The 125789-nt window shown below is 37.9% G+C and overlaps 8 protein-coding genes, 4 long non-coding RNA genes and 3 pseudogenes across 17 annotated transcripts in view; 5 read left to right on the top strand and 10 right to left on the bottom strand.

Annotated features, from left to right (window-relative positions):
• Window positions 1-13197: 13197 nt before the first annotated feature.
• LOC148695154 (uncharacterized) lies at window positions 13198-13863 on the bottom strand (annotated as a pseudogene).
• A 7025-nt stretch (window positions 13864-20888) lies between these two features.
• LOC148695151 (uncharacterized) lies at window positions 20889-33659 on the bottom strand. The gene is made up of 2 exons (XR_015965124.1): window positions 33608-33659; window positions 20889-21197 (listed from the first exon to the last, which is right to left on the bottom strand). It is a non-coding gene; the product is annotated as an uncharacterized LOC148695151 (long non-coding RNA).
• Window positions 21254-22542, bottom strand: LOC148695153 (uncharacterized). Its single transcript, XR_015965122.1, has 2 exons — window positions 22475-22542; window positions 21254-21636 (listed from the first exon to the last, which is right to left on the bottom strand). It is a non-coding gene; the product is annotated as an uncharacterized LOC148695153 (long non-coding RNA).
• LOC148695152 (uncharacterized) lies at window positions 28642-32680 on the bottom strand. The gene is made up of 4 exons (XR_015965121.1): window positions 30509-32680; window positions 30303-30413; window positions 29705-29771; window positions 28642-28846 (listed from the first exon to the last, which is right to left on the bottom strand). It is a non-coding gene; the product is annotated as an uncharacterized LOC148695152 (long non-coding RNA).
• A 1830-nt stretch (window positions 33660-35489) lies between the features above and the next one.
• Window positions 35490-38601, top strand: LOC137717964 (cytoplasmic 60S subunit biogenesis factor REI1 homolog 2). The gene is made up of 5 exons (XM_068457486.2): window positions 35490-35750; window positions 36949-37512; window positions 37609-37778; window positions 37915-38133; window positions 38264-38601. The coding sequence occupies exons 1-5, from the start codon at window positions 35646-35648 to the stop codon at window positions 38421-38423; spliced, it is 1218 nt and encodes a 405-aa protein (XP_068313587.2). The 5' UTR covers window positions 35490-35645; the 3' UTR covers window positions 38424-38601.
• Window positions 38602-40000: 1399 nt separating this feature from the next.
• Window positions 40001-43395, bottom strand: LOC137718309 (uncharacterized). The gene is made up of 4 exons (XM_068457831.2): window positions 43172-43395; window positions 40951-42000; window positions 40467-40503; window positions 40001-40206 (listed from the first exon to the last, which is right to left on the bottom strand). Exons 2-3 carry the CDS (start codon window positions 41841-41843, stop codon window positions 40467-40469), a joined length of 930 nt encoding a protein of 309 aa, XP_068313932.2. The 5' UTR covers window positions 41844-42000; window positions 43172-43395; the 3' UTR covers window positions 40001-40206.
• A 3923-nt stretch (window positions 43396-47318) lies between these two features.
• On the bottom strand, window positions 47319-53346 carry LOC137717717 (uncharacterized). Of its 4 annotated transcripts, XM_088698800.1 has the most exons (13): window positions 53161-53299; window positions 52777-52817; window positions 52642-52702; window positions 52435-52547; window positions 51749-51907; window positions 51207-51428; window positions 50386-50858; window positions 50172-50282; window positions 49608-50095; window positions 48892-49060; window positions 48021-48260; window positions 47800-47934; window positions 47319-47691 (listed from the first exon to the last, which is right to left on the bottom strand). In XM_088698800.1, exons 4-13 carry the CDS (start codon window positions 52541-52543, stop codon window positions 47560-47562), a joined length of 2238 nt encoding a protein of 745 aa, XP_088554926.1. In that variant the 5' UTR covers window positions 52544-52547; window positions 52642-52702; window positions 52777-52817; window positions 53161-53299; the 3' UTR covers window positions 47319-47559. The 4 variants fall into 4 exon arrangements, with proteins under 4 accessions (XP_088554926.1, XP_088554929.1, XP_088554928.1 ...); XM_088698803.1 differs by lacking the exon at window positions 52642-52702 and having other exon boundaries at window positions 52767-52817; window positions 53161-53330; XM_088698802.1 differs by lacking the exons at window positions 51207-51428; window positions 52642-52702 and having other exon boundaries at window positions 52767-52817; window positions 53161-53346.
• Window positions 53347-54772: 1426 nt separating this feature from the next.
• On the bottom strand, window positions 54773-60774 carry LOC137717508 (protein ACTIVITY OF BC1 COMPLEX KINASE 1, chloroplastic). The gene is made up of 14 exons (XM_068456892.2): window positions 60319-60774; window positions 59828-60034; window positions 59090-59179; window positions 58826-58972; window positions 58525-58689; window positions 58224-58364; window positions 57966-58145; window positions 57317-57512; window positions 56412-56539; window positions 56108-56179; window positions 55729-55841; window positions 55486-55633; window positions 55321-55390; window positions 54773-55055 (listed from the first exon to the last, which is right to left on the bottom strand). The coding sequence occupies exons 1-14, from the start codon at window positions 60631-60633 to the stop codon at window positions 54991-54993; spliced, it is 2037 nt and encodes a 678-aa protein (XP_068312993.2). The 5' UTR covers window positions 60634-60774; the 3' UTR covers window positions 54773-54990.
• Window positions 60775-62622: 1848 nt separating this feature from the next.
• On the top strand, window positions 62623-65572 carry LOC137718836 (replication protein A 32 kDa subunit A). The gene is given in 11 exon segments (XM_088698276.1): window positions 62623-62882; window positions 63077-63187; window positions 63310-63379; window positions 63382-63406; window positions 63598-63639; window positions 63774-63851; window positions 64487-64563; window positions 64657-64758; window positions 64808-64893; window positions 64966-65098; window positions 65239-65572. Coding segments are annotated over 10 exon segments (807 nt in total). The 5' UTR covers window positions 62623-62777; the 3' UTR covers window positions 65077-65098; window positions 65239-65572.
• A 2507-nt stretch (window positions 65573-68079) lies between these two features.
• On the bottom strand, window positions 68080-68883 carry LOC137718708 (flowering-promoting factor 1). The gene has a single exon (XM_068458254.2). It carries the CDS (start codon window positions 68742-68744, stop codon window positions 68430-68432), a length of 315 nt encoding a protein of 104 aa, XP_068314355.1. The 5' UTR covers window positions 68745-68883; the 3' UTR covers window positions 68080-68429.
• Window positions 68884-73167: 4284 nt separating this feature from the next.
• LOC148695150 (uncharacterized) lies at window positions 73168-74424 on the top strand. Its single transcript, XR_015965777.1, has 2 exons — window positions 73168-73667; window positions 74020-74424. It is a non-coding gene; the product is annotated as an uncharacterized LOC148695150 (long non-coding RNA).
• Window positions 74425-77967: 3543 nt separating this feature from the next.
• Window positions 77968-82380, top strand: LOC137717027 (uncharacterized; annotated as a pseudogene).
• An 11851-nt stretch (window positions 82381-94231) lies between these two features.
• Window positions 94232-95382, bottom strand: LOC137717260 (fasciclin-like arabinogalactan protein 14 pseudogene; annotated as a pseudogene). The gene has a single exon (XR_015965167.1). The product of XR_015965167.1 is annotated as a fasciclin-like arabinogalactan protein 14 pseudogene (transcript).
• A 19232-nt stretch (window positions 95383-114614) lies between these two features.
• Window positions 114615-118707, top strand: LOC137718739 (DDT domain-containing protein DDR4). The gene is made up of 11 exons (XM_068458279.2): window positions 114615-115079; window positions 115180-115287; window positions 115895-115984; window positions 116082-116119; window positions 116211-116292; window positions 116429-116535; window positions 116613-116766; window positions 116917-117009; window positions 117143-117266; window positions 117594-117633; window positions 117879-118707. Exons 1-11 carry the CDS (start codon window positions 114900-114902, stop codon window positions 118423-118425), a joined length of 1563 nt encoding a protein of 520 aa, XP_068314380.2. The 5' UTR covers window positions 114615-114899; the 3' UTR covers window positions 118426-118707.
• Window positions 118708-123880: 5173 nt separating this feature from the next.
• DCAF1 (DDB1-CUL4 associated factor 1) overlaps window positions 123881-125789 on the bottom strand; it is an 8924-nt gene continuing 7015 nt past the window's right edge. For both annotated transcript variants that reach the window (XM_068456817.2, XM_088698537.1), the window contains exons 14-15: window positions 124825-125789; window positions 123881-124679 (exon numbers count right to left, since the gene is read on the bottom strand). The exon at window positions 124825-125789 is cut by the window's right edge and continues 650 nt beyond it. In XM_068456817.2, coding sequence (XP_068312918.2) covers window positions 123978-124679; window positions 124825-125789 — 1667 coding nt within the window. In that variant the 3' untranslated portion in view covers window positions 123881-123977. The remainder of the gene's footprint in view (window positions 124680-124824) is intronic.

Genomic DNA, 125789 nt, shown 5'->3' with positions numbered 1-125789 from the left:
CCAAATTTCATTATTTTTAACCCTATTCCTTGCAGATTCATGACTTCCAAGGAAGAAGAAGGTGAAAAAGACATCTTGGAAGCCCTTCCAAAGGTGACAAGTAGGGAATGTCATGAACCCATCAAAGAGGACGTTCTTGAAACCACAAAATCCAAAGAAGTTAAATTTGATGACATTGGACAAGTAATAACCATCACTTGCAATCTGGCCAAGTCCAATATCCCTGAAACTTTCAAAGGAGTGGTATTTGTCATTGAGTTCTTGTCGGACAAAACAAGTAAGTATTTTTTTCCAAATTCCATTAGATTTTATACTAACTTACTATTTTTTTTGAATCAGGCACCTACACTAGAATTCAAACCAATGCCGATTCACTTAAATTATCACCTTCCATTCAAGGACCAATTCCATGCCGTTTGATTTTATTTATGTTAATAAAATAAAAAATAAAAATAAAAAAAAGAAAAAGAAAAAAAGAAAGATACTAAACATGGAGAAAGGTGGAGCTTCACAAAGGTTGTTTGCGTGAAGTCCCACTACGAGGCGCAGAAGCGGAAGGCGCAGAAGCGGGAGGCATAGAAGCGGGAGGCATCGAAGCGGAAGGCATCGGAGCTAGAGCATTCCAAGCCTCAATACTTGGCCAAGCGCTGGATGACCCAGGAAAAAGGTGCCTCTGGAGATAAGACGCAAGCCTTTGACGGTCACTGTGAATTCGACCCTCAGATTCTTGCAGCTCATCAAGCTTCCTCTTCATCCCCGACGAATAGTTATTTGCAAGCACATGCAAACTTCTATTCTCGTACTTAAGCTGCTGGATCTCTTGCTTAAGTCTTTCCACCTCTGCCATCAACGATTCAACCTGACGGGAGCGGGCAAGCAGGCGTAGGCCCATGTTGGACACAGAGCTCGCACACTGAACACTAAGTGCGAGGGACTCTTGAACGGCCAACTCATCGGACCGTCCTGACAGCAGCCTACTATCTTTTGGAGTGAGGAGGTTTTTAGCTACTATTGTAGCTGTTGTGGCGTCCTGCATCACAGAGTCTTCACCTGAAAGAGGACCGTTAGAAGATAAAAAAGAAGGGCGCCATACATTACCTTGACGGGGCGCAACCGGATCGCTGCTGAGACTCAAATCTAAGCTAAGGTTCGATGAGTTTGCCATTTTTTTCAAAAAGTGTTCAAAGAGAAGGGGTGGATGGAGTTAAAAATTTCACAAAGGGCCGGAGTCGAGTTTCAGGAATGGGAAATCTTCAGAGTGTGTTTGTTGTGGTGATCGATAGCTCAATAAAAAAGCCAAGGCGACGCGTCCACCGATTCAAAAAGCCGGAATTTCCGGCGTAATTTTGGCGACGCTTTCTCTGCTTTTCAGAAGACGCGTTCAACTTTGTCAAAAGATTTCTTCTTTTCAGACAACACGTGGAGGCCATCACCGCAACTACATATCTTTAGCCGACAAGCGCAAAGTTCGGCGACGCTTTCTCTGCTTTTCAGAAGACGCGTGCAGCTTTGTCAAAAGGAGTCGCATCTGCACTACCACGTGTCGTTCAGAAAGCGAAGGGGCGTCGTTCAGAAATCGAAGGGGCGCCTGCTCAGAAATCGAAGAGGCGTATTCAAAGATCGAAGAGGCGCCACTATTTCAAAAAGCCGGAATTGCGGGATCAAAACGTTTGTCGACAAGGGTAAAAAGTACCACCACTTGATATTATCTCTATATATGTCGACCTTCGTCTTTTATGGCAGGGCAAACCTGAAGAAAATGCCCAACTCTCCCTCACCTCTGAGGGCGCACTCCCAGCAAGGCCTTTCAAAATACTCAATTCTTTCTTCTTCCCCAAAGATGATACCAGATGCCTGGAGTACATATGACCCAGGAGGAAACGGCGGATTGAAGCATGTGCTGATTCATCCACCGCTTCTTCAAAGCAAAGGTATCTCATATCATCAAGGTCAAAAGCAAAAGTATCTCATATCATGCTCTTTCCCTGTCTTTTTCTTTGTCCTTGTTCTTACTCGCATGGCAAAGTAAAAGAAGCAATCAGCCGGCACTTGGAGTCAATCTTCCGATCTGGAGCCAACTGCCTGGAATCTATTCCTGATTGCTTACCTAGCGTTGCTCTTGAGTAGTCATCTTCAACGGTTGATACACTTCCGGAGAAGGGACCACTTCTGCAAAGGGGAGCGAGTAAGGCAAGTGAAAATGATACATTGAAGCATGTGGAGACAAACATAGGCTGAGTTATCCTCCAACCTTTTTCAATACGAATTGGAAAGATTGAACAAAGAAACAGACCAAAAGGGTATGCTCAGACCTTCGGGGGAGACCAAAAGAACCATCCTGCTGCCCAGTTCAAGAAGTAGCACAAAGGAAAATCAATGATGGGCGGAAACCAGTTCGAGAGTAAGCCTGTGGAATCATCAAGATCAAGCCTCAATGCAATCAACAAAGAGAAGAGGGAATTTACACTCCATAACCAGATTTGCGTCCCTAAACTCTTCTCTTTGTTAATTACATTCTGCCATGTTTAGTATGTTTAGTTGTTGTTTGTGTGATTACTTATGTTTTGTGTGAATCTATGCTTAAAACATTGAGGACAATGTTTGATTTAAATGTGGGGGGGTAACTAATGTTGTTAATGCAAATTCGTGGGATTTTATCACCCATAACTTCAAATGTTGTTCCTTGCTGTTTTAAGGTGTTTTTAAGTTGTTTTAGAGTGTTTTAGTATGTTTTGTTTTTATAACTCCGAAAAGCACATAAAAATTTGAAAAATTGTTTTGAAAAGCCTAAAAAGAGTGTTTTGAGTCGTTTTTGTGAGTTTGTGTCTTAGGGTACCTTCCAACACAATGATAAGGATTTGGTTTGTAATTGCATGACTGTTAAAAAGAGTTATAAACATAGAGAAAAGTTTGATTTACTCTTGGTTTATGCTTAGTTATGGTTATAATGTATGACTTCACATGCAATCATAAAAGAAAAATTCGTTTTTGTAACATGCTTGAAGGAAGGAACTCAAACAAACGCTACAACCCTGTGAGACTCGAGCCATTACCTTCTTTGGAGAGTTATTTTCTGTGATTCTTTGTTTTCTAAAGTTGTTGAATGATCTCATTATTCCTTGCTTGGTTGCTACTTAGAATGCAATTGTATCATGATAGAACTAAATGCTAGAACTTATATCCGTTTCATTCAAAGCATGATATTGAGTTGCATAACATATATCAAGATGAAGTTGTGTAGTTGCCACCATAGCCAAATAGCCTTACTTCCCATATTTCGTATATATTGTAAGTCTTAACACCGTTGAGCCTCGTTTAACCTATTTTCTTTGCTAACCATATCACCCCTTACCTAGCCTAGATTAGGACCATCCGTACCCTTGTTCTTAAAAGATAGTGAGCATGACTTAAATGAATTCCTTTTGAGTACATTTTGCAAGAAAATGAGTGTGGGGGAGTAAAAGTTTGTTCTTAAGTTTGTATGTTTTGAGAGTCAAAAGAAAAGAAGAAAAAAAAAAAATTGTGAAAAACATATGAAAAAGAAAAACAGAAAAGAAGAGAAAAGAAAGAAAGAAAAAAAAAAAAAAAAGAGCTTGTTCCCCCTTGTTGTTCAAAAGTTGAGTTTTCATTCAAAAGTGAATTCTACGTTAATTCAAATGCTTTGCTCGCTATTTCTTTAAGAACCTTTGTTTTCCATATACCTTCTTTGTTAGCCAAACACCTTTAGCCCCGTTACACCCCTTTGACTTCTATCTTGATCGTTATGTGTTCAATAATGTGGAGTTTGAAATTGATATGAGCTTATGGAATCACTGGTTCTCATTCTAAGTAGTAGCATTCCATTCATGAGATCATATTCATGTCATTATCGTAAATCCAGAAAATGCTTTCCTTGTTATAACATATGTGAGTGTTCGTCTACATGTTTACATCAATCTTCTCACATATAACTAGTGTAGGGTGTGTAGTCAGAAAATCTGTGTGAAAAACGAGTGCATATCTTGTAAGGATTTGAGCAATTTCTCTAAGGCATGTTACTACATTCAAAACATGGTTTTAAATGCTTAATTGTGAACTAGTATATGGTGACTATGATTAAGAATGTACTTAAGTGTGAAGATGACTAAAATCTGTGGGAATGATGATTTTTAACGTGTCATGTGCATTGGAAATCCCTAAGACGGTTGTTGGAAGGTTTAGGTTGTGTTTTACTTGTTTTGTTTCGTTTGGTTTTGTTTTGTTTTTCTTTCTGTTTTGCTCGAGGACTAGCAAAAGATAAGTGTGGGGGTATTTGATAGGAGCATATTCATGCGACTTAAATGGCTTGTTCTCGTGCATTTACGTTATGTTTCTCTAGTTATTTTAGTCCTTTATGCTTCTTTTGTGTGTTTTCAGGTTCTAAGGGCAAGGTATGCAAAAGGATGCCTTTTGGAGCAAATTAGAGATTGGAATGGATATCATATGCTTGGAGCCAAGAGGATGGACGAAATTAAAGACTTGAAGTAGGAAAGTTAAATCCTAAAAGACCTCATGTTTAAGCATCATTGAAGACTCCTACGCATTTTAGAACACAAAAACAACATTCCTTGCAGCCTTAGGACATTGTCGTGTGTTTCCTTGTGTCTCCCTTCCTTGCCATGCAAGGAAGGGCTTTGTTCCCTATTTTAAACACTTAAATCATTCACTTATCATATCATTCACTTATTATAAGCATTCACTTATCATATCATTCACTTATCAAACCATTCACTTATCACTTCCATTCACTTATCACTTATCACTTCCATTCACTTATCACTTATCACTTCCATTCACTTATCACTCACCACATATCATTCATTTATCACTTAACATATCATTCATTTATCACTTAACATATCATTCATTTATCACTTAATACATCATTCACTTATCACTTATCATACTCATAATCATCTACACATTTCAACCATTTAAACATATGCATTTCAACTCACATGCATCATCATCATGCAACCAACCTTGCCACATGCTTTCCAAGCTTTCCCCCTTCATCATTAAGCCACATTCACTCCCATTTCTCTCCCCTTAACAGCCCTAAACCGTGCATAATTAAAGGACACCATTCAACACACACATGCACCAAAAGACAACATTGGCATGCATCACATGCATTTCCAACACTTCCCCCTTTGTGCCGTGCCTTCCCTTCCACTTTCCAACCACATTCTTTCAATTCCCACTTCATCATTACACCACCTAAGCCACATGCACTCCCATTCTTTAATTAAGCCACTTAAACCACAAAACAATCACACAACACACCAACACACATGCATCCTGAAATTCTTTGCCATGCAATCACATGCATTTCCCTTGACATTTTCAGCCATCACACTTCATCATTACACCACCATTCACTCTTTAACCCACACACACTTCACACAAACAACATTCACATGCATTCACATGCATTTCCAACACAAAACACACTCAAAACCGTGGCCACCTTTGCATTTCAGGATTCCCATTTGCATTTTCAGATTTCCAGCTTTCCCTTTTATTTTCCAGCTTTCATTCTTCATCATTGCAGCCATTCCACATGCAATTCTCCATAATTCCTCCACACAAACACCTTAAACAAATAGCCATATACATCTCCACTCCTCCTATAAATACCCTTGCATTCCCATCATTCAAAACATCTCATTCACAACACAACACCCCTCAAACACTTCCATTCTTTCCTTAGCCGTGAGTCCCCCCTCCCTACTAATCCAAACACCAACCATTTTTCCATTCCCCTTCCACTTCTCCACCACTCCTTTTCCATTCCACACTTCCATCCCCCAAACCAATTATCCCTAGACCTTATGCTACAATAAAGAGGAAGAGAAGAGAGCCTAAACGTTCGTACAATTCAAGTTTGAGTTGTTGGAATGTTTAGGCGTTTCTTTGATTTCAATGTTTAATTTCGATTCTCTTTGTTTTGTATGAGGAACTAAACCCCCCTTTAGCTAGGGGGGGATTCGAAATATATGTTTATGCTTGCATTTTGATTTGATTACTTCTAATTGCGTTTCATAAGTTGTGGATTCAATTTGTTTAACCGTTTGATTGATAACTTATTTATGTATGTTTATTAAGAATGCGCGCTTAATTTTCATGCATGAATATGACGCTAGAATATAAGTGAGTTTCACCTAATCGTTATGAACTTATATTCACAAGTAGTGAAGGTTGCTTATAAACAATCGCGTTAAACGAATTCTTGGCATAAGTTTCATGCAATCATAGTAACGAATGCCTCGTCAACACTTATAGTTTTCATGATGCTTAATGATTCTTGCTTGTTTCTCTATTATGCAATTCATGTAGGAAACTTGTGAGGAATGCTTTGGGTTGTCGTATGCAATCATCCAATTCATTAACTTAAGGAAAACTTGACGGTTAATTTAAGCGGACCTAATTAACCCGGGGTGTTGAGAATTCATGGTTTATTGAAATGCAATTGGAAATCATTTTATTATGCAAGTGTAACATGTATGGAGATGAACCCCTTAGCTAGCCATACCATCCATTCATTTCCGTCAATTTCATATTTACAATTTGTTTTCTTTACAATCTATCCATTTTAGTTTAAATTCGTCCAAAATCAATCCCCCCATATTTCGTTTAAGTCTTAGTCTTAATCTTTCTTATTTTTAGTTTTGAATTCTTCGAGTTTAGTATAGCATTTTAGTTTGTGTTTTTAAAAGCATTTTGAGTCTTTTGATTTGTTTTAATGTTTTAAAGTTTAGTTTTACATTCTTTGAGTCTAGTTTAGTGTTTTATATTATGTTTTTACATTTTTAAGTCAAATCCAAGTGATTAACAATCCCTCCTAATCCCCGGTCCAGAACGATCCCTACTTGCACCTATACTACAATTGATAAAAAGAGGGTTTAATTTGTGTGCGTATAAATCTCGCATCAGCGACAGATGCATTGATGGTTGAGGTGGTGGAGGATGAGACAGAGGTAGGAGTAGGGGAGAGAAGGTGGGTCGGGGAGGTGAAAAGGAAGGAGTGGGAGAGAGAAGGGATGGGAGGTGAAGAGAGTGAAGGAGAGGGGTGGGGGGTGTCGTGGGGAAGGAGAAGGGATGCGTTTCTGGTTTTGTTTTTTTGTTTTTTTTTTAACTTTTCTTTAATTAATTATTTTTAAATGTATAAAAAAATTTGCCACATGGAACAAATTTGGCAATCACGTCAGCACAAATGTGGATCTCATATTTGCCACATCATCACTTAACAGATTTTCTAACGGATGTATGAAATTGAAATAAAATGATAAATAAATGTATGAAATTGAAATGTTTCAAAGGTATAAGAAATTGAAACCGACCTCAAACCTGAGGGGGTAAAATGTAATTTACCCAATTATGTATTAACTAACATTTCAAATGGTTTTCTATCTAACCGAAGAAAAATTGTAAATGGCAACTTATGCAGTTTAAGATAGTTGTATACATTTCAAATATTGTGCATCACAATAAGTCATATCTAATTAAAAAAGGACAGGATGAAAATTAAGTTTCCTGCATTGAAAACAACTTGTGTAATATGTTTATTATGGTAATAACATTTTTTTGTGTGAATGTGATGCAGATTTATCATCTGATGTATTAGTTTTTTTTTAATCTCAGAAGCTATTTTTGATTATGATTAACTGAAATATATTTATTAAGTCTAGAAAAAGTACTAATTTATACCTGTAATGATCTTCCAATAATGAAGTTAATGGAAAAACAACATATCATTTAAACATCTGAGTCATTAAGGTAGTCAATGTTTTAACACATTTCTAGAAACAATTTAACATTGTTTGTATCATACCTGACCAATCCTGAAACTACTGAGCACCGGTCAATAGTATACCGTCAAGGACCCACAAGACTTTTCCTCCAACCAGGAGGCCAATCACAACGCGACACGTGTCGGTATCAAAGGCCAATCACAGCGCAATACGTGTCGATATCAGAGGCCAATCACAATATGACACATGTCAATGTCAGAACAAAGCTAGAAACTCTTTTCTATAAAAATGGATCATTCTCCCATAATAATCCCTAATGTCATTAGTACTAAACTATTCACTAGAACTCACTAAAAGAGAGCTTGAACCTATGTATTTGTGTAAACCCTTCACAACTAATGAGAACTTCTCTACTCCGTGGACATAGCCAATCTGGGTGAACCACGTACATCTTGTGTTGTTTGTTTCCCTATCTCTATTTATTTACATACTTATCCACACTAATGACCAGAGCAATCTAGCGAAGGTCACAAACTTGACACTTTCTATTGTACCAAAGTCCTCGTTGATTTTGTGCATCAATATTTGGCGCCGTCTGTAGGAATCGCACTTATTTTTACTCTCTCTAGCTTTGTCAAGCTAGTTTCCACCATTCGTACACTTTCTTTCGACTAGGCACCCATCTCCAACATGGGGAGTGAAGAAAGCCACATCACGCAGAACGACACCCCCTTGCACTTAGTGCGAAGTAACGAAAGAATGAACGAAAGAAGTTTGCTCTTCAGGCTAAAGTCGATGAGCTAGAGGCTCAGAACAACAAGATAGCGATAAAGAATGAAATCCTCCAAGAGCAGTATGAGAAGCTTTTCGGGATGCTCCATGAAGCTAGGCATACTCAAACACACGAACTCATCGTCCTCGGGGAAGTCAACCACCACCTGGGTGCCCCCCCAACATGAGGGATCACCTGCTTTCAACATGGATATTCCTAATGGGGAACGAGTTACTCATCAAGGTGTTGATCAACATGAAACCTCTCTTGACCCAGCTGCTTCGACCCGAAGCAAGAGAAGTGGAGGAAGGCACCTTCTTGCAGAAGGAGCAGAAGGATCAAAAACCGTTTATCGCGACTGTCGAGACTTTCTGAGGCAACGTCGAGAAAACCCCATCCACATAAGCTCGAAGGTCAATAACCCAAAGGTTTCTGAAAGATTCGGTCATCTCTCATGCCCCAAGCCAGCTGCCAATCTAAGGAATGAGCAACATGTCCTAGAGGAATATGAAGGTACAGGGGACTCGGGGGTGTTTCGACAGGCTTATCCTGGAATTCAGTATGGTGAGTCTGGGGGTGTTTCGACAGGCTTATCCTGGAATTCAGTATGGTGAGTCTAAAGAAAAATCTCAGGCTCTTGATCAAGCTTTCCTACTTCCAAGAGGAGATGGAGACTTACGAAAGAAGGATCCAACAGTACCTGACTCCACTCAGGACCCCCTTGTCCTACAACTCCTTAAGGAAGCAAACAAGTTGAAGGCCGAACGTCAGGCCGAAATACCTGACTGGAACCAACCCAGGCCTAGCCCTCTTACAAGGAGAATCCTCGACATCCCCTGTAAGCAAAGACAAAGCAGAAGCTTGGCTTACAACTCTACACTGGAAGGGAAGACCCGATTGAACACCTTAACCTCTTTGAGTCCACCATGGCATACCGGATGCACACTGACGAAGAGCGATGTCTTCTCTTCCCCTTTACCCTCTCTGGCGGAGCTCTGAATTGATATTGTCGTCTTCCACCTGACACTGAAGTCTTTGCCTGGTCATACGAAAACATGCAAGGCATCTTTCCCGATATCATCTGTCATCGCTTGAGTATTGATCCCAAGACCAAGCTGGTCAGACAGAAGTGAAGATCTTATGATGCTAAACGATACGAGGCAATGAAGGTAGAAGTTGAAAAACTCGAAAGCATAGGCTTCATCTGTGAAGTCAATTATCCAACGTAGGTAGCAAATGTGGTCCTCGTTAAAAAAAAATCCGACCAAGGAAAGTCTTTTGCTTCAAAAGATTTTGTGGAGAATGTGTGTCGACTACACCGACTTAAACAAAGGATGCCCGAATGATAGTTTTCCCCTTCTTCTCGTTGATAGACTTATAGACTATATAGTAGGGCGTGAACTCTTGAGCTTCATGGATGCTTACTCAGGGTACAACCAAATCCTCATGAACCCTTCGGACCAAGAACATATGGCCTTCACTACTGACAGATGACTATATTGCTATAACGTCATGCTATTCGACCTAAAGAATGCAGGGGCGACTTATCAAAGATTAGTCAATTCAATGTTCGCTGAACAGATTGGGAAAAACATGGAAGTTTATGTTGATAATATGTTAGTCAAAAGCAAACATGTTGACCAAGACATCGCCAACTTGTCTGAAACCTTCTCCATACTGAAGAAGTATCCAACGAGGTTGAACCCCAACAATTGCACTTTCGGTGTGGGCTCTGAAAAATTCTTGGGCTTCATGATTAGCCAACGAGGCATTAAAGCTAAACCCGAGAAGATCAAAGAAATCATGGACATGAAAGAACCAATAACCTCAAAAGATATCCAGAGCCTTACTGGCAAGGTGGCAGCCTTGACGAGGTTCATCTCTAAGGCCACAGACAAATGCGCTCCTTTTTTCAAAGCACTTAAGGGAAGTAAGAAGTACATTACGTGGACTGATAATGTGCCGAAGCATTTAAGAACTCAAGAAGTACATAAGTAAAGCCCCTCTGCTTTCCAAACCTGAAGTTGGCGACACCCTAATTGTCTATCTATCTGTTTCGACTTCAGTAGTTAGTTCCGTCCTCATTCGTATGGATGGTAGTATCGAACGACGCTAGCAAGGCTCTACAAGATGCGGAGACACGATACTCCAACATTAAGAAATTAGCTCTAGCATTAGTTATGACTGCTCGGAAACTTCGCCCCTACTTCCAAGCATACTCTATCATCATGTTTACCAATCACCCCTTTCGATAAATACTTCAGAGTCCTGACACTTCGGGGAGAATAATCAAATGGGCCATAACACTGGGAGAGTTTGACATCTCCTACCACCCAAAGCCAGCTGAAAAGGGCCAAGCAGTTGCAGATTTCATCGCCGAATTCACTTATCCTGTTGACATTTCTCCTACACCTGAGGTAGTGGCTTCATCACCCCCGGAAACCCGGAAGGTAGAACCAACACTCCTAGTATGGACTTTATATGTTGATGGCTCATCCAACCAACAGGGTTGTGGAGCAGGATTAGTCCTGACTACCCCCGACAAAGTGGCAATGGAGTATGCTCTTCGCTTCAAATTTAAAGCGTCAAACAATGAGGCCGAGTATAAGGCTTTTTTAGCAGGCTTACGTTTGACCAAACACCTTGGAGTTAAACAAATTAATATCTTTAGTGACTACCAATTGGTGGTTAACCAGGTCACGAACAACTTTGACGCTAAGGATAACTCCATGGCAGTGTATCTTGCGCAAACGCAGCTTTTGCTCAAGCACTTTCACTACCAGATCACCCAAGTCCCTCGAGCGGCAAACAGTCATGCAGACGCTTTGGCTCGCCTCGCCTCAGCAGTGGAAGACAAAATTTGGAGAAAAATTCATGTCGAATTGTTGGCAGCACCAAGTATCATGGTCACAGAAGTGTGCAACTTGCAACAAGGGGATAGCTGGATCACCCTGATTTATAAATTCCTTACTCATGCCATCCTCCCAAATGATAAAGTCCAAGCTAAGCATATTCGATACAAGTCTACCAGCTACCTGATAATTAATGACCAACTCTACAAGCGAGGTTTTAACCTACCATGCTTACGATGCCTTACACCTGCAGAAGCGGAAATTGTCCTTTGAGAAATACATGAAGGAGTTTGTAGAGATCATGTTGGATCTCGATCCTTAGCACACAAGGCTTTTCGCCAAGGATATTACTGGCCAACACTCAACCAAGATGCCATCAGAATATCCCGCTCATGTTAAGTGTCAACGCTACGCAACTATTCATCATTCCCCTCCCAAGCCTCTTACTCTTATGATCAGCCTTTATCCCTTCGCCCAATGGAGACTTAATTTGATCGGCCCAATGTATGCAGGGAAGGGCAATGTCTGCTATGCAATCCTTGCAGTTGACTACTTTACAAAGTGAGCCGAAGTAGAACCCTTGGCAATCATTAATGAGGCAAAAATAGAAGACTTCGTATGGAAGAACATCCTTTGCAGATTTGGCATTCCTAATGCGATAGTCACGAATAATGGGCGACAATTCGACAACAAGAAGTTCAGGATGTTCTGTTCTAAGTTCAACATCAACTTATGTTTTGCCTCCCTAACTCATCCTCAGTCTAACGGACAAGTTGAGGCCATCAACAAAATAATCAAGCGCACTTTGAAAACCAGCTTGGACAAGGCTAAAAGCTGTTGGCCAGAATTTGTACCCCAAGTTCTTTGGTCATACCGCACTTCATATCGGACTTCAACAGGAGAAACTCCATTTTCACTTGCCTTTGGTAGAGAGGCCGTTGTCCCAGTTGAGCTTGAGCAAGCAACGTTCCGAGTCCAGAACTATATGCAAAGTGAAAATGACAAACAACTTACCCTCAACTTGGATCTAGTCAAGGAACACAGAAACCAGGCTCACTTGAGGAATGTCGCCTACAAGCAGCGCATCTTCAACTACTATGACTCAAGAGTCAAACCTCGCTCTTTCAAAGTGGAGGACTGGGTATTAAAGAAAAGACTACTCTGTCACAGAGTCCTGAGTGAAGGCACGCTTAGCCCAAATTGGGATGGACCGTTCGAAGTTATTGGCATTAGTCGCCCTGGTTCCTACAAGCTCAGGAGCTCCGATGACAAAACCCTTGGCCATCCATGGAACGCTGATCACTTGAAGTACTATTACAATTAAACTCACACTGTACAAGTATTGAGCTACGGCCATTTGGCATCCTATGTAATGAAGGCCATTTGGCATCAATTCAATAAAGAGGTGATTTAGACAACTTGGTCCTAACTCCCTTACATCCCTATCACTGAAACGCTCAGGTTTGAAGCTTCAACACGAATGCTTACAACATGAAATAAAGTACCATCAATCACGAGATTTCTTGTTCTGATGTCTAAAACGTCCCTAAGTATATGTCAACATGACTTATATCCAAACAAGGAATCTATTCAAACATAGCCAAACATTTATCATTAATAGTACAAATACTTGGCAATTAACATCAAAGCGCATAGTACAAGGTTGCAAACATACACAAACAAAAAACCCTTAACATGACACATGTCATACAAACAACAAAATAGTACATCCAAAGTACATGGCACATGTCATACAAACAACAAACTAGTACATTCAAAGTACATGCAGAAAAAGAGGATACTATGAGTCACCCTCATCTGAGGTCGAACCCCTGACAATATCACTCTGCGTTTCAACCGCATCGCCATCGTCATCCTCGGTATCTCCAAAACCATCCTCACTCTCTTGAGATTGCTCACCGACACTAGCCTCATTATCAGAGTCATCATCATTACTAGGATCAACTGCAAGGACGAAGGCTTCACCTTTTTGTCGGTACTCATCCATCTCATCACGGCACTTTCGGATAATGCTTCCATTATCGTAACGCTTAAGGACGGCCATCCATTTCCTTTTCTCAAAATTAGCCGTTCGGATGCAGTGAGGTCTAAAGGCATCGTGAAAGGCCTGGGAACCTAAGAACTCCTACACGGCAACGTCCCTCTCAATTAGGATACTCCTCTTTAGCTCAGAAACTTCAACCAAGGCACTATCCAACTCCCCTTTAACCTTGGAAACTTCGAGGATAGTTGTCTCCAACTGTTTCCCAGTCCCCTCCAATTGTTTCTTGAGCCTCACGTTCTCATCATTTCGCCTCTTCAAACTCTCAAAGTGTTGATCTTTGAGGCGGATGGCCTCAGCCAAAGCTTTGCTCGTTTTTCTGGCGTCATTCACAAGCTGGTTATTCTCTTTAAACTTTACCTTGTACCGCTCAACCTCTCGTAATCTGTCAACGTACTCAGTCATGACCTACATGACAAGATGATTGTCACTACCAAAAAAAAGAGAGAAAATAAAGAAATGACAGAATAACACTTACATAAGAAGATAGCCTCATCATCCGATCACGATTTGATTCGTTCTCATCTAGCGGCTCGCTAAGCTCGTCAACAGTAGATCGACGTCCTGCCAGACAATTATTGACATACCTAAAATACTTGGCTGCATGGCAACCTTCAAATCCTTCCAATGGATGCTGCCAACCTCTTACTTATACTTACTCTTACGGCTAGAGCTAGGGTCACCTTCTTAGTCAGTGGACTCCATAATTGGAGGAAAGATGGGATCGATGGTAGGAAGAGAAGGCAACATTCGTCTCTCCTCCCCTGCAACTATAACAGCAGCACACCCGATACTCTCAGCTTTAGCTTTCTTTAAGGCAGTAATCTTGAGGATCTCTTCTTGCGACTTAGGTCTAGGGGTTGGCCTCACCCAGTGTTTACGAGCTCCCTTGTGAAACAAAATGTCGCCTACGGGAACTAACATGAGTGTTTTCCCTTTCTTGGTGCTAGTCCCCCCTTTCTTGCTCACTTTCTCCACTGAACAAGAAAAAATCAAAGTAAAGAATGCAACTTAGTAAAAGAAAGGGGGTGAAATGAAAGATACAACTTACTTGCTTGTCTCTGGCACTCCGACATTAGGGGTTGGAAACCGTACTTTCGAAACAAAGGTCGTAGCTTGCACAAATGTCTATCCTTTTTAGGCACCTTTAACACCTTCTCTACATCAGTCAGTTCCCTTCCGGACAATTTGATGTTTCCTCGAGTCACTGCATGAAGGAAAATATTAGACGCAAGAAGAAACTACAACAAATAGCAAACAATGCGAACAATGGATACATTACAACCTATAGTTTGGAAGTGAGTGAGAACACGACGCTCAGGTGTGACACCCCTAACATGCTCCCAATCATTATAAAGAAAGCACCAACGATTTTTCCAAATGCAGTACGCCTTTTTCTTACCAAAGACAATACGCTCTCTCTCACTTCAACATGCACACTCGGCATACCCAGGGCATGCTTTCACTGGGCGCATCTTATAGCAGTAGCGCCATTGATGGAAGGAAGGCTCACCTAACCCACATTCCATCCAAATAATATAAAACCCGATCAAGGTATCCCAAAAACCAAGATTGAGTTGTCTAGGCACATATCCAATGAAAGATAGCATCCGTTGCAACCAAAGGTGCAAAGGCAACTTCACCCCTAAGGTCAATAATATTTGGGTATAAAACATAACATGACCATTGGGCGGTTCAAAGGGCAATTCTTCATGATGTACCAAACGCATTCCTACATTGCGGGGGATAGTACATGACTGCCAGGGCCTCAAGCTGTTTTTTGCTATCTAACAAGATTTTCTCTAAATGGTCCGCTCACCCACTGACATGAAGGAGGAAGAATCAATATTGGCTAAGGTTCAACAATTGCGAAGATCATCCAATGTTTCTTTTATACAAAACTCCAACAAAGGCCTTGAAGACTCCAACATTGTAAGCTCAAACCTAGAGCTAGAGCTAGGGGAGCCCTCATCACTAGGACTTCCAGACTCTGACATCTACAACAAACAAAAACAAACTCTATCACTACATGAAAGATCGAAACATAAGGAAATTCTTAGGGCATGAAGAAAAGCTCAACTAGTTCATCATATTCTCAACCATATACATGAACACTCGAACAATTCGACAATGAAAGCATGTGATCTAATGGAGAAGACTACCAACTTGAAGATGGTGCAAAGCAATGCCCAAATCCTTCTCAATTAGAGAACACTCTGCTTTCAAAGATTACTACAAAATGAGCAAATGAAAGCAAGGTAAAGAATGGAAACTTATTCTTCTTATATAAGTTCAACATGATCAAAGAAATTCAAAATTCAAAATTCAAATTCAAACCATGAGAAAGCCCCACATGAAAAGTCTAGGGAGTGTCAAACTTCAAATTTTCAGTTCCCTCACTTCAAAAAAGAAAAAAAGAAAAAAAGGGAAACATATTAACTTCATCAATGGAAGACAACTACAATTCTCAAAAGCTACGCACTCTTGATCAAGATAGTATAAAGCAAAATCAATTTATGGTGCCCAACAAAAGCTTCACTTACAAAGTTTCAACACCAAAGCTTCACCTACAAAGCTTCATCAATGGAGAGCAACTACAATTCTCAAAAGCTTCACACTCTTGATCAAGATAGTGTGAAACAAAATCAATTTATGGTGTCCAACAAAAGCTTCACCTACAAAACTTCAACAACAAAGTTTCAACATTAAACAAAGCTTCATCAATGGCGAGCAACTACAAATCTCAAAAGCTTCACTCTTAATTAAGATAGTGTGAAGCAAAATCAATTTATGGTGTCCAACAAAAACTTCACCTACAAAGTTTCAACACAAAAACTTCACCTACAAAGTTTCAACTACAAAACTTCAACATCAAAGCTTCACCTATTAAAAAAACAAATATTTTCGAAAATTAAAAAATTCGAGAAAAAAAATCGAAAATTCAAAAATTCAAAAATTCAAAAAAAATAAAAAAAAAGAAAGAAAGAAAGAACGAAAGAAATGAGCCTAGGCCTCCCCTTCTTTGGGCCTAACAACTTTCATACCAAATATATATGAAGGAGGAGTTTTGGGCAACCACTTAGAAAGGAAAATGGTGAAGTTTTGTTTGGAAAATTGGCTACTAGCAAGACACCTCCTTCGTCATCTCCCTCGACCAGAGACTTGGGGAACTCCTACCATATGCTACTGCACCTCGGTACTTGGAAGGTTCACGCTTACTCAGTGACATAGATTTTCAAGTCCTCAACCAAAAAGTTTTCCTCACTCAGGAAATTAAGTTAGCATTATTTCAACCTACATGATTCACTCACGAAGTTTCAACGTGCAAATTTCAACAAAACAAAAAATTTCAAAGAACTTAGTGAAGGATACCTCAGTGTATTTAACACAACACGTTGAATGAAGTAAAGTTTATTTATTGATATCTTTGATAAATTACAAATACGTACATACACATGAGTCAGAACAAACAAACAGGAATAGGCTTCACAAAGTTTGCTCAGGAGAAGTCTCAGCACTCGGCAAAGCCTCAGAAATAGAAGGCATCGAAGAATGGTCATTTGGAGCCTCAGTACTGGGCAGAACCCCAGAAAGAGGAAGCACCAGAGGTTAATCATTTGGAGCTTCAGTACGTGGTACAGCCCCAGAAAACGAAGGAAATAAATGTCTTTTGAACAAACTCACAACCCTCTAATGATCACTTAAAATCTGACCCTCGGATTTCTGTAACTGATCAAGCTTTCTCTTCATGTTTGTAGCATAGCTATGTGCGAGCATGTGCAATTGTTTATTCTCATGCTTAAGCCCTCTGATCTCTTGTTTGAGATTTATCACTTCAGCCGCCAACGATTCAATTTGGCGGGTTCGAGCAAATAGGTGTTGGGCCATATTAGACACAGAACCCGCACACTGAACACTGAAAGCTAGAGAATCCTTAAAAGCCAACTCATCGAACCGTTTGGAAAGTAGTCTGTTGTCTTTGGGAGTGAGAAGATTTTTGGCCACCACCGTAGCTGTCATATCATTCTTCATCACAAATTCCCCAATAATAAGGGAACAAGTAGGAGATAAGAAGGATGGGCGCCATATGTTATCTTGAGGAGACATAACTACCTCTTCCACAGCATTCAAGTCTAAACGACGATCGGACGGACCAGACATTCTCAGAAAAGGTGAAGAAAGAATGAGGTACAGTAAGTCTCAGAAGTACGAAAATAAGGAAAAAATTCCTTTAAGCAGTAACTCTCTTAACGTACTTCTTGAACACAATTGGTGCCCTTATAAAAGAAAGGGCAACATGGCCGTTTGTTCAAAAATCGAAGAGGCACCACTCTTCGAATTTCGAGAAGCAGATTTTCCTGAGTAAGATTTATTAGCAATCTTCACACACGACATCAGTTCCTCGGATACCAAGAATAACTTTGCCAAAGAACTCTGACAAAGTTAAGTCGCGTAAATTTTGAAAGTCCAGTTACCTTACTATTACCCACAAGGGTAAAGGAACAGCACCACTACTTGATAATTGGAAAATCCTTATGTGTATCAACCTTTGTGCTCCGTGGCAAAGCAGACTTACAAAAATGCCCAGCCTTTATTCACATCCGAGAAAACACTCCCAATAAGATTGCTTGCCTAGAAATCGAAGAAACACCACTCTCCGAATCTCGAAAACCATATCCCCAATAAGATTGCCTGCTTAGAAATTGAAGAGGCACCGCTCCTCGAACTTCAAGAGTCGGATTTGCTTGGATAAAATTTGTCCACAATCCTCACATGTAACATCAGCTTTCTGGATACCAAAGACCACTTTTTCTAAGTGCTTTGACAAAGTTAAAACATGTGAACCTTATAGTTACCATTACATTGCTCTGACCGAGAAGAGTAAAGAAACAGCATTACTACTCGTTGTTGGGACAATTTCTATATATGTCGACCTCTATCCTCCACAACCAGGTAGACCTGCCAAATGAAAAAAAAATGCTCAACCCTTCCTCACATTCGAAATGGCACTCCCAATCTAGCCTCTCGAAATACTCCGCTTTCTTCCCCCTCAATAATACCTCTGCCAACCAGCCACATCAAAGCAATAATATCTCGTATCATCAGGGTTGAAAGCAAGAGTATCTCATATCATGTTTTTTTCCTGTCTTTTCTTTTGCCCTTGCTCTTACCTGCAAGATAAGGAGAAAGAAAGCAATCAGTCGGAACCTGAAATCAAACTTCCGATCTAGAACTGATTACCCGGAACCTTTGCTTGGTTGCTTGCCTAGCATTGCTCTCGAATACTTATCCTTAATTGTTGTCAAGATCACAAATTCCTTCGGCAAATACCTCAGAACAGTTGGTATGATATTAGCTCTTTACACTGAAGCTGCCAAGTATAGATGAGTCGCTGCGAAATAATGGTCTGAAGACCATTTAAATGCAAAGGTTGCGCACCATTTCTGCTATACAAAAGATTGAAGTAGAAAGTTTAACGACAAGCTAGAACAGATCACTACAGCACGACGCCCTTCCTGTGGAACCACACAATCCAGACGGAGGAGTCTAAGTCAAATCCAAGCTCAGCACCATTGCTTTAATTGAAGAGATTGAGAAGCCTCAACAGCCTTTTGCTAGCACCGTCGTCGAAGAACAAAGCCTCGCCATACCACATCCATTACTTTGTCAAACAGCAAAAGTATCCCATATCATCAAGATCGAACATACTCCAGATTTGACGGACTTGTTTTGACCCTCAAATTCTGGAGTCGACTCGCTCCTTTGGAGGAAACCAGAAAACCCTCTAGCCCAGTTCAAGAATACACATGTGGAAAGTCAAGTACAACAAAGCACGTGCCGATTCGTCCGTCTTCTCCAAAATCAAGAGTACCTCATATCATCTATTCTCTCTGTTTCTTCTTTTTATCCTTGTTGCTGAATGAAAGACAATGAGAATGAGCACAATCAACCGGAACCCAAGATCAACCTACCGATCTGAGACTGATTGTTTGGAACTCTGATTGCTTACCTTGTCTGTCACCTCCTTCGGCAGATCTTCTCCTTTAGAGACTTGGGGAACTCCTACTATATGATTTGTATCACACTTGACCAAACCCGAAACTACAAGTAAGCTTCAAATGAAAATGATACATTACCTTGTGCGTCAACGCCAACTAAAGATATCACTCCTAAATGAAGGAAAAGTACTTCCAAGAGAAGATGCCACATCTACTACAGGACAGAGAAGGCAAGTGAAGGCGACACCACACTTCGGTACTTGGAAGTTTCATGATTACTCAATGGCTTGGATCTTGCAAGTCCCCAACCAAGGAGATTCCCTCACTCGAGAACTTAGGGGAGCACTGTTTGTACCATACTTGACCAATCCCGAAACTACTGAGCACCGGTCAACAGTATACCGTCAAGGACCCACAAGATTATTCCTCCAACCAGGAGGCCAATCACAACGCAACACGTGTCAGTATCAGAGGCCAATCACAGCGCAACACGTGTCGATATTAGAGGTTAATCACAACACGACACGTGTCAACGTCAAAACAAAGCTAGAAACTCTCTTCCATAAAAAATGATCATTTTCCCACAATAATCCCTAATGTCATTGGTACTAAACTATTCACTAGAACTCACTAAAAGAGAGCTTGAACCTATGTATTTGTGTAAAGCCTTCACAACTAATGAGAACTCCTCTACTCCGTGGACGTAAACAATCTAGGTGAACCACATACATCTTGTGTTGTTTGTTTCCCTGTCTTTATTCATTTACATACTTATCCACACTAATGACCAGAGCAATCTAGCGAATGTCACAAACTTGACACTTTCTGTTGTACCAAAATCCTCGCTGATTTTGTGCATCAACAAACATAAAATAAAATCATACGACATCGTTTTGCAAGCACAGAGAAACAGAACGAAAGTTAATTCAATAGCTAAACAGATTTCAAAGAAAATAGAAAATAATAAATAGAGTTTTACTCTCAAGCTTGTAAAAACAACAATTATTGGCTTGGGTAGCTGTTCTAATGAAAGAGCAGACAAGCTATGCGCAACATCTGACCATAGTGTAATCTTAGCCTCTTCATTTCTGTAATAGAAGAAAAGCCAAAAAAATAATAAAAATTTGAAAAGTCATGAAAATCTTAATTTATTTATTTATAATCGTTCAAACTTTTTAAGAGAAGAATATGAGTATTAGACAACTCATATGGAATTGAGACACAAAAATAATTTTAAATTTTATTATGGATACGAAATGACCTGATATTTTGTATGACCAAATCACATTTGCGATCAATTCTCTGATTGATCTGTATTGCTTATGAAGCCTAGACTGCAACCAGGTGACCAATAACATCTTCAAATTAAAAAAAAAAAAAAAAAAGAAATTGATAAGTTCATAGTAAAACGTTGAATAAAATAAGCACCAATAGATATTAATATGCTTATTTATATGTATTATTACCTGTCAAGATGTCAAGCTTGTTTAACAGAGGATACAATCTATTATAATCTTGTAAGAAAAACCTATATCGTGGAATAGGCGGAAAGGCACTTGTCAATTTCTTAAAAACTGTCTTGGAAGTCAACATGATGCGGGTGTCGTGCAAAACAACTCTGCATTGAGCTATTGTCTTGTTTGTATGAAAATTCATAATTTCATAACAAGCACCCACTTCAATCTTTGGAACTATTATTTCATGGTCCATTTCATCAGAAGACGCTTCAATGGCTTGTTGCTTGACAATTAAAGAGATCAAAATATAAGAAATAAAAACATTCAAAGCACTGTGGATAAGTAAATGGCCCTAACTTTTATGGTTGAAATAACATGGAAATAGGTACAAATGACAGATACTGAACAACATGGATAGTAAATAGCAACTGACACACCCCGACCGAAATCAGGGCGTGCTGGCCGTCACTCGAAGGTGACGTAGCCATGTGCGCGTGCGGAAGCGATTAAGAAGGTAATATAAAAGTACTAATAATTAAAAACCTACTAGCATACAAAGTACTAGTGTATGTGAGACACAATTCAGAGCAAGTCTACAGCAGTAAAAAAGGAAAAGATACGACATATGTACACCCGAAGGTGACCCTACAATGGTGAGTGTCTGTCAGAAATGCCGGGACGCCCTCTGGAATAAACCACCGAACTTGCTAGACCACTAGAACCTGGAGGGGCGCAAATACAAAAGCGTGAGTGGGCAAAAACAAAGTTCTTTGAAAACTCTTTAGCAAAATACATTCTAACCCCTCGCCGTAAAACCTGTATACTTCCCAGAAAATGAACATATATACGTATGTATAGATATGTCAATCATGCTTCATGATATGCCATTCATGCTTGAGAATATGCCACAACAGAATCTCATAATCAAATATAAATGCTCAAGCGTAATTCATATCAATAACATATAATCTGGCAGCCGGGAGTCACCTAACGTGACATGTATCGCTGCATATAGAGCTCCAATCTCAACTCAACAACTGAATCTGCACACGAGTCGGAGCCACCTAACGTGGTCTACACGACAGGACTGGGTGTAATATATACGCTCTAGTGCTACGATCACGTGAAGACTATGCGAATAATCGCGGGTCACCTACGAGTCGGAACCACCTAATGTGGTATGCACGACAAGGCTTGCACCTAACTTGGATCCAAGGCGAGCGTGTGGTGCGGGTGAACATCACGTGAAGGACTCTGCCCCTCTCTGGGCGGGAGCACTAACACCGGGGGTGCAGATTATGAGCTCTCTAAGCATCTCAAACTACTATTGCATAATAAACAGGAATGCATAACCACATGAATACTGCTTACCTGGCACTTACCTGTGCGTCTACAGCACCAAATACACATATATATATATATGTATGCCACTACTAGTACATGCGATGATGCGTAAACAACATTCATATGATGCATGGCATAAAACAAATAACCTTTTCTATTTAATTTCTGGGAATTAATATGTATATAGGTATATACAGAAAACAAAAGCCCACTCACTGATAATTAGAAGGGTCGTAGCCCCCCTGCCTCGAGTGTGTACGCTCGTCCTCGGAAAACGAATCACCTATACGCGACAAAGTTACGAAAACATTAATTTAAAAGCACCTAAGCAACTTCTCGTAATAACTTCTCATACATTGCTCAAATTGGACAATTGAATATACCAACGTGATCTACACAACCTCAGGATCACACCCATATTTTTAGAAAAATTTTTGGACCCCGCACGCGCCCCCACGCGCCGGCCAAGGCACGGCCCTACGCGCCCCCCACGCGCGGCCACGTGCCATGCACACTGACGGTGTCAACAGACGCCGTCAGGAATATTCCGTTAAACTGACGGAATATTCCATTAAACTTAACTGATTCCGTCACTGCCGTTAGGAATATTCCGTTAGACTTAACGGAATATTCCCCTTTCTTCTCCGGCGAGACGCCGGCGCCGGCGACGGCGCCGGAAAACTGGGAAATTTTCTAACTTAGTTTTCTCCTTCGTTTTTCAACCATTTTTCACGATCTTTATACCAAAATGAAGCTTAGGACTAGTAGAACAACGTTAGACCACTTTTACAAGCTAAAACTCACTAGATCATACCTGCAACAACGATCAAAGTTCGGCCAACTTCGAACCTAGCCTTTCCGACGTCCAAATTCACCCAACGAACCACTCCGAGGCTCCTTGGGACCTCACAAACACAACTACAAGCTTCAAAATTGCAAAAACAAGCTAGTTTAAGGGTTGCATGAACAGTACATAATTCGGCCATTGTTGAAACGACGTGAAAACGTTCGAATTCTTACCTGGAATTGGTACCACTGGACTCCTCTCAGCCCCACGAACACGATGGTGGTCTTAGTTTCTCGATTGGTGAAGTATTGGGTATGTTTGTGTGTATGTCCGTGTGTTGAAGAGAAGAAGAAGAAGAAGATGAGCTCGGGGAGGAAGAGAGAGAGAGAGAGAGAGAAAGACAGAGAAAGACAGAATGAGGGAATGAGGGAGGGAATCCCGGGGAAAGTGAGGGTGATGTGTGAGTGTGTGTGTGGTCCTACAACACCACACTACACAACACTTAACGTACACAAACAAATTAGGGTAAAATTGTAATTTCAATGTACGTTTCGATATTTCCGGGACGGGATGTCACAACCTACCCTCCTTAATAGAATTTCGTCCCGAAATTCAAAACAACCTCATTTAACCCCTAGTGATCGAAAAACAATCTAGGATACAAATCCCTCATCCTATTTTCTGTCTCCCATGTCGCTTCTTCAACCGAGTGATTCCTCCACAAAACTTTCACCAAATTCACCGTTTTGTTCCTCAGAACCTTCTCTTTCCAATCTAGGATCGTTAACGGTTCCTCGTCATACGTCAAATCTGGATTTATCTCTAACGGTTGAGGAGGGATCACATGTGATGAATCAACAACGTAATGTCGGAGCATAGACACGTGAAAAACATTATGCACTTTAGCCAACTCCGAAGGCAACTCCAACCTGTAAGCTACCTCACCAACTCTTTCTGTGACTATGTACGGTCCGATGTACCTGGGACTCAACTTCCCTTTCTTTCCAAACCGCACAACACCTCTCCACGGTGAAAGCTTCAGAAATACCCAATCTCCGACCTCATACGTTCTGTCCGTAGCATGTCGATCTGCTAAACTTTTCTGCCTATCCTGAGCTGCTTTCAGGTTAGACCTAATTACTTGAACGTTTTGAGTAGTCTCCTCGACAATCTCCGGGCCTACTAAGACTCTTTCTCCAACCTCTGACCAACATAACGGAGTGCGACAAGATCTACCATACAAAGCTTCAAATGGCGCCATGCCAATACTTGAATGGAAACTGTTGTTGTAAGAAAATTCCATCAAATCTAACCGCTGGTGCCAAGCATCGGTAAACTGCAACACCGAAGCTCACAGCATATCTTCCAAGGTCTGAATAGTTCTCTCGGACTGTCCGTCCGTCTGTGGATGATATGCCGTACTGTAAAGTAGTCTCGTACCCAAAGCTTCTTGAAAAACTACCCAAAACTTCGATGTGAATCGTGGATCACGATCCGAGACAATACTCACAGGGACACCATGATACTTCACAACCTTGGAGATAAACAATTCCGCTAACCGGCTCAAAGAATACTTCTCTCTTACTGGAATAAAATGTGCCGACTTAGTGAGCCGATCAACGATCACCCAAATGCCGTCAAAGCCATTATGTGTACGCGGGAGCTTGTACACAAAATCCATAGTGATATTTTCCCATTTCCACTCTGGAACGGGAAGCGGCTGTAACAGCCCAAACGGCTTCTTTCTTTCTGCTTTAACCTGCTGACAAACAGCACAACTGCTCACATACTCAGCTATCTCCCTTTTTATACCCGGCCAATAGTAAAATGGTCGAATGGTATGATACATTTTGGTCGCTTCTGGGTGCATGGTATAAGCCGAGATATGTGCTTCATCGAGAATTTCCTTCTTCAACTCCACATTACTAGGCACGAACATTCTACCCTCTAACATCAACATGCCATCAGAATCACGAACTCTGAGATCTCGCCTCCTTCCTTGATCTCGAGCTCGAATTAGTTCTTGAATCTGTTCATCAGCTACTTGAGCTTCAAGCACCCGATCAACCAAGATTGGCCTAACTTGAAAATTAGCAAGTAATGCCACTTCTCGATCTTCTGCTTCTAACCTTACTCCCGTAGCACGCAAGTCCACCAAAAGAGGAATACGACTAGCGTACAACGCATTGATACGGCCATGTGACTTCCTGCTAAGTGCATCGGCTACCACGTTCGCACGACCAGGGTGATAGTCAATCGTGCAATCGTAATCGCTGAGCAACTCCAACCACCTCCGTTGACGAAGATTAAGTTCCTTCTGGGTGAAAAGATACTGAAGACTCTTGTGATCTGTGAAGATCCTACACTTCTCTCCGTAAAGATAATGTCTCCACAACTTCAACGCAAAGATGATAGCAGCCAACTCCAAATCATGTGTAGGGTAATTCATCTCATGGGGTTTCAACTGCCGCGAAGCATAAGCAATCACCCTACCATGCTGCATCAATACACATCCCAGACCATTCAAGGAAGCATCGCTATAAACCTCGAAATCACCACTATCGTCCGGGAGTGCCAAAACAGGTGCATTAGTGAGACAATGCTTCAACTGCTGGAAACTCTGCTCACACTTATCATTCCACTCAAACTTAACGTCTTTCCTTGTTAACCTCGTCAGTGGCAAGGCAATCACCGAAAAATCCTTAACGAATCTCCGATAATATCCCGCCAAACCAATGAAACTTCTCACCTCAGTGACGGTTCGTGGTTGCTCCCAACTCTCCACAGCTGCAACCTTCTGAGGATCAACAAGAATACCTTGAGCAGAAATGATGTGCCCCAAAAACGCGACTTGATCTAACCAGAACTGGCACTTGCTAAACTTAGCATACAATTGGTGTTCTCTCAACCTCTTCAACACCAAAGTAAGATGTCTAACATGCTTCGCTTTGGACTTAGAATACACCAGAATATCGTCAATGAAGACAATGACAAATCTATCCAGGTAAGGCTGAAATACCCGGTTCATTAAATCCATAAAAGCTGCTGGTGCATTCGTCAACCCAAACGGCATAACCAGAAACTCGTAATGACCGTAACGAGTCCTGAACGCCGTCTTAAGAACATCATCCCTACTAATCTTCAGCTGATAGTACCCAGACCTCAAGTCTATCTTAGAAAATACACAAGCACCTCTCAGCTGATCAAACAAATCATCGATACGAGGTAATGGATAACGGTTTTTAATCGTCACCCGATTCAATTGCCTGTAGTCGATACACAGCCTCAAAGTTTCATCTTTCTTTTTCACAAATAACACTGGAGCGCCCCAAGGTGAAGTACTAGGCTGAATGAATCCCTTATCCACTAATTCCTGTAACTGCACTTTCAATTCCCTTAACTCAGCAGGAGCCATACGATAAGGAGTTAATGAAATAGGATTAGTACCTGGAAGCAACTCAATAGTGAAATTCACGTCTCGATCTGGGGGTAAACCAGGTAAATCCTCAGGAAAAACATCAGGGAAGTGTCTAACCACTCTCACATCCTCAATTCTGCTAAGAACGGTCTCCTCTAGCACCACATGAGCTAGATATCCCTGACAACCTTTAGACAACAACTTATTCGCTCGCAAAGCCGAAATAACGCCGTGTCTTACCCCACTCTGCTCACCCACAAAAGTAACCTCAGGTAATCCAGGACGGTGAAACGTAACTACTTTCCCGTAACAATCAATGTTGGCACGATAGAAATGCAACCAATCGTTGCCCAAAATCACATCAAAATCGACAATATCTAACGGGATAAGATCAGCGGGCATAACAACACCCTCTACTATCACTGGACATCCTGGGTACATACAATCTACAACACATCTCTCTCCTCTAGGCATAGCGAATTCTAAATCGTACCCTAGAGGTGTGGGGCGAGGTTGCGTTACTTGAGCAAATGTATGGGAAATAACGGAATGTGTAGCTCCACAATCAATTAAGACTCTAGCAAAATAACCAAGAATGTTTAACGTACCCATAATCAAGTCCGGGTTGTTCTGAGCATCCTGCAGGGAAATATTGTGAATACGCCCCTGGCCCTGCTGTCGTCCGCCACGACCTCTGCTCGCTTGAACACCGCGACCTTGAGCTCCACGCCCCTGACTGGGCTGACCCATCTGTCTCTAAGACCCTGCACTACTAGTAGCATTCTCACTCTGTTGATACTGTCCTCCTTGGTACCACTGAGAACCACCCGTTGGAGCTGGAGGATACGGCATGTAGTTGCTGGGATACGGGGGATAACTACCTTGTGAATAGGAGTCATGGGGGTATTGATACGGTCCCGGGGCATAGGGAACAGCATCACCCTGATAGTGGTAAGCACCACCTCTACCTGCTTGCCCATAATTACTCGGACCCTGGATTTGCCGAATCGGTGCAGGTGGCGGCATAAAGGTCTGTTGCGGCTTCTGCTGCTGACCCTAAGGACAATTCACCGCTATATGTCCCGCCTGTCCACACGTGAAACAAACACCGCTGCCACGCCTGCATTCGCCGAAATGTCGGTTATTACATCTACGGCAAAATGGAACTCGGTTTCGGCCACCATCACCTTGTCTCTGGCCTCGAGCACCTCCATAAAACCTACCTCCACGTCCTTGTCCAGAAGCACTGAAACCACCACTTGACGAACTCGAACTAGTACCACCCCTTTTGAAGTTCTGAGTTTGGCGAGGCCCAAGCGACACTTGACTTTTCCCTTTGTCATCTTTCTTTTCATCACTGTCACTCGACATATTCTCTGAGTCCTCTACCCTCAACAATATCTCATAGAACTCCTGGTAGGACTCACAGTGAGTAGTAGTTGCCATAGAACGCCATCTCTTCCTAGTACCCAAGCGAAAACGACGAAGCATCTCCGCCGGATTACCAGCGACATCAGGATAGTAACGAGACAGGTCAGTGAACTTACGGTAATACTCGTTAGCCGTCATCTTTCGCTGTCTCAACTCAGTGAATTCCTGTTTCTTACGGTCAATATACTCAGGGGGTACAAATCTCCTTTGAAACACGTCCTTGAAAACATTCCAATCGGTCCTCTGAGCTGGAGTCAACCTACGAAGTTCTTGTTCCCACCAAGCTGCAGACTCCATCTCTAGAAACCAAGAGGTTGTCTCAACCCACCTTTCCATAGGAAGGTTCCCCTGGTTATGCAACACACGGAAAGTCTTCTCTATGTGTTCCAACCAACGTTCTGCGCCTTCGTGACCCTCATTACCTTTAAACTTATCCAACTTCAGGTTATACATAGTCTCCAGAGGAGTCCTCTGGGGAGGGCGCATCACTGTTTGAAGGGCTGTAGCAATCACTTCCCCCAACTGAGTAAGATCGGGGAAACTAGACTCATCTGAACGACGTGGTTCCCGACGAGGCGGCATGATTCTGACAGAAGACACCAACTATTAGAATACTCACAAAGACACAGGACTGCCAAACCTAGGCTCTGATACCAAGCTGACACACCCCGACCGAGATCAGGGCGTGCTGGCCGTCACTCGAAGGTGACGTAGCCATGTGCGCGTGCGGAAGCGATTAAGAAGGTAATATAAAAGTACTAATAATTAAAAACCTACTAGCATACAAAGTACTAGTGTATGTGAGACACAATTCAGAGCAAGTCTACAGCAGTCAAAAAGGAAAAGATACGACATATATACACCCGAAGGTGACCCTACAATGGTGAGTGTCTGTCAGAAATGCCGGGACGCCCTCTGGAATAAACCACCGAACTTGCTAGACCACTAGAACCTGGAGGGGCGCAAAAACAAAAGCGTGAGTGGGCAAAAACAAAGTTCTTTGAAAACTCTTTAGCAAAATACATTCTAACCCCTCGCCGTAAAACCTGTATACTTCCCAGAAAATGAACATATATACGTATGTATAGATATGTCAATCATGCTTCATGATATGCCATTCATGCTCACAATATGCCATTCATGCTTGAGAATATGCCACAACAGAATCTCATAATCAAATATAAATGCTCAAGCGTAATTCATATCAATAACATATAATCTGGCAGCCGGGAGTCACCTAACGTGACATGTATCGCTGCATATAGAGCTCCAATCTCAACTCAACAACTGAATCTGCACACGAGTCGGAGCCACCTAACGTGGTCTACACGACAGGACTGGGTGTAATATATACGCTCTAGTGCTACGATCACGTGAAGACTATGCGAATAATCGCGGGTCACCTACGAGTCGGAACCACCTAATGTGGTATGCACGACAAGGCTTGCACCTAACTTGGATCCAAGGCGAGCGTGTGGTGCGGGTGAACATCACGTGAAGGACTCTGCCCCTCTCTGGGCGGGAGCACTAACACCGGGGGTGCAGATTATGAGCTCTCTAAGCATCTCAAACTACTATTGCATAATAAACAGGAATGCATAACCACATGAATACCGCTTACCTGGCACTTACCTGTGCGTCTACAGCACCAAATACACATATATATATATATGTATGCCACTACTAGTACATGCGATGATGCGTAAACAACATTCATATGATGCATGGCATAAAACAAATAACCTTTTCTATTTAATTTCTGGGAATTAATATGTATATAGGTATATACAGAAAACAAAAGCCCACTCACTGATAATTAGAAGGGTCGTAGCCCCCCTGCCTCGAGTGTGTACACTCGTCCTCGGAAAACGAATCACCTATACGCGACAAAGTTACGAAAACATTAATTTAAAAGCACCTAAGCAACTTCTCGTAATAACTTCTCATACATTGCTCAAATTGGACAATTGAATATACCAACGTGATCTACACAACCTCAGGATCACACCCATATTTTTAGAAAAATTTTTGGACCCCGCACGCGCCCCCACGCGCCGGCCAAGGCACGGCCCTACGCGCCCCCCACGCGCGGCCACGTGCCATGCACACTGACGGTGTCAACAGACGCCGTCAGGAATATTCCGTTAAACTGACGGAATATTCCGTTAAACTTAACTGATTCCGTCACTGCCGTTAGGAATATTCCGTTAGACTTAACGGAATATTCCCCTTTCTTCTCCGGCGAGACGCCGGCGCCGGCGACGGCGCCGGAAAACTGGGAAATTTTCTAACTTAGTTTTCTCCTTCGTTTTTCAACCATTTTTCACGATCTTTATACCAAAATGAAGCTTAGGACTAGTAGAACAACGTTAGACCACTTTTACAAGCTAAAACTCACTAGATCATACCTGCAACAACGATCAAAGTTCGGCCAACTTCGAACCTAGCCTTTCCGACGTCCAAATTCACCCAACGAACCACTCCGAGGCTCCTTGGGACCTCACAAACACAACTACAAGCTTCAAAATTGCAAAAACAAGCTAGTTTAAGGGTTGCATGAACAGTACATAATTCGGCCATTGTTGAAACGACGTGAAAACGTTCGAATTCTTACCTGGAATTGGTACCACTGGACTCCTCTCAGCCCCACGAACACGATGGTGGTCTTAGTTTCTCGATTGGTGAAGTATTGGGTATGTTTGTGTGTATGTCCGTGTGTTGAAGAGAAGAAGAAGAAGAAGAAGATGAGCTCGGGGAGGAAGAGAGAGAGAGAGAGAGAGAAAGACAGAGAAAGACAGAGTGAGGGAATGAGGGAGGGAATCCCGGGGAAAGTGAGGGTGATGTGTGAGTGTGTGTGTGGTCCTACAACACCACACTACACAACACTTAACGTACACAAACAAATTAGGGTAAAATTGTAATTTCAATGTACGTTTCGATATTTCCGGGACGGGATGTCACAGCAACTGTAAATTAACAGGTGTAACTAACAATTTAAAGGAGATAGATACGTGTAAAAAAAATTGTGCATTACACAGAGTAAACTCAAAAATGAATGTATCATTTGACAACATAAAATTAAAGAATAAAGAGTTTAGAGATAAATTGTATACAACCTTTACTACATAGAGTATAAAAACCATGTCATGTGCATTAAAACAAATAACTCATCCTTAACACAGAAGATCAAATGTTTAGAAACTAATTTTACGAAAAAATGATCACTAACCTTTTCATCAACCAATATACAATGTAAGGCTGTATATTTATCGCCCATGCATGGATACTTTGGTTTCCATATTCTACAAACACGCACTTTAATTTTGACAACCTTTTTATATGCCACCAATTGGTTAAGTGGAGTTGGAACAACTATGAAATAATGATGGTAAAACAAAAACACACACAGTTATAAAATCAATTGTTCCTCTTTTTTTATTAATAGCATTAAAGTAAAAGTTTATTGCACTGGATCCTATCCAATTTCATTAAGTCCTGACATCATTTTCATCCAAGAAATATTCAAGATTAAATAGGCCTGTCTAGAACACCATAACGTAGCTAACAAAATGAAAAATATGGATGCAAACGTAATATTACAATTAAAACACTATGAGAAAGAAAAACTTGAAAATCATCGTATCAAAATACTTGTCAAAAACTTATAAAGTTTGCACTCACAACTGGAATATCCAGCGACAAAGGAATTTATTAGTCATAGAGTAAGGTAAACTACTACTGTGTGCAAAAAAGCAAAAGGGAACCATATATGTCTAATTTGATGAGAGAACGTAATAATTTATGACATTATACGACTACAGCAACATATTCACACGACAAAACCGAAGAGATGAAGAAAAGACATGTTAGTTTTTCCTATAACCAAATAACAACAATATTTAATTATTAAGCGGAATTCATTCATGTCATTAAAACCAAGATAAGAAGTAGTTTCACATTTTATGAACGAATCATCAAAGAATACTAATTCCCATCAGCTTTGATCCAGGTAAACTAACAAACAAATTATAATTAAAAATTGATGACTCATAAGCTAAACTAATTCATGACTGCATCTGATGAAACAATGATAATTAGCTGTCGCTAGTTTGATCTCAACACTACACCAAATTTAAGCACCACAGTAATATAGTTAGAGACTGAACTAAAAAATCTGCATGCAATATAACAATACCAAGCTAAACAGTTTGGGAAAAAAAAAAAAAAAACAAAGATCAACAACACCAACAAATGTAAATATTGCCAACCTAGTGAAATGTAAACCATAATTGATTTATCAACTATAGGATAAACTAAACTATGAGTTAATACAAAGAAGCAAAAGACAATTAGGGATCCCTATTAAGCTACATTAGACTCAATTAAACCACAACAGCAATATAGCTACACATTCAGTCATAAATTGGATCAAACCATAATACATGCGAATAAACCAAACACAATTACTTGTCTCTAGTTTTATCCCAAGACTTTAAAATTTTAAATTATGCCTCACATGGCTTATGTACTACAACAACACAGCCGCATAATAAACATAAAAATTGGTGTGGTATACAGTAATAGGAAATCTACCAATTTTCTAAAAAGCAAAGATCAAAGAAAACAACTAAATTAGGAAGAAAAAAAAAAAAGCAAACAAATAACAATCACCAATTTATCAGGTGTAGAATAAATTAAGGCCTCACTTACAAAGCATATTTTTTACGTTAAAACCAAACAACTTGAGGTATCTTTACAACATATTGATCCTCAATCATAATAGTTATCATTGATGTAATTAATCTTTTATACGCATGCATGCGCGCGCACACACAAAAAAAAAAAAAAAAAAAAAAAAAAAAAGAAGCAAGTGCTACCTATTCTAAAGAGTCGAACAGAATAAAGCAGCAGATTAGTGAACAGTTAATCATGATTTCTTTGGAGGCCAAAGAAACCTCATTAGCGATGGTGAATCCATATGGAAGTAGCTCTAGATTAGTGATGGTGATTTTAAAATATACACTGAAGAGCCATTCATTGAATGATGTAACTATTAAATCTGTTAAATTGCAGCAAGAAAATCTTAATATACACTCTTAAATTGAGATGTTGGTCCAATAGTCATAAATAGTTACCAATATGTATTATCATCCACAACAACTATCAAATTAATTCTTTTGATTACTTAGTTACAAACATAACTATTATTCCTGACAAACCAGTGATGGCAAGTGATTATCTATAAACAAACCCTTCTTCCAATTGCTATTTTCGTAGTTGCCAAAATCTTCCACCACGACAATAAAAATAGCCATATTTTCATGAAGGTACACCCATTGTATACAATTACATATCTAAACCCAAATATGTATACCATATAAGAACACCAAATCAACTAATTTGAAAAAAAAGTGAAAGATCAAGAGCAATAACAAACGGGAACATTTGCATTTCAATGAAATAAAAATTGCAAGTTTAACATGAAAACCAGACCAATCTACATAAAAATAACGTAAAAACTAATTGAAAGAACAAAACACACTATCACCATAGCATAGTTTCTAAACAGAGGCAAAACCAACCAGCAAAAAATAAATAAATAAATAAATACATCCAACTGAACACCGAAACATATGATCTGAAATAATTAAAACAACTAAACATAGCACTCAAATAACTCCATAAAAAGTAAAAAAATCTAAAAACCCGTAACCTGACAAAGACAGTAAGAACTCCAAGTGCAAATCCTCAAGAGAGAACCTGTGAAATTCTGAACACAAAAGCGCTAAAAAAAATAAAAAAAATAAAAAAAAGGAAAAAAAAGCAATTAAAATTCGATGCTCAAAACGAAATAACATCACACACGACAGACTAACAACATCATAGTTGCAGGGAAAAATAGAAGCTCAGAAGTAAAACAAATACAAAGACAAAAAGCAGAACAAAAAAGAGAACAAAACTTACAAACTCAGATTTGGAAGTAGCAAAAACACAAACGGGATAAAACCCAGAACTCCAAAACGAAAAAAAATAGCGGGAGAGAACGAGAAATAAGAAAGGAAAGCTGAAAAGGCAAAGGTGAGAGATGATTGACACGTGGCGGAAGCTAAACCAAAAACAACAAAAAGCATATTTCTACAGAAGGAAGAGGCGAGAACAACTTTGAGAAAATGGCAAAACAGGCAAGTCGCTATACAACTTGAAAAAAAAATCTAAAACGTGAAGAAAACAAAGGGCGAAACGGGAAGTGCACTGTTAATGAACAGCACCAATCCATCGGATTTTAGAAGAGAGTAATGACCAAATGTTGTTTCAAGATCTTTACCTCATTTGGAAATGAATTAATCTTCATTAAACATAATCTATGTTCAATCTCAAAGATAATAGTTGTCAGATAAATTAAATTTTTTTCGACGTCATTGTCATTTAATCTTTATGCCATGTTCTCAAATATGAGAAATTATTGAGTAGTACAATATTACCACATTAGCTTGTAGTACTTCTATTGAAAATTTGTCATGTGTTCAGTGCTTACACAGTTGTACTTAATCAAACCTATCACTTTAAAAAATAAAAGAAAAATAGAGTAAAAAACCATCGCCCACCCTGTGAGACAGTCCAGCAATCTCCCAAACTCCCTCCATAATCAATCTCAGGCTCCAACACGACAACCATATATATTGTCGTCCCTCCTTTTTGTTTCTTCTCCTTCTCGCATATCTTTTGATAATGTTTTTCTTAACAACTATCAAAGTATTTTTCTAGATTTAACAATCTGTTTTCTAGATTGAATTTAAATTTACACAAAAGAAAACACTTTGTTTTTCAGATTTAACAAATTTGTGTTTCCAGATCGATGTCCTTAACCATTATCAAAACCACAAACCATTATTTACAGATTTAACAAACCATTATCAAAGTGTTTTCCAGATTGAATTCAAATTTAAAATTGATCCATCTCCTACTTAGCAAACAAAACTTTCAGGTTAAGGACATCCAAATTTTTTCCAGAATGAAAAATTTACACAAAAGATTAAAAAAATAGATAAGTGAGAGAGGGAGAAAGGAGTATACCAGAGAGGAAGACAAGAGAGAGAAAGGAAGCTGTGAGGCGAAATTAGGGTGCAACTAAGGGTTCTGCTTTACGGTGTCGGGCTGCTAGTGGTTGTCGTATGTTTTTCATTTTTCTCCTTTTTTAGACATTTCAGTTACAAACTAGTCATTATGTCACATCCCAGTTCGTACAGTAAGATATTTTTCGTTTTGAGCCATGCCTTCACGAATTTATTCTTGGGTTTCCACCCAAAATGCGTCTTACTATAGGGAGGTGGGCATTTATATATAAGGCACATCACCTCCTCTTCCCCAGATGATGTGGGATTTTACACATTAGCACAGTGACATTTCCATTTCAATATTGAACAATATCTCAAGTTTGAATATTTAATCTCCATATATGTAAAGAGGAAAACGAATATTTATTGGGTTTAAGGTATTGGGCATCAAACACATGAGCCCAAATATGACCAATGGACCAAAACTCAGGCCCATGAGGATTGGGAAAAGCTTTCCTGATGCTGAGGCTTGTGCTTGCGCCATCAAACACCTGGTGGACGACGCTCCTCTTTCATACACCGTTTCAATTGTCACCGACTGCGAGCCGTCGCACGTTTTTCTTTGACCCCATAAAACCCACCCGCCGCCTCCTTCCTCCTCCGTTGTATCGCAAACCACTGAGAGAGAGAGAGAGAATGTCAGGGCTAACATGCAACTCTTGCAACAAGGAGTTTCTGGACGACTCGGAGCAGAAGCTCCATTACAAGTCCGAATGGCACCGCTACAATCTCAAGCGCAAGGTCCCCGATCTTTTTCTCCTCACCTGACAATTTTATTTCTAGGGTTTTGCTTTGATGTTTTTTCATTCGATTTATTGCTTTTTTGATGTGGGAAAATCGAAAGATTGGAATTTCCCAAACGCTGGATAAGAAAACGAATTCCATTCTTCTGGGATGAATATAAAGTTCATGTTTTTTTGTTTGTTTGGCTTTGATTCCAAACAGATGTTTGAATACTTTGATTGCTGATTAAATTTTAGTCCTGCTGATGCTTTTTGGATGTTTGTTTGGTTTTCTGATGAAACTGAGCTGCCTGTCTTTAAATTTTCACTATTTCCCCATAGATTGTTCGAACTGCATAGGAACAATAATCAATTTTGGCTCGAATGGTTTGTAGAGGAACTCTACCTTCTCGGATCCATTCAACACGTGCAATTTCTTTTCCGTCGATACGCCCTGCAATTTGTACTTGAATCCCTTTTGTACCTGCCTGTTCAGTTAATTCAATAGCTTTTTTCATTGCTTTGCTAAATGAAACTCTATTCTTTAATTGTCCGGCTATAAATTCTGCACATAAAGCTATTCATATATGTTCTCTATGGTAACTGGGTTCATGAATTATGGTCAACAAAGGGGCTAAAACTAATGCGATTAGTCGTATTAATTATAATTTTGGTTAAAAAATTTTCGTGTTTTTAGATCACCCAGGTTCAGGTCCATAAGCAGTGACAATTGCCCCAAGTCGGACATCCAATTGCTTCGATTTGAATTATCCGGAGGATGCCTAACCAGTTATCCATAATATCAAATAAATCATTTTCATCTTTGGTAAATTTACCAAGGGCTATAGTCATAGTGATCCTCCCATTCAACTACTTAAACTGAAGAGGACTCGAACCTCCAGGCTCTTTAGCACGAGATTTTGAGTCTCGTATGTCTACCAGAGGACGGTAGATTCTGCATAATTAATCATTTCTTGGCCTCGGTTCTTTCCACTAAGCTTGTAGCAATATTCATGTATTTTGAGTTTCTATTGAGTTATTTTTTAATTGGCCATGCATTATGTTGTCTTGTTAATGCTCGTTTGACGAAATGCTTTCGTTTGATATGTTGTGGCGTGCTATCGTTCCTTTGTAGTTTACAGTTTACCGGCTTATTCAGTGACAGACGTGTTTTGATGAATTTTAATAAATTATGAAATTTTCTTGAAAACAATCAGGTGGCTGGGGTTCCTGGAGTGACAGAAGCGTTATTTATAGCGAGACAAGCTGCACTTGCTCAGGAGAAAAACAGTTTGAGTGAAACCCCAATGCTCTACAGTTGTGGTCTTTGTGGCAAAGGGTATAGAAGTTCTAAGGCTCATGCTGAGCACCTCAAGTCACGAAGTCACATTCTGCGGGCCTCTCAAGGGGCCAGTGAACAGGACGAGAAGCCAATAATTAGGCCACTTCCGAGTCGTGTTGTTAACAAAGCTCCCCCGAAAAGAGAGGCAAATGATGAGGAAACTGATGAAAGTGAAGATGAGTGGGTGGAGTTTGATCCTGACGAAGACTTGGCAAAATCTTTGACTGATATGAATGTGGATGAGCATGCATCTGAAGAGGATATGGATGAAGATGACGACTTTGAGGAGTTGGATCCAACTTGTTGCTTTATGTGCGATCATGATCACGACACCATAGAGAGCTGCATGGTTCACATGCACAAACAACATGGATTCTTCATTCCTGATATCGCGTATTTAAAGGATCCAAAAGGCCTCCTTACTTATCTTGGTCTCAAGGTACTGAAATGTGTACATTCTTCTCCTGTAGAAACTTGTTCCCGTTTTGGATTTCTCCTCATAAATTGGATGACTCTTCATGTCCTTACTTTTCAGGTTAAAAGGGATTTCATGTGTCTGTACTGCAATGATAGTCGCCATCCTTTTAATAGTTTGGAAGCAGTTAGGAAGCATATGGTGGCAAAAAGCCACTGCAAGGTACACTACGGTGATGGTGACGATGAAGAAGAAGCTGAGTTGGAAGAGTTCTATGATTATAGCAGCAGGTTTTTGTCCTTTCCTATCCAATTTATTTAATTCTATTGATGGCTGTTTAATTATGTCAAAGTGTTCCAAGTATTCCTTCCCTTCTTTATATATGTTGGTATATCTTGGCTGAATTGCTTCTGTCTTGGTTTTTAGTTATGTGGATGAGGCTGGCAAACAACTCGTAGTATCCGGTGATATGGCTAACAGCGTAGAACTTGGGAGTGGTGGCTCTGAGCTCATTATTACTAGAAGATCTGATGATGGTATATCATCCAAAACACTTGGTTCCAGGGAATATTTGCGCTATTATCGCCAGAAGCTGCGTCCATCACCTGCTAATGGTGTCGCCATTACAGCTGCATTAGCCTCAAGGTGGGTTTCTAATCCCATATGCTGAGTCTGCTCTGGTTTTGACAAAATAATTCCCCCATATTCAGCATAAACCCTAAACGCTAGGTTAGAACAAATCATTTGATAACATAAGTTGTGTTCTAATTTTCAGGTACCGAAGCATGGGATTGGCAACGGTGCAGTCAAAAGAACGAATGGTCAGGATGAAGGTACTGAAGGAAATGAGAAGGTCCGGAGTGGAGGCTATGCGGAGTAAGATGGGAATGAAAAGCAACGTCATCCGGAACCTGCCCAAGAATTGCACATATTAGTCTCAACACCTGCGATATCTGGAGCTGAATGATGAGTGTTGAGAGCCTGAAGTTTTTGATGTATTTTTCTATTTTTCTGAGAGTTTTTCTACCAGTAAACATCTTTTAAGTTGTATCTTTTGTATTTTAAAACCAGTTTGAGCATAAATAGCAAGTGGCAGTATTTCGTTTGTATGAACTACAATTTTTACCATCATGCAATACAAGTAATCACTTTTTTCGCCGGCTTTCAGAGGGAAAAGGCCCGCGGCGTCGGGGTTTGATCAAAATGCATATTAGCCACGAAATTATATTAGTATAGATTCATATGCTTAAAATATTTGACAACTTAATAAAGCAAAACAAGATATGAGTTTTCTAGTGGTTTATGTATTTTAAGATGGTTTGGCTTTATTAAGGGCTGGTTTGGTATTGCTGTACTTTGAAAAAAAACTGTTTCTGCTGTGCTGTGAGAATAAGCAGTTGTGAAATAAAGCAGCAGAGTGTTTGGTAAACTTTTTTGTAAAAGTGCTTTTGAAAAAAAAAAAAAAACAGTATTAGAGTGTGTGGTAAACTTTTATGTAAAACAGATGTGAAAAAAAGCCAGTTTTTCAAAGCTGGGTTTTGCAGCTTCTTGTTTTTGGCTTTTTTTCATCCAAAACTGTGAAAAAAAACTGAAGCTAAGTGTTTACCAAACACAAAAACAGCTCCCAGCTTTTTTTGATAGCAGCTTTTTTCAGAATCACCTCAGTACCAAACCAGGTCTAAGTTGTCAAGTTTTTTTAAGCTTTTAGACCTATAAACTAATATAATCTTGTGACTAATATGCATTTGGTCCTCACATGTCGTCAAAATGAGTACCTTAGGAGTGCAGGACGGGCATTTTTGCTTGAACACCATAAATGCTCATCATATACCTAATCATCTGTCATGTATCATTTCGCATAACCTTGATTAATATTTTTCAAAATTGAAAAAGTAACTTTTAATGTGAAAGTTAAAAATAATTAGGTAAAAAAACACATTGTAGATAATTAGATGTATAGTAAGCATACACCATAGTTATAGCGATAAGCAAAAATACTCTCGAGCAAGGACTGTTGCACGTTGTGCGTTAATGCAACATTTTGATAGGTTGCCAATTCAAGACAAAAAATTGAAATGAGATTTTCTCAACGCGCTTCCTCTTAAGAATGGATGTCGATTCCAGACGCTAACTGCATAATTATTACACAATTAACACCAACAAATGTCTTAAGAAATGCCATGCAAAGATGGAATTTTTATTTTTTTTGGATTAGAACTGGATATGCTTTAACGAGAGATGCTCTTCCTTTCAGACATAGACACAAAGGAGGAGGAGAGAAAGGAATATATATAAAAAGAAACAACGGAAATAGTAATGGGCAATTAGCATGAATGATCACTTTCAGCATTTGGTTGCAGAAGGATAAAGGTTATTTTCGGAATGTGCATATACAGCAAACTTTAACTAGAAGAAACCATGCTAATCTCATGCTTGACCCGAATTTTGAGAAATTTATAAGATTTGAAGCAAATTAAGGCTAAAACATTTAAGTAACAAAGGAGGCAATGGATTTGTCATGTAAAATGACCAATTAGCACATCTCATAAGTTCATATCAAATTTCAGCAATTTACAATCCAGATGTAAGCTTCTTTTACATGTGAAAACCACTGAAGAAGATGAGATCCACAGCAAGCATCCCAGTGCCTTTCCACTTTGGCGTCTTCCGATGGATCTCCTTCTTTCTTTCCTTCACTTCTTCTATTCTACTTGAGCCCTGCCAAAGGATATAATACACGTCGTATGAAATCAATAGACGTACTGTAAGTTCGGCTTAATGTATGAAATACGAGAACTTGAGAGGGCTACAAAACCTAACGCCGCGTAGAAAATGAGTCCCGTCTTTTTTTTTTATTTTTTTTTATATTAGAATATATAGTTATTAAGGCCCAGATTAATTTATTAAAGAACTTTCTATTCAATGGAAACTTAAGAATGAACGAATGTGTATGCAGGTGATCAATGAATAGAGCATACCTAATTGTCATAGAAGCGAGAACGACGTCTACGATAACTGCAAATAAAAGAGGAAACGTGCATAAATGTTAGGTAGAGACAAGAAACAAATGAATTCTACAATCTTTTACGAAAGTTAAACAAGAGCCGTAATGCTCATGTGCCAGTACTGAGCTCTCCAAGCCCCACTTAAAGAGATTCCTCTACTGGCACAATCAGTCCAACAAGAAAATGAATCAAATGGTGCATTTTTTTAAGGGAATTTCAGTAAGATGGTGCACTAGATTTCTTGCAGTAGCGTAATAGTCATGACTTCCTATCCATGCAAGAATGTTGATTGTTCAAGGATACAAAGCATAACAGGATGAGTTACGGATTCCATTTTTATTTTAAAAAACAAATGATGTACAAACACACTCGTAACAGAAAGATACCATTCTATGAATCAATGAAGTTAAAATCTAAAGAAATCCCACACAAAAATTGAATAAGGAACATTGCAGACCTGCGATGACTAGAGCCACCTCTGGAGGAGCCACTTGTACCCATAAATTCATCATCGGTCTCATTATACTCAGGGAATTCAACAGATGTCACAGAACCTTCATCAGAATTTGAATTATCATAACTTGCTCGGCGATTTCCTCTTCTTGTGTCAGCAACTCTTGACCTTCTTCTGTTTCTAGAATTCCTCAAGTTATCAAAAACCTGATATAAGATGCAGGAGGTCCACCAGTTGCGTTCATCCCCATGGAAGTCCTCAAACTCATCTCCAGTCTCATCGTCACCATATTCAATCACATAATCTCCTAAAACCACCCCGCGAGGGACTTCTGAATGTATAGTGCTCAAAACATCTATGATCTCAGAGGACTGCTGGAAATTTTCCCAATCAAGCAGCCGAGCAGGATCAATCTTTGAAGGACGAGAATGAGGGTGCTCCAGCTGAGCATGTTTTTGTAATTCCAAATACGAACCCATAAATTTACAATGATGCTCCTCACAAAAACGCTTTTTCACATCCAGATGTACACGAGCCTTGTCAACAACAACCCACCCAGTAACTTCCCCCCTACACAAGGGACAAGTAGGCTTGCAATCGTCTTCTGATGCCTTTGGCTCAGTATTTTCTGCAGAACTCACAACAGATTTTGTAGGAGATGACATACCATATGCACTCTTGAAGCGGTCTAAACAATTGGAGTGTAGGTGGTTTGTGTCACAAACAAAAGGACAGCACCCTTTCTCATAAGATGAGCACTGAAGGAGTACACCATTGTGGGGGAAATCCAAACATATAGGACAAGTTACATCTTCCCAGTTTATATTTAACTCAATATCATCCAAACTGAATGAACTGGGTTGAAGCTCTCTTTGATTAGAAGCTTCAAAGGCCATGGTGGGGTATATTACTTAGAATTAACACAAGCACATGGCATGCACCGTACAATCAGATCAGAATTACCACTTTAACAATAGAAACTCTGAGCATAGGTAAACCAATCTTCCAGGTTAATAGCCACTGATCAAATATGATAGCATCCTACATGAGACTCTGCATAGCAAATGATCACAGTAAGTATGATGAATAGTGTACAGAAAAGCTAGGAGATGAAGCAATGCAAAATTGTTCACCATATTCTATACTCTTCGGAAAAAAAAACTTCAGTAACCTAGACTTAAAAACAATATTACCAATGACTATAGCTATTAAAGCATATTAGAGGAACCCTGTAAATGATATATATTGAACAAAAGAGACGGGGGGAGGGTTGCGAGAAGGATAGGTTTTTGTAGACATTATTCTAACAAAGATGAGTTGCGATGAGCCAAATAACACTGCTTTTTGAAACAAGGTACCGAAACTAGCACAAACCATCACAGAACTTCTGTTAAATTAGCATATTACCCCTTTTTTATGATCTAAATGTGCAGCATGATGACCAGGAAAATTAAAGCATGTTCAGTAAGACATTTTTTCTTCCGAACCGAAAGAAGCCAGGTCAACTGTATGGATTTAGCTAAGCAGAGTAACCAATCAACATAGAACACAATACATATATAATCTCAATTCGTTTTGTTTCCTTCTTCTGAGTTGGTTTCAGTACCCAATAAATTATGTTGTATGCTTGTCACCAATCTCCAGGTTGAATGTTGATTAGAACAACCGATAAGAAAAGTCAACAGAAGCAAACAGCCATCACAGGAAAATCAATTTCAACAAGCAGTTTCTTCAGCCTACTTAACCAATAATATACTATCCCATCAAATTCAACAACACATTATCTTTATACACTAGAACAAGCAAACCCAAGTAATTATATCAATTTGAAAACATCAATTAAGCTGAAAAAATAAATATTAAAACAAATTAATCAATCGCAAATCTTTCAAATTAAACAAATTGATTAACCCAGCAAGCATAAACAACAAAGAATCACAGTTTTTCTGAGAAAATATGAATCAGAATCAATAACTAATCACAAAAACTGATCAAACCAAAACATGGGTTATTCAGTGAACTGAGAAATGATCCAACAAAACGACCCAAGGCAGCAAAATCATCGGTGAAAAGTTAAAAGATGAAAACTTTACTCTAATGAGTATCCAGAAAATCAACAAAAACCAATAAATCAATCCATGATTCACAACCAAAGCATCAATCAGAAAGGGAAAAAAGAAACCCAAAAGAAATTGAGAGAGAGAACTGGGAACCTGGGTCTCACCTAATATATGAGAATCTTCGATTGAAAAATGGGGGAGAACTCGAAGTGGAGATTGAGGCCAAAGAGGAGGAGACAGGGAGGGGCTTAAAAATGAAAGAAATTTTATTTTATTTGATTTTTGTAGAAAGGCTTGAGGTTTTATGTAGAGAGTATTCTTTCTTGGTCTCCCTCTTTTGTTTATGTTTTGTGTGTGCGCGATTCGGGTTTGGGGAAGTCAGTTTTGTGAGGAGTAGGTTGAATGGTCTCTCTTTTTATCTTCAAATTTTCTTTTTTTACAAACTATAGATCTAATGGTGGACTTAGTTTCATAATAGGTTAGCAATAATGTAGTTCAAATTCATATTTGACGAGAATCGAACTTAAATACCTCTCACTTACGAGTGAAAATAAATATCATTAAACCGTAATACTAAGTGGATGGTCACTTATTGTTAAATTGATATGAAAGGTGGAGTGAACATGTTTTTAATGTTTATATCTTACTGCTGATATCAAATTTAAGTATAAGTGATCATAAATTTTTTGTCACCGAAAAAATTGAGGAATAAGAAAACGAGACTCATGTGATTCCACTTTATATCGAACTTCAACAATCTGAACTGTTTATTTTGTAAGTCTCGATTCATAGATCATCTTTTACAAAAATTCAACTCAATCCAATACTATTTGCCTATTTAATTATCACGATAAAGTTTTAATGTTTATTTGAGAACAAAGTGTTCGTTAATTTCTTTAAACCCAATTAGATACCTCAAATATTTCCTGTTTAGCTAATAATTTGCAAGGATGATCTATAAGATGCAACTTAAAAAATAAATGGTTCGAATTGTTAAAATTCGATATGATGTGGACTCTACAACTAATTTCTATTTTTTGAGAAAAAATAAAAATTCGATATATATATATATATATATATATATATATAAAAGATAAATTACACTTAGAACTTTTAGAGTAAAATGACTGTTATGGCCTCCTGCTTTGACCAAGCTTCTTAAGTTCTTAGTGAGAGTGACATAGCGTTGCTTAATTGAGCACGATTCTTGTGTTTTAAGTTATACCCCCCGATCGGCTATGTAGGCCATTGGCCTGGAATTTTGTCTTTCCTTCAATTAGTTACTATGTTTGAAAACGAAATTTTTGGATTTGACACGTATTTACACGTGTATATTCCATATGCATTTGGAAATATTTTCTTGTTTAATTGGACAATTTGTTATTTTCTTGTGGAAAAAACACTAAGACAGTTAAACGATCAATCACAATTTCAAATTAGGGGAGACTTGCGCGATTGTTTTCGATCCACGTCATTATTAGTAAAATATGATTGTTCTTCTTTAGGGCAATTTATAATCAGTCTCTTTTTTTTTTTTTTTTTTTTTGCGTACACCGATATATTTTATATTAAAGGAAAGAGGAGTTCGAGCTAGCCACATAACGGACAACTTAATTTGGTATGGAATTCGTTATTCACGATATTCGAATATAAAATATTTCACTTACAAATGAAGAAAAATATTACCAAACTATAGTCCTGAGTGGTTTATAACAAGTCTTGTTTTCTCTTTTTTATATACAAATTTAAAATTCAAAGCGAATTTGTGTCGTTTTTCTTTTTCTTTTTAAAATTATGTTATGGTTGATCAACCATCAAGTGAAGTTAACAAAAAACGAAAAACATGGATTGAATTGCAAAAAGTTGGCATGTGAAGAATGTGACTGTGATTTGTGAGGCGAGGGAGTTGTGCCCACTTTGGTGAGCGGTAAGGTAACCGGTAACTGAACCCGGTTCGGTTCACTATTTCCATTGCATTCCATGCCCGGAAAGGCAAGCCTCCTCGCACTTATTTTAAGTCAAAAGCTATTGTTTTGTTTGTCCTTCTTTTGACTCTTTTTTTGGTGTAAAAAAAGGGGACTAAAATGTTTAAAATGTCAATTTCCTAATAAACACCAAAAAATCGTGAACAAGATGGAGGATATAATTTTTTTGTTTTTGTTTTTATTTTTAAGCCGAGCGGTATTATATAGACTAAATTGTGGAAAAGGAAAATCAAATTTAAGTGCATAGTGTAGGACACGTGAAAGTAGGGTCGGCCTAAGTCCAGTGTGGGCAGAGTGACTGTTAGGGGCCTAAAAAAATTTGGGGCACCAAAATTATTAGGGCGGTATATTTATATATGTTTTCATAAGAATATAAATTTATAAAATTTGGTTTAATGACTAAGAAATATAAGTAGAAGCGGTGGTTTTGTCATTTTAAAATAATGAAGAGGTCTTGGGTTCACAACACTATATGTGCTTATTTACTTTCCAATTTTTACAAATTTCTTTTCATAAGAGTATAAATTTATAAAATTTGGTTAAATGATCAAGAAGTTTAATTAGAAGCAATGGTTTTTGTTGTTTAAAATTATCAAGATTTTCTAAGTTCGAAATGCTATATGCGTGTTTATTCTTTTCAATTTTTACGAATATTTGTTTGGTTGTTAATTTATTTTAAGTTACTAGCTAGTAGCTATGTGGGTTGTTATTTTTACATATTCGTTTGAATTCAAGTCTAATCTTCTACAAAGAGTAATACGTAGACCAAAATTTTAAAGCAAATTTGCAAATCATATGACGTGCCATCAAAAGGTTAAATTTAGTACCATTCATTACTTATACATATTAATTAAAGACTCGAAAACATCATTATTTTTTGAGTCTCATATTGACAAGGTTAGTAAATAAGAAAAACACCTCACGATTTATACAAAAACATTTTAATAGTTCAGATGGAAAACAAAACTCATTATCTATCTACATGTAAGATTGGAGATTTTTGGTTTCATTCTTTGGATACAAAATAAATTAGTCTTTCTGTGTTTCTAAATTATTGAGTTTGAACTATTTTTCTAAGTATAATTTTATCAATGTCTTACGTGTGAAAATAAATAATTTTCTTATATGAAGTTAGGGCACATTTTTTGGTATCATCTCAGACCTCAAAAATCTTTGGGCCGACCATGCGTGAAAGAGTTTCATAACGAGAGTCAACAGTTATCGTGACATTATATGTCAATGAGATGCAAGTCACACAACATGTGTAAACTTCTATTCACCTAATGTTGTATCAAAGCATAGACATCGTAAAAGCGAACAAATGTCATCGAATTAAACGACTTCTATAAATCAAAGTTCAGTAACAATGATGATGTACTCATGTCAAGTCTCTCAACGGTTGAGTCATTGTGTGAGAATTGTTCATATCCCAACAATCTCAAAATAAAGAATGCATATCATGTAGAGGCCTTTTAGTGTTTAAATACATAAATATCTACCTTTAGGGGACGTAGACGTGCAAGTGTTAACTGATAATGATTCTCATGATTTTAGTCCCATTGTTTAATTGAAGATTATACAATTAATACGACAAGTAGCTGATTCCAATACCTAATATTTTAATTTAATTTAATTTAAAAGAAGGAATGTGAAAGAAGAAATCATGTCGTTTTCATTAATTTAATTTAATTTTGCTCAATTATTTATTTTTATTTTTATTTAATATGACATCAGATGAATTTCATCTCGTGCAAGCAAAATGTATATAAAGAACTTTGATAATTAATTAAATCAAAATGTTCAATCGACATTAATAATTAATTTGCGTGTGATTTGGATTCTCCTAAACAGAAATTGTCTGTATATAATTGCGTATTTGAAATTTTCATTTGATGATAGCGTGACTAGTGAGAATTTTCTAGTTTAAGAAAAACAAAAATAGTTAGAGAAAATTTAAAGCATCTGCCCTTGAATTTTAGTTTAATTGGAACTTTGATCGTCAGATTAAAAATTCGAGAGCACTGATCAAAGAAGATTTGTCACGAGGTGAAAAATTGTTCATTTAGCTAACTTCGTTAAAGTTTTCATCCAAAATAAAACGTTTTAAAGATCAAATGAAGATCGAAAGTTCTAACAAGACACATCCGAAAGAACCATAGGCTCCACCCGTGACAAATTTAAGGACCAATACTCACTTTTTATTCAGGAGCAACAATTAGGCCAAAATGCAGAAACCAATCCTCCAAGTACTCTATGTATGCAGTTAAGAAAAATTATGGTAGGATTGGAGGATTTGAAATGACCTCGGATGCAGGGGTAAACGCAGTTAAAAGAACGTAATTCTTTGAAAGAACCAATAAATTTTGAAAATTACCAATAGGAATATGAAGTTTATGAGCCGAGCCTGCTTAATGCACATACAACAACCAAACCCCAATTCCTATCAAACCCCAAAATTATCCACCGCTACCAAAAACTGACCTAATCCCTGGAACCCCATTGCGGGTCGGTATGACTGTATGGCCAATCGATCCAATTCTCGTAGCACAACCATACCTGTGCACAAACTACTTCTGCTCCTCTATAATCCGGGTAACAACGCCGACGGCAATAGTGCTTCCTAATGCCCTTAAAAATGCCCTCCCCAGAGCTCTAGAATTAGAAAACTCTTCCACACAAACTGGCGCGTGAAGAATTACCTGAAATGAGGGCAGGAAAGGATCGGAATAATGTTACTGTCAGTACCATAAGTACAATGCAAGTAACCTGTAAAGTGAAACAGAAGCAATGGTTTTGATTTTATTCACCTCTACGACTGCACTCTGCTTTGCAGTAAGACAGCGAGGAGCTTTTCTTGTCACTTTGCCAGTCTTTGGATCAAGCAATGATGATATTTTTACAACTCTCGCAGCCTCCTTCGCGTGGTGTATGTGGAATTCCAACTGCTCATTCCAGACATTATATTTGATTTCCATAAAACAGTGGCACAAAAAGAAAAGTAAATTTTTCATGTAAATGAAATACACACCTGAGAGCCAATTAAAATCGGGGTTGTAACATCCAAAACAAGCACCTTTAGTTCCAAATGTTTTGCAACTGCAACTGGAAAACTAGGGTGACAGAGCACACCTCCTGCCATCACACGACCTCCATCAATGCCTTGCAGAGTAACAGCCACATTGTCTCCAGCTCTTGCAATTGCACAAGCCTGAGAGTCACGTTCTAACGCACGTACAGTCCCTGATTCTCCTGAAGGCATCACCAGAACCTACACAATTCACCGATTATGGCTATTGGTATAAGGAAAGATACAGGAGTGGTAAAACAAAGGAACCTTTGGCTTTATATGTACTTGAATTTATTTAAATTGATTACTTGCATTAGAATATGCAAGAGCCTGTCATCTAATCATATGCACAACGTTTTCCAAGTAACATTAAAAGAGACAAGAGACAGCCAATTCAACAGCTCATGCCCACCAAACCCAACGAGCAATAAACTGTGGTATATAAGTACAAAAAAATTCCAATGCAATCCAATTGCGTGAATGTATCACTTAATCTTGAACTACATCAAGATTTTCCTTAACTTCAACCATGTGTTCATGCGTCAATGTTGTATGGCAATCTCACTTTTCAGACTATTAATATAGACCACGCATGAAAGTTTCAAACAATCAATGAACTGATCAATGGTTTGGATTGAAGACCAGTTTGATAAAAGAACATTTTTGCATATGCGTACTTATATGTGAGTATGTACATGTGTGTGAATATTCTCAAACAGAGGAGATATCTATGATTTTTAACCAATTCAATGAACTATCCATAAGAGAAATGACAGACTTAGTCAGATTACTAATGAAAACTTCTATTACTATCCACAAGGCTCCAACATACCTTAAATCCACTTCGAAGAGCACCCGCTTCCAATTTACCACAAGCAGACACCTGCCCTTGTGAGGAAGATTTGATAACATCACATATAGGCATCAGCAATGGCTTTGAAAACTCTCTTGTAGGAGGTTGGAGGGAATCAATTGCATCCAACAGGTAAGGTCCACGGTACCTGCAATTCGGTTACCTCAGACTATTTTCACTCACAATATCAGGAGCAATATGGAAAAGTTCTCAAAAGTTTTCATTAAGAATGCTACAATTGTCTACTTCTTAAGGTGAGCTACTATCAACATAAACTTTGGATTGCATTACATGGGGCCCTAGTGAAACATCGACCTCATATAGAACAAGTTACTATCCCGTTATTCTCCTTAGCGGCTTCTGAATGATCTGAAAAGTTCTCATAAATAAAAAATGAAGATCCTACAAGAGGGTGAAAAAGTATTTGATGCAGAACAAGTATTGCTTTGAGAGGTGGAGTTCGAGAGATAACAGGAGAATGAGAGAAGGGAGATGAGGGAGGAGGGCAAGTAACATGAACTCAAGTAGACCAAAAACTTCATAAATAAAGTTTAGTTAATTAATTAATACACCAAATTCTAATTCTAGTGTATAAAATAAAAATGAGTTCGCACCTACATTCCAAATAAAGACAACATTTCATCTTGTATCCATCATCAGCAGTGATTTTAAAGAGGAAAAGCAAGCACACTCACCAAGACGATAAACGGACATCAGAAGGAGCTGCTACCAAATTCTGATTTTCCATGGCACTCAATGGTATCCAAGACACCAAAGAATCTCTGAAACCACAGGAACGGAGAAATGTTCCAAGTGTCTGTTTGATCAAATCAAATCGATCCTTGGAGTACTCAACAATATCCATCTTGTTAACAGCAACTATAATTTGATCAACACCAAAACTTCTAATAAGTTGCGCATGCTCCCTTGTCTGTCCCTTGCCACCATCCATACCAGCTTCGAATGCACCAACTGAGGCATCTATGAGAAGTATCGCAGCATCAGCTTGTGTTGCCCCAGATATCATGTTTGGAACAAAATCTTTATGGCCAGGAGAGTCAAGCACAACAACATGATATTTTCTGGAATCAAAATATGCAACTGCCACTGTCATAGTTATTCCTCTTTCCCTTTCTTCTGCACTCTCATCCAATGCCCAAGCATATGCGAAAGACCCCTTTCCCTGATTAAATCATGTACCCAAGTTGAACATGAGATTCAAGTTTCAAAAGTACTAAACAAAATTGCAAATAGATTACCTGCAACTTTGCCTCTTTCTCATATTTGTGCATTTCTTTTCGAGATATCCTTCCCAAAAGGTGAAGCAACCTACCTGAGAGTGTTGATTTTCCAGAATCAACATGGCCAACCTACAATAACAAGTGAAATAAAAATTAGCTTCATTTCCTATCAAGTGGCACTAGGATGAGGAGAATGAGTAGGATTATATGACCATAATTTAGTGGGGCTTACTATTGCAAGATTCAGTTGAGTCAGTGTATCTACAGCTTGGTCAGGAAGCATCCACTTCTCGGGTTTATAGTCCGCTTGTGAACGAGATTCTCTAACACTACCATTATTAGAATATCCAGATTGAGCATCCAAAGTCATGTTTTTCAAGCCACTGGTAACACTCTGTGGCTTGCCCCTAATTTCAGAAGAAGTAGTGCTCTGAACCCCACTGTCACATCTGCTTGTTGGCTGCGAAGCAGATGAACTGTCCGAAAATTTACCATTTTCTTGTACAGTAATAGAGCCACTACTTCCGTGGTGACAACTAACTGTCTGATTCTCCAACCCATTTTCCTCATCTAATCTATCGTGTTCCTTTGTTTGTGCCATTGTAGATGAGCTACCTGACCATTCAGCACTTGATTGTACGACTGCACTACTCTTCTTAGCCACATTCAGGGAAGCTTTTGAAGATTTTAAGTCAATAACACCCGCTGCAAATAAAACATATTAGAGAATCATCAAAGAATTTTATATATAAAAAAATACATTTAGAAAAAACTGACCAATAGAGCTTGTAGTTTTCTGAAAAATAGATGATTGGAATGACAATTAGTGCCCTAGGAAAGCATTACATGCAATCAGTTACAGTACCAGGTTTCTTCTCAGTCCAATACCAACCAAAGAAAAATATTAAGAGTCTGAAGGAAACCCAGATGTATAATGGCGTTCTTTAAGCAATAACAGATGGTAGATGCTTGGATTAAAAAGTATCTCCCAACTGTAGAAATGGTGATGTTCTAACTCTACTCTAAATCATCTTTTGGAAAAAGAGTGCAGACCTATATCAATATGGTGTTTGTTATGAACATTAAAAGTCTTATGGAATTCATGAATAGGTCTCTTGAAATCCCAGAGCCTATGGAAGTTATTGCCCTCTTCTATCACAGAATCATCTTTCTGCTGATGAAATAGTACAGCCTGTTTTGGCTTCTGGTGCAGCAATGATGCAAAAATAGACTTGGCCATTATGGATGCTCCAGAATCTTTGTATCTGCCTTCAACTGCATGAAAGAGATCTCTAAAAAAGGGCAATGAACTAGACTTTTATTTTGTTTTTTAAAAGGCAGTGACAAGGAAGCTAACATAGAAACCGTTTCTTGAAAAAGATGAGATCCACCCAAAGGGTGATGTCAAACAAAAAAATAAGATTAAGCACAGTATCCTTTCCCAAACAAACAAATACATGCAGAATCTTTTAACACAGAAAAATGAGAGTAGGGATTAGGCAAAGGAGTGTCCTTGTCACACAAAACTCGCAAGAAATAAAAAAAAAAAAGAAACTCACAGATTAGCTCATGAAGGTCTAGGATACACTTAATACCTGTTTTATTATCACTATTGCTTTTAGACAAAGGGTTGCGAAGAACCCCACAAATGTCACATGCAGACATACTCTCTTCATTATCATATGTGCAAATGGAACAACGCCAGACCTTAGGCCTTTCAGTTTCCCGTTTTGATTCAACTGCTTCAACTGTTACTGCAACAAATTGAGCAGTGGGTATAACAGTCAAGATGTATATGTGATGGCTGTAATTAGTAGAAGAACAAGGTAAAGTGATCAATAAGGATTTTTTCAGAGACTGGCATTTGAAAAACTTAGCATTTTTCAGACTGCAAGGTAGTATGTCATCATATGGAATCTCAAATATTGGACAAACCAACATCGTCTACTTCTAGATTGCAAAAGTATATTTCAAGATGAAAATGAATTAAATCTTTGCACATTTTTTTTAAGAATAAACCAACAAAATAGATCTGTCAAACCAATAAACATTGTACCAAAAAGGTAAAGAAGCAAATGAAAATCACTTTCAAAACATCTAAACTACCATGCAGAGTGAAACTGATCTGCTCACCCACTTTTCTAGTCAATGACATACTAATTTGAAATTTTGAATACATTCTCAAATAGTCGTCTACCAATGGAAATTGCATCAAGAGCAGCAAACTAAGAGCAACGGAAAACTACCAAGGAAGAGAAGTTCAAGTAAAAAGGTAACTAACCATTCTTTTCTATTACAGACTCATCATCATCATCATAGCCATAATCATAATCTTCATAGGCATCATACTCGTCATCATAATCAATTCCATAGTTTACTTTACGAGGCATGGTCCTATGGACAGAAATGGCTCAATTAAAAACAAAACTGCATACTTACAAAAAGCCAATAACCACAAAATTAAAAATTAAAAAAATCAGTGACAAACCCAGAAGATCATACACCGCCGCAACCCTTAAGACGGGTTGGTTTAACAATGTGATCTTAACCTAAACCACAACAATGCTTATTCAAAGCCAAAAACTATTGTACAAGTTTGAATTCAAGCAGTACAATGAGTTACTCTGTCTCTCTGCCGTATATATGAAGCTGCATCCAATCACCCTGAACCCGAAAACAATCAGTTGTTATTACAAAATTCAAATGCTCTGTTTTGTAAAGGGAACAAATCTGAAAAATGAAAACTTGAAGCAAGCAACTGAGAATAAAATATAAGCATATTGAAATCAAAAGCTTTCGCAGCAACCAAGGAAGTTTGGAACAACTTGTTAATTACACATTTATGCCGAATGAAAAATTTGGGGGAAATTCAGTAAAATTCAATGAACCATACGCAGAAGTAAAATCCGAGGACGGAAATTCGAAGAACTGAATAAAAACGCAGTGGCGGTGGCGCGCATTGAAATTGGAGGCATTGGAATACTTGGAGAGGAGAATTAGGGTATACCTGGTGCAGCAGAAGTAAAGAGGAACAAAGGGAGAAGATGGTACTTTTGCCCCTTTCTTCTTCTTCTTCTTCGCTTTCTGTGGATTAATACTCGACAGGATAGTTAGGACGAAACTAAAGAAAAGAGGTTTGCTGAACTCCAACTCAACTATCCTTCTGATTAAAACAAAAAAATAAAAAATATTACAATTCTTACATGTATTTTAATATAATTAGTATATGTCCACTTATAAAGTATGTGCCAAATTGTTTAGTTTAGTTTTAGTTCTGTTTTGGTTTTTTTGTTTACTTTTTTTTTTTTTAATTAGAGATGATAAAATCAATAAGACGTACAAATAAATACCAAATTTTATTTTATAAAATTACGTTACTTTTCTTAACATTTTTTTGTTGTGATACAAGATAAAAATATCTTTTCGTTCTCTTTTGTTTGACAAAAAGATTTTCATTAGTATGTAGTTTAAATAATTATCTCATGGTGAGATATAATTATACATAATTTCTTAACCCTTCCTCTCTCTCTCTCTAAAAGATGTTTCATGTGGCTTTCCTCCCTTCGGTTCATCCATCCGTTGGTTCCGGCAATAATGCCAAATCCGGATTCTCAAGTAAATTCTCAAGTAGAACCCTGGAAGATAACTCGATCTTCAATCACTTTTCAACTAGCTCTGTCGTTAGTTTTAGAATTAAACATGAAGTAATTACACATTTTACTCCCAACTTGGCATTATATAAATCATCATAGAATTTGATAGCGCATATCAAAATTTAATGTGTAACTGTAAAAAACATAGAATGTGACATCCCACATCACCCAGGGGTGTGATTCTTAAATGTATATTCTCATACCTACCTAGCATGAGGCCTTTTGGGAGCTCATTGGCTTCGGGTTCCGTAGGAACTCCGAAGTTAAGCGAGAAGGGGGCTAGAGCAATCCCATGATGGATGACCCACTGGGAAGTTGCTCATGAATTCTCAAAAACAAAACCGTGAGGGAATGGTAACCCCAAAGCGGACAATATCGTGCTACGGTGGTGGAGCGGGTCCGGGAAGTGATCCCACCCGGGCCGGGATGTGACAAATTGGTATTACAGCCAATCCCTGGCCGGAAATGTGCCGACGAGGACGTCGGGTCCCTAAGGGAGATGGATTGTGACATCCCACATCACCCAGGAGTGTGATCCTTAAATGTATATTCTCATCCCTACCTAGCATGAGGCTTTTTGGGAGCTCATTGGCTTCGGGTTTCGTAGGAACTCCGAAGTTAAGCGAGAAGAGGGCTAGAGCAATCCCATGATGGGTGACCCACTGGGAAGTTGCTCGTGAGTTCCCAAAAACAAAACCGTGAGAGAATGGTAACCCCAAAGCGGATAATATCGTGCTACGGTGGTGGAGCGAGCCCGGAAAGTGGTCCCACCCGGACCGGGATGTGACATAGAATGTGTTTTATATGAAATATTATTTACTGTCGTTTAAAACACATTTAATTCTATGATGCGCGCGCATTAAAAACACATTCTTACACATCCTCATTTTGTATTTTATTTTTGCTATAATCTTCTAGTAATTTTTTGTTTTCCATTATTTCACAACATTATCTCTAGTACTTCAATTTGCCCCCAAAAACTGCAATTGGTTTGCAGATACTTTTTACTATACCAAGTAATCGTTCCCAATTACGGGTGCAGTGAATGTTTCTCATTTACAACATTTGCAAGGCAATTTACAACTTTTGAGATAACAGGTTGACATCCGATAAGTGTGTTAGATTCATGTCGTATAATACCCGTAATTCGGTTATGTTTTTGCAGCTCAACTCCAGAACTTGGTCTATCTATCAGATAACACCGACTCGCTCCAGGAAAGCATCAGATCTCGTACAACGGTTGGGAAATCTGCAAGTCCCAGCACAAGATTTTGAGATATAAACACAAAAGATTCGGAAAAAATAATCGGTTTTCTTGTGCCACGTTATAAACAATCTGGCAAGTAATGCTACTTGTAGGTTTGTACGACATTGCTTACCACATCTCTCGCAAAAATGAAACCCACTGATGTAAGTGAATCTACTTAAGATTCGGCTTTGTAAAACATACGATTGCAAATACGATAATATGTAGCCTGAACTTGATTTAAAAAGGGTAAAATGAAGTTTTTTACCTCGTGCTACTTCCACTGCAACTGACGGTATGTCTATCTGATCTTCAACGAGTCTATACACATCCACAAGCTAGAGAGAAGACATTGACAACAGATCTTGTCAAAACTCAATTCTTGGGGTTTTATCTTTTAATTTTACTAAAAAAATTTCTCAGATTTTCATACCTCTTCAATGTGAAGCTTTGAATCTTCCGTCAAAGCAAGAATAAGCTTTCTACGAATTCCTTCATCAAAAATGAAAAGGCGAGCTCCATCTTTGATGGTGTCAGTGAGGTCCAGTTTCCTACTAAATTGCAATTTTCTTGACCCTTGCCTGCACAAAACAGCCAAAGAAAATATAGGGTTTTAAACCCCCAAGCAGTAGAACAAACAAAGCAAAGCACGATATGAGTAGATACAGATACATACGTGTCTACAGCTTGAAATGCAGGATTGCTGCTCATCTTGGTCACATTTTCTTTGGCAAGAACAATAAGGTTTTCTAGCCGCTTCCATTGGAAAACACCATCTTTAAATAATACCTAAAACCATAAGCAGATTACTACTGAAGGATTTCAATTTCAGAAACAAAAGCTTTAAACTAGACAATCAATAAGCGGTGGGCCATACTGCTCATTTCATTCAGAGCAACTTCTTACTTTTCTTCTTTCTTTCTTTCTTTTTTTTTTTTCATGGTAGAGCAAGTTAAGGAGTACAAGTTCTTGAATATATGGGGATAAGATTTAATTTCAAGTTATTCAACTAACAGACTTTTAAGCACATCACATCATAATAACTTTGAACTGACCTGTATGAGGCGTTCACGTAGAGCTGGGTTTGGATCTGTCAGTAGGCGCTTTGCCACATATGGATAGGCAACCTGCTTGACTGAATAATGTCAATAATAGTGTGGGGAAGGAAAGCATGTACAAGACAGATGGCTATCATTGCAATAACGAAATTTGCATACGATATACGAAGTTTCTAATTGTAAAACATGGCAGGCGCTCCATCACTACCATAGGGTTGAATCCATAACAGAACTTTTACATATAGCATCAATTAAAAGATATGATAGCCAGAAAAAGTATGATAAAAAGATCTGCCCTTGCCTCAAGAAATTTGAAGTCTGGCTGCAAAGTAAAACAGATGCCCTCTTGAGTCAACAAAGAACGGATGACAAGGGAAAACCTCTCTGGGATACGGATGGGATAGTTGTAGACTAATTGGTTAAACTTCCCTACAGCAGAGCCAGCAATAGTGCATGTCAAAAAAAGCACTAGAAAAGATCAAACAGAAGTTACTAACGAAATGCAATTATCCATTTCCCCCAAAGCACAAGAACACCCCGCAGGCAACTAAATCATAATAGAAAATATATCCGCAGTCTGCACACGCTAACACATGCAGAGTGAATTGAAAGTCATGTTTCTTTTATAAGAATCTGATAACTCTCAACATTACCAGGTAGCCCGACATAATATGTATAATTTTGACAAGTAAGCTAGAGCAAAGGCATCATACAATTTCCAGTTAAAAACTAAGATCAATCTTGATTAACTCTCGCTTTCCAATAGATACCTTCACTGTCTGAGAACAGTGAAGGTGTCCTATAGGTTACTTTAGTCAATTTTCAGAGAGTTAAAATATCATAACAACAATAACACTTTTATTCTTTTATTACTAAACACAATAAGAGGTGTCTCTCTGTATATCTATAAACCCTTAATCATGGTGAAGCCAGACTGATGTAATATAATGCCAAGGAACTTTATAAGTTATGCTAGTTGTTATCTTTATGCAGTTATAATTCTTACCTCCCCAACCAATTGTGCTTCAAATATTATGAGTGTCCCAAATGAACATCTAATGATTCTAAACCACAATGTATATTATATAATGCAGACAAGGGAGAAGCATTCCCAAGTTCTAAGAGCTCTAAAACAAGTTGATTGTAGAATCCACAGAAAGAAAACTAAAGCAGACATAAAAATAAAGACTTTAGGACATGAATTACCTGTAACGCTTCGAAAATTAAAGTCAGACAGTCCTTTTCCAACAGAGTTCTGCCATATTGATTCTAAAGCTGGAACAATAGGAGAGACATCAGTCCCAGGAGCCAAGAAGCCAAGTCTGGTGAAATCATTTGCCATCTCAACATAGTCCTCGTTTACAGCATGGACAACAGCATCAATTAAAATTTGTTTATTTTGCTGAAAAACTAAAAGATAGATCAATATGTAGGACATGAAAATTAAGAAAAACTAACGCATAATAGGAAAATAGCAGATATAGATACGTGATATTTTCATATGGACAATAGAAAAGCACTGGTTTTGGTGGCTGGGGTGTCCTCGTACATGAATGCATGGTTGCTATGTCCTATGTTAATCCTCACAGCCATAAGGAGAATTGAAGATTCAAGTTTTAAAAGAGTATATTACAAGACTTCGAAATAAGGGTAAGTGATACATCTTTGTACCTTGGCCATCTATGCGATGCAAAGACATGTACTATTTATAGACAGTATATTGATTTCTTTCATTAACCCCAATAATCAACAAACTGTCAAATGCAGATGCCTATGTGCTAAAGAAAATAAAAACAAGGGCGTTATCTACTCTCAATCATTATTTTATTGAATGCCATTGAAGTATCTATTTCACCTGACTAAGCACAGCAACATTCCCAAAGTCCACATATGCAATACGCCCATCACGCATGGCAAAAACATTTCCAGGATGTGGATCTCCATGGAACAACCCAAATTCTAGCAATTGCCGCAATGCAGCACTGACTCCAACCGTTAAGAACCCATTTACGTCAATACCAGCTTCTTTAATAGCCTGAAATGCGGGGCAAGATATTATTGATATAGATATGATATCTCATTGCTTTAAAATATTTTATCTTGACAATCATACCTGTGGGTTAGTGCACCGAATACCATCAATCCACTCCATCACTAGAACACGTGAACTACAAAGCTCTTTGTAAACCCGAGGAATTTTGACGGTAGGATCACCTTCAAAGTTCAGAAGAAAATCTTCAATATTGCGGGCTTCCTGTTCAGAGGAAAGAGATTTGGAGTAGTAATTAGAAAGGTCAAAAGAAAAAAGGCAGTTTAAATTGCATTCAAGTGACGATGGTAATGAAGTCATAGGCATAAATATAATGGGGCCAAAGTCCACTTTTAGTCCCCCTATAGTGCGGTCTGAAAGGTACCAAAGTGTAATCAAGCTCCTCCAAAAGCTTCTCACCAAATTCATCAACAATCAGCTCAGCATTGCACCCCAGTTTCTGTAGACTGATGCCATTTAAGAATGAAGCAAGAGTTCGGAAAAGAAAAAGATCCCGATAAATTATAGGTTCTATCTGCGGTCTTTGAACCTGTAAGTGAAAAAACAAACATAAATTTAGAATTTTTTTTTTTTCAACATTTTTGCCACAGGTAACGTTTTCATTATTCTCACAACACAATAACCGTAGAGCTGTTAATGACCTAAGAAAAGGCCCTTTGGTAAACCTTAATAGCAACTTCCTCGCCAGAGTCACGTAATGTAGCTCGGTATACTTGACCTAAACTGGCAGCTGCTATCGTTTGAGACGAAATTTTACTGAAAACAGATTCTAGGGGTCTCCCCATTTCTTCTTCTATTATGTCGAAGGCAACCTGAAGCAATGCATGCCATATGCTATTGTAAGTTAAGCAAACCCCACACAGTAAAAGTGTCTCATCACAAATGCAAGCAACTGGAACCAATGACTTTTTGGTAAATTGAGATTTTACCTGATTGGGGAAGGGAGGAACGTCATCTTGAAGAATGCAGAGTTCATTCATATAATCTTCTCTGATAATATCAGGTCTGTTTGCAAGAACCTTTCAATAAATGGGTGAAATCAGGAAATGTTTAATTGCACAAGCATATGAATCTTAAATTCGTTGTCTGAGTGCAAGTAGATTTCAAATTGGTACTCGGAGAGAAAATTTCAACTTTGATACTTCATACTACAGCTGAAGTTCTGATTAGAATAATATGAACATGGTGACAAGTAACAGCCAGCAAAATCTCTATGATCTAAATTTCAGAAATCTCTATGTATAACCCAGAAAAACCATTTAATTTATTTAAAAAAGGATAGCTTACAATTTAAAAACAAAAATTAAAAAAATAAATAAAAAATCTGTTCATCGAGAATTATTACCTAAATATTAGAATTAATCTAAAAAATCGTTGTCCCAAATGCATAGGATCGACCACAATGAATTCTCATTGTTCATTTTTTTTTATTATGTGTAGGCAGTCTCCAGTTACATCTACATTTTTAGATCTTGACATATTACTTCTTCACTGGATAATCCATCTTATTCTTATTAAAACCTGATAGTAAACCTATAGTTGATGCATTATTTTCTCTTAATTTGCTTTGCTATGATAAAATTCAGCTTTGCAGTTAATCCAATGAAGTAAACTGACAAATTTCAGCAAAGACAGTAGGATATAACTCATTTGAGTGAGGTTCAAACCTGGCCGGCTTTAATGAAAGAAGGCCCCAAATCACATAGGAGGTTTCTAAGCTGCCGAGCACGAGCTGAAACAACCTCTTCATCCCTTCCTATGACGTAGTCATACGCCAAGGTGGACCAGTAAAATCCCAAACTCCAGACAATCTCCACACCCCTCGAAAGTAACGACACAATTGCTCCTCTGGATTCCAACACCGTATTCCTCACCTAATTATAGATAACATCAAGAAATTCATGCCAAATTGAATACAAGTGCCTAACAAATTCACACCAAAAAAAAAAATAATACATCCAATTTTCAACTAGAGGATCATCGAATCCATACGAAATCAAACTCGAATTTAGTTCAGAAATGTAACAGATTAACTGAATTTCAACCAGGCTTGATCATTTGCATACCATCACAAGATTAACACAAAAATTCACAAAAAAATTACAAGAAGTTAACAAAATATGAGATAAATTCACTGAGCTAGAGTTCAATTTCATACAGTTTCCGGACTGTACTTCCGAAACGGCACGCAAACACCGCGTTCGAAGTCGAGCTGCTCCATGGCCGCGCTAGGTTTGCTCAATTGCCTTTCGCCAGCAGACGCCGCCAAGCTCCTCCGCGTTTCGATTGCGGCATTCGAAACTCGGAATCGCAAGGGTTTCTTGCCTCTTCGTATCCGAAGCCTGTAATCGAACGACGCCGGAGCACGCGAAGGCGCATTGATGCGACTCGGAACATTGTGAGCTCGCGAGCTCAGGTGCTGATTGGCGGGAAACGGAGCTGCGGTTACGCAATTTACGCAGAGCAAATTCATGGATTCTGCTCTCTCAGTGGAGGTTGAGGGATTCGGGGAGTGAAATGGGAGTGGGATTATAATTTTTGGTGGTTAGGGGGAAAAAGGAAGAAGAGAGCAAGTAAAGACTTCAAAAATTAGTTCGAAAACTAAAAAAAAGATAATAATATTTATAATTTTATTTGTGTGATGGATGGGCATCCATCCACATACAATTTTGTACGGGAAGATTAGGTGACGTCTAACGGTTGGGAAAGTGACAGGCAACTAACTAAGCAAGTCTTTTCTTCCATTTAGTTTTTTGGTTAGATCATTTCATTGTTAAATGAGATATTATTGTTCTTAGCACTTCAATATAAAATGGTGTTAGTATTACGTGTTGTTCGCTTACTAGATTTGTCTCGTTTTATCGAGTTTGATGTGGTTAGGTTTTTTTGTTTTGTGAAAATTCTAATTGTAGATATGTCACGTTTATAATTTTTGTGATATATGTTAGGTTTTTATTTTATTTTTTAAATATGGCTATTTCTTAGCAAAAATTGTGGACTAATTGGACACCAACGACTTCATGCAATTATGGAATGCCTATAGCCCGTGAAGTTTAGGCGATCGTGCTAATTACCAGAATGCCTATAGCCTATGAAGTTCAGGTGATCGAACTGGTCAAAGGCATAATCAGATAGTTATTTTGCAATATTATTTGCCTCCGAAGCAAAAAAACTCAAATTTGAGTCAAATTAGGATCTTCTTAGGATTAGGTGACGTAATCATAATTATAGAAAATTTGAATATTTTATCTTATATTCCTTCCTACATAGTATATTTATCAATAGTAATTGCTACTACTCTTACTTTCCTGTTCCCAACAGTGTACTTGCATAAAGGCAATTACTATTTAGACTTTGAGTGAATCATAAGGGCAATTTAATCACCTTTGTCCTCCTAAAATGGGTGGACTTGCTCTTAGAGGGTTACATTTATCAGCAATTTGTTATCATTATTTTTATTTTTACAAATTGGCTAATTTTTTCATATAAATTTTCAAAGTTAGTAGTTGGAGGTAAAATCACATATTTTGCCAAAAATTACTTTTGTACCAATACAATTTCCCTTTTTTTGATATACTCACCTTAAATGCGACTTCAATTACAACGTATAGCGAACCAACTAGTTATCAGTTGTTTTTAATGGAATGAGGGCTTGAACGCTAAGGGGAAGAACCTGTACTGGAATAACCATATTGCGGTTATAGACACTAAGTTGTTCTTTGCATTCTGAAAAAATTACCTAGAAATTTTTTTTGGTAAAAAAAATAAAAATTTAGGGGAGATTGGTTACTCTCACCGTTTGGCTATCTGTTGAAAATGAGTCTCACATTGATAGAAATTCTTCATGGTATCAGAGTAAGTTGTCCGTGTATGTGTGAAGCCAAACGGCCACACATGTTCCACGTTACCTTGTTGTGTTGTCAACCTATTAGGCTTAAAAATTTGTCACACGTGAGGGGCATGCTAAGAATGAGTTCCACATTGATGGGAGAATGAACCTTGCATGGACTTATAAATAAGTAACCTCGAGCAGGGGGACTTATGTGTGACACATAACTGCTAGCGGTATAGATTTACGGAAGAATTTTACATATCGCGCATCAACGAGAATTGATGACGATTGGACTTAAACCTTGGTGAAGCGACAAACAAAGCATGACCTTACCAAGTGAGCAAATTTTTTTATCGTGTAGAAAAATAAACATTTAATGAGTGTTAATAGCTTTGTATATGTAAATAACCAATTTTTTAAATAATATTTAATATTGGGTGATATGAAAATGAATTGTTAACATTGTCGATAAAAAATCTTACAATTGTGAAAATCAAGTCAAACACTAAAATATTTATAAAATTAAGTGTCACGTAGCATTAAAGTTAAATTCATAAATAACAATTATCTTTCTCATATGCATAAAATATAAATCAATAATAATAATAAAAAGGACGGATTCAATTCGAATCATTTTGCCGATATGAAGACGAAAATTCAGCGGGTAAATAAAAAAGTAAAAACAAGATTGGCGGGAAGATTGTTTGCCTTCCTAAATATATCAGACCGCCACTTTCATTTCCTCTCTCTTTCCTTTCACAGATCGGTTTCTAAGGTTTTCAAAGATGTTCTCAGGCTCCCAATTCGACGCGACCAACGCCTTCTCCGGCGACGGTTTCATGGCTTCTCTGCCCACTCAATTCGATGATTCCACTCCCTCTCCGGCCAAGGTAACGCATCTCTCGAATAACTGTGAAAAGTATGAAAATTAAAGAGTGTCTAATTAATTAGTTTTTAGTTTTGATGCTTATCTGCTTAAAAAATGATTTAGGGTTTCGGCCAAGTCGGTGTTTCGTCACTTATTTCCGTTTACGTTTGCTATTTATTGATTTTTGTATGTATTTTGTTACAATTGTTGTTTCAGCGCCGCGAAACTCACGGATTGGTTCCGGTGACGGTGAAGTAGATCAGCGAAGCTCATCAGTCCGGTGATGAAAAATCGAACTTTGTGATCAATGGTGCAGATGTTGCCAATGTATGTATGCACCATTTTTATTTTCATTGGGATTTTACTGTTTGTTTCTCATAACAGTCACTTGAAATGGAACAAAAGAGATTTCCGAAACGTTTCAGTTAATATGATGTTTGGTTGGTTAGGTATCGGTTGTTAGGATGGCTTTCGATAATGCCGAAAGGAACACTGATGTTGGTTTCACTGTGGATGACGGGCAGGGCGAATCAAGTGCCGAAGATGGTAACTTTTTGCATTGTCCGTTTAGATTCCGTTTATATTATCACAATGTTAATTGTTTGAAGAGTTTATTGCGTTTTGATGTTCAGTGCAATGCACAATCTAGCAAAATAAGCTAGACATGTGTTTCGATTATATGGATAGACGCATAATGATTTAAGTTCTGAATCTTCTATGTTTAATTATCTCAACAGGGTGAATGAGAATTTTGACTCTAGAGAAATGCAGGAAATCGAGTAAGTTCTCTCACCATCATCTGTGAGTTTTACGTTGGAATTTTGAGTCTTCGTATATAGATATCGGGATTGTTGAGTAACCAAAACCTTGTGAAATGCTTATACATATTATGTTCTGACCTATTTTGCTACAGAGATGGAATGTATGTTCGTGTTAATGGACACTTGAAAGTCTTTCAAGGTGTTCGACAGATTGTTGCCTTTTCTGTGAGGTATGGGTATATAGATCTTCCTTTTTTTTTTTTATAACTTTGAGTGCCTGTAGAAATTTACACTTCTCATCATATGGATAATTTCAGATTGTCAATTGATGTAGAATGATGCTGGCAGGACTTGTCAAATATGAATATTTGTACATAGCACACACAATACACACAGGTGCACTGTGCATGTGAACTCAAACAAACATTGTGCCTTACATGTTTGAAGCAAGATAAAGGTGAATTTATAAATCTGTTAGCATAGATGTATTGTGACTACTGAGCTTTTGATCTGGCTCAACAATTTCTTAACTTGTTGGGAGTAGTCCCCCTGTTCTCTAGGTTACATTGAAGTCTTTATGTATTGTCAAAGAACTTAGGTTTTCAGACAACTATTGTAGAAAAATGACATTCACTTTAATTTGGATATCTGATTAAAAAAATTGGTCAATTCTTTTTCTTTCTGTAAGGGAGCATTCTGTTATTGTTGATTTGCTGCATGATTGACACAAACTAGTACTCCTTTTGGATGTTTTATTTATCTTGTTTTTGATGAATGTATGATCGTTGTATATCATGCTCTGTTGATACTGCTTTAACAACCACTCATTCTAAAACTGACAGTATATGCCTTGAATTTGTTACAGGCCTGTGAAAAACTTTGACGAAGTTACCTTCCACTTCATTGAATGCATACATACCCACTTGCAGATGTCCAAGTTACATTACTATTTTGAATTGATGAACGAATTACTTTGTTTTCTGCATTCATTCACTTGAAGATGAATTTGATAGACTGTACCTTATAATTTATTAAAGCTGCAAGGGAATACTGCCACTCAAACCCAGCCTATGAACTCATCTTTGAACACTCCTGTGGAGAGCAGGTCAACTGGATATCAGACAGCCCCGTCAAACCAATTATGTTGTCATTACTTGTTTGGCAAGCAATTAATGTTCAATTTTGTAGTTCTCCGGGCAAGTTAGCATTGATGGACTAAAGAGCTGTGATCAGTTGGTCCTTGACTATCTGCAGCAGCCTTCAAGCATGTGAGTAACAATTTTACTATTAATTTCATTTCCCGATTTGGTTTTGTTTTTGTCGCCTAAGACGTGTTGGCTGCAGCCTCGCATTTTAGTTATCTTGGTGCCGGTTGTATTGAAACTTTGGTACTGGTATTTTATTGCAGTGGAAAAGAAAAGGGGATACACACAGATTAACTCTTCCAGCACCTGAAAGTTCCCATGGAAAAGATCTTGTACTCTCTCTCAAACTCTCTCTCTCTCTCTCTCTCTCTCTCTCTCTCTCTCAAACACACATACACACAGACATGCGCTTACACCTGCTCACACGCTGAAATATTTGATTCTTACTCTGAATTTCACTTTGGTATTCCAGGGAAGCTATCAGGTCTCTCGAGGAGGAAGGCTTAATTATTCCACAATCGACGAGTTTCACTACAAATCAGCAGCATATGGTTAATATTCATCACAAATTGAACTTGGTGCTTAGGGTTGGAACTTGGAAGTACCTGTATGAACACTGTTATGTGTATTTCTCTTCCCATATCTAATTTATCCCTTTGGATCTTCAGGTGGGTTCAGTATCAAAGTTCAATTTAACCGAGCTCGCTATTTTGGTTGATCAAAAAATGTTGCGAGATAACAAATTCAGTTTATACTAATCATTTCCAACGTAGTGTTGGGAAAATATCATTTCTTGTTTCCTTGTATTCTTAGTTATGTCCTATCTTGTTTCCTACTCGTTCGGTTTTAGTCTCTAAAAAATCACGCTGCTAAAGGCTCGTTTGGAAGCGTTTTTAAAATGATCGAAAGTGTTTTTAGTTATGGTTTTTAAAAATACTTTTTAAGTGTTTTATGTGAAAAAATACTAGTTATGTGTTTCTCTTAAGAAGTATCTTAAAGTGTTTTTTAGGATTTGCTTGTGTTTTTATTAAAGATTGGTTTCAAACAAAATTCATCAAAATTCAACTGTATTAAAAGCAATGTATTAAAAGGCGAAGGCGTAGGCAAGACGTCCCATGGATAGCCCCGCCTAGGTGTGAGGCAAAGCCTCACGGGACCTAATTTTAAAAATATATATGTTTTATATATTATATATAATTATATATAAAATAATATTTTGTAAAATTTTAAATGGTAATATCATCCAAATCTATTATAAAATTAACCAAGCATTACAATTAATCAATGGAACTATATATTATGTAATTACAATGCACGGCAATATTAATTATAATACACAAGTGAACACAGCACATAAATGTTAATCACACACTGAGTGCACACATATATTATATTAAAAAAAAAATTATTAATCAATAATCATCTTGAGCACACACATATATTATAAATATATATATATATATATTATATAAATAAAGGATGAAAAAAACAATGAGCACACATATAACCGCACGTAGACATCACACACATCCATTATATAAAAAAAATAAAAATCAGAAACCCTAGCCGTAAAAAATGGGGATCTGTGGGAGTGCTGGCGGCAGTGCAGTCTTTGGGTGTTGCGTGCTGTCGCTGGGGGTGGTGGTGTTGCTGCTGAAGGCTGGCAACGGGTGCTGCAGAAGGCTGTCAAAGATTAGTGTCGCGGTTGTTGCCGGAGCACACGGGATGGTGCAAGGAAGAGGTATAAGGTAGTTAAAACCTATCCAAAATTTGGGTTTGGGAGTTTTTTTTAATTTTTTTTAATCTCTATTAATTAATGAAACGCTCTTTGTCAACCAAAAAATGGTGAAAAGATTACTTAGTCTTCTATCACTAAAAAAAAATGATGGGTAATAATGTAATTTCACAAATCCAAAATTTACTGTTTTTTATTGAAGCCTCAAAAAAAAAAAAAAAAAAAAAAAACCTCCCACTCCCCCCCCCCCCCCCACGTTTTCTCTCTCCCTCTCTCATTCTCATTTTCTAAAAAAATGTGTTTATACACACAAAAAGTGTATGCAAATGCTAGTTTTTTTATTAAAGCAACCAAACAGAGATGCCTGGACGCCCTGAGGCACGCCTCCTTCGTCTCGGCGGCTCACCGTTCGCCCACTCCCTCAAAATAGAGGCGGCAATCCTCACGTCCAACCTCAAAGGCTGCCTAAGCACGCCCTGAGACAAGTCTTTTAACATATTGATTAAAAGCACTTTTAAACAAACTCTAAGTCTTTAGATACTATGTAATTTTCTTTTCTTTTGATTTCTCAGAAAACAACACAAACATCAAAATCCGTTTCTGGGATTCAAAATCTGTGCCACGTGCACACACACTCTATACAAGAAAAAGCTCAAGCGAAGTTACAATCCCATTATTACACGTGGCAGGTGACACCTGGTTGGTGATATCTCCTTCACGTGCAGCCCCTCACACTCTGAGATTTTGATCTTCATCCCCCTCAAGAATCATTTCCAATCAAAACCCAGTCAACAATAACTGTAAAAGTGTTCGTGTTCATAAGTGATTCTCTCTCTCTCTTTCTCAGCCACAAACACAAGGCACATTTCTACTGGATAATGGATAATGTTCTCCCCAATTAATATTTTCACCCAAACTTTCCTAAGACAAGACTTTGGATAGTGTGACAATTATGTAAATAGTTTAGAAAAAATATAGCTTTTGTTTTAGAGTACAATTTTTTTGGCTTGGTTAGAGTATGATTATAATGTTCAGACTGCAAAAATTCATTAATTACAGGTGTGGGATTGTCTATTATAAGCGGAGAGACACAAATGTTATCCTTAATGTAATTGCAATTTATAGAAAATTGTGTACATTCTTTTTCAAAATCGATTTTTCAAGCTTTTAATCATTTAAAATAGAAAGTGAAAACCCACCCCAAAACTTGAATCAATTTAAACCAAAAACAAAGAAAAAAAAAAAAAAAAGCATTCAAGAACAATTAAAGAAAGTGGGTGTTAGAACGTTTCTGGACATTTTGTAGGCATGAAGATGAGCAAACGTTGAAGCGAGATAGGACGTGCCTTGTAACGAACTCCCCAAAACTTGAATCTTGAATTCAAGATTTAATTTAAGTGAGTACCAATTGGTCAGCTTTTATAAATTCAGGGTTCACATAATCATATAAGCAAAGTAGCCATCAAACCGTGGTATGTCGTTCATATATAGCCACGAGCTGTGGCACTGTCTCTTCCTCACTAGGTAGCCATCTTAGGCTGGCATGGAACAAAAAGGAAATAGAATCGATCTATCTGCTTCTTTCAATGACATACACTATTATTATTAGATGATACAATGCCAAAATATTTTACAAAGCAACCCAAAATATCCAAAATAACACAAACACCATGTAGGTCTACTTTTTATTACAAGTACACACTGAATTAACCAGGAAGGGTTAATTAGGGGAGACATGAATGAAAACTATGGCTGAAGCCATTCCTAAGTATACTCGACGTATACCAACAAACCCAAAAGCAGATCAATCACGTACTAAAAGAACCAAGTAACCTAGTGATATGAAGAAGAAAAAAGAAGGAGAAATCAACAACATATCAAGGAAGACTCACACAACTTTTGAATTCCAACTGATGTCACACAGATGCCTACGTGTCCCGAACGTGGAAGATGTTGGGGTTTTTAATGACAATATCGTACATGTAAACAGAGTTGAACTTGGAGAAGTCACTGGGGAGAGAGATTAGATCGATCGAAGATCGCTTGTGGAACTGGAAGAGATCGGGGTCTCCTCCATAGTACCTCTCCCACCCTAAGCCCGTCAATATTTCCTCGAGCATCGAGTAGGACGACACCACCTTTCCACTCGGCAAGTGCACCAAAGCCTTCCTGGAAGATGTCTCGGCCTGAGGATTTTCGACCAGGCGAATCACCCCATTCTTAAAAGTCCAAACCCCAGACATTTTTTCTTTCTGGTATCTGCAACTGGGGTTTTCTCTGGTGGGTAGTATTGGTTGTAATTTGTTGCTGCTCCTTTGGGGAAAGAGGAGGGGAAGGAAATGAATTGGGTTGGGTTGGTGTGGTGTGGGAAAACAGAAGGTGGGAGGGTGTATTTATACGTGTCAAAGGGACAAATAAAAACAAGAGGCAAATACTCATTGGGTGGGAGTGAGAAACTGAAAAGGAGCGTGATCGTGGGCATGTTTGGCTTTGGAAGAGAATCTAGATATTGTGGGACCAATGTGATTAAAATATGAGGGTGCATGGATGCCCCTAGGGTTTTTTGATTTAGGGCGCAAATCATCACCATCAACATCCAATTCCGTGGGGCTGGGGTTTGGAAGAATCTTTGTGTAGCTTAATTGCAAAATGCTATATTTTTTTTTCATCCTTTTTCTCTTTTTAATTTTTGGTGATGTGGGAATATTTCTACACGAATGCATGCCACTGTTCATTGTTTAAGAAAAGATTCAATAAAGAAAGTCAATGATGCACCCACTTATATCACGAGATGTCCACGTGAAGGGAGTGGGAGTGATTGGGTCGGGGGCTGGCTTTTGTAACCTTAAAAGCTAATTTTTGGTGTCTTGTCAAATCCGATTTGTTGGATGAGAAATGGTAAAGAGAATTTTTCAAAGTAAGTGTCTTATTCTCTGTCATTTTATAATTTAACGTTAATTCACCTGCTTATCAACATTATAAAATATTACGTCAAAAACATGATGTAATAAAAAGTTCATGGAGTCTCATGTGTTATTTTCAGAGTTTCCAACTAAAAATAAAAGCATTAGTAATGTAGTTTAGTTAAAATGGACGTTTTTATTTTGTCATTGATTTTCTTCAATTCATTCAATCCAACCACTGAAATTGAGAGGGGTGTATGAGAAGTGAAAATAGATGTGTGAATATCACTTTCCTTTAGTTATTGATCATAAAACAAGTAGATAAAAACTTTAGACAAATTAGAAATTAGGTAACCAAAGTTACTATTTTCATCATTGAACTTTTAAGTGGGGAATTGTGTTTGTCTTCGTACATAAATTAGATTTAATTTGAATGATTCTTGTAATCACAAATGATTAATCAGATTAAGTTTTTTTAGAACCCAAAAAATTATAATTCAATTCATAATGTGATTTTCGTTTCTTCAATACTATTTCAGTTTTAATCAGAATAATTTTTTTTCTTTCTATTTTGTTAATTTAGAGGCATATATGATAGAGTAATAATCTTTGAGCTCTTCTCAAATGGACATACATTTAATTGCATACAAATGTTATCAAATACATATTTACATTCTCATTAGGGTTCGACTCTTTAAAAAAAAAGTCAATTATTATTCAAAAATGAGCAAAAGAAATGGGAATATTTTTTTTTATCATCACCCTTAAGTGGAGTAATTGATAATTACCACACTATATATCACTATTAGGTGAATTTAATTTTTGAGATTTATGTAGTCGATAGACACAAATGTCAAATTTTAAATTCATCAAACGGTAATAAATAGGTGGTGAGCATTACCACTACTTGATGGTGGTGAGGAAAAATGCACCCCAAAAAACATCTCAAAGAAATCGAACTCCAACTCCTATAGCATCCTATGGAGTACATATTTGCTTTCTCATTAGGGTTCAACTATTAGGCCATCTCCAATCGACCCGGCTAAAGAGCCATAGGGCTAAAAATAGCTCGGAATGACATGAAAACATTCTCCAACCGAGGGTTAGGCCAAAGGACTTGTGGGCCCCAGTGGGCCAAAACACCCAAATCAGGCTAGCAGGCTGCCCATTTCTAGCCAGCCAACCAGCCCCCAGTCCAACCCACTTGCCTTCCAACAGCTAGCTGACATCAGGTTACCATTGAAATTTGAAATTTTTTAGTAAAAAAAAATTCAAAATTTTTTTCCTATAAATACCTAAGTCATTCCTACATCATTTCTCACATAATTTTCACCATTCCATACTATCCGAAAAATTATTGAGATTATATAAAGATGAGAAATCCGGAGGTTTATTCATTTAGTGACAAGTGACATTCAAAATATGTCTGATAACCTTATTTTAATATGGTAGTTTAATTTAATTAACCATATTAATTCAATTAAAATTATAAATTATTGAGGGGGTTATGTTTGGCCTATGGTCATTTGACCCTTTCGGTTGGAGATGAGTTTTTGGTTAAAGTGCTATGTTTGGCCTATAACCTTTTGTCTCATTCGATTGGAAATAGTATATAATATGGTATATCATTATTCATTAAAATAATTTTTTTTTCCAGAACTAAAAAGCTAATCATGACCCTTTGGTCATTTTTCAGTTAGAGATGGCCTTGCCATCTCCTCAGCGACCTTTGGCCTCTTTCGTACTCATCAATTATGTACTAAATGTTAGTATGTTGATAGGGCAGCGTAAAAGCAAAAGTAAAAAGATACATAAATATCTTATTTAATGAGTGTAAAAAAAATGACTCTTTACAGACGACACATATTTTCTGTAAATGAATGGGATAACCAGTTCAATAGTAAAAGTATGTGTGTATAATGGTTAATAATTAGTTACTTAAAGTTAAAACATGGAAGTTCCATTGAACTAGATTATGAGTTTACTCATTCATAGATAAAATGAAAGAAAATGATAAGATATTAAACACTTTATGATTAAGATTAGACAGTCAATTATTGTCCTTAATGACAAATTCCCAACGCCACTCAAATCTAAATTCCCAACACCACTCAAATCTAATCACAGCCTCGAGATATATCAAAGTCAATTCAAAGATAATTGAGCCCTAATGTAGTGTGCTTTGTCATTCAAAAGGACCACTCTCAATAATCATTGTAAAAAAATCATGGTTTTTCCACATGTCATCACATGGGCATACATGGTCCTGTAGGAGGAGAGGAAAAAGGAGGCCGTCTTGTCAAATCCATGATTAGTGTTTTACATAGGATATTTTGGAGGTTAAGTTTCTCGCCACATTCAAAAGGGCCTGTGAAAAATATGACAACACAGAAACTGTGATGTTCTTCAGTGAACTTAACAATAACAAATCAAGAACCATGCGACAAGAAATCAATTTCAGTACAAATGTTGGCTTCTGCTATAATTACTGATGCACTTTACGTCATCTGTTTCTTACTGTTTGCAAATTGGAAAAAAGAAAATTTTTGTTTCGATTAGTCAATATTGAGTTTTTTGTTGATTAGGTAACTTATAAGAAATAGATATTAGGGCTGTCATTGTCCATTGCATCCTTCATTTTCTGTCTTCTTTCTTTAAATTTAACAAAATAAACTTTTCCAGTGGTTGATGTTGAATCTAGGATCAAAACGTCACGTAATCATGTGGTGGAGGGCGAATCTGTCATACTTGATCAACCATGTACGAATAATCTTAATTTATGTGGGTTCATTTGGTTAGGGATGCATATCTAATTCAACATATAGTTGATTAAATTTGGTCTAATGACAGTCTGTTTTTATTTTGTTATAGTAATTAAGTACTAAGTTCATATTTCATAAACGACAATCATTGAATAAAAAAATATATATTTACCAATTGATCGGATGCAAATTTAACAAGATATATATAAAAAATTAATGTAATTAACTAATCCACATAATTAAATTTCTCTCATACAGTATTAGAAAAAATAAATGTACACAATCAAAGTAACAGTGGTCCTCGATCAACTTTTGAGTTTAAAAGTTGATATTCCCATGTTCCCCCCTCGTGCATGTAGAGAGCATTGCATGCAGGGCTTGTGTATGCCTTTAGGCCTCCAAGCCCCTCAAGCACAATGCCAACTTTGCTTCTGTTTGTTCCACTTTTTCCATGCCCAAGGTCCTACTGATATAGACTCCCTCCTAACTCCAATCCTTCCAGAAAATCTTGAGTGGTACCCAATTCCTTCGATCCTGGTCATCTCTGTCGTTGTTACCATTTCCGTTTCGGTATTATCTACTACAGAAGTATCCAGGGGTACCCAATTCCTTCGATTCTCATTTCTTTCACCATAGAAATTTATTTGTCTAGAACGTTCATTCCCATGTCAAGTGGATTGCATGCTGCAGGTTTTAAGCTGCACTACCTGCTGATATTATATTGCATTTGCTAATTACTTCAATTTCTTTGTTCGTGTATTTCAATGAGGCTACCCTATTTATTGTCTAATTGCGTGCAATTAGGACCTATTAATTACTAAAATTTCAACCATGAATCTTGCATATTTGTTATACATATCAAAGTCGGTAGAATTTCAGCCCTTGGTTCTCTTACGATAAATGTTTAAGTGATAAGGAAATGTGTGCTCCTTTCAGGAAACACTTGAAATACTTTTCTAGGGAGAAGTTGAATTTTATTACAAGTTTCAAACACTTCTATTGAAAATGTTTCTGAGTAGAAGTGTATTTTAAAGAAGCAATCCAAACAATTAAGGGCAATCAATTCAATCATTAGTTTGAGTCCTTAATTTTCTAACAAAGAAGTTGATAGAAAAAAAATGGGAACTCAATACAAATTCAGGAGGTATTCGATGGTTTAATTACTCTCTTAATGAAGGTGATAAAAAAGCGGATACCACCTCTTTCATAGTTTTGTTTTGTTATTTGTTTTACAAACGATACCGTTAATGGATTAAATAGTTAATTGTTAGTGGGAACAAGAATCAGTGAGAATCGAACATGTAGAGCAAAAAATAATCAAGAAAAATATGGAGGCGACACGTGGATTTTTGGGTTAAAAAGACAAGATTACCCTCGAGGCACATCGGAACTCCTATGCGCGAGCAACGGATAATCATCATTCAATCAAGGTCAAAAGTGATCAAAATAGGTGTTTATTCAAAACCTATTTCATCCATCCTCATCAAATCTTCCCCACAAGGTAACTCCCAAATTATTTCTTTCAAATTATATTGATTAGCTAATTAATTGATTTATTACTCAATTAATTCATTAATTAGCTAATTGATGGTGATTACCATGCAAAAAACCACTAAAGTGGCCGGTTCCCATCTCTCCCAAAGGGGCCGGCCACACTCCTATAAATACCACCCCATTTTCTCCAAAAACCTAAGTTGAATCCTCTTGCAAAATTCTCTAAATTCTCCAAACATTTTTTCCCTCAAAATTCTAACTTTGGCATTAGAGGTTCTTCGGCCAAAGCACCCCCCTCCATTCATCGTGGGTGTGTGACGCTCTTGGCCTTAACTTGAGGTGTTAATTGTTTTTTGCAGGTGCATTTTCGTCCAAGAACAAGAAGGAAGAAATTTGCATCCACAGAACCCGTACCAAAATATATTTGCATAATTATTTTCCGCCACTGCAGTAAAACTTCATCTGCCCCTTATATAGTTTTGTTAAACAACCTTTATCCAAAGTTGGCAGCTAAGTATACATGACATGAGTATAATTAAGAACGATTCAAATTAGAAAGAAAAAAACGGAATAAATGGGAGGATAAAATTAAGTTGAGCTAACCAATGGCACTTGGATACCTCAAGGTCTTCAATAAGTGATTTTGAACCAGACAAGAGAATCCTTGCCCTACGTGTACATGATGATAGAAGTGTTTAGATCTTGTTGGACAACCATCTATTTCCATTTTTTTGATCGGATCTATTTCCATATTCCTTTTGTTATTCTTTGAACTTTTATATTTTGACATTTCTTCTCGTACAAGCATTAGGGTTTTGGTGGGGGAGAATTATAAGATTCCAATATTACATACGTAGACCACAAACTTTATGAACATGCTTAGCCTTTTATACATACATCTCATTTGAAGTGAGAATCAAGGGAAAGGCAGCTTCCACTAGAATGTGCCAAGCTCCTCACTATCTTTTTTTTTTTAATAAAATAAGAGAAAAATATGATAGTACTTGCATCTCTCAGAAGGGAAATGCATATATTCTAGGTGTTACAAATAACATAGATTCGTCATTTTAATTTTATAATCAAAACTGTTTAATTTCTTGATTTTTATATTCAAGATGAATCAAGTTACATAATAATCATGATGAACCGTCTTTTTTTTTTTTTTTTTTTTGCGGGATTTGAACGCCACAAGCCTATGTATAATTTAGTTCATAAACTAGAATAACATTTAACTTAGGGTACTTTATCCAATACTAATGGCAGAACTTATACTCGTTATTTGTATTTAATATTCCACAAAGCAAAGCTCAGAGGAATAATACTAGAGCTAATGTGCTTTTTAGGTTAGGTATAAGCTTAAATGGTGATATGATATAAACTAATATTACTATTTTTGTCAGTGGGTTAAGTTGTTAATTGTTAGAGGGGAGCATGGACGGAGCTAATGAAGACTCAGTGGGGGCAGATGCACCCACTCAAGTAATTTGTTTGTTTAGTTGTAGACTACAATTATATACTATACACGGGTTATCTTTGAAGAAAATATATGTATCTAATATCCAACATACATTTAATCTACTATACTCCATATCAAATATTTTATGAGCAATAGTGCTCTTGTTCTGTCATTCAAACAAAAAAAACCCTCTCCCGCCTATCATGTACTTATATTTTGCTCCTCACTTTGCCACTTTCCACTACTATATTGAAATTTTTGTAACATTGGAATTGTGATACATCATCATTTGAAACCATCCTTAATAAGGTTTTCTTAGTTGTTTTCAGTTGCCCCCACTAGAAGAAATTTCTAACTCCGTCCCTGGAGAGAAGGGAGATCTATAAGATTGAACTTGCACCAGAGTACATAAGCATAATTACTTTCCGTCACTGCGATAAAACACCTTTTGCTAAACTTATTATACGAGGATAATCTAGTTTGCGATCTTCAATAAAGCTAGTCTTTTTCTAGAAATCAGATACTAATTCTCTTATAAAAGAACAAATAGTTTGCAATGGGAATAACATTAGGTGAGAAGCATAAAATTCCTAGAGCAATAGTTTTCATAATCTCAAACATCTCTTTCAAAGAATTTTGTAATAAACATCCAATGATAATATTTAAAGAGAAATTGTGCACGGTACGCATTAAATCGAATATGAGCGAAAACTTGCTATAGCAGATGTGGCTCCTAAGAACCCAAAGTGTACAGGATAATTTAGTGTGATGTCACCAAAGTGAACATATCAAGATCACTATTTAATAATACTTAAGTACTCACGCTCAGTAGTTATAGACGAATTCTAGGTCCGTATTCCACACGACACATCCTCGATTTGATTCCTAACGTTGGTGAATCACATGATGGTGGCTAGAGGAAGATTGATATGCCTCTATGAGCCTTTCCAACCATGTAAAGATAGATTACCATAGCGAAATAAAAAGATTATTAACATCCATGTTCAATTTATCGCATCACTTTTAAGTTCATGGTTAATTGAAAACAATTATACTGTTTAGCCTCAACTATATACACTCATATATATATATATATATATATATATGAGTGTATATAACTGTTTTATAAGAACTTCGATGGCAATTATCCTTTGCATTGGCATGCTGGAAGATTAATTAATTGCCAATTTAAATCTTCAATAAACTGAAGGGTGTTGCAGTCATATTTAGAATATGAATGTGATTGTGTAAATCCTAGGGAATCTGGGAATGTATCTTATATTCCTATCAAGAGTAGATTACCTATTCAATGTTGTAATCCTAAAGGGAAAGGTTTTTACCTATCCTACTACTATAAATAAAGGCACAATGGGGTGAATCAAAAGTGAATCAAACACACCTCACAATTATATCAATCTCTCTTCTCTCTTATTGTGGCTGGCCCTTTCTCTCTCTCTCTAAACCCTAGATCGTTCAATCAAATAGGCATACAACACATTATCAGCATGCTCTTGCCAGAAGCTGAGGAATTGACGCATCGTAAGAGGAGGCTATCATCCACCACATTCAAAGGCTTATTCGTTTTCTGCTAATCAGGTATGCTTAAAATAAATGAAGATATTTGAAACGTCCACAAAGCATGAAAACATTTCCCATGATGTATGAACCCTTCTATGTTTATATTTTCCTTTCAATATATATATATATATATATATATATATATATATATATATATATATATATATATATTTGTTTCATGCATCGCACAATTAAATTGTTATGTGGAATTTGTGAGTCAAAATATATAAAATAAATTAGAAGCACATTTAGGGTTTCCTAAACCCTAAGGGATTTTGAAAACTATATGGGAATGGGATATGGTGAGGCATACCACCGCACTATCACTATGGACACAGCACTAGGCCACGGCCTGGATTTCAACTCGACAGGGCCTGAAGCCCCACACCCAAAACGCTGCCAACCCAGATTGGCTGGGTCCACTCCTGTATGCCACAGCCTTTATGGTTGCTGGGCTCATTGCCTGCCCCGGCCTATATCCAATCCAGCCCAGTTAACTGGGATTGTTTCACGGCCCGCGTCCCATGCAGCCAGCCCTTGCAGTTGGGCTTCCTGCTCCAAATCCGCAAGTTTTTGAGCTTGCTCCTGTGCCCCCCTCCCTGGGTCCAACTTCGAAACCCAGCTGCAGCTGGGGTTTCCCTTCCTCACCCGTGACCTGCAGCCATCACTCGAGGTCCTTTGGGCCTTACCTTATGCTTAAGGCACCCAAACCCGTGCCATATTACCCACGGCACTAAGCCCAAATTATTTTGGGGCTATATTTTTCGACCAATAATATTATTTTAATATTAATTTGCTTCTACAATCGAGCTCGTATGGCCCGATTTATTGAATTAATTAAAAGTGACATGCAGTCCATTAATCTGATAATGAATCCAAAATTATTGACCTGAAGATCACTTTTGGACATTAACGATTCAATAATTTATTTTTATACTTTGAACCGTCATATACTTTTGTAGTAACGAAGCTCTCACACTTAAGTTCCCGATAAACCTCAAATCCACTATATCCAAATTAGTATATTGTATTATGTGTTTCTTGCAGGAACCTATCATTATGAACTAATTGTTCATAAAAACTAAATTGAACCTGTAATTTCAAATTTAGTGCATTTGAAACCTGAAGTTTTCATTCAAAACATACCACATGAAACCCGTAATTTTCATGCATAAATTAAACCACTACATGTTTATAGAACTTGTATGTTCTACGATATATGTCTATGGCTTACCATATGACTACTCACGTTTTCTCCCTTCATTTTAGGGACATGTCGAACTTGAACAAGCTTGATTTCTCCGTTCTAGAAGTCTCTGGAAGAAACTATCTGAAGTGGGTACAAGACGTGAAGCTCCATTTAACTGCAAAGGGCATTCGAGCCACCATCGAGGCACCTATCGTCAACAAACCTGTTGACGAAGCTTAGAAGGCTACTGCAATGATCTTCATTCGAAGACACATCCATGATGCACTGCAGAATGAGTATCTTGCTGAGGAGGACCCACGCATCCTCTAGCTTCCTCTGGCCGATCGTTTCGATCACTAGAAATACATATACTTTCCTGAAGCAAGACATGACTGGCAGCATCTTCTCTTCCAGGACTTTAAGTCCGTGAATGAATACAACTCTAAAGTTTGTAGAATCCGTTCTTTGTTGAAATTCTGCAAAGTGGAACTAACCAAAAATAGATCTCTTGGAGAAGACCTATTCTACCTTCCATGCCACCAATATTGTCCTACAACAACAATATAGGGTATAGAAATTCACCAAGTTTTCGGATTTAATCTCTGTTTTACTTCTCGCTAAAAAGCAGAACCAGCTTTTGATGAAAAATCATCAAGCTCGACCCACTGGCTCGAACGCTGCTCCTGAAGAGCACGTGAACTATTTTAGTAGCCATGAACGACGAAAGAACCGTCGTGGCCGTGGTAATAGGTAGCAAGCCCAACCACGACCCCAAGGTCAACAGAGTACTGCACCTAAGGGAAGAATTGTGAACCAGCAGAGTCCACCATTCGCCCCTAAGGTCCCAAACTTCAAGAACAAGGGCAAAGCTCCCGTTTAGGCTACTTCTTCTGAACTGGACATGTGCTATCGTTGTGGATCAAGGGATCATTAGTCACGCGTTTGCCGAGCTTCCCCTGAGGCTATTGCTAAGTATCATTCCCGTCGTGAGTCTAACTTTGCACATGTGGATCATCTGGAAGATGCAACTACATCAATGGAGATATCGGATTTTCAGGAGGCATCAGCATCTATGGATGAATAAATTAGACATGTTTTTTTAGGGTGTTTAGGAGTGGCCGACCCTAACCCTTATTTTGCTAGGTTTATGGTTTAATTTTGAACAATTTTTCTATGTATTTGGAATAATTTGTTTGGTTTTGGTTTGTTTTGAATTATTTGAATGGATATTATTTTCTTGAATTGCTTAATTGAATGAATGCACTTAAATATATGCATGTGACCAATTCAATCAATTTATTTATAGGTATGTCTAGTGGGGAAGTTAGTTGTCTGGCAGATAGTGCAACCACGCACACCATCTTGCGTGAACGACACTATTTTACTAACTTAATACCTAAGAAAGCTCATTTGACAACTCTCTCAGGCCCATCCAACCTGATTGAAGGATACGGAAAGACATGTATCATATTGTCTAATGGTACAATCTTGACCATTAAGGAGGCACTTTATTCTCCACATTTCGGAAAAACGTTGTTAAGTTTTAAAGATATTCGAGATAATAAATATCATCTTGAAACCACTGAAGATCATGGTTTTGAATTTCTTTGTATCACTTCATACAAATATGGCCAGAAGCATATTCATGGGAAGTTGGAATGACTGTCGAATGGGTTGTACATTACAACCATTCGCGGCATAGAAGCCCACAATGTGGCCGGCCCAATGCCTGAGTTCCAAGACATTTTATTGCTTTGGCATGACCGTTTGGGACATCCTGGACGTGACATGATGCGTTGTATCCTCAAATCTTCTCACGGGCATAAGTTACATCCCTATGTTGGAGTTCCGCTATGCAAAACGTGTTCTTTAGGGAAGTTGAATACTCAACCCTCCCATACAAAGATTATTCATGACCCCCCTAAATCTCTTCAGAGGATTCAAGGAGACATTTGTGGACCAATCTAACTAACCTGTGGACCATTTAAATATTTTATGGTGTTGGTTGATGCATCGACAAGATAGTCACATGTTTGCTTGTTGTCTACACGCAACGCCGCATTTGCTAAACTCCTAGATCAAATCATTAAGCTAAGGGCTCACCACCCTGATTATCTAATTAAGTCAATTCGACTGGATAACGCTGGAGAGTTTACGTCACAGACTTTTGACGATTATTGCATGTCAGTAGGGATTGATGTAGAACATCGTGTGCCCCATGTTCACACCCAAAACGGCCTGGCAGAAGTTTTCATAAATTGCCTTCAAATGATAGCTCGGACTTTGGTTATGCGAACTAAACTGCCGGTATCTGCCTAGGGCTATGCAATATTGCACGAAGCTATGTTGGTCCGCATGAGGCCTACCGCTACTCAACCACATTCATCATTACAGTTGGTCACTGGATATGAGCATGACGTCTCGCATTTACGGGTGTTTAGTGTGCCATTTATGTGCCAATAATGTCGATGCTATGTACCAAATTGGGTCTTCAGAGCAAAATAGGAATCTATGTCGGTTATGATTCACCATCAATTGTTCGCTACTTAGAATCCTTGACAGGAGATCTTTTTACCGCATGTTTTGCAGATTGTCACTTTGATGAGATAGTCTTCCCATCGTTAGGGGGATATAAACATGCTAACGTTCCCGTAGAACGCTGCAAATTGTCGTGGTATGCTCCCACTATGTCTCATTTAGATCCCGCACTGCCCAGTTTGAAATTGAGGTGCGTCGAATTATATATCTTCAGAGCATTGTTCAACGCATGCCAGATACTTTTAATGATCTAGCTAAGGTGACAAGATCACATATACCCGCTGCAAACACACCTGTAAGGATAGATGTACCCCTCATACGTCAACAACCCACCTAGGAAGGCTGGATAGTCTCCAAAGGTAGGGAGGCCGCACCTTCCACGCGGCAAGGTACATTGGCAGCTAGCCAATCATCTGTTCCGACCTTGAAGCGTGGCAGACCCCTTGGTTCAAAGGATTCACAACCCCGAAAGAGGAAAATGACACCAACTAGTGACCCTAGTTTGAATCCGACCATCGCTCAATCATCCATTTCAACGTATGAGGTTATCCTAGATTACGGTGATACTTCAGATGAAACATGCCGATCTCCTAAGAATCGTGAGATTTCGGTCCACTACACAGTATTGGATGAGGTTTGGAATAGGAATGAGATGATCGTCGACGATGCATTCTCGTACTCAGTAGCTACTGACATCATACTTAGCGATGACATTAAACCACGTTACGTCGATGAATGCCGACGTAAAACCAATTGGTCAAAATGGAAACAAGCAAACTAGGTCGAACTCGAGTCATTCACGAAACGTAAAGTGTTTGGACCTATTGTTTCTACATCACCACGCGTGAAGCCTGTTAGTTACAAGTGGGTTTTTGTGAGGAAGCGTAGTGAGAAGAATGAAATAGTGCGATACAAAGCATGCCTCGTAGCGCAAGGCTTTTCTCAGTGCCCAGGGATTGATTACGAGGAGACGTATTCCTCCATAATGGACGTTATAACATTCCGCTACCTAATCAGTTTGTTAGTTTCTGAAAAACTGAATATGCAACTTATGGACGTGGTAACCACGTATCTTTATAGGGATTTAGATACGGAAATCCACATGAAAGTTCCAGAAGGACTTCCATTGACTAGTTCAAATAGTTCTAGACCACGGAATACTTTCTCAATTAGTTTAAGGAGGTCACTTTACGGATTAAAACAATAAGGCGAATGTGGTATAACCGTTTGAGTGAATATTTGACAAGTCATGGTTATGTGAACAACGAACAATGCCCATGCATGTTTATAAAGAAGTCACGTTCCATATTTGCAATCATTGCAGTTTATGTCAATGACATGAATCTCATTGGGATTCCCAAAGAGCTTGAGGAAATTGCTGGACACTTGAAATCAAAATTTGAGATGAGGGATCTTGGAAAAACTCAATATTGTCTCAGCCTGGAGATAGAGCATTGTTCGGATGGAATCCTAGTACATCAATCGAACTACACCCAAAGGGTGTTACGTCATTTTAATGAGGATAAAGCGAAGCCTTCGAGTACACCCATGGTCGTTCGGACTCTAGGTGCTAAACGAGATCCCTTCCGTCCAAAGGAGGACGAGGAAGAGATTTTGGAACCCGAAGTTCCTTACCTAAGTGCAATTGGGGCTTTATTGTACTTGGCTCAGTGCACTAGACTTGACATCTCCTTCGCTGTGAATCTTTTGGCAAGATATAGCAATGCGCCCACACCTAGGCACTGGAATGGTGTTAAAGACATTTTTCGCTACCTCAAAGGTACTACGGATTTAGGCTTGTTCTATACCCGTGAATTTCCAAGTGTTGCCGCCCCCTATGGCCCTCGGATTGATTCTCGCCTTGTTGGTTACGCATATGCTGGATATAGGTCTGACCCACATAGAGCACGTTCTCAAACGGGCTATGTCTTTACCATTGGAGACACCGTTATATCTTAGAGGTCTACCAAGAAAACACTACTTGCGACTTCGTCTAACCATGCTGAAATTCTCGCCCTGCATAAAACATTGCATGAGTGCTTTTGGCTAAGAGAAGTTATGGAACATATTCGAAGCACTAGTTGTCTTACATCAGTCGTTAACCTTCCTACGACGATCTTTGAAGACAATGCAACATGTATCAAGCAGTTGAAGAAGGGATACATCAAGGGAGACGACACTAAGCACATAGCGCCGAAGTTCATTTACTCACACCAGCAGTAGTAGCATCATAACATTGAAGTCAAGCAAATCCGTTCCCAGGACAACCTGGTCGATCTCTTCACCAAGTCATTGCCCAAGTCTACATTTCAGAAGATCGTCCAAGGAATTGGTATGCGTAAATTATTTGAGTTGAATCGCTTGTAGTTCTCTTATTTAGAAGTTATGTCTAACTCAGGAGGAGTATCTAGAAGCATACTCACATGATCTTAATGTACTCTTTTTCCTACGATTAGGAGCAATTTTCCTAATGGGTTTTTGCTACCTAACGAGGTTTTAATGAGGCACCCATCCTGGGATGATCATACTCTTTGAGTTTACTATCTTCGTCCAGTTTGACGTTCGTTTTTAGACATTATACATACTTCTCACTTTTCTCCTTAGTCTATGGGTTTTCCCCATGCTTTGGGTTTGACCATAGCGAGGTTTTGTGAGTTTTACTACATGTGCATACTTTACTTAAATTTGAGACTCGCGATCACCTGTGGTGCCGATGACTTCATCAACTATTCTACCTTATCTGCTGAATATCTGATGCGTTGGTTTGTTGAGTATTTACACACTCAATAGGGAGTGTTGCAGTCATATTTAGAATAGGAATGTGATAGTGTAAATCCTAGGGAATCTGGGAATGTATCATATATTCCTATTAGGAGTAGATTACATATTCAATGTTGTAATCCTAAAGGGAAAGGTTTTTACCTATCCTACTACTATAAATAAAGGCACAATGGGGTGAATCAAACACACCTCACAATTAAATCGATCTCTCTTCTCTCTTATTGTGGCCGACCCCCTCTCTCTCTAAACCTTAGACCGTTCAATCAAATAGGCCTACAACAAAAGGTCAGTTTTTAGATTTTTCTCTAGTGCACATTCCTATTTACACACCTTAAATACACATGAATAATAGCCCTTGGATCAAAATGGAAGGAGGAGATGTTCACTTTAAGGTCTGAGCTGAATGTGATGTGATGGTGTAAAAGCAGTGGTGTGTTGGTGATACAATTGGATGATACAATTGGGGGTAAGAAATCTTAACTGCCCCAACCCATGTCTTGATTGGGGTGCAGATTAGGAACTATAAAAATTTAAGCCGTTCAGATTTATCGAACGGTAAAAAATAATGTGCAACTTACATGTCGTATTTAGAAATGTGCACTAGAGAAGTCTCCCGTTGTTTTATTCATAACCCTAAATAATCTAAATATCCCAAAACAATCAAGACTAAGGTTTTAAAAGATGTTAGGCGCTAGTCAGACGATTGGCTGGGGCTTAGCGCCTAGGTGGCTAAGCAGGACCTAGACGGATTTAAGTAAATTTATTAATATATGCAAATAAGTGCCTATTCATGCTTTAAAAAAAAAAACATAATTGTATTGGAATACATAAATTGCAAATAAAATGACATGTAGATTATAAAGTATTAGAACATATTGAAAATATGGAGAACAAGCATATAATGAGTGTTTATCCAAGTATCCAACAAGTCTCTTACATTCTATTAACAAAACAAAATGCAAGATGAAAGTTATCAATTTTTTATGTACATAAGAGTTGAGATCTAGACGGGTGCCTAGGTGGGTTAAGGCGGGCGCCTAGTGGGGCTAGGCGGACGTCTAAGCGGGTCTAGACGCACTTTCTTAGTTTTCAAATGACTAAGGACTAATCGGGGCGGTGGCTAACTGTTTAGTGCCTAGGCGGGAATTTTTAGAACAGTGATCAAGACTATAAGTTAATTCATAACCCTAAATCATAATTACCATCACGAACCTAGTCATGAAGAATGTGTGGAACAAAGGCGGTTCCTATAAATAATAATATATAAAATTAAAAAAAAAAAAAAAAAAAAAAAACTAATCTCTGTTCCAGTCCTATTGGATTAGGAATGTGATTGTGTAAATCTTAGTATATCTAGGAGTATCTTGTATATTCCCCTTAGTAGTTTAATTCCCATTAGAGATGTAATCCTATTAGGGTAAAGATTCTATCTATCCTACTACTATAAATAAAGGCATAATGGGGTGATACAACACACACCTCAGAATTACATATCTCTCTCCTCTCTCTGTTGCCACCAGTCCCCTCTTTCTCTGTCCTTTATATAGTCCAATCAAATAGGCCTACAACACGTTTTCAGCACGCTCTTGCCAGAAGTTAAGGAACTAAAGGATCGTAGGAAAAGGCTTTCTTCTACAAATTCAAAGGCTTTCAATTGTTTTCGACCAATCAGGTTCTTCTAAAATAAATTAAGATATTTGAAAAAACCTTGAAGCATGAAAACATTCCCTATGATGTATGAACCCCCTATATTTATTCCTTCCAATTATATATATTGTATATATGTTCATGTATTTTGTCAATATATATACTTGTTCATGCATTATGCATTTATGCTATGTGGAATTGTGAGTAAAAGCATTGAAATTAATTGAGAAGCCATTATGGTTTTTAACCCTAGAATTCGAGAAAAAAAATTTGGGATTTTTTTGTGGCACCGCCATCGCACCACCGTGGCACTATAGACGGACCACCGTGTTGGCCTAAAGCCCAGCCGCCTAAGGAACGGTGTCATTTTGACACCCTAAACCATGCGCGCAACCCTTTGGGCTTGCTGCCCTTTTCGAACATAACTAGTTTTCGGCTTGGGTTGACTACCATATAGGCCTGAAGCCCTCGGTCCAACCCGAGCCCACATTCGCATGCCTTAAGCCATGTTGGGCTTGTCCTGACAGGGCTTGAAAACCTGGCCCATGTCAGCACAGCCTGTTTCCGTTTGTTGGGCATTTGCCTTTCCTTAGCCTACATGCCGTAAGCCTTTAGTTTGCTGGGCTTGTCCTTGCAGCTCGTTAACCTGAAACCCAGCTTTGGCTGGGTCTCCCATCTCTCAACCCATAGCTTGTAGCCATGTATTGGGTTACTTTTTGCAACCACCCGAGTCCACATGCCCTTTAGGGCCTTGCCCTACTCACGGCACCCAAGCCCAATGCTAATTTTTGGTATTTTAAATAATTTTAACCTGAGTGTTATACTTATTTTTGCTTTTACGATCAATCCTGAATGGTCTCAATCTATTGAATTAATTAAAGTGACCAGCAGTTCACTAATCTGACAATTAATCCAAAATTATTTGCCCAAAGCTCACTTTTTGGTATTAACGATTTGATAAATTATTTCGTTTTTTTGAATCGTTGACTATCTTTCGTAGTCTCGAAGCACTCACACTTGAGTTCCTGAAGCAATCCACAAATCCACGACACTTTATTGTATATTGTATCCTGTGTTCTTGCAGGTACCCTTATATATGAACTGAAAGTTCATAACTAAATCAAACCTGTAGTTTCGAATTTAGTGCCTTTGAAACCCGAAGTTTTCATTCAAAACTTACCACATGAAACCTGTAGTTTTTATGCTTAAATTAAACCAATACATGTCTATAGAACTTGAATGTTTTATGATATATGTCTATGACTTTCCATACGACTAACCACATTTTGTTGTACCCTCTGTTTAGGGACATGTCAAACTTGAACAAGCTCGATTTCATCGCTCTAGAAGTTTCTGGAAGAAACTACTTGAAGTGGGTTCAAGACGTGAAGCTCCATCTTACTACCAAAAGTCTTAGAGCTACTATCGAGGACCTAATCGACGATGCACTCATTGACAAAGCTCAGAAAGCTACTGCTATGATCTTCATCCGAAGACACATCCATGATGCACTGCAGACCGAGTACCTCGCAGAGGAGAATCCCCAAACCCTTTGGCTTGCTCTGGCAGATCGTTTTGATCACTAGATAGACATTTACTTGCTTGAAGCAAGGCACGACTAGCACCATTTACGCTTCCAAGACTTTAAGTCTGTGAATGAATATAACTCTGAAGTTTGTAGAATCCGATCACTACTCAAGTTCTGTAACAAGGACTTAATCGAACAAGATCTTCTAAAGAATACCTATTCAACCTTCAATGCCACCAATATTGTCCTACAACAACAATATAAGGCATAGAAGTTCACCAAATTTTCGGATTTGATATCTGTTATACTTCTCGCTGAAAAGCAGAACTAACTTTTGATGAAGAATCGTCAAACTCGACCTATTGGCTCGAACGCCGCGCCTGGAACGCATGCGACCAATTCTAGTAGCCATAACCGAAGAAAATCCTGTTGTGACGTGGAAAAGGGTGGCAAGGCCCACCACAGGCCCAAGGTCCATTGAACAAAAGCCCATCTAAGGGAGGAAACTTGACCCAGAAGTGCCCAAAGGCCTCAAACTTCAAGAACATGAGATTCCATTGAACTGGACATGTGCTACCATTGTGGACCAAATGATCATTGGTCACGTGTATGCCGAGCTACCTCCTGAGGCTATTGCCAAGTATTATTCTCGTCATGAGTCTAATTTTGCACATGTAAAACTCCCCGAAGATGCAACTACAACTCTGGAGGTTTCAAATTTTAAGGAGGCATCTGCTCCTATGGAAGAATAAAGTTTTATTTTTCTAAGACATGTTAGAGTGTTTTTTTTTTACTTCTAGTGGTTGAACCCCCTTATTTTCTAGGTTTATGTTTTAATTTTTGAACAATTTTTCTAAGTATTTGGAATTATTTGTTTGGATTGTTTTTTTTTTGAACTTTGGATATTATTTTATGGATACTATTTCTCGAATTGATTAATTGAATGAATGAATGAACTTATATTTATGCATGTGACTGATTCAATTAATTTATTTCTTGGTATGACTAGTAGGGATGTTAGTTGTCTGGCTGATAGTGCAACTCCGCACCCTATATTGCGTGACAAACGCTATTTTACTAATTTCGTACCTAAGAATGCACCTCTGACAACCCTCTCAGGCCCATCCAACCTGATAGAAGGATACGGAAATGCCCGTATTATGTTGTCCAATGGTATTGAATTAACCATTAAAGAGGCACTCTATTCTCCACGTTCTGAAAGAACGTTACTAAGTTTTAGAGATTTCGGGATAATCAATATCATATTGAAACAACTGAAGAGAATGGTTCTAAATTTCTTTGTATCACTTCTTACGAATATGGTCGAAAACGTATTCACAAGAAGCTGGAACGTCTCCCTAGTGAGTTGTACAAAACAACCATTCAAGCTGTCGAGACACACCATATGGTCGGCCCTATAGCTGGGTTCCAGGACACTTTGCTTATTTGGCATGATCGAATAGGACATCCAGGACGAGATATGATGCGCCGTATACTCAAAGTATCTCATGGGCATCACTTGAAATCTTATCCCGGCCAACCGCTTTGCAAAGCATGTTCCTTGGGGAAGTTGAACATCCAACCTTCAATTACAAAGATTATTCATGACCCCCCTAAGTTTCTTCAGATGATTCAAAGGGATATTTGTGGACCTAGCCAACCAATATGCGGACCATTTAGATACTTTATGGTGTTAGTTAATGCATTGACATGATGGTCATATGTCTGCTTATTGTCCACACATAATGCTGCACTTGCGAAACTTTGAGCACAAATTATTAAGCTTAGGGCTCACCACCCTGATTATCTGATCAAGTTGATTCAACTGGATAATGCTGGAGAGTTTACCTCATAGACTTTTGACGATTATTGCATGTCTGTTGGGATTGAAGTTGAACATCCTGTACCTCATGTTCACATCTTAAATAGCTTGGCATAAGCTTTCATAAAGCGCATTTAAACGATAACTCAGACTTCAGTTATCCGAACCAACTTACCAGTATTTGCCTGGGGCTATGCAATATTGCACACAGCTATGTTGGTCCACCTGAGGCCCACTGTTATCTAACCTCATTCACCGTTACAGTTGGTCACTAAATACGAGCCTGACGTCTCGTATTTACGTGTGTTTGGATGCGCAATATATGTGCCAATAGTGCCGCCACTACATACCAAAATGGGTCATCAGAGAAAAATGGGAATCGTATCGGTTATGATTCGCCATCCATTATACGCTACTTAGAGCCCTTGACATGAGATCTTTTTACCACACGTTTTGCGGATTATCACTTTGATGAGACAGTCTTCCTGTCGTTAAGGGGAGATAAGATCACTAACCTTCTTGTAGAACGCCGCGAATTGTCATGGATTACTCCCATTATGTCTCATTTAGATCCCCGCACTCCGCACCCCTCAGTCTGAAACCGAAATGCGACGTGTTCTAAATCTTCAGAGCTTTGCTCAAAGCATGCCTAATACTTTTCCTAATCCAACAAAGGTGACAAGATCACATATACCCGCTACAAACGCATCTGCAAGGATGGACGTTCCGAACATACGCCGTACGATTGCTGTGGAAGGCCAAACTGTCCCCTAGGGTGGGGCAACTGCACCTCCCACATGGCAAGGTACACTGGCAGCTAACCAATCACTTTTTCCTACCCTGAAATGTGGTAGGCCTCCTAGTTCAAATGATTCACAACCCTGGAAGAGGTAAATGACACAAGCTAGTGACCCTAGTTTGAAAATGACCATTGTTTACTCATCTGTTTCAACGCATGATGTTATTCTAGATTATAGTGATGTTTTAAATGAAACATATCGGCCTCCCAGGAATCATGAGATTTCAGTCCAGTACGTAGTTTTGGATGAGGTTTGGAATCAGAATGAGAAGATTGTTGATGATGCATTCGCGTATACCGTTGCTTCCGACATCATGCTTAACAATGACATTGTATCACGTTCCGTTGATGAATGTCGATATAGAACAGATTGGTCAAACTGGAAACAAGCAATCTAGGTCGAATTTGATTCACTTGCGAAACAAAAGATGTTTGGGCCTGTAGCTCCTACTCCATCATATGTGAAGCCCGTTGGCTACAAGTAGGTTTTTGTGAAGAAGCCTAATGAGAAGAATAAAATAGTAAGATACAAAGCACGCCTCATAGCGCAAGGCTTCTCTCAACGTCCTGAGATTGATTATGAGGAGACGTATTCCCCTATAATGGACGTCATAAAGTTCCGCTACCTAATCAATTTGGTAGTTTCCGAAAAACTGAATATGCAGCTTATGAACTTGGTAACCACGTATCTCTATGGGGATCTAAATACAGAATATACATGAAAGTTCTAGAAGGATTTCCATTGACTGGTTCAAATAGTTCTAGACCGTAGAGCACTCTCTCGATTAGATTGAAGAGATCATTCTACGGATTGAAACAAGCTGGGTGGATGTGGTATAACCGTCTAAGTGAATATCACATAATGAACTATGCCCATGCATGTTCATTAAAAGTCACATTCCAGATTTACGATCGTTGCAGTTTATATTGACGACATGAACCTCATTAGAACTTCCAGAGAGCTTAGGGAAATTGTCGCTTACTTGAAATCAAAATTTGAGATGAAAGATCTTGGGAAAACTTGATATTGTCTCAGCCTGGAGATCGAGCATTGTTCGAATGGAATCCTAGTACATCAATCGAACTACACCCAGAAGGTGTTGTGACGTTTTAATGAAGATAAAGTAAGCCTTCGAGTACTTCTATGGTTGTTCGGACTCTAGATGGAAAACGAGATCCATTATGTCCGAAAGAGGGTGAGGGAGAGTTTTTGAAGCCTGAAGTTCCACACCTAAGTGCAATTAGTGCTTTATTGTACTTGGCTCAATGCACTAGACCCGACATCTTCTTTGCTGTTAATCTTTTGGCTAGATACAACATTGTGCCTACACGCAGGCACTAGAATGGTGTTAAAGACATTTTCCGCTACCTCAAGAGTACGATGGATTTGGGCTTGTTTTACACCCAAGAATCCTCGAGATGAACCGTCTTTTTAATTACGCAAATGCTAGTTATCTGTATGACCCACATAGGGCACGTTCTCAAACGAGTTATGTCTTTACCGTTGTAGACACCGCTATTTATTAGAGGTCTACCAAGCAAACGCTAGTTGCGACTTCTTAGAACCATGCTGAGATTCTAGCCCTAGATGAAACCTAGTGAGAATGCTTTTGGTTGAGCACAGTTATGGAACATATTCGAAGCACTAGTGATCTTTGTTCAGTCATGGACCTTCTTATGACGATCTTTGAAGACAATGCAGCATGTATCGAGCAGTTAAAGAAGGGATACATCAAAGAAGACAACACCAAGCACAAAGCGCCGAAGTTTTTTTATTCTCACCAGCAACAACAACATCAGAACATTAAAGTGAAGCGAATGAGTTCCCAGGACAACTTGGCCGATCTCTTCACGAAGTCATTGCCCAAGTCTACTTTTCTAGAAGCTCGTCCAAGGAATCGGTTTGCGTAAATTATCTGAGTTGAATTGCTTGTAGTTCTCTTATTTGGAAGTTATGTCTAACTCAGGGGGAGTATCCTAAAGCATACTTACTTGATCTTAATGTACTCTTTTTCCTACGATTATGAGCTTTTTTCCCACTAGGTTTTTGCTACATAACAAGGTTTTAACGAGACACCCATTCTGGGATGATCATACTCCGTTGAGTTCACTACTTTCGTCATGTTTGACATTTGTTTTAGACATTATGCATACTTCTCACTTTTCTCCTTAGTCTATGGGTTTTCTCCATGCCTTGAGTTTTACCATAGCGAGTTTTTGTGAGTTTTACTACCAATGCATACTCACTTTCTTATATTTAAGGCTCGCATTCACTGGTTTTGCCGAAGAATTCATCAACTGTTCTACCTCATCTGCTAAAGATCTAATGTAACGTTTTGTTTGAGTATTTACACACTTAAGGGGGAGTGTTGCAGTCCTATCGGATTAAGAATGTGATTGTGTAAATCCTAGTGTATCGAGGAGTATCTTGTATATTCCTTTTAGTAGTTTAATTCATATTAGAGATGTAATCCTATTAGGGTAAGGATTCTACCTATCCTACTACTATAAATAGAGGCATAAGGAGGTGATACAACATACACCTCAGAGTTACATATCTCTATTCTCTATCTGTTGCCGCCGGCCCCCTCTCCATCTCTGTCCTTTATACAGTTAAATCAAATAGGCCTACAACAATCTCTAATATTTAAATTATGCATATAGCGAATTGGAATCACATAATAATGGTGATTTATAAACTTTGATTTTTGCCTTATAATGTATATATGTTAGTGTTTAATTGAAGACTTGTGACTAGGGTTGAGATTTAAAATAAAATAAAAAAAATTATTCCTAAGGGTTTTTTATTAGCACCCCATATATTGTTGAATACACCTCATATTAAATTTAATACTAGATAAGTTATTTAACTTACTACACAATGACAATTTCAACCTTAAAAAAGTAAATCATTTCTAAATACATCCCAAATCATTTTAACTTATATATCCCAAGATTATTTATCTTCTTCTACTCTCAGAAAAAGATGAATGTTCTTGATGACCCTTAGATGAAGGCACTAGTTTTTGTTGATAAAGCTCTCACTTTCTTATTAAGCAAAGAAAATTGTCATGAAGTGGTAATATCAATGCATCTCCAGGAACATGGAAGGAAGTCATAACTTGTTACAAAACATTAACAACGCCCATCAATGCAACAGATCATTTTAGGTTCATTTGCAGCAATAGAAACTGCTAGGGGTGGTTCGGGTCGGGATCCCGAACCGAAACCCAAAACCCGAATCCCAAACCGACTCTCTTTGGGATACGATTCTAAAACCCGAAATCGTACTCGAATTTTGGTATTCCCGAATTTCGGGAATCCCAAAATTGTTTCGGTTTTTCAGTTCAGGATCGGGAATGGATGCAATCAAAAGATATCAACCTAATTTAGGAAGATCGAATTAATGCAATCCCCATATAACAAATTTCCAGTCCCCTAATCCCAAATTTGTAGACAACCCATAAAAAATCAGACAGTCAAGGATCGAAGAAGCCGTCGATCAAAATTCAAAAGTAGAAAAATACAAAGCAATCAAGGATGTAGTAATTGAAATTAGGGGATTTTCAAAACAAAAATCCTAATTTTAATTCTAAATCCCCAAATTGAAAGTTCAAAACTCTAATCCTCAATTTCAGAATCCAAATCCAAATCAAGGTACAATAATTTCATGAAGTTTGGCACCTTCAGATTAGAGAGGCTTCGATTTGGAGGTCGTTGGAGGTGGAACCATGGAAGTTTGGATTTGGAATATGGTGTAGTGGTCAATGACTCGATTACCGACGTGTTGAGTTTGTGACAAAGGAAGGAGGATGAGAGCAGAGAGTGCAGAGACGATTCGAGGGATTAGAGAGAGTGTTGAGTCTGAGGATGCTAATATAGCAGAGGAGGAGATGAGAGAGTGTAGAGAGATCCGAGAGGTTAGAGAAAGTTTGAGTGTGAGAGAGAGAAAGGCGCAGAGATTCATTTGAGAGATACGAGAGATAGTTGGCTAAATGGTTAAGTATAAGTAACTAATGGTTATTAAGCATATAAATACCTTTTCTGTATTATAATTTCAATAATCGAGAGTTGGCTTAGTGGTGAAGTTCCATGATTCCCAAGAGGAGATAAAGGGTTCGAATCCTTGCGGCCTCATTTTTGAGGTAATAATCTAAAATCGGTTCAGTTCGGGAAAAACCAAAATTCACAAATACCAAACCGAACTGGGTGGTTCGGGATAATAACCGAACCGAAAAATTTCAAAAACCGAAAATTTCGGGATAATTTCGATTCGGGTTTGGTCGGGATCGGGATTTTTGGGATATTTTTTCAGCCCTAGAAACTGCACTAAAATATCTTAGCTTACTTGGATAATGTTAGTGGGAGAGTCATTCACAATCACGTGAGACGGAGGTATCATCTTCTTACTTTCCTCAAGGCTGTTCTCCAAAGATGAAGATGGAGAGCCAAGTCCAAGACCACTATATATTGCTACATTCTTCCGAGTTGTGTTATCAGGGTTCATTTTGATTCGAACCTTCAATGTCCTTTCATCAGTTGGATTGCCCTGTCTGTTTGAAGTTTCATCTTTCAAGGAACACTTCTCAGATACTTGAGTAAAAGGCAAATATGAATTCCGTTTAACTGAAATGTTTCCAGGGAGGACCATTGAATTATGTGACAAATGAGCACTGTTAACAGCTAAGCCACCTCGTACAATACCGAATAAGTTTTGCTCCGTTGGTCTCTTGTGAGCTGTTTATTAAAGCAATGCAAGCACCCAAGAGCTAGACATACCTTCTAGCTCTCTCCATATGTCTCTCTGCACACACATCATGATCTTGAAACAAGAAGGATACTTCCATGATCTTTCACTTGCACCTAGGTTCGAAAAGTGTGAAGTGTACGTAGAAAATGTGGGATGTAGAAAATACAAAGTGTATGTTGAGAGTGTAGGGTGTGAGGGTATTACGGGAAAATATGTGGGGTGTATTAAGATAAATTTTAATTGAAAAAGCAAATATGAGGTGTAGTAAATATGTGGAGTGCATTCAACAATACGTAGGGTGTTAATATACAAGCTATTATTAAAGGAAGGGACTATTACAATAAACTTAGGGGAGGGTAAAAAAATTTCGAACCAGGCACGTAAGTAGAAAATTAGCACCCGATATGCTAGAAAGTTAATTAATGTCGTTGTGATGACATGTGACTTGTGAGAAATTAATCTATGACAATATATGCGAAACAATTATTAAAAGGATCGATCAATGTAAAAATCCAGCATCATGGGTTCTTACAACTTAACCAATTTAAAGAACAATGGCCTTCTTTGAAAAGAGGAACAATGGCCTCTCCCATCTCAATGTTTTATGAAAAAGAAAAGAAAAAAAAAAATACATAAAGCATTTTTTGTTTTTTTTTTCCCCAGCTTTTCCAAAAGAAAACTTCTTGCAAAATTTTGGGCCCTTCCGATGTTCCTATTCCCATAATTTCCTGTGATGAACTGTGCTCAGTACCTCATCATCAGAAATTAAATTTAAGCTGCCAAAAGTGAAGCCAAAACCATGATCAAAACCCCGGCACCAACGGCCACGATCCCACAAGTGCGTGAGGCAGCAGATGGAGCAGGTGACGAGGGTGTAGGTGCTGAAGCACTATCTTTGTCGTGATTTTTCTTAGACGGGGCTGAAGCCTTGTCAGATGATGACTCGTCGTCATCTGATGGACTGGGAGCCCCGTCATTACCTCCTTTCTTAGACTTCGAGGGGCTGGGAGCCTTGGCAGACTTTGGTGAGTGGGCGGGCGCAGAGCCGGAATTCTCGATGTCAGGCACGTCGATGATGGAACCTACTTGGAGAACTGAAATGTTGTAGGGTTGGGAAATAACCGACTTAACAAGGCTGACGTGATTGTCGCCATTGTTTCCCTTGGCTGCGGATCCAAATGAGACTTGGTTGTCTTTCACCGAAACGGTGATGAAACCTTGTTCCTTGCGAGCTTCGCCGGTTGATTGAAACAATGTGGTGAGAGTTGCGGACTTGTTTGATTTGAAGATCTTTTTAAGCTTGTCCGTGTCGTAGTAATCCAAGACAACATGGACGCTCAGAATTTTCTTGGTTAGGTCAGAGGATTTTCCTGAGAGACCTCCAGCAGCGCCATTGTCCACGGCGAGGATTGTGATGGTGCTGCGTCTGTTGATCTCGTCAGCGAGCTTTGTCTCAGAGAGGAGGTTGTTGAAGTTGGAGAAGTCCGACTGCTTCTCTAAGAGCTTGGTGATGTTGAAGGCCGACGAGGCGGAGAAGAGGAGGAAGAAGGAGGAGAAGAGGATGCCACGTTTCATTTTGTTTTAACTAGTACTAGTTCTTTGCTTTGCTTTCTTTCTTTGATGCTTTCAAAGCTTGGTTTGTTGTGGGGAGGGAGTTTGTGGGATTTATATTGGGGATAAAGAGTCATATTGCTATAATTAGACAAATTACAAAGTGGGATGTTAGAACTCAAAAGGTTGGGAGTGAATTTCTCTTTTGCCTGAATCATATTTTGGATTAGTTCTAGTCGCACGTAGAAAATTGCTCAACATTTTAGTTACTTACAAGAAGCAATCCAAAATTAGAGCATGACACTACATTATATTCTCACTCTCACACACTCTAACAGTCTCGTAATGCTCTGGCTCGTGTATATAGTGGTATAGAAGTTGCATTGCCCTCTACTAGTCTACATCAATATATGGTCATAATTCGACTTCTTTAAAATCCTCTTATGATCAAGAAGTTTTTGTTTGTAGGTATAACGTTGTTATATAATGTTATTGATCCACATGTTATAATATATGAGCTAGTGTACGATAAATTAATATAGAGTATAGTATTAAATGTTTAGATATTAACTTATGAGTACATATCTTAAATTGCTTTTCCAAAATATATAGTTATATTAAGATGTTGTTCATGTTGTAAACATTGTGTCTTTCATACCCACTTTGGTGAAAAACTAGATTTCTGTCCTAAAGTTTCACATGAGCTCATATGGATGGTCTCCAATGTAATTTTATGGATAATATTTGCATCCATGGGGAATGAATGCACATATCTTACCCTTTATGAATAACGTATATTCACCATATAAATTTTATAATTGGAACCGTGTAATTTTTCAAACTTCATTTGAAGATCATTGCTATAAAAATTATTTGAATTGGAGATTGTTTTGTCATCCAAATATAAGGAACAAATCGACGGTGTTAGAAACAAGTAACATATTAACTCATAATGAACCATCTATTTATTTGATTCATATGGAACAAATCGGCCCATTTTATTTTGTTGGAGCTACTATTAAATGATGCCTTGGGATCATGAGAATATTTGGAATGATCACTAAGGCCTTATTGTGTCGGTGGTTGGTGTCGCTTTTATAAAACATAGTGGCACTTAAGACATTCCGACACCTACATTACATGGTATCGGAATAAACTGTTAATGTCGCTTATAATTGATAGGAGCATATTCATGCGACTTAAATAGCTTGTTCTCGTACATTTACGTTATGTTTCTTTAGTTATTTTAGTACTTTAAGCTATTTTCGTGTGTTTGTAGGTCCAAATGGCTAAAGGAGCAAAAAGATGCATTTTGGAGACTTTTGGAGCACTTTTGGGCTAAGGACGGATAGCTTATGCTTGAAGCCAAAGTGTTGGACGAAATTGAAGACCTAATTGGAGCCAAAGTGTTGGAACCTTGTTCTCTTTAGTTTTAGGACATTTAAACCTTTCCTAATCCCAATCATGCCATGCATAACACACATCCATTCTAACACATTGTCATTGCACATGCATTTCCTTCATTAGTTAACCCACATGCACTTATCACTTATCATCACCACATATCATATCACTTAATCACTTATCACTTATCATCACCACTTAACCACTTATCATATCATAACCACATATCATATCACTTATCACTTATCACTTAACATATCATCCACCAACTTCACCTACAACATCCACCTACTTCACCTACAACATCCACCTACTTCACCTACAACATCCACTTCACCTACAACATCCACCTACTTCACCTACAACATCCACCTACTTCACCTACAACATCCACCTACTTCACCTACAACATCCACTTCACCTACAACATCCACCTACTTCACCTACAACATCCACCTACTTCACCTACAAATGACATAGCCATATGTTCCCTCCACTACTCCTATAAATACCCTTGCATTCATTCATTCATGGACATCTCATTTCATACACAACACATTACAAACACATTCTCCCTTCCCTAGCCGTGAGCTTCCCATCTCTCCCCTTATAATCCAAAAACCATCTTTCCATTTCCATCACTCCTCACTCCATTCCACACTTCCATCCCCCCAAACCAACTATCCTTAGACCTTATGCTACAATAAAGAGGAAGAGAAGAGGGCCTAAACGTTCATACAATTCAAGTTTGAGTTGTTGGAATGTTTAGGTGTTTCTTTGATTTCAATGTTTAATTTTAATTCTCTTTGTTTTGTATGAGGAACTAAACCCCCCTTAGCTAGGGGGTGATTCGAAATATATGTTTATGCTTGCATTTTGATTTGATTACTTCTAATTGCATTTCATAAGTTGTTGATTCAATTTGTTTAACCGTTTGATTGATAACTTATTTATGTATGTTTATTAAGAATGCGCGCTTAATTTTCGTGCATGAATATGACGCTAGAATATAAGTGATTTTCACCTAATCGTTATGAACTTATATTCACAAGTAGTGGAGGTTGCTTATAAACAATCGCGTTAAATGAATTCTTGGCACGAGTTTCATGCTCATCATAGTAACGAATGCCTCGTCAACACTTATAGTTTTCATAATGCTTAATGATCTTTGATTGTATCTTTATTGTGCTGTTCACGTAAAGGACTTTTGGAGAATGTTGTGAATTGCGTTGCGCTAACCCATCCAATTCATTAACTTAAGGAAAACTTGACGGTTAATTTAAGCGGACCTAATTAACCCGGGGTGATGAGTTTCATAATTTATTGAAATGTAATTGGAAATCTTTTTATTATGCAAGTGTAACATATATGGAGATGACCCCCTTAGCTAGCATTCATCCATTCTATTTCATCAATTTCATATTTACATTCTGTTTTAATTTGTTCATTTAATTTAATTTCGTATAAACTTAAATCCCCCTTTACTATAATGTCAATTTAGTTAGAAATCATTTTAGTTTGTGTTTTTAAAAGCATTTTGAGTCTTTGGTTTGTCTTAGTGTTTTAAAGTTTAGTTTTACATTCTTTGAGTCTAGTTTAGTGTTTATTATTACGTTTTTACGTTTTTGAGTCAAATCCAAGTGATTAACAATCCCTCCTAATCCCCGGTCCAGAACGATCCCTACTTATACATATACTACAATTTGACGAAAAGAGGGTTTAATTTGTGTGCGTATAAATTCCCGCATCAATAATCGACATAGATTTTAATATTTTTTAATAGTGGTGTCGCTTTTAACCGACATAATGTTAGTGTCGATTAAAAGAAGACTGGTGTCGCTTTTTTCCGACACTAATGATAGCTTTTAAATATTTTCAAAGTGTGACAACCCGTCCCTAATTTTACGTTTTATAAATTTTAAAAGCGTGAATTAACGAAAATGCCCTAGAGGCAAGGATTTTGACTTCCGTTGGCCATTGTTTAGAGAGATGTATGAGTCATTCTTTTGCAGTATTTGCGTAGTAATCATTGTCACGAACGCATAGGCGAAAGCTGTTTGCGAGTCCAGATTATAACGGTATAATTACGGATGTCTGAAATTGGTTATTTAAAGTTTAGCTATAAATAAATTGAACCCCCACCTTGTGGGAAAGAAACCAATCAGATTTTAAGCAAGAATAAGGGGACCAATCAGCTATTTTGTTTAAGTGACCAATTAGATATGTTAGAAGGAGGACCAATCAGAAATTAGAGAAAGGGATCAACCAATCAGGAAGAAGAGAGAAGAACCTCATCCCTTTCCCTTTCAACCCATGCACACCACACAACCCAGTTCGACCTCCCATTTTCCAAGGCCGATTCCGTTCAACTACAATGGAGTTTTTCGACACCACCACCACCATCTTGAAGCTCATTCCCCTCTACAAAACCCACTTAAGAACTACCTTGATTAACCACAGTATGTGGAGGTTTTAGGCCATGAAAGTTAACGAAAATCAACAGTGCTTCGGCCACTGTTTTCAAATTTTCGGTGAATTGGCAACGCGATCGCCGATGCCACCACTTGGACTTTGTAGCCCATCATCCCAGGAGAAAATCCCGACCAACCTTGACCCCGTTGGACCACCGTAGACGATGAATCGACGTCGGGAAGCTTTAGGCACCCATTGACTTTGTGGGCAAAATTGACCATCTTCTGTCCACTTTTGGACTTCGTGGCCGGATTGAAAGTTTTTCCTCTTTTTGAGATCTTTATTTCTGTGAAATTTGAGAATTTTTAGAAATAGTGGAATTTTTTTGGCGAACCGTGGTGGCCAACCACCGCGTGTGACGACGCGTGGGCCGAGACCCCATCTGACCATCTTTGGCTAATTTAGATGCTCCAATTTTATATTTGACATCCATTTAGTGAAATTACGATGTTTTAATGTAGTTTCGTAGTTGACCACTTGGTTCGCCGGCACGGGGTCCTTGCATGAATTGACGATCCGATCGTTGGATCGTCACCAAACCTTAGTACCTTATAATACGTAATATTTGAGAACCATAGGAACTTACGAATCAGGAATCTGACTTATCGATCTTTCCGAATCAGATTTGTAAGTTTGTAAAATAAAACATCGGCCGCCACTTAATTTAGCAATTGGTGGAGATCCGACCGTTGGATCGTTCTGAAACTTGAGGATGTTGCTCTAGAAGCATAATGTGAATCTTTGGATGTTACAGATCAGAAATCCGGGGAACGGATCTTCCAAATCGAGTTACGTAGGGTTGTGGACCCTACCGTTGATCTTTAACCGACAGTTGACTTTTGGTCAATGGGTCTCAAATCATTCTAGAACGTCCTTGGGATGTGTTTTATGTAAGTTATATGTTTTATTGATAAGAATTTTGAGACGTGATTGAATATTTGTTCTAGGTGATGATCGTTCGTGACGTCTCGATATTCGTGCTAGGGAGTTGTTGCGCGGACCTCAAGTGAGTGAGTTTTTTCCTTTTTATAGTATATATATGATTGATAGTTCCACAAATGCCTTTAAAATTGATTTATGAGTTTTATACCATGTTAATATATATTTTAAAATACTATGACATGGTTGAGTTTTAGATTGCATCATGGCATATCCATATGCATATTACCCGCATATAATTGTTGTGAATGCTTGGAGGTGCTAAGGTGAACGCGGAACACGCAGGTAAGTTTAAGTGAGTTTATGGTGTTATTTGAAATGACTGAGTTATGACTTGACTATATATATATGTTTTATGCAACTCTGACACTGTCGTACATGTTGCAATAATAGACAAGTCCAACATTGTCGTACAGGTTGCATTAGACAACTCGACACTGTCGTATAGGTTGCAATAATAGGAAACTTCAACACTGTCGTACAGGTTGCAATAATAGACAACTCCTACATTGTCGTACAGATTGCAATAATAGGCAACTCCGACAATGTCGTACAGGTTGCATTAGACAACTTCGACTCATGTGTTATCATAGATTGATTTATGAGTCGTACAGGTTGCGTTAGGCAACTCCGACTCGTGTGTTATCATAGATTGATGAGCACCTGATTTTTTATGTACTGCTGCCAATATGTAGTGATTTGGAATATTCCTGGATTTACTGTTGATTTACATTTGATTTCATACTTATACGTAGTATGATTTCCTAGAAACTATCCAGGTATTACAGTGATGAATTATAACGTTTAGAATGTCTTTATTAAAGCGTTATTTTCAGGCCCACTCACTCTTGTTTTTTATCCCTCTAAGTTCTAGTAGTAGAGTTTTTGTATCGACGCGGATTCGTGGCAAATCTTGGTATTTGAGATTACCTTCGAAGGTATGATTTTCAATCCACTCTACTGTACTTTATTTATGCTCTGACGTCACGTGTGAAATAGGTTCATTTCCGCTCACAGCGCACGCTTGTATTGAGGCACTTTTAGGTTTAAATTTATTCACATATTCCACATCACTATGCTTTATGGCTTCGTCACCTTCCAGATGTCGGCCAACACAACTCAATTCGAAGTCTTAGTAGACAATCCGGGTCGGGATGTGTCACAAAGCCAGTGTCGGTTGTTTCCAACATAAGTTTTAATTTTTATTAAATATTTTGAAACCCGGTGTCGCTTGTAATCGACATAAAGTTAGTGTCAGTTAAAAGAAGACTAGTGTCGCTTATACCTGACACTAGAGAAAGTTTTTAAATATTTTCAAAGCCTGTGTCGCTTGTAGCCGACATAGATTTTAAATTTTTTCTTAAATTTGCACATACCACACATTGCCACATAAATATTACTTCAAAACATTAAAACACATTTGTCGTTTAAGTACTACATCTACACTTGAAAATAAAAGCTTAATAAACAAACATCCATACACTACTAGTCTATTACAAAATATTAAATGTGCAAGGATATGCAAAATGAAAGAGTTTTTGTTTTCAAGGTTGTGAAGCCTTTCTCAAAAGTTTAAACCTTGCCAATGGAACTCAAAGCTTGCATGTTATTCCTTTTACAAAATCCTCAATTTTCATCGATCATCATAACATAAGATTTTGTGGTATCCACTTGAGTAAATATTTTAAATTGACAATCAAATTAGTTCATTGTATTCATATAGCACAACTGTAAAAAAATCATCAAAATCGGAGTTAAAATAACCGCTAAATCGTGATTTTTCATTTATAACCGTAAAAAAGTTTTGTCCCGTTACTTGATCTCTAAATTTTTGTTTTTTGCAATTTTTGGTGTATGCGATCTCGAAGTATATACAAACATGTTTGACTGTTGGATTGTTGAATGCGTGTCCCATCAAAACAATAGATTCACTAACACTTAAGAGTTTGTTTATACTTTCATTAAGTATAACATAAGATTTTGTGATATCCACTAGTGTAAATATTTTAAATTGAAGATCGAGTTCATTCATTGTATTCATATAGAGTCAAGGAGTGTAGCTGTAAAAAATCATCAAAATCGGAGTTTAAATAACTGTTAAATCGTGATTTTTCGTTGATAACCATCGAAAAGTTTTGTCCCGTTACTTGATCTCTGAATTTTTGTTTTTTGCGATTTTTGGCGTATTCGATCTTGAAGCATATACAAACAAGTTTGAAGGTTGGATCGTTGAAATTAGTTTTGTAGAATGCGTATCCCATCAAAACAATAGATTCACTAACACTTAAGAGTTTATTCATACTTTCATTAAGTATAACATAAAATTTTGTGGTATCCACTAGTGTAACTATTTTAAATTGAAGATTGAGTTCATTCATTGTATTCATATAGGTCAAGGAGTGTAGCTGTAAAAAAATCATCAAAATCGGAGTTAAAATAACAGTTAAATCTTGATTTTTCGTTTATAACCGTCGAAAAATTTTGTCCCGTTACTTGATATTTGAATGTTTGTTTTTTGTGATTTTTGGCGTATGCGATCTCAAAGCATATACAAACAAGTTTGAAGGTTGGATTGTTGAAATTAGTTTCGTAGAATGCTATCTCATCAAAACAATAGATTCACTAACACTTAAGGGTTTATTTATACTTTCATTAAGTATAACATAAGATTTTGTGGTATCCACTAGTGTAAATATTTTAAATTGAAGATCAAATTCATTCATTGTATTCATACAGGGTCAAGGAGTGTAGCTGTAAAAAATCATCAAAATCAGAGTTAAAATAACCTTTAAATCTTGATTTTTCGTTTATAACCCTTGAAAAGTTTTGTCCCGTTACTTGATCTCTGAATGTTTGTTTTTTGCGATTTTTGGCGTATGCAATCTCGAAGCATATACAAACAAGTTTGACGATTAGATCGTTGAAACTAGTTTCGTAGAATGCGTATCCCATCAAAACAATAGATTCTCTAACACTAACGAGTTTATTCATACTTTCATTAAGTATAACATAAGATTTTGTGGTATCTACTAGTGTAAATATTTTAAATTGAAGATTGAGTTCATTCATTGTATTCATATACGGCCATTGTATTCATATTGATGATTATGCCATACCTAATTTGGATAATCGGATACTTGACAATAAAAATTTCCATATAAGGGTTGGTGTGGAAGAGACTCCTTTTCATGAATATGTGATGGATATTAATTAGACTAAATATATTAATTATTTTATGTATTAATTAGACTATGTTTCAATTCGTATGTGATGATATTTTATCATAAAATTATATTTTTGTTTTTTATTACGTATTTTATTTATTAAAATCTTAAAATATTATATGAGATAACATTAAAAAAAATAAAAAATGCGCTAGTTAATTTTTTTCTTTGGGTTAAACATTTTTTTTTTCAAAATAGTTTTCTGTCGTTTTTAGCCGACGCCATTGGTTGGATTATTTGAAATACTTAGGCGGGAATTTTCGCACTTGTATCTCTTAATTCGACGCCATGTGAGTAGTGTTGGTTAAAAGCGATGCAAAGTGACTTGGGAAGAGAAATTTAATCAGTCACTTGGGAAGGGGATCGTCAGTCCGCAGTTATGGTGTCAGATGTGCTGTTGTTTTTAACTGACGCTGCATGTATTTCAATAAAGTGTGTCAGAATCTAGTGTCGGTTATAACCGACACAAACTTTCATTAAACCGATGCCATGTGAACGTCAATAAAGTTTGGCAGGCTTCATCTAATGTCGGTTTTAACTGACACTGGTGACTTTTATTTCGATGCCCTGCAGTCAATGTCGGTTTTAACCGACACCAACTAGTATCCATATTTAAACCCCTTCTTCCCCATTTCATATGTGCCTTCATTTCTATCTTTCTCCTTCTCCATCCCCATTTCATCCATGCTCCATCTTCCCCTGTGTCCTTTTCTTCCCCCATTTTAGTTTTTCTCTTTCTCCTTCCATAAACTTGTGCTATGGATCAACAATCTAAGGAACTCCAATTCGAAGAGGAAGAGTTAGAGGGTGGTTCATTTTTAAATTATTATGATTATTAATTTCTATTTTTGTTTTGTAGTCTAACTAGTATTATGCTTAAATTGAAAATTTATGTTTTGTTTCTTGGGTTTTAACTGTTTTTTCTGTATTTGTAAGGATCAACTCAACAGAGACGCGGACCCTCAATTCCCAGTTAGAAAGAACAACCTTGTTCATTTGATTCATCTGGAGAATGCATTAGTGATAATTCTAGTGCGTTTTCTAAACATGTAGCGGTAGAGGTTAGAGATTACAAAAATATTCCAATGGTGAGAGATTGGTGTTTTATCAAGGAAGAAGACAAGGAAGTGTTCTAGAATAGAATAAAGGTATAAATAATTTTTTTTGCTTGAAGATTGTAGAATAAGTCAATGATTATAATAATAATTAATTAGCTTGGATATTTTTGATGAATTTAGGACAATGTTATTTTTCAAGAAGAAGATATAGTAAAAATGTCGATGATCCGCCACATAACGCTTAAGATTGCGGAGCATGCACATAAAGAGTATAGAAATAAATTTAAAAAAAATGTATTATACTGATAAACCAGTCGAGTTTGTTATGGCGGATGAGTTTTTGTATGTTATGTGTGATATAAAATGTTTATTATGGTAGATAATTGTTATTAATTTTTATTAATGTTTGCTTTGGCCTAAAATATGTTGGAAATTATTTTTTATATAATTTTTTTTATTATTAATTAATTTAGATTTTTTGTTATTATTAAAATATTTGGTGTCGCTTATGGACGACAGCACAAGAAATATTTTATGTATCGAGATGTTAGGTAATATCGGTTCAAACCGACAATAGGTTTGATTAATTTATTATTTTAACTGTTGATGTCGGTTCGGATCGACTGCCATACCTCGACCGGAATGTCCACTAGGACTCCGAGTCGAGCTGTGCTGGCCGACACCTGGAAGGTGACGAAGCCATAAAGTATAGTGATGTGGAAAATGTGAATAAATTTGAACCTAAAAGTGCCTAAAGACCAGAGTGTGCTATGAGCAGGAATGAACCCATTTCACACGCGACGTCAGAGCATAAGTAAAGTACAGTAGTGTGAGTAAGGATCATACCCTCAGAGGTAGCCACCCATATTGAGATTTGCCAAGAATCCTTGTCGATAAGAACTTTTAGTAGCTAAAACCTGGAGGGGTGAAAAACAGAAAATGTGAGTGGGCAAAAACAAAGCTTTTTAGAATCATTTCTCTTTCCAAAAATAATAACCCCTCATCGTAAAACCCATATAATTTCCCAGAAAATAAAAATATATACGTATATAAAAATCAGGCTTGAGAGCAATGAAAACCAAAATGAGTGCCATGTCAAGCATCTCAATAATAAATATGTAAGTCAAGTGATGCAAATCAATATAAAAAGATATATCAGCCGGAGTCACCTAACGTAACATGTACGACTGAATCTATAGCTCATAAACAATTCCTTCACACGAGTCAGAGCCACATAATGTGGTCTGTACAATAGGCTATTTGTAAATAAAGATGCTCAAGTGCTACGATCATGTGAAGGTTGTGCAAAATATCGCAAGTCACCTAAGAGTTAGATCCACTTAATGTGGTATGTATAACAAGCTGACACTTGCCTTGGATCCAAGGGGAGCGTGTGGTGCGGGAGGTGAACGATCATGTGAAGGCTAGGCCCTGACCTTGGGCGATCGACTGGCCACGCGCCACCGCCGTGGCGGTCGGCCGCCTTGACTCGCCGGAAAATTCTACTATTTCTAAAAATTCTCAAATTTTACAGGAATGAAGATCTCAATGAGTGGAGCAACTTTCATACCTGTGACTAAGGCCAATTTGACTGGGAAAACCTCCAATTTAGCTCAAACCATACAGAACCCTAAACTTGGTTGTGTTCAATTCAACCTCCAAATTCACTCCAACGCCTCAAACATTGCTTGGGCTTTGTTCTTGGGGTTGAAAGGAACCTAATGGTGGTGGTAATTTGATGGGTTAACTTCACGACCCTCAGATTTCGCCATGGAACCCACGGGGTTCGTTCTACTCGAATTCAAGCTCAAACCAATAAAATTTAGTTGGAAATGGAAGAAGGGAAGATAAGGATTAGTATTTAGGTGGTGGTGAGGGTTAGATCACCGGAAAACCAACGGAAAAATGTCGGGAAGGCAGCGGTGTGGGTGGTGCCCAATGGGTTACACGGGCCAACCCGTGTCTCCCCCACCCCCATTTTCTTCTCTCTTTCTCATCCAGCCATCGATTTCTTTCTTTCCTTCCATCCCAGCCACACACATGGCCTCACAGATCTTTGCTCCAAAAATCTGGAGCCTTCCAAGTTAAATAAAATTACCAAAATATCCTTAACTTTAAACGTTAATAACTTTTCCATTATAACTTCAAATAACGTCCTATTTGCGCCCACACGTCCGTAGAGATGAGTACTACAAGAATACGCCAAGAAAACAAACCTTACGTAACATGACATGGCAGTCAACAAAAGTCAACACTTTACCTCGAAGGGCATTTTCGTAACTTCACTTATTAAAATTATAAAAATCATAATTTTTAGGAACATGCTGTTACAATCTACCCCCCTTAATAAAATTTCATCTCCAAAATTTAAAATTACTTACTAAATGTAAAATACTTGGAAATAGGGAGAAAATATGTATATAAATACATACACAAGGGAGAAATCGAGTTAGAATGGCTGCATAAAAGAGAATGCCCTTCCATCGCGATCGGATTGCAATTATTCCTCTTTCATGCCTCCAAGCTCATCCCTTCTTCCTTCCTCGATAATATAGTAGTACAATTCCCGTATAAATCGTAAAGTTGAAAACACCAATTATTAAGTAATAACATAAGGAAAATATATACATATAATAAAATATCAAGAATAGATACATACATACATATATATATATATATATATATATATATATATATATATATAAACGTACGATTCAAATACATGTATTGAATTTAAAACCAAGAGTGAAAATAACTCACCCAAAACTTGTAATGGCAGAAATACCCATCCAAATAAAATAATGTAGTAAGAAAGTATTTGTATGAAAAATCAAAACTCAAAATGAAAATAGGTCTCACCAAACATTCGTCATGTCACGAACTTCGAGAATAAGTATGAACCATAGTTAACCAGTAAGTGTTACCGTAGATGAGTCGTCTTACCCACTTGCTTAGTGAACTTAACAATTAAGCCATTGATATTTCAGTTTGCAGCTTATAATGCCAATAACTCATCATTGTCTTAATAAGCTAGTGAGAAGTTCCTAAGGATGCCAAAATATCGTCTTGCTCCTCATGTACAAATATGCCTAGATCATCCTATTCATGCCTCAATCACGATACTGTACTACCCTAGAGCGCACCAAACCAACTGTTAGAAGTGTTTCGACGTCCACATTCCCACAACAAGAAGACCCTAGAGTGAAGTAGTGGAAATATACGTGGAGATGAACACATATTGCAAGAAGCTTCATTCATGACTAATCACTAGAGTTACTCTCCAAATCGTAGGGTATAAGATCTAAAAGCTCGGATCAGAGAAACCATATCTCTAACGACATTCTTCGAATAACAGTTGCAATTTCGAGCGACGCTTGAAAATTAACGCCACAATCGCCAAGTTCAAAACCTACATTCATACCTTCACCAAATCCATATTGAACTACTGCTTAATCCTCAAGTTGCTTGGAAATTCTTTCCTTGGTAAATCTGATAAACTTGTAAGAAGATTATTCTAATGGTTCCTGCTAGGATAAAAAAAAAAAAAACTGGCGCACGCATCCGCCAAGTCGATCCATTGTGAATTCCTCACTGATTGAGCGAGAAACCATGTTGAGCATGCTAAAAGAACACTCAAGAAATTGAGGGTCAAAGCAAGTCCATGAAATCTAGAGTACAAGATATCGGAATTAGATATACAATTTCAATGTTTGAACACGTGAAAATGTTTAACTTAATCAAAGAGAAAGTAGATTGGTGATAATATCTCAGGTGAGACTTTGGAACATGAAACCTGAATGTACGTCCTCAAAACGTACCATAATACTTCCTTTCACTATGTCACATGCTATTAGGTCTTCATCGCTTTCAATTCACCCTAACAGTGAGAAATTAACTCGTACTTCAATTCTACAATCTACCTATGAAGGTGATCGAAAAGGTGGCTAATCGGAGAGGTTATGTGTTACCTGGATAGGTGATAAGGTAAAAACAACTATGAGTTTACTATCCTAATACAAACTTGCTCTTAACTTTCCAAGATTTAGTTTCTTCGGCTTAGTAGTCACAGTTAATCAGTCTATTAGTCATGCGCTAATTAACAATTTCATGACATTTTGATATTATTCGTTACCTGAAACTGTGAACCGACATTCTGGTATAAAGGTATCACTCCTAGATAGCAGCACCTGTGTCTGGTATCAGGGATCATACCGCTTAAATACTAGTTGACAGTTCCTGAATATCAAACAATATCGTCAATTAGTAGGGCCACCATAGGCTGATTACAGACTAGAGCCCGCTCAGGGGGAGATGGGTGGTTTTGAACGACTAATAAGGAACTGGTCCTATGAGGGGGGTTCCATAACTCTAAGAGAAATACTCTCTACTTGGAGGATTTTGTACCAATCGTAGTTATAACAACTCGTACTTCGGTGCATATACTCATCAAAATGACGAGTACATCACCAAAAGAAATTTGGAAACTAATATTGGTTAAGAAGTCCCAAAGCCAGAAAGAGGAATTTACTAATAATCTACTTTAGAACTGCTTAAACGGAAGTCAATCTTCCCCCTGAAGATCCGAAATGATAATTAGTGCGGTTAAGAAGACTAGTACTATCGGGAAACATAAGTGACCGTCCCCCATATGTTTCTTTCATCGAGTGCTACCACTTTAGCATCAAGTTGTCGGTCCAGACAGTTTTGGAATCTTGACAAAGTAAACTTTGTAGGAATCCCAATAAATGGTATGCTAACGGGTACTGCCAAGGAATCAAAGTCAATTCTGGTTTCCTATCTCAAAAAGGCTAATAATGTTAGCATGAAAATAATGATGGGATTGATTTATAGTTCCCTAGTGACACATCGTTATCGATACATTAGCCCTGCTTCAAGGCCATCCACTTAACTTAAGTCTACATCTTTCCTTGGCAGGGAATTTCTTCGCGTAAGTCTATAAGCGTTCGCCAAAGTGAGCATCTAAAATGTCAGACAAGTAGACAAAACAACCTAAAACTTAGGAAAAACTAACATATTTTTCATATCCGACGAGGTGGCAAGATTCGAACATTAGGCTCAAGAATAGAGAATGCTTTCGTCATGCGTGTGATGAACGCAATACTGCCCAACTTATGCTTTGATACCAAACTGACACACCCCAACTCGGAGTCCTAGTGGACATTCCGGTCGGGTTGTGTCACCGATAGTAGGTTTGATATTTTAATTCTTTAATTGTTGCTTGACGTTGCTTAGAATCGTCATCATGCCAGAACTTAACGTCGCTTCTAACCGATGTAATTTTGGATGTCGCTTTTAAGCGACGCTATTGTTCTTTTTATTTTATATTACTTTGCTTCTTGGTGGCGGATTAAAGGGACTAACCGACGTCAATACTCTTTTGGTGATGGTAGCAATGGTGTCGCTTCACTTATCCGACATTGCACGACTTTATGTCAGATTTTTACCAAAAATCCGACAATAATTAGGTTTTATTGTCGGTTTTTACATCGTCAGTGATAGCCTCTTTTATAGTAGTGGATACCTTGTATGAATTATACTTGTGGAAGTCGAGCAGCATATGCCATTCGACTTGAAGCACTTCCTATATAATCCCGTGTTGGTTGAGACATGACCTCTTGCATGATCAACCTGTAGCACTCGATCGAATGCATTTGGCTCCGACATTGCTCACTGCATGTTTTGCTCTGTTTTACTGTCATATTTTTCACATTTTTATTAGCAAAGATTGTCCTCCTTACGTACGAAGATAATCAGTTGAGTCGTTGTGATGGAGGACTCATGTGCTCAACGTACGTACGTATGAGCGAACCCTAGGTTGTAAGCCATAAGCCTTGAACCTTTGCTCACACTAACTCTCTAACTCATTAGGGACTCTGAAATCTCAAGACCAGTACTAATTGCAAAATATTAATTCACTTAATATTATGGACACCAAATTTATATACTAAATTTTATACCCAAACAGTGCAGCGTTCGGAATTTATCATTTTAAATAAGTTGGATTTATCTAAATATGGATATCAAAAATATATAATTTCTTTAAGGGAAGAAAACACAAATCAACAAACCCCAAAACTTCCGTCAGCAACTCTTCACCATCATCTACATTATTTAGACATCCTACCTGGTCAAGTTTCTTAATTGGCAGGAAATATTTTGAACATAGGGAGTACCCCCACCACACATTCATGACGGACTAATTTGGGTTCTCATTGGCCAGAAATATTACAACCTTTAGATTTGTCAATGATCTCTAGGAACACAATCATATATACTAGTTGCACTTTTGAGTGCCAATATGAATGATTTTTTCTTGATTCGCTTTTAATGGAAATTCAAAGTGTAGATTTTGACATTTTTTGTACGAACTCATGCGTTGTCAATCCTCAACTTGTGCAAAATGTCACAACCTAAACTTTGCTGCAAATTATTGAGATCCAATGCTTTTTTAATCTAGAGGCTAGTCTTGCTGAAATGAACAGTGTGAGGGTAAAATAAATTATGAGTTCTAACCCAAAAGTGACTTTTATTCCTTCAATAATTTTCCAAAATTATAAGCCGAGATTTTTAAAAAAGGATTCTAATCTAATTTTTCTTCGGTAATTTTTTTTAAAAATAAAATAAAATTTATATAGATTATGCAAATTTCTTTTTATGAACATTCCAACTTCAAAATATTTAAATTTTGATAAATAACAAAAGATCATTAAACCTACCCTGCACAACATTAAAGTTATAGAAATCATAGGGTGAATGATATTCAAGATATTTGGTTGGGTTTTTGTTAATTTCCTTTGTGGAACAACATGGAAAACTCTTTTTACACATACGAAATCGATGAAACATAAAAGTCATGGAACACATGACTAGCATTTCAAAGAATATGAAACACATACCCATCCATCTAACACAAAAGTCATGGAACACATATGAATAGCGTTTCTAATAATATGCTTAATCTTTACTTTTAATAAAATGCTTCAATCTTTTCCTGTAATAATATGCTTTAATGTTTAACCACTAAATAAAACACTGAATAAAAGATTAATAAATGATAATTAAAAGAGTGTATAAAAATCACAACAACTACCAATACAAATGATAATTTAAGCACTAAATAAAGATTAATAAAGAAAAACTGAAAGAATCGCATGAGAAAAGTGAATTTTATTTGGATGTTTGAACAAATACATGAAAGAGTGCAAAGTCGATACCAAGAACACTATGCACTATACCCTATCAAATCAGATAACATGAAAAACATAGAGCTAGAGAAAGAAAGGGTTACCAAAGTCAAAGTACGACATATTTGCTAATTGGAGAAACCTATCGTATACTTGTGTAAAGTATAGTTCTTCTACTTATAGCCAATGTACTCAAAAATTAAAATGTTATTCTTTACGAAGACAATTAAGATGATCTGTTTTTGTAAGCTAATTTTCTTTCTTCCTTGCACTGTGTAACCAGAGCTCCATCAACAATTTAATATGTACATCGGTGTACCATCGAATATGGCAAGTAATATGTGCATATTGTGCCAATTAATAAGTTTATTTCATTAGATGTTATTATATACATCATTTGACACATCATGTAAATGTATCAATGTGGTATAAAAGTGTGAACTCTCTAACGTTACCCATCTTTTTAACTTATCTGAGCAATAAATTAATATATATATATATATATATATTTTTTTTTTTTTGTCGATAAAAATTGGAATTTGTTTTTGCTTCTACATGCAATTTTGATGAATCAATGTCGTCGTTTTCATATGATGCTCCAATCTCTCTCTTATTAACGTCACCCACAGGGCCACACCTCTGTCAACCCCAACCCAATCTCTCTCATTCCCACCCTCCCCTCTCTCTTCTTCTTCTTCACCGACTCTTTCTTCTTCTCTCTCCTTCTGTAAGCCTTTCCCCTCTGCTCGCTCACTCTCATATGATTAATGGTTGAATGATAGTTTGGTTGTGTACATTAAGAAAGATGTATTTGATTCTATTGATAATAATGTTGTGATACGATGTTTCCAAAATATGAGAACATGTCGTGGATAATTATAAATGAAAGTATGATGGATTTTTTAAAGCTATTTTTTAACCCCATCGCTTTAAATTCCTGACTTCGCCATTGGGTGAGGCATGAAGTTTTGTGAGTGCAAAATGTCAAAAGCAATGCTAATGGATATCAAAATACATAGCTCATGTTATAATTCTAGAAAGTTGGGCACTAGCATGCCAAATATATCAAAACGTGAGAAAGCATTGATTCAAACAAATTGTTTTTTGAAACGGCAGCTAAATCTTTGGGATGTTGTCTACCCGATTTCATTTTCTTTCAATGATAATTTTTGCAATTTGTAATGCGCAGCTAACTCCTAGGCTTGTATAGAATTGTAAACTGGAATTTGTTCTCTCAATTGGCAGATCCGAGCAACTCAACCAATAAAAAACTAAGAAAATAGAACAGAAACTGAAGCATCTCCGCGACAATAATGACAAAAGCCGACAGATCATGCAACAAGGGTAGCAATTTCGTTGTCAGACGTTTGTCCAGCCAAGTAAAATTTTCTGTTTTCATTTGGGACACTTTCTTGCCAATTCCCAAGTTTGATAATGTTCCAAGTTTGTTATCTTAGCTTGACTAGGAAGAGGTAATTCCTCATATATAGCATTTTGGTTGTTTAGTGTTCAAACTAAATTTGTGCACCGCCGTGAAGAATAATGCACAAATTCAAATAACTTGTAAAAGAACAAACAACCATGAGTTAGCCAAATACTAGGGAGTGTGCTGGTTAGAGGTTGTTCGATGGTTAAATTAGTAAGCAATATAAGACTCAAGTAGCAGTGGGCAAGATAATGAGTATGCGATAATTGCGTTATCAGGGATAAACCCTAAAAGGTTGTATTAGGAATATAGCGGACAAGTTCAAATGTTATAATTAGACAAATTAGAACAAAATGGGATTGACCGAATCATATTTTGCATTATTTTAGTCACACCCAAAAAATTGCTCAACATTTTCAGTTATAAGCAATCCAAATTTAGAGCAAGACACTACATTATTCTTACCCAACACACTCTAACATAGTCTCGTAATGTGTCTATAGTGGTTTACTGCATTGCCCTCCACAAGTCTACACCCATATATATATATATATATATATATATTCATAACTCGACTTCGTTTCTTCTTATGATCAATAAGTTTTGTTTATAAATATAACACTGTTATATGATATTACTAATTTAAGTAATATATGAGTTGGTGTACGATAAATTAATACCTTAGAATATAGTATTAAATGTTTAGATATTAACTTATGAGTACATAACTTGAATTGCTTTACCAAAATATATAGTTTAATGGCTCTTCTGCTTCAAGTTTCTTATTCTCGGCTTGATAATGAAGTACCTTTTTCGCTTCCTTTACAGTCAAGAAATAGTAAGGATAAGAAGCTTAAAAGGCACACAAAGTTGAAACCAAAAAGAAGATAAAGATACAAACCCCTGCAAGCAGCTTTTTTTTTCGGAAATATTTCTTAACGAGATGCCAATTCCCTGAGTCATCGTGAATGTGTCTCACACATTTAAAATCTAATGAAGGGCTAACAAATGGAAATAGAATGCATGGAATGTACTGATACCATAATACATAGCAATTTTTTTCCCTTTTATAACTGGAAATTCTAGTCATGTATGCTTGTTGCTTGAACAAGAAATACAAATATATGAATCGGTGTTCATGTGCTAGTTTAAATCTTGCTTGCAATGTAAAGAAATTTTTTTTCCAGACGGAAATTATAAATTTCTATGTTTATGAATCTAAACAAAAGAATTGGTCAATTTATAAATTCTGACTTTTACCTAAATTCTAATTTTATTTCTCTCATCCAAACATAGTATTAGTTACTTAATATGCAAATAAGCACGCACTTCACCCATCATCCCATAATAAAAACAGTTTATTTTTTAAGATTATGGTTCAAAACAAAACACATGCCGAGTGAAGGAAAATTCCAATAAAATTATGGATGAAAAAAAAAAAAAAAGACAAGATTAAACAGGAAATCATAATGTGATGGCCAAGTGGGTTGGGCACTTTTCACCCTTTTAATGTAGATAACATCATTTGTTAAAAAATAAATAAATAAATAAAACACTATTTAACCCACTAGAGCCAAGAAAAATCCCACCTCATCCAAGTTCGATTGCCCCCACCCCCAAGTTTAACTAATGACAAAAAAAAAAAAAAAAAAACCCAGTAGCACGTTTGTCAAAAAATCCTTAATTTGAAGTTGGGTGCAATATAGGCTCTGTAAATTAACCCTAGAAAGGTAACATCTGGTAAAATTTTAGGCGGGAAAACCCTTGAAATACACAACATTTCACCCCCCAAAACATTCACTGCCCACACCGCAACTCTCCCTCCTCTCCTCCCTCTCCCTCTGTCTCTCAACGTGTCTTCGTCCGTCAGGTATGGCCGGGGGTCGCCGGAGACGGCCGGCGAACGACGTCGTCGAAGAAGAAACCCGATCGCCGAAGAAAGACGAACAAGTCGGGGTTTTGGACGAAGACGAGGACGAAGATCCTCTGAAAGCCACGGTCGCGAGGCTTCGCGGACGATGGGAACTGGCCTCCGTCCTCAACTTCTTGATCGTAAGATCCTATTTTGTTGGTTTGGTTTCGTATTTTAATTTTTTTTAGGATATAATTTTGTTTTATTTTTTCTTAGTAATATTATTGTTGTTTTTGGTAGGTTTTTGAGCCAGTGATTGGGAAGTCTGCTAGATTATCAGCTGAAGAAATCGAGATGGGTTTGATGAACCCGAACTCACTTGCTCAGCTTCACATTGCTATGTTGAAGGTGTTTGATCTTTTTATCTTCTTTGTTAGTTTTGGGGCGAGAAATTGCATCTAGTGGTTTATTTTGATTTGCTTACTATCGAATTTTTGTTCGAAAGGATTTCTGCTGGATTGTATTAGGTCATGGGTTGGTTTACTGTGATATACTTATGGTAATTATACGATTTGATTCCTAATTTATATGTTGCTGCATAGTTTCTGTTTAGTAGTGCTGTTTTCCAAAGCTTAACTTAAATTCTAAGTTGAACGGCGCCATATTGTTTCTTTCAAGGGTTTGTGGCTGATTTTGTTTACCCAATTTAAATATCTTAGGTGATTCTTTCTCTGTTTAGAGTATGACTGTTGAACGAATAGTTGGGTTGGGGGAAGACATATTTGAAGTCCGGTTTTATTAGTTGTGGAGATTTTTTGATTAAGAAACAAACATAATGGTCTTTGTAAACTGGTAGGAACACGTCAATTTCAGAAGTCATAAAGGGAAACAACTTGATTTGTTTTCAGCATCTGAAATCCATGCATATGCAAACTATATCACTCTGTTTATTTTCTCTTCTTTTCCAATGTGATCATCTTCTTCTCACTACTTCGATGACCTGTTTTTTTGCCAGGGGATACCACCTGTAAGTAAAACATTGGATGGCTTGGAAGATGCGTGGGTGACTGTGCTTTGTAAGAAACTTGCTCCTTGGTGGCCATGGGTGAGTTGTTCTAAACTTTGGTAGTTTTACTGCTTTTACACCCTTTTGCTATATAGTGTGTGTATAACCTACAGGGATATATCTTCTGTTCATTCAGGTTGCTGAAGGGGAAATTCCGCTACTGGCAGCTAAAGGGTATTGACAACGTGTTCATTTCCCTGTATTTAATGATCTGATTTCATGTTTTAAATAGACTACCATCTTTATCATTGTGCTGTTTGTGCAGAGAGGAGATATCACATTACAAGGAACTTGATCCAACAAAACGTTTACTACTCTTAAAAGCACTCTGTGAACTCCGAGCTAAAGTAATAAGTCATTTTTTTATGTAATTGTTTTTTATGTGTAGGTAGTTTAACATGCTTTTTAACCATTTGATCACCTAAGTTTACTTTTACAATTGTGTTGTTTCTGCTTGTTGATATAAATTCCTTTTGTTTCCAGCAAGATGATGTATTGGCTTATATTAATGTTAATCTGAAACAAGGAACTGAGGTTTCTTTCTTCCGCAAAGATAAGATAGGAGGAGATCGAAACGGAACTACCTATTGGTAATCTATCGATATGCTATGAACTTATGTCTTCGATGAACGATTGGCTGTAATACTAGTTACCACATTCATGACAGGTATGAAGGAAATGCAGCTGTTGGCCATAGGTTATACAAGGAAGTAATTGTCCTTGAGCCGAAGGCAAAAGCTAGGGGAAAAGGAAACCTGCCAAGTATTAGTTTTCAGTGGGAGACACTGGCAACCAATCTCGAGGAATTTCATAAAGTTCTTGTAAGCAAAATTCTTATTTATTCCGAGATTAGAATCCATATTAATTTGTTGGTGGAACTCTTGTTAACTGAGTATTCTCATTCGTTATATGAGTACTTTTGATAACATTTTGTTTTCATGAATAAAATTCTTCCTTTGCTGTAATGGTAGGATGAATTCTCATCAAGCAAAGTTGCCACCAAAGTTGCTATTGCTAAGACTATTGAATCCGATGTTATTCCTGCTCTTGAGAAACTTCAGCAGGTAAATTTTTGCAATCCTTCTTTGGCTGTTAATTATAAGACTTGGGGTGCCATCATTAGCAGTGAACCTTATTTGATAGCTTATGCTTGCACAGTCGTTTGTTATTGATACTAAAAACGGTTGTGTTCTACAGAAGAAAGAAAAGGAACTAAGAAAGAAACAAAGGCTAGAAAAGCAACTGAATGATTCGAGAAATTCTTATGCTGCTGGAACCATTCGTACCACTCGCACCCGTAGAGCTGTCAGCTACACATTTGGTATGATGCAAATTTATTTGGTTTAGCTTCTCCCCAGCGTGTGAAGCAGTCATGGTTGAATTTTGATAACCTTATACATTTAAAGTCGGTTGTTATATGTAACTGGGTCACTGTTCTACTCTAACTGATTGTTGTTAATACGATGTCTGAGAATTAGAGAATTTTCAGGGTATGCTTTGAACTTGTGAACTGATATGTTGATTTAATTATGTTGTCATCCATGGTAATGAGTTTATTCCAGATGAATGATGGTACCACCCTCTACTTCCTTGTGTTCAGATTTTTTATTTTACAATCTAATAGAGATTTTGTTTGAATAACACGCAGATGAGTACGATCGGGCCATTCATGATGCTATAAAAGCAAAGTAAGTGCCATGTTTGCTTTCTTGAAAAATGATTTCGTCAGCTTATGAAGGTTACTACTGAAAGGATGTTGCAGTTCCGGAGTTATGCAACACCTTTCAGAATGTTCTTTCTTGTCTATTTGTCACTCAATTTTTTCTTGAATCTTTACATTTTATTGGGGTTCCTGCTTGTAACTGAATCTACTAGTTTGTTTCCACATTATATCGCTTATCTCTAACGACTGTCAAGTCTACTTGTGGTTCAGTAAGAAGAAAACTAGTGAAGAGAAAATGCAAGAAAACAAGCGTAGAAGAAATGGTGCCTCAGAGGAAAACTCAGAAGATGGTTCGGACAAAAAAGATGATTATATGAATGGTGACAACAATGATTCTGGCAAGAAGGATGAAACTGCAGGTAGTGACACTGCAAGCGACATGCTTGAAGAATTTTCTACTGATGACGATGATAAAAATTGGGGTGATCGTAGTGGCATGAAGGATGAAGACGACAGTGACCAGAGTGACTCGGGAAATTCTGAGATGGACAAGACCTGTGCTCAGACTGATGGTATCGCCCAAAAGCCTGTGGGCGTGCGCTGGAGTTCAAGACTAGCAGGAGACAGTAGCCATCTGGTCATGGACAACAGAAACTTTACAAAGAATAGGTCCAGACAGAGACCTATCTGTAACTCTGCCCTTGATTCTGTTGTAATACCAGACTCCGACGATGAAAACTCGGAACACAAATATAGTGAAAGAGCAGTGCATGAAGAATCACCGGTTACTGTTCCGGAAGAGGTCAGTGAAAGCTAAAAGTACTCTGAAGCAAAACAGAATATGCAAATCAGTACACAGTTTAAGGTGATTTTCCTCAATTTTGGTATTAGGGAGGAAATCTTTTTGGGAATCTCTTGTTTGTAAATGCAGTAGGATGATGTAGTTTCTGCTAATTCCTTTGTTCAGATTTATCGCAAAATCTGTTCGAATGCGATTTAAGTCTGCATCCTTGTCAATCAACTTAATTTATGCCAGATGATCATGATTATATCGAGAGATGTGATGCTATTTTCTAGATTTATACACATTTTATGTTTACTCAAGTTATACAGCAGTATTGGTTCTCTCATAAACGGACGTCTGTTCTTTTAAGACTATTGTATTGATATCAAGAGAAGTGTTGGAATTTAAATGTCTTCATCCAAGTCGGTCAAAGGCACAGTATATGGAATGTAAGTTCAGTGTGAATGGGGTGCAAATGAGATAAGGGTGAGGATTGAAGATCAAGAAGTATCAAAGAGAGAGCTTTCTCTTCGATTTGTCTTTCAAAAGAACGGAAAATTGGATGGTGATCTCAACCATGGATATAAGTTGGATAGATGAAGTGGAATAGTGTATTGGGTATCTTGTGCGATTGATGTATGCCATTAGAGTTGAAGGAGAAATTTTATAGAATGACAATAAGGTCATCAATGCTTTATGGCATAAAAGGTTGGGGAGGTGTTGACCCTAAAAGCTACCAAGCCTACGTGGCGCGCATGCTGAGTAATTAATGAGCTAACTACGTCATTCGATTGATGCGGGACGTGCCAACTTGTCGACCGAGGAGTAAAATTTGTTGATGTTGCGTTGAGTGCGCTGCTGACTTCTTGATCTTGCGATTGCAGCCAAGGAAGGAACATGCCTCGACCTTCGAGTTCTAGAGCCTGAAGACAAGGCTGCTAGTTCTGCGAAGTTTAATATCAAATTCGGTTCAATGTGCCGAATGTGTAACTTGTAACACCTCACTTCGTCGAGATGGCTAATGAGATGACCTCTGCCAATAAGGATTCGAAAATCCTTCTCGACCGAGACTTGGATAGATAACCAGTCAGCCTCAACGCAGTGCTGTTTATCCAAACTGAAGGTGCTCTAGGAACGGTTGATTCTACGACAACAGTGCTGTTTATCCAAATTGAAGATGTCATCGGTTGCCTTCAGAGTGTTGTTTATCCAAACTGAAGCTGTGTTGGCAGAAAAAGAAAAAAAAAAAAATCTCAAGATGTTTGAGAGGTTTGCATAGGGCAATTTGTGTGTTGAATTGGAGAAAGTTTTTTTAGTCATCTGCCGCTTGGTATTTATAGAGACCCGCATGCTCAAGTCGTGGAAACCAATCCCAATTGCATTGTGATTCTGAGTCTTTATCTGTTGCTAACCCCATACCTTATCACATCAATCAAAACCTGATGTCATCTTGAGAACCTGACCTTCCATCAAATTCGGCTTTCAAAGATTTATCCTGATGCAATCTTGTTTTGACGAGATTATTGGCAACATTCAATGTATATTGTTGTTTTGACCATATAGGAAAACAAAATAATATTCTTTCATTATCCCTTCAAGACCCATCTGATCATGCCATCCCATCATCCAAAACTCATCTGATCACGCCAAGTGCTGATCTCTGCACGTTCTGTCAACAAACCCCAATTAATTCGAACTCTGTTGTTGTTGCTTCCATTAGAGGTAATGAGAATCTCATTTATCCCATCGTATAATTGTAAAGATGAATCATATTGAAACATAATTATTATGATAAAAATCATACTATTATCCCTTAACAATAACAAAACTATCTTCATTGTTCGATCGACGGTGTAGAAGCATGTTTACTCAACGGTCTCGATTACTCGGGTCGATGGTGTAAATTTGGGCCTAAACATTGCCCCCCAATTTCCTTGAACTTCAGCTCGTAAGCCGAATGTTTAAGGAAATTAACTGTTCGTAGCCAACAGCATTTCGTCATATTGCCAAAACAAAGTTTGTTCCTCAACATTAAAATCACCTCCGTTCTGCCACTGTTGTAAAACTGGGCCAAGGCCGAGAAGAATTGGGGTCGAGCAAATGATATGTTTTATATTGGCTCGGCATGATAATCAAGCTTTGGCCGAGCTGGCTTGCCTATATACATATATATAACATGATTGCCTCGGCCTGTCTATATATATATATGTAAACCGTTATGTGCCGAGCACCCATATATATATATATATATATATATATATATATATATATATATATATATATATATATATATAAACGAGCCTATGCCGAGTACCAGCTCGCCGAGCTCGGCATGTGTGATATATACATAGACAGAGCACGGGATGGTCCTCAACTCAGTAGAACAACCTTTATTTAAACAAGCCTAGTGTGAATTGAACTACCAGGCCGTCAATCACGTAGACTCTCCACTGTACTGCATGGGATGTTCTTCGGCCCCCTTTATTTTCTTAAGCATCGGCCTGCACGGCCGAACGGTGAAGAAAATAATTTATTCACTCTCCTCTTTTTTTTTTTTTTTCGCCAAAGAAAATGAAAAGTAGCCGAACCATAATTAGAAGGAGGCCAACAACGCTTTATTCCAAGCCGAGACCTATTTGTATTAAAATTTTTAAATTGATTTCGCTCTAGGCCGAATAAAGGATTTTCTCCAAATATTTGTACTCTGGTGAAAAAAATTTCATTTTCAACCGCCGAATGTGTTGAACAATTATTATGCCCCTTAGGCATAATTACCCTATTAATTTCGGCTTTTAACTCGAACAACTTAGCCGAATGGGATTTCGCCATATCGGCTTTATCGCCAATAACCATATCCACTATCATGGTTTCGGCATCTAAGACCATGTCTTGGCCCTGTTTGTTATTGGAGCACTCCTCTGACGAATAATTTTCGAAGCTGATTTGTGGCTCAGAAACTGGAACTTTTTCTTCTAGGCCTACCACAATTTCAGTCTCGACTAAAACAATAGGTGGCCTAGGTTCTTCTCCGGCCATCTCGACCATCTTCTTTGGCCGAATTTTAATTGTGGCCGGAGCGAAAAATTGCCCCCCAACCTTTTGATCCAACCATTCTTCAAATGGAATTGATTTGAACCCAATAGGCGTTTTCTTATCGAGCCACTCATAATATCGAGCTCTATCTTCATTTAACCATTGATCTTGTAAGCTGTGATGAACCTTCACCTTTCTCATTTGAGAGAAAGATTTTTGCCTTTCTTCATTTGCTTCAATGATCCAGTCAAGGCTTTTTTGTTGCTCGACAATTTCCTTGAATAGGCGCCAAATCTCATCCTCTCTGAGATCTTGATTTATCATGTGAACTCCGTAGTTTTAGCACATGTCTCACCGGGCGTGTCAAAATGTTGATCCTAAAAACTACCAAGCCTATGTAGTGCGCAGGCCGAGTAACTAATGAGCTAACTATGTCCTTCGGTTGATACGGGGCGTGCCAACTCGTCAGCCAAGCTCGGCTGAGGAGTAAAATTTGTTGATGTTGAGTTAAGCGCACTGCTGACTTCTTGATCTTGCGACTGCGGCCGAGGAAGGAACACGCCTCGGCCTTCGGGTTCTAAAGCTTGAAGACAAGGCTGCTAGTTTTGCGAAGTTCAATATCAAATTCGGCTTTCAATGTGCCGAATGTAGTAACTTGTAACACCTCACTTCGCCGAGATGACTAATGAGATGACCTCTACTAATAAGGATTCGAAAATCCTTCTCAATCGAGACTTGGATAGATAACCAGTCGGCCTCGACGCAGTGCTGTGTATCCAAACTGAAAGTGCTCCGGGAACGGTTGATTCTACAGCAACAGTGATGTTTGTCCAAACTAAAGATGTCACCGGTTGCCTTCACAGTGATGTTTATCCAAACTGAAGGTGTGTTGGCAGAAAAAGAAAATAAAAAAAATCTCAAGATGTTTGAGAGGTTTGCGCAGGGCAATTTGTGTGTTGAATTGGAGAGAGCTTTTTTAGTCGTCTACCGCTTGGTATTTATAGAGACCCGCATGCTCAAGTCGTGGAAACCAATCCCAATTGCATTGTGACTCTAAGTCTTTATATGTTGCTAACCCCATACCTTATCACATCAATCAAAACCTGCTATCATCTTGAGAACCTGACCTTCCATCAAATTCGGCTTTCAAAGATTTATCCTGATGCAATCTTGTTTTGACTAGATTATTGGCAACATTCAATGTATATTGTTGTTTTGACCATATAGGAAAACAAAATAATATTCTTTCATTATCCCTTCAAGACCCATCTGATCACGCCATCCCATCATCCAAGACTTATCTGATCACGCCAAGTGCTGATCTTTGCACATTCTGTCAACAAACCCCAATTAATTCGAACTCTGTTGTTGTTGCTTCCATTAGAGGTAATGAGAATCTCATTTATCCTATTGTATAACTATAAAGATGAATCATATTGAAAGATAATTATTATGATAAAAATCATATTATTATCCCTCAACAATAACAAAACTATCTTCACTCTTCGATCGATGGTGTAGAAGCATGCTTACTCAACCGTCTCGATTACTTGGGCCGATGGTGTGAATTTGGGCCCAAACAGGACAAAATTAAGAATGAGGATATTTGAAGTAAACTAGGAGTTGCTCAATTGAAGGTAAGATGAGAGAAAACCAGTTAAGGTGATCTGGACATTTGAGCCGAAGACAAACACATACTTTGGTTAGAATTATGAGACAAATGTTGAGTGAAAAATGTAGTGTAAGATCTAGAAAGACTTTAACCAAAAAAAAAAAAAAAAAACCTCTTAAGTAAAAACAGAGTACTTGAAACTAACAAAAAACTTAACGTAAAACTGACATCAATATAGATGTTCTCACTTTGTAAACTAAGGCTTTGTTGATTTTATTCTTGTTGTAACGTATTCATGTTGGGGAGTTATTGACTTGACGTGCACGCACGTATCCATATTCCGGAGTTATTGACTTGACGTGCACGCGCGTGTCCATATTCCGGAGTTATTGATTTGACGTGCACGGGCGTGTGCAATTGATGCAAAGACGATAGCAACATATATTGATGCTTTCAGGTGATCCCTCCGTGTTAAAATGTTGCAGGTTACAAGGTGTTTGACGAAAAGCATGACGACATCCGCAAAATTTGTATGCTCCTTCGTGGAAAAGAATCCTCTTCAGATCTCTTCTTCCTAATTCACTAAATTTAAAAATTCAGACTATTGAAATTTGATTCAACAACTACAAACAGAAACTTTCTTTAAAAGTTATAATAACTTTAGCCGTTTGATCAAATTTCAACGGTCCGAATTCCCGAACTTGGTAGATTAGAAGGAAATGATCTAGAGAGGATCCCTTTCCCTCTCTCGTGATCCACTTAGGGTCAACCCTTAGATATACGACGCCATCCATTCTTACAAGTCCTGTCGTTTTACTGGAGGACAGAATAAAACACTGGAAGGAAAAGGAAACCCAAAGATTAATTAATACCACTATGATATCTGGTAAAAAAATACTACTCGTCTTTAACACCAACTTAAACGATAACTATGTTACAGTTAAACACCAAAACCATTGCTCATATAATCTTCATCCCCACTGCTATAGGATTCCATCCCATCACTGTCGTCGTCGTCGTCATCCTCCTCTCCATCCGTCACAATCTCCAGCATTCCACCTCCGGTCTCAAAGTCATCCACGATGAAATCTCCGTCGTCATCGTCATCATCGTCACTCACGCCATCATCGTCATCGCCATTGCTCATATCATCCATATCACTATCATCCCCATCAAGATCCGGGCCCAGTATGGGGTCCACGTCCCCATCATCGTCGTCTTCGGAATCCTCATCTTCTTCTTCACTCTCAGCATCATCGGGATCGGAATCATCGTCGGTCGGCCTTCGTCGACCAATTTCATAAACTCTAGCAGAGGCTAACATGTCATCTTGGTCGTCCATTGTGATCAACCCAACAAACGAATCAGTAGGTTCTGTTGCAAAGTCGAGGACACAACGATCAACCGGAATAGTGGCAATGTCAGAGTAATTAACTGCGTCCACTGTGCGGAAAGCAGCAAAGAGTGGATGCTTTACGCGTCGGGTGTGAACTGCTGACATGACATCGTCAAGATTTCTTCTGAGGATTGCATAAATTACATCACCACGAGCATTGAAAGTTATTGTTGTTTGGTCTAACGAAGGTACACTTCTAAGGAGTCTAAATTTCCGGAGATCCCAGACTTCGGAGTTTATAATCACCTGTTGGATAATTACACTAATCAGAACAGAATTGATCAAGAAAGGGGAAGAATACAAGCTTGCGAGAAGACAAAAAAAGCCAACGATATTATGTTGGCAATAAAAAGAATATGATAAAGTGAAATGGAAGTGCAGTTATACATACCTCGTTCCCAGCAGGATGGAAGCCACCACCCCCATGATCCGTAAACTGATCAAAACGATGAATAGGGGTAGAAACCCGCCTGTCCCACAGGACCCCATTCCAAAGCAGCATTGTGTCAGAAGGGTTGAAATGTATTTGTGAGTAAACATGTCCACGACCTGTAGAGCTAGAAGATGTGTCAGACAGTTTCGATTCCAACTGGCTAGTTTGGATGTCATACAGGAGAATCTCTCTCCGAGCAGGCTCTGTTGATAGAGCAGCAAAAATATCCCCAAAATTGCTAAATCTTGCAGCCTTGCACCCTTCAAAGGAATGCATAGGCCCAGCAGAGACTGAAGATGCCTCCCACAACCTCACATCCTGGGCGCTTGACGAAAGCACAAGTTCGGTCTCACCAGAAAGACGTGACTGAACAAGCGTTACAGGAGACTGGTGGCTTGCACAACTCTCCAGTACGTTGCTGCTATTGGAGTCAAAAATTTTGAGCTCTCCACCATGGCTGCCTACTGCAATGTGAGAGGAATCACTAAGAAAGGAAATGCATGTCAAAGGGGTACCAGAATCATCACGACAAGTTCGCCACGGTCGGAATCTACTGTAAACAAACTGACGGTCCTTACGATTACCGTGAACCCCACCATATATGTTTCTGAACTCACGTGTGCCAAGCCGGGCTGTTGCATTCGATGGGGCATCGAGGTTTCGTTTTGGTTCAGGACAAACATGGGGGTGTAAAAGAGAGAGTGGTGGAAGAGTGGTTATAGGTGCAGGACACTGGCGATGCTGGTGCTTCAAATACTGAATAACCACAGAGTCTAGAGTTAATCGCTCTGAGTTGCTTGGTTGAGGGTCACTCTGAAGCCCAAATTGGGAGCTGGGTGTTGCAAGGTTGACACTAGAACTACCATACTGGTTATCATCCTGATAATCTGATGGCAAACAAGCTGGTGTTGATCGACCATACT

The sequence above is a fragment of the Pyrus communis genome, chromosome 8, assembly GCF_041283825.1.
Source record: "Pyrus communis isolate YQ-2024b chromosome 8, ASM4128382v1, whole genome shotgun sequence".
In the NCBI taxonomy this organism is placed as follows: Eukaryota; Viridiplantae; Streptophyta; class Magnoliopsida; order Rosales; family Rosaceae; genus Pyrus; species Pyrus communis.
The sequence above is the reverse complement of the archived record's forward strand: the minus strand, read 5'-3'. Positions and strand labels throughout refer to the sequence as shown.

Excerpts from the sequence above, each read along its gene's own strand:
- LOC137717717 (XM_088698803.1), bottom strand. The coding sequence starts at position 52,543 with ATGCCTCGTAAAGTAAACTATGGAATTGATTATGATGACGAGTATGAT. Across the intron at positions 51,429-51,748 it reads CAATAGTGATAATAAAACAG|TTGAAGGCAGATACAAAGAT; the intron begins GTATTAAGTGTA and ends TCTTTCATGCAG. Across the intron at positions 47,692-47,799 it reads AGCAGAGTGCAGTCGTAGAG|GTAATTCTTCACGCGCCAGT; the intron begins GTGAATAAAATC and ends CCCTCATTTCAG.
- LOC137718739 (XM_068458279.2), top strand. The coding sequence starts at position 114,900 with ATGGCCGGGGGTCGCCGGAGACGGCCGGCGAACGACGTCGTCGAAGAA. Across the intron at positions 116,767-116,916 it reads AGGAATTTCATAAAGTTCTT|GATGAATTCTCATCAAGCAA; the intron begins GTAAGCAAAATT and ends CTGTAATGGTAG. Across the intron at positions 117,634-117,878 it reads CATGATGCTATAAAAGCAAA|TAAGAAGAAAACTAGTGAAG; the intron begins GTAAGTGCCATG and ends CTTGTGGTTCAG.
- LOC137718708 (XM_068458254.2), bottom strand. The coding sequence starts at position 68,744 with ATGTCTGGGGTTTGGACTTTTAAGAATGGGGTGATTCGCCTGGTCGAA.
- LOC137717508 (XM_068456892.2), bottom strand. The coding sequence starts at position 60,633 with ATGAATTTGCTCTGCGTAAATTGCGTAACCGCAGCTCCGTTTCCCGCC. Across the intron at positions 60,035-60,318 it reads GGAAGTACAGTCCGGAAACT|GTGAGGAATACGGTGTTGGA; the intron begins GTATGAAATTGA and ends ATCTATAATTAG. Across the intron at positions 56,540-57,316 it reads TAATTTTCGAAGCGTTACAG|GGAAGTTTAACCAATTAGTC; the intron begins GTAATTCATGTC and ends GCTCTGCTGTAG.
- LOC137718309 (XM_068457831.2), bottom strand. The coding sequence starts at position 41,843 with ATGGCCTTTGAAGCTTCTAATCAAAGAGAGCTTCAACCCAGTTCATTC. Across the intron at positions 40,504-40,950 it reads GGTGGCTCTAGTCATCGCAG|TTATCGTAGACGTCGTTCTC; the intron begins GTCTGCAATGTT and ends TTTTATTTGCAG.
- LOC137717964 (XM_068457486.2), top strand. The coding sequence starts at position 35,646 with ATGTCAGGGCTAACATGCAACTCTTGCAACAAGGAGTTTCTGGACGAC. Across the intron at positions 35,751-36,948 it reads GCTACAATCTCAAGCGCAAG|GTGGCTGGGGTTCCTGGAGT; the intron begins GTCCCCGATCTT and ends GAAAACAATCAG. Across the intron at positions 37,779-37,914 it reads TTCTATGATTATAGCAGCAG|TTATGTGGATGAGGCTGGCA; the intron begins GTTTTTGTCCTT and ends CTTGGTTTTTAG.